This window comes from Mobula hypostoma, chromosome 14 (assembly GCF_963921235.1).
Source record: "Mobula hypostoma chromosome 14, sMobHyp1.1, whole genome shotgun sequence".
Classification (NCBI taxonomy): domain Eukaryota; kingdom Metazoa; phylum Chordata; class Chondrichthyes; order Myliobatiformes; family Myliobatidae; genus Mobula; species Mobula hypostoma.
In genome coordinates this window covers 44338168-44482346 of record NC_086110.1, presented here as the reverse complement: position 1 = coordinate 44482346, position 144179 = coordinate 44338168, and the positions used below count along the sequence as shown (strand labels likewise).

The window sequence follows — 144179 nt, the reverse complement described above, 5'->3', positions numbered from 1 at the left end:
TAATTTACAATCCTATCACTATTTATTAACAGCAGGATGAAAAAGCATCATTATACAAAACAATTTCTAGGTTTTTAATTGAGGTCAAACAGTTTTTTTAAAATCATAGTTAATTTTATCAAGTGCTCTGAATCTTATGAATTGGACATCATCAGTTTCACCTATGATTAAAAAAGGTACTGGAAATCTGACATTAAATAAAAATGTAGATATAGTTTTGCATAATTATGATATACATCCTGTTGTTACTACCACCTTCAAAAATCCCTTGCATATACTTCTCGGCTTTTAAATACTATTTTTCTAGCTTCCAATTACAAATATTATGCCTGACTGCTCTGAACTTTGTTTTTGATTATATATTTGTTAAAATATATGTTATCACTTCTGTGTCTTGCATATTTGATTCAATGTTCTCAATCACTGAAATAAAGAATCAGCTTAAATTGGTTCTTCATATGAAACATGGATTTCATGCAATAAGCGAACATTTCATCTCAGAATTCATTAACAACTAAAAGAATACTTCTCCCAAGTCACTTAGCTCAGTCCAGAGTTTTCATTGTCTGAAGCTTACCCAGCGTTTTAGATCAATCTATAATGTGAAAATGACCTTTGTAGTGTTAGTAAAAATTGAACAAATTTAATATTGGGTATATTAAATACTATTGCATATATAATATTTAATATATGCAATAGTTGAAGTGAAAGCAGATATATATGAAGAATGCAAAGGCTATCTCCTTTAAATCAAGTGACTTTGTATTGCTTTTAAACTGTTAACCTTGTGGGTCCTGATGAAGTGTCCCGGCCCAGAATGCCGACTGTTCATTCATTTCCATAGGTGGTGCCTGACCTGCTGAGTCTCTCCAACACTTTGTGTGTGTTGCTCTGGATTCCCAGCATCTGCAGAATCTCTGTGTATTTGTATTGAAAACGAACCCAGACCATTCAGATGGCTGAATCTGCATGCTGGGTTCTCGTCAAAAAATTGTGCCCTTTGCTCTGTAGTGCTAAACATTGAAATTTAGTTAATGAAACATTATTTCTGAACACTTTCTATTTCCCTTGTTTTTTTTCTCAAAAAACACTATTTAAAAAAAAACAAGGATCGTAATAGGCTGTTCAATATGACTCTGAGCCAATTAATGAGAGGGTGAAACTGAAAGGGGAGAAGAACATTTCAGGGAAATGGTTGGGGTAGGAGGTATAGGATTTCCTATGGTCTACAATGGGACATTAAATTAGACCATAACACCATAAGATCATAAGTCATAGGAGCAGAATTAGGTAATTTGGCCCATTGAGTCTGCTCTGCTGTTCAATCATGGCTGATCCTTTTTTCCCCTCCTCAACCCCATTCCCTGGCCTTCTCCCCGTAACCTTTGATGCTGTGTCCAATCAAGAACCTATCAATTTCTGTCTTAAATATACCCAACGACCTGGCCTCCAAAGCTGCCTATGGTAACAACTTTACAGATTCATCACCCTTTGGCTAAATAAATTTCTCCTCATCTTTTTTAAATGGATGCCCCTCTATCCTGAGGCTGCGTCCTCTTGTCCTAGACTCCCCTACCAAGGGAAACATCTTTTCCACATCTACTCTGTCTAGGCCTTTCAACATTCAAAAGGTTTAAATGAGAACCCCTGTTATTCTTCTAAATTCCAGCGAGTACAAAGCCAGAGCTGTCAATGTTCCTCGTATGATAACTCTTTCATTCCTGGAATCATCCTAGTAAACCACCACTGGTCACCAATGTCGGTGCATCTTTGCTTAGATGAGGGGTCCAAAACTGTTCATGATATTCAAGGTGCAGTCTCACCAGAGCCTTATAAAGCCTCAGCTTCCCATCCCTGCTTTTGTATTCTAGACCTCTTGAAAAGAATGCTAATATTGCATTTGCCTTCTTCACTATTGACTCAACCTGCAAGTTAACCTTTAGGTTTTACTACACAAGGACTCCCAAGCCCCTTTGCATCTCAGATTTTTGGATTTTTTTTCTCTGTTTAGAAAATAGTCTGCACATTTATTTCTACTACCAAAATGCAAGACCATGCATTTTCCAACATTGTATTTTATTTGCCACTTTCTTGCCCATTCTCTTAATCTGCTTAAATTCTTCTGCAGCTTACTGATTTTCTCAACACTACCTCCACCAATTTTTGTATCATCCGCAAACTTGGCAACAAAGCCATCTATTTCATCATGTAAGTCATTGATATACAGTATAAAAAGAAGCGATACTAACACTGACTCTGGCAGAAAACCACTAGTCACTGGCAGCCAACCAGAAAAGGATCCTTTTATTCCCACTCGCTGCCTCCTACCAATCAGTCAATGCTCTAACCATGTTAGTAACTTTCCTACGAACCCAGGGGCTCTTAACTTGGTAAGCAGCCTCATGTATGGTACCTTGCCAAAGGCCTTCTGAAAGTCCAAATATACAACATGCACTGCATTCCCTTTATCTATCCTACTTGTAATCTCCTCAAAGGATTCCAACAGATTTGTCAAGCAAATTTTTTCCTTAAGGAAACCATATTGACTTTGTCCTACCTTGTCCTGTGTTACCAAGTGCTCAATAACCTCATCCTTAACAATTGACTCCAACATCTTCCCAACCACTGAGCTCAGGCTAACTGGTCTATAATTTCCTTTCTGCTGGCTTCCTCCTTTCTTAAAGAGTGGAGTGACATTTGCAATTTTCCAGTCCTCTGGCACCATGCCAGAGTCCAATGATTTTTGAAAGATCATTTTTAATGCCTCCACAATCTCTATCACTACCTCTTTCAGAACCCTAGGGTGCAGTTCATCTGGTCCAGGTGAGTTATGTACTCTTAGGTTTTCAGCTTTTTGAGCATCTTCTCCCTTTAGTAACTACACTCACTTCTCTTCCTTCACACACTACAGCATTTGGCACACTGCTAGTGTCGTCCACAGTGAAGAATGATGCAAAATACTCACTTAGTTCATCTGCCATCTCCTTGGCCCCTTTATTTCTCCAGTCTCATTTTCTAGTGGTCCTATATCCACTCTCATCACATTTACTTTTTACATACTTGAAAGCGCTTTTACTATCCACTTTGATATTGCTTACTAGCTAGCTTCCATATTTCATCTTTTCCTTTCTAATGATTCTTTTAGTTACTCTCTGTAGGTTTTTTTAAGCTTCACAAGCCTCTATCTTCCCACTAATTTTTGATTTGTTGTATACCCTCTCTTTTGTTTTTAGATTAGATTAGATTAGATTCAACTTTATTGTCATTGTGCTGAGTACAGATACATAGTCATAGTCATAGTCATACTTTATTGATCCCGAGGGAAATTGATTTTCGTTACAGTTGCCCCAACCAAGAGTAGAGTATAAATATAGCAATAGAAAACCATAAATAGTTAAATAGTAATATGTAAATTATGCTGGGAAATAAGTCCAGGACCAGCCTATTGGCTCAGGGTGTCTGACCCTCCAAGGGAGGAGTTGTAAAGTTTGATGGCCACAGGCAGGAATGACTTCCTATGACGCTCAGTGCTGCATCTCGGTGGAATGAGTCTCTGGCTGAATGTACTCCTGTGCCCAACCAGTACATTATGTAGTGGATGGGAGACATTGTCCAAGATGGCATGCAACTTGGACAGCATCCTCTTTTCAGACACCACCGTCAGAGAGTCCAGTTCCATCCCCACAACATCACTGGCCTTACGAATGAGTTTGTTGATTCTGTAGGTATCTGCTACCCTCAGCCTGCTGCCCCAGCACACAACAGCAAACATGATAGCACTGGCCACCACAGACTCATAGAACATCCTCAGCATCGTCCGGCAAATGTTAAGGGACCTCAGTCTCCTCAGGAAATAGAGACGGCTCTGACCCTTCTTGTAGACAGCCTCAGTGTTCTTTGACCAGTCCAGTTTATTGTCAATTCGTATCCCCAGGTATTTGTAATCCTCCACCATGTCCACACTGACCCCCTGGATGGAAACAGGGGTCACTGGTGCCTTAGCCCTCCTCAAGTCCACCACCAGCTCCTTAGTCTTTTCACATTAAGCTACAGATAATTCTGCTCACACCATGTGACAAAGTTTCCTACCGTTGCCCTGTACTCAATGTACAAAGCCAATGAAATGCAGTTAGCATCTAACCAGAAATGAAAAGAATAGTGTTAGTTACAAAATAACTGCGAATAAAAAGCAAGTGCTACAGCACACAAATATAAAAGTACTGAGACAGTACAATATGGATGCAATACTGCTTAGCGCTGTGATGAGAGGTTCAGTAGGGTCACAGCCTCAGGGAAGAAGCTCTTCCTGTGCCTGCTGGTGTGGGAGCAGAGGCTCCTGTAGCGCCTACTGGATGGGAGGAGAGTAAAAAGTCCATGGTTAGGGTGAGATGCATCCTTGATAATGCTTTTCGCCCTGCCCAGGTAGCGTTTATGGTAGATGTTCTCAATGGTGGGGAATTGGGTGCCGATAATCCGCTAGGCAGTTTTCTCCACCCGCTGGAGTGCTTTGCGGTCCGAATCGGGACAATTGCCATACCACACTGCGATACAGTTGGTGAGTATGCTCTCAATGGTACAGCGGTAAATGTCCGTCAGTATCCTGGGACAGAGGTGAGCTTTCTTGATGCTCCGCAGGAAATAAAGGCGCTGTTGTGCCTTTTTGATCAGGATGGAGTAGTTCAGGAACCAGGTAAGATCCTCGGAAATGTGGACACCAAGGAATTTGAAGCTTGATACACGCTCCACTACGGCTCCGTTGATGTAGATGGGGACGTGCGTGTGGCTCCCAGCATGCCTGAAGTCCACAATGATCTCCTTGGTCTTCTGGGTGTAAAGGGCCAGGTTGTTGTCGGCACACCATGTGGCCGGGAGCTGGACCTCATCCCTGTAGGCTGTCTCGTCATCCCCTCTGATCAGACCAACCACCGTGGTGTCATCTGGGAATTTGATTATGGAGTTAGAACCATGTACAGGAACGCAGTCATAGGTGAAAAGGGAGTACAGAAGAGGGCTCAGCACACAGCCTTGAGGCACGCCAGGGTGAGAGTGGAGGAGGAGAGGTTGTCTAACTTAACTTGGGGTCTGTTAGTCAGAAAGTCCAAGGTCCAATTGCAGAGGGATGAGCCGATACCAAGCTGGCGAAGTTTGGTGATCAGCTTGGAAGGGATCATAGTATTGAATGCCGAACTAAAGTCAATGAACAGCATTCTGACATAAGAGTTGGGGCTGTCCAGGTGGGTCGGGGCAGAGTGAAGTGCTGTGGAGATGGCGTCCTCTGTTGACCTGTTGGTGCGATAGGGCTCCAGGGTAGTAGGCAGACAGGATTTAAGATGTGATAGAACCAGTCTCTCAAAGCACTTTGCAATGATGGGGGTGAGTACAACTGGACGGAAGTCATTCAGGCCCATGGCAGTGGAATGCTTCGGCACTGGCACAATGGTGGCGATCTTGAAGCTTATGGGGACAACTGCTTGGGCCAGGGACAGATTAAAAATGTCCGTGAAGACCCCAGACAACTGCCCTGCACAGACTCTGAGCACACGGCCAGGTATTCCATCCGGACCAGCTGCCTTCCGTACATTCACCCTGCTCAGGGTGGCATAAACATCGGAGGTGGAAAGTGAGAGAGGCAGTTCACCAGGTGGGAGATCCGCTTTGAGGGTGACCTCCTTATTCTCTCAGTCAAAGCGAGCATAGAAGTAATTGAGCTCATCAGGGAGGGAAGCAGAGCTGGAAAGGGGCGCAGTAGTAGGTGGTTTGAAGTCTGTAATGACCTGTATGCCATGCCACATGCACTGGGGGTCCGAGGAGTTGAAATGCTCCTCGATTCTCTGTTTGTACATGTGTTTAGCCTGAGAGATGCCCCTCCTCAGGTTGGCCTTGGCTGAGCTGTAAGCCTCCCGGTCTCCAGACCTGAAGGCTGAATCTCTGGCTTTGAGCAGGAGGCGAACCTCTCTGTTCATCCATGATTTCTGATTGGGAAAACTTTTATTTGTTTTTGTGATGTCACTCTATCTACACACTTGTTGATGTGCTCAAGGAGAGAGTTGGTATATAAATCAATGTTAATCTGAGAGTCTTTGGTGGCATGGGCAGCAAACGCGCTCCAGTCTGTGTGCTGGAATTGGTGCTGAAGAGCAGAGTCAGCCCCCTCCAGCCAGATCTGAATAGACTTCATTGTGAGTTTCACACGTTTAATGACTGGGCTATACTTGGGAAGCAAAAACAATGAAAGATGGTTGGACTGTCCAGGTGGGGGAGGGTTGTGGCTTTGTAAGCGTCAGCCACATTTGTGTAGACATGATCTAAGGTTGTATTTCCCCTTGTGGTGCATGATACATTTTGGTAAAATCTTGGAAGCACATAGGTTACAATGATTAAAGTCCCCAGCGACAATAAAGGCTCCATCTGGATGCAATGTCTGCAGCTTGCTAATAGCGACACTGAGGTCTTTCATGGTTACTTTAGCATTAGCATCTGGTGGTACATAAACTGTGACAGCAATGATGCATGTAAACTCTCATGGTTGATAAAAAGGTCTGCACTTAATAATCAGGTAATCCAGATCAGCAGAGCAATAAGTGTCAGCAATGGTAGAGTTAGTACACCATGATCGATTCATGTAGATGCATAAACCACTTCCTCTACTTTTACCTGTCGCTGTTGCAGCTCTGTCAGCCCTGAAGACCGTGCGCCCTTCCAGTTCCACCACATTGTTTGGGACATCACTGTTTAGCCTCGTCTCCATAAAAAACATGACGTTGCAATCCATAAACCTTCTTTGTGTGAGGGTCCAAGTCCTTAGTTCATCCAGCTTGTTCATCAGAGACCGAGCATTGGCGAGGAAGCTGCTAGGTAGCGCTGGCCAGTGTGGATTTAGCCTTAGCCTAGCACGCAGACCTCCATGCTTCCCCCGTCTTTGTTTAGCCATAGTCATAGTCATACTTTATTCATCCCGGGAGAAATTGGTTTTCATTACAGTTGCACCATAAGTAATTAAATAGTAATAAAACCATAAATAATTAAATAGTAATATGTAAATTATGTCAGGAAATAAGTCCAGGACCAGTTTATTGGCTCAGGGTATCTGACCCTCCAAGGGAGGAGTTGTAAAGTTTGATGGCCACAGGCAGGAATGACTTCCTATGACGCTCTGTGTTGCATCTCGGTGGAATGAGTCTCTGGCTGAAAGTACACCTGTACCCAACTAGTACATTATGTAGTGGATGGGAGACATTGTCCAAGATGGCATGCAACTTGGACAGCATCCTCTTTTCAGACACCACCGTCAGAGAGTCCAGTTCCATCCCCACAACATCACTGGCCTTACGAATGAGTTTGTTGATTCTGTTGGTGTCTGCTACCCTCAGCCTGCTGCCCCAGCACACAACAGCAAACATGATCGCACTGGCCGCCACAGACTCGTAGAACATCCTCAGCATCGTCCGGCAGATGTTAAAGGACCTCAGTCTCCTCAGGAAATAGAGACGGCTCTGACCCTTCTTGTAGACAGCCTCAGTGTTCTTTGACCAGTCCAGTTTATTGTCAGTTCGTATCCCCAGGTACTTGTAATCCTCCACCATGTCCACACTGACCCCCTGGATGGAAACAGGGGTCACCGGTACCTTAGCTCTCCTCAGGTTTACCACCAGCTCCTTGGTTTTTTTCACATTAAGCTGCAGATAATTCTGCTCACACCATGTGACAAAGTTTCCTACCGTGGCCCTGTACTCAGCCTCATCTCCCTTGCTGATGCATCCAACTATGGCAGAGTCATCCGAAACCTTCTGAAGATGACAAGACTCTGTGCAGTAGTTGAAGTCCGAGGTAAATGGTGAAGAGAAAGCGAGACAAGACAGTCCCCTGTGGAGCCCCAGTGCTGCTGATCACTCTGTCGGACACACAGTGTTGCAAGCACACGTAATGTGGTCTGCCAGTCAGGTAATCAAGAATCCATGACACCAGGAAAGCATCCACCTGCATCGCAGTCAGCTTCTCCCCCAGCAGAGCAGGGCGGATGGTGTTGAACGCACTGGAGAAGTCAAAAAACATGACCCTCACAGTGCTCACTGGCTTGTCCAGGTGGGCATAGACACGGTTCAGCAGGTAGACGATGGCATCCTCAACTCCTAGTCGGGGCTGGTAGGTGAACTGGAGGGGATCTAAGTGTGGCCTGACCATAGGCCGAAGCAGCCCCAGAACAAGTCTCTCCAGGGTCTTCATGATGTGGGAGGTCAATGCCACCGGTCTGTAGTCATTGAGGCCGCTGGGGCACGGCGTCTTCGGCACAGGGACGAGGCAGGGTGTTTTCCACAGTACAGGGACCCTCCGGAGCCTCAGGCTCAGGTTGAAGATATGGCGAAGTACTCCATGTTTACAGTCTCAGCGCCAGCGCCAGGCCCTTCTGGTCGGAGCGAGTTGAATTGAGTTGGTCCATGGTGTCCTTACTAACTCCAGAGGTAGTTGGTCGAAGTTGAATGGATTGCCCAAAACTGTGTTGGTGCATCGATAGTTAATGTCCAAAAGTGACTGTTACATTAGCTTTCACTTCTCTTGTCAGTCACGGTTGTACTATTTTCCCATTTGAGTATTTCTTCATTTTTGGAATACATCTATCATGCACCTCCCTCATTTTCCCCCAGAAAATCACGCCATTGCTGCTCTGCTGTCCTCCCTGCCAGCAGCTACTTTGGCCAACTCCTCTCTCATACCACTGTAATTTCCTTTACTCCACTGAAATACCGCTGCATCAGACTTTACTTTCTCCCTATCAAGTTTCAAGTTGAACTCAATCATCTTGTGATCACTGCCCTCTCAGGGTTCCTTTACCTTAACCTCCCCAATCACCTCCAGTTCATTACATAACACCCAATCCAATATAGCTGAACCCCTAGTAGGCTCAATGACAAACTGTTCTAAAAAGCCACCTTGTAGGCATTCAACAAACTCACTCTCGTGATCCATTACCAACCAAATTTTTCCAATTGACCTGCAAGTTAAAATGTCCCATCACTATGATAATATTGCCTTTTGACACTTTTCTATTTTGTGTTGTAATCTGTGGTTCACATCCCAGCTACTGTTGGGAGGCCTGTATATAACTGCCATCAGGGTCCTTCTACCCTTGTAATTTCTTAACTTAACCCACAAGGATTCAACATCTTCTGATCCTCTGTCACATCCTTCTACTGATTTGATGCCATTCTTTACCAGCACAGCCATGCCACCTCCTCTGCCAACTTCCTATTCCTCCAAAACAACCTGGACATTCAGCTTCCAACTACAACCATCCTTCAGCCATGATTCAGTGATGGCCACAACATCATATCTGACAATCTATAATAGTGCAACAAGATCATAGAAACCATAGAAACTACAGCACAGAAACAGGCCTTTTGGCCCTTCTTGGCTGTGCCGAACCATTTTCTGCCTAGTCCCACTGACTGCACACGGACCATATCCCTCCACCTCCCATCCATGTATCTGTCCAATTTATTCTTAAATGTTAAAAAAGAACCCGCATTTACCACCTCATCTGGCAGCTCATTCCATACTCCCACCACTCTCTGTGTGAAGAAGCCCCCCCTAATGTTCCCTTTAAACTTTTCCCCCCTCACCCTTAATCCATGTCCTCTGGTTTTTTTCTCCCCTTGCCTCAGTGGAAAAAGCCTGCTTGCATTCACTCTGTCTATACCCATCATAATTTTATATACCTCTATCAAATCTCCCCTCATTCTTCTACGCTCCAGGGAATAAAGTCCTAACCTATTCAACCTTTCTCTGTAACTGAGTTTCTCAAGTCCCGGCAACATCCTTGTAAACCTTCTCTGCACTCTTTCAACCTTATTTATATCCTTCCTGTAATTTGGTGACCAAAACTGAACACAATACTCCAGATTCGGCCTCACCAATGCCTTATACAACCTCATCAGAACATTCCAGCTTTTATACTCAATACTTTGATTAATAAAGGCCAATGTACCAAAAGCTCTCTTTACGACCCTATCTACTTGTGACGCCACTTTTAGGGAATTTTGTATCTGTATTCCCAGATCCCTCTGTTCTACTGCACTCCTCAGTGCCTTACCATTATCCCTGTATGTTCTACCTTGGTTTGACCTTCTAACGTGCAATACCTCACACTTGTCTGTATTAAACTCCATCTGCCATTTTTCAGCCCATTTTTCCAGCTGGTCCAAGTCCCTCTGCAGGCTCTGAAAACCTTTCTCACTGTCTACTACACCTCCAATCTTTGTATCATCAGCAAACTTGCTGATCCAATTTACCACATTATCATCCAGATCATTGATATAGATGACAAATAACAATGGACCCAGCACTGATCCCTGTGGCACACTACTAGTCACAGGCCTCCACTCGGAGAAGCAATTCTCTACCAACACTCTTTGGCTTCTTCCATTGAGCCAATGTCTAATCCAATTTACCACCTCTCCATGTATACCTAGCGACTGAATTTTCCTAACTAACCCCCCATGCGGGACCTTGTCAAAGGCCTTACTGAAATCCATGTAGACAATATCCACTGCCTTCCCTTCATCCACTTTCCTGGTTAGCTCCTCGAAAAACTCCAATAGATTGGTCAAACATGACCTACCATGCACAAAGCCATGTTGACTCTCCCTAATAAGTCCCTGTCTATCCAAATGCTTGTAGATTCTGTCTCTTAGTACTCCCTCCAATAACTTACCTACTACCGACGTTAAACTCACCGGCCTGTAATTTCCCGGATTACTTTTCGATCCTTTTTTAAACAACGGAACAACATGAGCCACTCTCCAATCCTCCGGCACTTCACCCGTAGACAGCGACATTTTAAATATTTCTGCCAGGGCCCCCGCAATTTCAACACTAGTCTCCTTCAAGGTCCGAGGGAATACCCTGTCAGGTCCCGGGGATTTATCCACTTTAATTTTCCTCAAGACAGCAAGGACCTCCTCCTTTTCAATCTGTACAGTTTCCATGATCTCACTACTTGATTCCCTCAATTCCATAGACTTCATGCCAATTTCCTTAGTAAATACAGACGCAAAAAACCTATTTAAGATCATCCACCTTATTTCTTATACTTTGTGCATGGAGATATAATACTTTGAGTGCTGTGTTTGCTCAGCTGTAAGTTGAGTGGGTATTCTGGCATAATAATTTATAATGGAAAATATTATCAAGAATGTTTGACCAAAACATTAAAACCTGTCTTAGTTTGTAATCAGAAGCTGGAAGGTCTTTAAAAATACGTGGATGTTGGCACAATACACCACATTATTCTATGTTTGGTTATATTTGGTCTCATCATAAGTTTGAATGCATGGGTTTAGTATTAGCCATTTGATTTAATGATACAATATTAATAATTCATCTTGTCAACAGATTAATCATCTCCATACATTATTGCCTAACTTTTCACCTTAAACATCTTGGCTAGTTCTCCGCCGCACTACTGAGGAATCGCTACAATTTTGAAAGATGAGACTAAGCTGAAGATCCATCTTCCAAGGCTGAGGTGAACTTAAGAGGTTGATTTCAAAGAAGAGTAAAGAAGTTAGCCCCATTATTCAACCCAATATTTATCAACTACTCAATGACAACCGAACAGATTATAGTTACATTATTTATGAGGCTTGCTGTGGTAAATTTAGCTGCATTGCGTTTAGCTTTACAATACTGACAACACTTGTACCTCATTTGAAATAAAGCATTTTAAGACAACCTCAAAAAATGCAAACACTTTTCCCCCTAGGTAAATGCAGAAAATTTTAGCAATGCAAATTGTGAAAGTAATCTTTTTCAAAATCACTATCTTGACATTTTTAACATCAGTTTTAAAATGGTCTTTAAAAAAATTTGTTCCCAAAATCAATCAGTAATTGTAATTAACATTGATGCATTTCCCAGGTGCTGCATTGTAATTGATTATAATCATTGCCTTAGGTTTAGCATTGTGTTATGATTATATAGTAGCATCACTAGTCAGCAGTACAGAGTAATTTCACAGTCAATAATCACTGGATTTTTATTTCCGTAGAATAAACCATAGAAACTTCTTCTAGACTGCATTCAAGCAGTAATTGAGATTCAGAAAATGCACTGACACCGACAAGATGCGAGAAGAAAAGGCACAGAGACAAAAAATAACAAAACAAAAGATTTAGAATATTTCCATCTTTTATCCTCTAGTGTATTCACTTGTTTTTCCACTCCAAATTCCTGGCAAACAAAAGTTTTTAAATCTTTAAATAAAAGCAATCACTATTAATCTTTCTTCAATGTGACAGATTACTGTGAAGTTTCAAAATGGGTCTTTGAGAAAAGAATGTAAAGATCGTTGATGTTTGATTTTCTTGACTATGAAAGTAGAATGGAAATTTATATTTGCATCTGAAGCAGATTTACTGTTGTTCTGTTATTAGAAATATAAAAAGGAATGGTGAAAATGTTAATCTGTATTTCGACACATTTAAACTATGCCCACAGAATCACCATGAGGAGAACTATGTTTTGCTGAAAGAACATATTTTACTTACATTTTAGACCAGAATGCATTTAGTTTTGCTACCTTATTTTATTTTTATATTTGTAAGACAACTTTAATTTATTTCAAATATGATCTATGAATGACACATGTACCAAATGAGGTGAGGGATGGGCTGCTTCAGCTTGATGCTCCTTGAGATTTTACTCTGTGCTAAACTGAGGCTGTGTCCTGCAACTAACTGGCCCCTGAGTCGGCTGCTATGATGCTTGGCTTCGTGTCTCACTTTCGTGAACTACAGTTCAGAATGCTATTTGCTTACTTCTATCGTTTGCACAGTTGTTTTTTTCTCTCTCCACACATTCAGTATTTTTTTTAAATTGGGTTTCTTTCTTTTGTGGCTGTCTGTGAGAAGGCAAATCTCAGGCTGCATAAAGTACTTTGATAATACTGTACGTTACTTTGAGACGATTCATGCTAGAGCCATTCAATGTGTCAGGGTCTAGAAAGTTCACCAGCCCTCCATTTGTAGCTTTAATATTCTACCTTTAAAATGCTCATTTTTTTTTGCTGCTCTCCAAAAGGATGGCTCAGTCACTTACTTCATCATGTGTTCATTGTTCAGATGCGAAATGTGGCCAGAGACGGTAAGGATATGCACATGCTTGTTCTGTGTGGGAAGTGTGCAGTCCATATAGTTGAAATGGACTCCTCTGAATGTCGCACACACAAAATGCTGTAAGAACTCAGCAGGCCAGGCAGCATCGATGGAAAAAAGTACAGTCAACATTTCAGTCCAAAACTCTTCCCCTGAGTGTGTTGTTCACGCAAAGGAAGAGTAGGAAAGCTTCTCAATAGAATATTGTGAAACTGGTCTACCTTGAGAGAGATAGCAATGGGGTAGGGCTAGGGGCATCATCAATGGAATACGCCCAGGAGTTGTGTGAGGGCAAGAAATGGGAGAAAACCAAGAACGGATTTTGGGGAGACAACTGAGAATGACGCAGTATTAGAGATCTTTATCAGTCATTTTCTGGCTAGTGTTGGGCAGAGAATGGAATGAATGACAACACTAAGAGAGCAGGTGAGAATTGCATCAGAGGATGCAGGTGGATTGAGGGAAGATGAATAATGGTTCACTTTTCTTGGAGTGAATTTGTTTTGTGTTACGAGGCGCTCCCAACCACGCCAGCTCCTGGGATTTAGACGCTCTAACTCCTCGCAGTACAGATAGCCAGCGCGGTCCAGGACAATCCCACTAATTGATAATTTTGTTTTGGGCACCAGGAATCGAGTATTTAGGGAACACCTGAACCGCGGCTCGGTGCTCACTCATAAGCCTACTAGTGATCTTGTCCAGCGTTTGTTTTGTGCTGCGATCCAATTGGATACCGTGCCTCGAACCAGCAGCTGGGTCCAAACCATCCTCATCAAGGACTCCCATCACAGTATGATTGAGCCAACATGGAACCAGCTGGGTTCGGAGTTGCCAGCCACTGCAAGAAATTCCAGGTCAACTTGGAGATACCCGACCTCCTGATCATTGTGTGCCAATCATTGCAGGAGGGAAGCCAAAGTCGCTCGGGTGAGGCTGTCCGTCGCTCTGCAGAGCCAGTCCATCCTCCAACACCGCAGGGCCCTCACTTCTGTTTCCCTCTCCCCCACTCAGCTTTCCCCTGCCCTCCCCTTTCTCCCTCTTCCTGAGCCTTCCCACTGCTCACCCGTTTCTCCTCTCCACACTGTCTCCCCCCACCTCATCCCCCATAGGTCACAGTTTAAGGTTGAAAGGTGAATTATTTTAGAGGGAACAAATTCTCTCAGGTTGGTGAGAATGTGGAACGAGCAGCCATTGCAAGCGGAGGATGTGGGTTCTATCTCGACACTTAACAGAAATTTGGATAAGAACAGAATGGGAAAAGAACAAAAGCTGTAGAGCTGGCAGATGGGACTAGGCAGAAAATCAGTTTGGCATGGACTAGATGGGCCAAAGGGCCTGTTTCCATGCTTTTGAGCTCCATGCCTCTAAGATTCAACGGTGACCCGGGTTCCTTCCTCATCCAGTGCTCATTGGTATTCGAATTCCAACCATCTTGATCCCAGAGCGTGGAAAGGTACCGTATCCATCCCTCCTTGGCCTCGCTGCAACTTAATATTTTCTATTCTATTCCTGACAAAGGGTTTTCAAGCTGAAATATTAACTTTGTTTTACTTCTTCAATGCTGCCTGATTAGTTTAATGTTTCCAGCATTTTGGTCCTCACCTGGGATGCTTCAGCATGTCTAACCTGCAGCATGTCTAACACTGCAGTATCGGGGGTAGAGGCCGGGAAGAGCAACTGCAGCTGGGAATAGAAGCGAAAGGGAGCCACTGTGCAGGAAACCGTTCTGAACGAAAGATTTGCATTTCAATAAAACAAACTATCGCACTCCTCAGCTGGCTAAATGAAAGAACAGTTGTCATTCAGCCATCAGTGCTGGTTTTGTGAAATGATGCTGAAAGAACGTGGAATATTTACGATTTATTTGCCATCAATACCAGAGATTACGTATCACAAATGGAACAAAAAGTCTTCTGGGAAGCTAAGCACTGAGTGCCAGAGCAACACACACAAAATGCTGGTGGAACTCAGCAGCCCAGGCAGCGTCTATGGCAGGGATCCCCGACCGTTTTTGCACTGCGGACCGGTTTATTATTGGCAATATTCTTGCGGACTGACTGACCTGGGGGGGGGGGGGGTACGGTTGCCAACGGACAAGAGTAGCAATCAAATACGTTGTGCTTACCCCGAGAAAGACTACAATGACCATGAAGCCTTGCGCGGGCACCAGTGCGCATGCGTGACTTGCCCATGTGTTTACATGCCAATTTTTTTCTACAAATCATTTTTGGCAATTCTGTTCGGCGGGGGGGGGGCGGGGTGGTGTTAATCACGACCGGAATATAGGTGAGAAGTGGCTAATACACTCAATTTTATTTCTAAAAGGGTTCATCTAACGAATTTAATATTAAACACACAGCGCATATTTTCCTCGCGTGAATATAGTGATAAGTCAATTATCAGGGGAGGACAGGGGAGCTTGAAGTAAGTGTTGAACGAACTTCCAGTAGAAGTGGTAGAGGCAGCTTCGATATTATCACTTAAAGAAAAATTGGATAGGTATATGGACAGGAAAGGAATGGAAGGTTATGGGCTGAGTGCAGGTCGGTGGGACTAGGTGAGAGTAGCGTTTGGCACGGACTAGAAGGGCAGAGATGGTCTGTTTCCGTGCTGTAATTGTTATATGGTTATATAAGTCATTTATAAGTCAATAGCATCATAACATTTTAAGTAACGTTTGGATATTAAACACACGGCACATATTTTCCCCGTATGAACGCATAAAATCATTGGAACACACCAATATCACTGAATCAGTGGGAGCCCTGGGCTTGTTTCCCTGCAACAATGCAGTGTCATCGAAGGGTGATTGGAGACAGCGATACTCGAAGGGGGTTCCTTATGTGCAGTCTATTCCGCAATTTGGTTTTCGTTGCATTCATTGCAGAGATATGTTGGAAATGGAAGCAACATTTTCAGTGCTTTCGTGGCTACCTCAGGATATTTAGCCTCGACTTTGATCCAGCATGTCGGCAGAGATGTTATGTCAAACATACTTTTCAGCCCACTGTCATTTGCAAGCTCGAGGAGTTGATCTTCTTCCCGCGCTGACATGGATGATGCGTGGGTAATGACCTCGCGTGTGTTCAAGCTCAACAGTGGGCGTGACAGGGAATGAGGGAAGGTGCAGCTGACTCATATCGCCAAATCATATCGTTTCCTCGTGGCCCGGTAGCGCATGCATTGCGGCCCGGTGGTTGGGGACCACTGATCTATGGAAAAGAGTACAGTCGATATTTCCGGCCGAAACTGTTCGGCAGGAGTGGAGAAAAAAGCTGAGTAGATTTGAAAGGAGGGGGAGGGAGAAACACAAGGTGATAGGTGAAAACAAGGGGGAGGGATGAAGTAAAGAGCTTGGAAGTTGATTGGTGAAAGAGACAAAAGGCCATGGAAGAAAGAAAGGGGGAGAGGAGGAGCAGCAGGGGGAGGAGGTGTGTAGGCAAGGAGATGAGGTGAGAGGGAAAAGGGGATAGGGAATTATGAAGGCTGAGGGGGCATTACCAGAAGTTCGTGAAATCGACGTTCTTGTCATCAGGTTGGAGGCTACCCAAACGGAATAAAAGGTGTTGTTCTTCGTGGCCTCCTCACCACAGTGAAAGAGGCCATGGATGGACATACTGGAATGGGAAGTGGAATTAAAATGGGTGGTCACTGGGAGATACCGCTTTCTCAGGCGGATGGAGTGTAGGTGCTTGGTGAAGCCGTCTCCCAATCTGCGTTTGGCCTCACCGATATACAGGAGGCTGCAGCAGGAGCACCGAACACGGTATATGACCCCAACAGACTCACAGGTGAGGTGTCGTCTCACCCGGAAGCACTGGTTAGGGCCCTGAATGGTAGCGAAGGAGCAGGTGAAGCACTTGTTCCGCTTGCAAGGGTAAGCGCCAGGAGGGAGATCAATGGGGAGGAACGAATGGACAGGGGAATCATGTCGGGAGCAATCCCTGTGGAAAGCAGAAAGTGGGGTGCGGGGGGGGGAGAGATGCGTTTGGTGGTGGGATCCAGTTGGAGGAGACGGAAGCTTCGGAGAATTATGTGCTGTATGCGGAAGCTGGTGGGGTGGTAGGTGAGGACAAGATGAACCCTATCCCTGGTAGGGTGGCGGGAGGATGGGGTGAGAGCAGATGTGCGTGAAATGGAGGAGATGCAGTTGAGGGCAGCGTTGATGGTGGAGGAAGGGAAGCCTCCTTCTTCAAAAAAGGCGAACATCTCCTTTGTTCTCGGATAAAAAGCCTCATCCTTAGAGCAGATGCGGTGGAGACGGAGGAATTGAGGGAAGGGGATAGCATTTTTACAAGTAGCAGGGTGGAACGAGGTATAGTTCTGGTAGCTGTGAGAGTCCGTGGGTCAGTGGACATCGGTAGATAGGCTGTCTGCAGAGATGGAGACAGTGATATTGAGGAAGGGGACGGAGGTGTCAGAAATAGACCAGGTAAATTTGACGGCAGGGTGGAAGTTGGAGTCAAAGTGGATGAAGTCGACGTGTTCAGCATGGGTGCAGGAAGCAGGAAGTAGCGTAGGAAAAGTGCGTGACGATCACCAGTGTAGGCTGACGTGGGATCTCCCTGTGGCCATCCATTTAAATTCCTCTTCCCATTCCAATATGTCCCTTTATAGCCCCCTCCACTGTCGTGACGAAGCCACACTTGGGTTGGAGGAACAACACCTTGTATTCCGTTTGGGTAGCCGCCAGCCTGATGGCATTTTTCAAACTTCCAGTAATGCCCCATCCCCTTCATCATTTCCCATCCCCTTTTCCCCTCTCACCTTGTCCCCTTGCTCACACATCACCTCCCTCTGGTGTCCCTCCACCCTTCTTTTTCTTCCATTGCTTCTGTCTCTTTCACCAATCAACTTCCCAGCTCTTTACTTCATTTTGCCCTCCAGGTTTCACCTCTCACCTTGTGTTTCTCTCCCTTCACCTACCTTTTAAATCTACTCCTCAGCCTTTTTTCTTCAGTCCTGCCGAAGGGATTCGGTCTGAAAATTTGACTGTCCTCATCTCCGAGATGCTGCCTCGCCAACTGAGTTCCTCCAGCATTTTGTGTGTGTCGCTGGGATTTCCAGCATCTGCAGATTTTCTCTTGTTTGACACTTGAGTACCAGATTAATTTGTAGGCTAACTCCCAGATTTCATACAGGTGTAGTAGCATAGTGCGCTAACACATGATTACCTGCCTGACTTTATCACTCACTTGCTGCTGCACCATTTGTGGGTTCAAATCTGCTATTGGGCAATCAGAAATTGCTATTTCATATGTGTGAATAAATGCCTAATTGTGATTTATTGTGAAAGCTTTAACACTTCGACTAAAAGTTCAGATCTTTAACACTTTGACTAAAAGATCAGATAAAGGGATGTCTTAGATATATATTCTTCTTTGGCAGTTTGTTCACATTTGGGGATCTTGAGCTTCCAGTCCAGTTGTGTGTGTTAATGAGGTCAGTGTGGGGCCCACAGATTCAGGTGGGTTGGGTCAGGAGCAGGTAGAGGAGAGGTGCTGTACTCCTTTCACCATTGTCATTGGACTTCTGCATACTCAAGCGTGCCGTACCTCTCTAGAAGCGCCGTACCTCTCTAGAAGTGCCGTACCTCTCTGGAAGCGCCGTACCTCTCTGGAAGCACCGTACCTCTCTGGAAGCGCCGTACCTCTCTAGAAGTGCCGTACCTCTCTGGAAGCGCCGTACCTCTCTAGAAGCGCCGTACCTCTCTAGAAGCGCCGTACCTCTCTGGAAGCGCCGTACCTCTCTAGAAGTGCCGTACCTCTCTGGAAGCGCCGTACCTCTCTAGAAGTGCCGTACCTCTCTAGAAGTGCCGTACCTCTCTGGAAGCGCCGTACCTCTCTAGAAGTGCCGTACCTCTCTGGAAGCGCCGTACCTCTCTAGAAGCGCCGTACCTCTCTGGAAGCGCCGTACCTCTCTAGAAGCGCCGTACCTCTCTGGAAGCACCGTACCTCTCTAGAAGCGCCGTACCTCTCTAGAAGCGCCGTACCTCTCTGGAAGCGCCGTACCTCTCTAGAAGCGCCGTATCTCTCTAGAAGCGCCGTACCTCTCTAGAAGCGCCGTACCTCTCCACAGTTGCTCTCAGGGAAACGTACGGAAGAAATGTGGCAGTATGGGTGAGTCAGTATGGGTGGAAGTCAGGAACAGGAAGGGAGCAGTTACTCTTTTAGGGGTATTCTATAGGCCCCCTGGTAGCAGCAGAGATACAGAGGAGCAGATTGGAAGGCAGATTTTGGAAAGGTGCAAAAATAACAGGGTTGTTATCATGGGTGACTTTAACTTCCCTAATATTGATTGGCACCTGATTAGTTCCAAGGGTTTAGATGGGGCAGAGTTTGTTAAGTGTGTCCAGGACGGATTCCTGTCACAATATGTGGACAGGTCAAGTAGGGGGAATGCCATAGTAGATCTAGTACTAGGTAATGAACCGGGTCAGGTCACAGATCTCTCAGTGGGTGAGCATCTGGGGGACAGTGACCACTGCTCCCTGGCCTTTAGCATTATCATGGAAAAGGATAGAATCAGAGAGGACAGGAAAATTTTGACTTGGGGAAGGGCAAATTATGAGGCTGTAAGGCTAGAACTTGCGGGTGTGAACTGGGATGATGTTTTTGCAGGGAAATGTACTATGGACATGCGGTCAATGTTTAGAGATCTCTTGCAGGATGTTAGGGATAAATTTGTCCCGGTGAGGAAGATAAAGAATGCTAGGGTGAAGTAACCATGGGTGACAAGTGAGGTGGAAAATCTAGTCAGGTGGAAGAAGGCAGCATACATGAGGTTTAGGAAGCAAGGATCAGATGGGTCTATTGAGGAATATAGGGAAGCAAGAAAGGAGCTTAAGAAGGGGCTGAGAAGAGCAAGAAGGGGGCATGAGAAGGCCTTGGCAAGTAGGGTAAAGGAAAACCCCAAGGCATTTTCAATTATGTGAAGAACAAAAGGATGACAGGAGTGAAGGTAGGACCGATTAGAGATAAAGGTGGGAAGATGTGCCTGGAGGCTGTGGAAGTGAGCGAGGTCCTCAATGAATACTTCTCTTCGGTATTCACCAATGAGAGGGAACTTGATGATGGTGTGGACAATATGAGTAAGGTTGATGTTCTGGAGCATGTTGATATTAAGGGAGAGGAGGTGTTGGAGTTGTTAAAATACATTAGGACGGATAAGTCCCCAGGGCCTGATGGAATATTCCCCAGACTGCTCCATGAGGCGAGGGAAGAGATTGCTGAGCCTCTGGCTAGGATCTTTATGTCCTCGTTGTCCATGGGAATGGTACTGGAGGATTGTAGGGAGGCGAATGTTGTCCCCTTGTTCAAAAAAAGGTAGTAGGGATAGTTTGGGTAATTATAGACCAGTGAGCCTTACGTCTGTGGTGGGAAAGCTGTTGGAAAAGATTCTTAGAGGTAGGATCTATAGGCATTTAGAGAATCATGGTCTGATCAGGGACAGTCAGCATGGCTTTGTGAAGGGCAGATCGTGTCTAACAAGCCTTATAGAGTTCTTTGAGAGGGTGACCAGGCATATAGATGAGGGTAGTGCAGTGGATGTGATCTATATGGATTTTAGTAAGGCATTTAACAAGGTTTCACACGGTAGGCTTATTCAGAAAGTCAGAAGGCATGGGATCCAGGGAAGTTTGGCCAGCTGGATTCAGGATTGGCTTGCCTGCAGAAGGCAGAAGGTCATGGTGGAGGGAGTACATTCAGATTGGAGGATTGTGACTAGTGGTGTCTCACAAGGATCTGTTCTGGGACCTCTACTTTTCGTGATTTTTATTAACGACCTGGATGTGGGGGTAGAGGGGTGGGTTGGCAAGTTTGCAGACAACACAAAGGTGGGTGGTATTGTAGATAGTGTAGAGGATTGTTGAAGATTGCAGAGAGACATTGATAGGATGCAGAAGTGGCAGATGGAGTTCAACCCGGAGAAGTGTGAGGTGGTACACTTTGGAAGGACAAACTCCAAGGCAGAGTACAAAGTAAATGGCAGGATACTTGGTAGTGTGGAGGAGCTGGGGTATCTGGGGGTACATGTCCACAGATCCCTGAAAGTTGCCTCACAGGTAGATAGGGTAGTTAAGAAAACTTAGGGGTGTTAGCTTTCATAGGTCGAGGGACAGAGTTTAAGAGTCGTGATGTAATGATGCAGCTCTATAAAACTCTGGTTAGGCCACACTTGGAGTACTGTATCCAGTTCTGGTCGCCTCACTATAAGAAGGATGTAGAAGCATTGGAAAGGGTACAGAGGAGATTTACCAGGATGCTGGCTGTTTTAGAGAGTATGCATTATGATCAGAGATTAAGGGAGCTAGGGCTTTACTCTTTGGAGAGAAGGAGGATGAGAGGAGACATGAAAGAGGTGTACAAGATAATAAGAGGAATAGATAGAGTGGATAGCCAGCTCCCCTTCCCCAGGGCACCACTGCTCAATACAAGAGGACATGGCTTTAAGGTAAGGGGTGGGAAGTTCAAGGGCGATATTAGAGGAAGGTTTTTTACTCAGAGTGTGGTTGGTGCGTAGAATGCACTGCCTGAGTCAGTGGTGGAGGTAGATACACTCGTGAAATTTAAGAGACTACTAGACAGGTATATGGAGGAATTTAAGGTGGGGGGTTATATGGGAGGCAGGGTTTGAGGGTCGGCACAACAATGTGGGCCGAAGGGCCTGTAATGTGCTGTGCTATTCTATTTTCTATGTTCTAAATTCTCAGAGGATATTTGCGTGGGGTTCTGAGTAGGTACGTTCCAATGAGACATGGAAAGGATGGTAGGGTACAAGATCCATGGTGCACAAAGGCTGTTGTAAATCTAGTCAAGAAGAAAAGAAGAACTTACGAAAGGTTCAAAAAACTACATAATGATATGAATCTAGAAGATTATAAGGCTTGCAGGAAGGAGCTTAAGAATAAAATTAGGAGAGCCAGAAGGGGCCATGAGAAGGCCTTGGTGGACAAGATTAAGAAAACCTCAAGGCATTCTACAAGTATGTGAAGAACAAGAGGTTAAGACGTGAGAGAATAGGACCAATCAAGTGTGACAATGGAAAAGCGTGTATTAAACCGGAAGAAATAGCGGAGGTACTTAATGAATACTTTGTTTCAATATTCACTACTGAAAGGATCTTGGCGATTGTAGGAATGACTTGCAGTGGATTGAAAAGCTTGAGAATGTAGATATTAAGGAAGAGAATGTGCTGGAGCTTTTGGAAAGCATCAAGTTGGATAAGTCACCGGGACCAGATGGGATGTACCCAAAGCTACTGTGGGAAGCGAGGGAGGAGATTGCTGAGCCGCTGGCAATGATCTTTGCATTATCAATGAGGACAGGAGAGATTCCGGAGGATTGGATGATTGCAGATGTTGTTCCCTTATTCAAGAAAGGGAGAAGGGCTAGCCCAGGAAATTATAGGCCAGTGAGTCTTACTTCAGTGGTTGGTAAGTTGATGGAGAAGATCCTGAGAGGCAGGATTTATGAACGTTTGGAGAGGCATAATATGATCAGGAATAGCCAGCATGGCTTTGTCAAAGGCAGGTCATGCCTTACGAGCATGATTGAATTTTTTGAGGATGTGACTGGACACATTGATGAAGGTAGAGCCGTAACATAGTGTAAATAGATTTTAGCAAGGGATTTGATTTGTACCCCATGCAAGATTTATTGAGAAAGTGAGGAGGCATGGGATCCAAGGGGACATTGCTTTGTGGATCTAGAATTGGATTGCCCACAGAAGGCAAAGAGTGGTTGTAGACAGGTCATATTCTGCATGGAGGCCAGTGACCAGTGGTATGCCTCAGGGATCTGTTCTGGGACCCCTACTCTTTGTGATTTTTATAAATGACCTGGATGAGGAAATGGAGGGATGGGTTAGTAAATTTGCTGATGACACAAAGGTTGGGGGTGTTGTGGATAGTGTGGAGGGCTGCCAGAGGTTATAATGGGACATTGACAGGATGCAAAACTGGGCTGAGAAGTGGCAGATGGAGTTCAACCCAGATAAGTGTGATGTAGTTCATTTCGGTAGGTCAAATATGATGGCAGAATATAGTATTAATGGTAAGACTCTTGGCAGTGTGGAGGTTCAGAGGGATCTTATGGTCTGAGTCCATAGGATGCTCAAAGCTGCTCTGCAGGTTGACTCTGTGGTTAAGAAGGCATATGGTGCATTGGCCTTCATCAATTGTGGGATTGAGTTTAAGAGCCGAGAGGTAATGTTGCAGCTCTGTAGGACCCTGGTCAGACCCACTTGGAGTACTGTGCTCAATTCTGGTTGCCTCACTATAGGAAGGATGTGGAAACCATAGAAAGGGTGCAGAGGAGATTTACAAGGATGTTGCCTGGATTGGGGAGCATGCCTTATGAGAATAGTTTGAGTGAACTCGGCCTTTTCTCCTTGGAGCGACGGAGGATGAGAGGTGAATTGATAGAGGTGTACAAGATAATGAGAGGCATTGATCATGTGGATAGTCAGAGGCTTTTACCCAGGGTTGAATTGGCTAGCACAAGAGGGCATAGTTTTAAGTTTTAAGGTGCTTGGAAGTATCAATTCCAAAGAAGAAGCATACAAATTAGCCAGAGAAAGTGGCTCACCTGAGGACTGGGAGAAATTCAGAGTTCAGCAGTGGAGGACAAAGGGCTTAATTAGGAAGGGGAAAAAAGATTATGAGAGAAAACTGGCAGGGAACATAAAAACTGACTGTAAAAGCTTTTATAGGTATGTAAAAAGGAAAAGACTGGTAAAGACAAATGTAGGTCCCCTACAGACAGAAACAGGTGAATTGATTATGGGGAGCAAGGACATGGCAGACCAATTGAATAATTACTTTGGTTCTGTCTTCTCTAAGGAGGACATAAATAATCTTCCAGAAATAGTAAGGGACAGAGGGTCCAGTGAGATGGAGGAACTGAGCGAAATACTTGTTAGTAGGGAAGTGGTGTTAGGTAAATTGAAAGGATTGAAGGCAGATAAATCCCCAGGGCCAGATGGTCTGCATCCTAGAGTGCTTAAGGAAGTAGCCCAAGAAATAGTGGATGCATTAGTGATAATTTTTCAAAACTCTTTAGATTCTGGACTAGTTCCTGAGGATTGGAGGGTGGCTAATGTAACCCCACTTTTTAAAAAAGGAGGGTGAGGGAAACCGGGGAATTATAGACCGGTTAGCCTAACGTCGGTGGTGGGGAAACTGCTGGAGTCAGTTATCAAAGATGTGATAACAGCACATTTGGAAAGCGGTGAAATCATCGGACAAAGTCAGCATGGATTTGTGAAAGGAAAATCATGTCTGACGAATCTCATAGAATTTTTTGAGGATGTAACTAGTAGAGTGGATAGGGGAGAACCTGTGGATGTGGTATATTTGGATTTTCAAAAGGCTTTTGACAAGGTCCCACACAGGAGATTAGTGTGCAAACTTAAAGCACACGGGATTGGGGGTAAGGTATTGATGTGGATGGAGAATTGGTTAGCAGACAGGAAGCAAAGAGTGGGAATAAACGGGACCTTTTCAGAATGGCAGGCGGTGACTAGTGGGGTACCGCAAGGCTCAGTGCTGGGACCCCAGTTGTTTACAATATATATTAATGACTTGGATGAGGGAATTAAATGCAGCATCTTCAAGTTTGCGGATGACACGAAGCTGGGTGGCAGTGTTAGCTGTGAGGAGGATGCTAGGAGGATGCTAAGATGATGCAGAGTGACTTGGATAGGTTGGGTGAGTGGGCAAATTCATGGCAGATGCAATTTAATGTGGATAAATGTGAAGTTATCCACTTTGGTGGCAAAAATAGGAAAACAGATTATTATCTGAATGGTGGCCGATTAGGAAAAGGGGAGGTGCAACGAGACCTGGGTGTCATTATACACCAGTCATTGAAAGTGGGCATGCAGGTACAGCAGGCGGTGAAAAAGGCGAATGGTATGCTGGCATTTATAGCGAGAGGATTCGAGTACAGGAGCAGGGAGGTACTACTGCAGTTGTACAAGGCCTTGGTGAGACCACACCTGGAGTATTGTGTGCAGTTTTGGTCCCCTAATCTGAGGAAAGACATCCTTGCCATAGAGGGAGTACAAAGAAGGTTCACCAGATTGATTCCTGGGATGGCAGGACTTTCATATGAAGAAAGACTGGATGAACTGGGCTTGCACTCGTTGGAATTTAGAAGATTGAGGGGGGGATCTGATTGAAACGTATAAAATCCTAAAGGGATTGGACAGGCTAGATGCAGAAAGATTGTTCCCGATGTTGGGGAAGTCCAGAACAAGGGGTCACAGTTTGAGGATAAAGGGGAAGCCTTTTAGGACCGAGATTAGGAAAAACTTCTTCACACAGAGAGTGGTGAATCTGTGGAATTCTCTGCCACAGGAAGCAGTTGAGGCCAGTACATTGGCTATATTTAAGAGGGAGTTAGATATGGCCCTTGTGGCTACGGGGATCAGGGGGTATGGAGGGAAGGCTGGGGCGGGGTTCTGAGTTGGATGATCAGCCATGATCATAATAAATGGCGGTGCAGGCTCGAAGGACCGAATGGCCTACTCCTGCACCTATTTTCTATGTTTCTATGAAGTAGGGACAGAGGAGATGTCAGAGGTAAGTTTTTTACGCAGAGAGTGATAAATGTTTGGAATAGGCTGCCGGCGGTGGTGGTGGAGGTGGAAACAATAGGGTTTTTTAAGAAATTCCCGGATGGCTACATGGAGCTTAGAAAAATAGAGGGCTATGGGTAAAGCCTAGGTAGTTCTAAGGTAGGGACATGTTTGGCACAGCTTTGTGGGCCGAAGGGTCTGCATTGTGCTGTATGTTTTTCTGTGTTTCTCTCTATGTTTCCACCGTGTCGTACCTCTGTCTCTATACCTCTCTATTCTGAAGTCTGCTCCATTACTAGCTCCATACTGTTTACTCATGCTAGATTCTTATTTCTAGCAGCACACTCAAATCTCCCAAGTACCGAACATTGTAGTGCAAGGGTCTCAATTGTAAACAGTCTCTTTCCCCCACCTCGTACTCTGTCATGCACCAAACTGCGATGTGCAGTTAATTCCCTTGATGGTAAAAGCCTTCAGAATTCTTCAACTGAGCCTTCTACTGTGGCTCACTGTCCTAAACCATGTTAATCCTCCTTGTAATGTATAAAATCCTGATGAGGTTGAAGAGTCTGGGTGCAGAGGCTATAATGCTACTGGCTTGAGAACCTAGAAATCAGAGCCACATGTGAAGGATTCAGAGTAAGCCATTTATGATTGAAGACAAACCTATTCTGAGGGTGCTAAACCTGAGAAATTCTCCAACATTGTAGGTGGTGGAGACCAAGTTGATTAATATACTAGAGAAGATGAATTTCTAGACAAAAGGCATCAAGGTATATGGGGAAAATGGTGGAAATGTGACATTGACAAAGAATTGTATTGATTAAAAGACTTGAAGACATCGTCCTGCTCTTATTTTCCCTCATCCTCTATCCAGTCAAAGGCTGGAATAAGCAGACTTCTGGGGATTGCTGTTTGAGGTTTCAAATCTGCTTACTGGTTATATAGTGTCACTATACTCACTGTGGCCAACTACAACCCTGGGAACAGAACAGATATTCTCCCAGTAATGACAATTTCCTTATCATAGATCCTATAATTTTCAACTCATCTTTCATTTACTTTGCTAACTTGGAAAGACAAAGCCCATGTGCTACAATTCTCTGCCACAGCTCTGACTATAGCTATGGCAAAATGCAATCTACATTGTCCATAGTCAATCTCGACTTGCTGACTAAGTTCAGAACTGAATCACTAGAACTACCTGTGATCAATGAGGATGTCACTGCATGGTTTTTCAATTGTACACTTGCTGACTGAATGAAGAAGAGACCAAGGCTAAAACATCACTCAGTGATGACTAATTCTTCTGACAGTGGTAGGCAGTTAAAAGGCTTCATTGCCCCCATATTATTGAAATCTGAACTTTTTCCTCTTATTCTTTTCAAGCTTTAAATATGATACAAAATACATCCACTTCCTTCTTGAACCTGTTATCTGTTCTCTCTCAGATTCTCAAAGCTGCAGAAAATGTTATTGGAGTGTATCATCATTCACAAACTGTAGACAAGAAATATGTTCTTACCTCGAACAGGTTTTATCCCCCCTTGTTCAATCCCTTCCTACCTATGTTCATGACACATCTCACGCTCTTAAACTTTTCGATGATTTTAAGTTCCCTGGCCCCCACCGCTTTATTTTCACCATGGATGTCCAGTCCCTATATATTTCCACCCCACATTGGGAAGGTCTCAAAGCCCTACGCTTCTTTTTGGACTCCAGACCTAATCAGTTCCCCTCTACCACCACTCTGCTCCGTCTAGCGGAATTAGTGCTTACTCTTAATAATTTCTCCTTTGGCTCCTCCCACTTCCTCCAAACTAAAGGTGTAGCTATGGGCACCCGTATGGGTCCTAGCTATGCCTGCCTTTTTGTTGGCTTTGTGGAACAATCTATGTTCCGTGCCTATTCTGGTATCTGTCCCCCACTTTTCCTTCGCTAGACCGACGACTGCATTGGCACTGCTTCCTGCACGCATGCAGAGCTCGTTGACTGTATTAACTTTGCCTCCAACTTTCACCCTGCCCTCAAGTTTACCTGGTCCATTTCCGACACCTCCCTCCCCTTTCTAGATCTTTCTGTCTCTGTCTCTGGAGACAGCTTATCCACTGACGTTTACTATAAGCCTACTGACTCTCACAGCTATCTGGACTATTCCTCTTCTTACCCTGTCTATTGCAAAAACGCCATCCCCTTCTCACAATTCCTCCGTCTCCGCCGCATCTGCTCTCAGGATGAGGCTTTTCATTCTAGGACGAGGGAGATGTCTTCCTTTTTTAAAGAAAGGGGCTTCCCTTCCTCCACTATCAACTCTGCTCTTAAATGCATCTCCCCCATTTCACGTACATCTGCTCTCACTCCATCCTCCCGCCACCCCACTAGGAATAGGGTTCCCCTGTCCTCACCTACCACCCCACCAGCCTCCGGGTCCAACATATTATTCTCTGTAACTTCCGCCACCTCCAACGGGATCCCACCACTAAGCACATCTTTCCCTCCCCCTCTCTCTCTGCATTCCACAGGGATCGCTCCCTACGTGACTCCCTTGTCCATTCGTCCCCCCCATCCCTCCCCACTGATCTCCCTCCTGGCACTTATCCGTGTAAGCGGAACAAGTGCTGCACATGCCCTTACACTTCCTCCCTTACCACCATTCAGGGCCCCAATCAGTCCTTCCACGTGAGGCAACACTTCACCTGTGAGTCGGCTGGGGTGATATACTGCGTCCGGTGCTCCCGATGTGGCCTTTTATATATTGGTGAGACCCGACGCAGACTGGGAGACCGCTTTGCTGAATATCTACGCTCTGTCCGCCAGAGAAAGCAGGATCTCCCAGTGGCCACACATTTTAATTCCACATCCCATTCCCATTCTGACATGTCCATCCACGGCCTCCTCTACTGTAAAGATGAAGCCACACTCAGGTTGGAGGAACAACACCTTATATTCCGTCTGGGTAGCCTCCAACCTGATGGCATGAACATCGACTTCTCTAACTTCCGCTAATGCCCCACCTCCCCCTCGTACCCCATCTGTTACTTATTTTTATACACACATTCTTTCTCTCACACTCCTTTTTCTCCCTCTGTCCCTCTGAATATACCCCTTGCCCATCCTCTGGGTCCCCCCCCGCCCTCCTTTTCTTTCTTTCTGGACCTCCTGTCCCATGATCCTCTCGTATCCCTTTTGCCTATCACCTGTCCAGCTCTTGGCTCCATCTCTCCCCCTCCTGTCTTCTCCTATCATTTTGGATCTCCCCCTCCCCCTCCAACTTTCAAATCCCTTACTCGCTCTTCCTTCAGTTAGTCCTGACGAAGGGTCTCGGCCTGAAACGTCGACTGCACCTCTTCCTAGAGATGCTGCCTGGCCTGCTGCGTTCACCAGCAACTTTTATGTGTGTTGCTTGAATTTCCAGCATCTGCAGAATTCCTGTTGTATATGTTCTTATTTTCAAGTTTTATCTGTACAGAAGCTCCAAATGCAACTAGTTCTCGGTTATAGAAATCAAAACTTTGGTCCTAATACAAACTTCCTATTATAATCACCAGGGTCTTAAAGCTGGAGCTTGACATCAGCCAGTTACAGCTTGTCTTTTTTTTTAATTTTTCATTCTTCATAATGGTGCCTGAAATTAAAGTTGGCCTTTGCACTTAATGTCTCATCTAATAAAAATTAGTACCTTCAGGAGGGAAAAAAGGGTAAATTAATAAATAAATCTTAATCCGCTTCTAATGGAGACTATCAAGATTGCTGCAGAGAATTTGCGCATGCAAGCTTCAGAGAGACAGGGGAAAATAAGTTGTGCATCTGAGTTGCTCACCTTCCAAAATTAGTTCAACGTATACGTTAAGTTATAAGTTGAGAAGAAATATTCATTTCAAAGTATTATTTCCTTAAAATGGAACTACTCTGGGATTTCTCAAAGTAATTTGAAAATGTTTGCAGGTTATGCAAACTGATGAATACTTTTGGAACCACTCTATTATTCCTCCTCCTCCCCTCCTCCCTCCCTAATTCCTCAAGATTAAAGGTGACTCACGTCCACTCCTGTTTTGCAGGTTCTGAGGTGGCTGATGAGACCAACCTGGAAACGATAGTCTTTTCAATAGATGGAGCAGAAGGTGTGTAACAGGCTGGATGGTGGTTAGTTTGTGGGATTGTTCACTCCTTCCACCTCTTAGGCAGGTTTTCTACGTCTATCTGGAGCATGGACTCAATATTCTCATTCTCATTCCAAATGCTCCTTCACTTTGGTCAGCCAAAGGGACACAGATTCCCAAGACTCCAGAGGAATACCGGATTACTGCAAGAAGAAGCCTCTATCCCTCAACCATTAGGCTCTCGAACAAAAAGGGATAGCTACACACACATAAGGCTTCTTTTATCTTGTTATCTCATGCTCATTATTTATTGCTATTTATTTATTAAATGCTTTTGCAGAGTTTGTTTACTGTTTACAGATCCTCTTTAGTTACTGGTCTATAGATTTGCTAAACATGCCTGCTTTAAAAGAATCTCAGGGTTGTATGGGGTGACATGTATGTACTGATAATAAATTTTACTTCGAACTTGGAGACCTTGAACACATCCTTGAATCAATTCTTCCCGTTACAGAACTTGGAATAGGCTGTTTGATTTGGAGTCTAAGCACTTGGACGAAATGCATCACTCAGCAGAACCAAGGGTCAAAATGCTGCCTGGGAATGTTGGCCTGGGAGGGGACATTGACATTGGTTCATTTATACTTCCTATGAATTTAGAGGATTTTGGGTAAAGGACATCAGTGGTGTCTCTCCAGTGCTTTGAGGACCCTGCTGTAACTAATCCACGTTCCAGAAAGCATATTTGACATCAGGGATCATGGTTGCTCTGATGACTATGTGCCAGGCATGAGGTCTTGATCCTCACACTCCACTTTCTTCAGTCGATCAAAGGCTGTGATGGCAAATTGAAGACGATGATGAATTTCATCACTGATGGATGCTTTTGCCAAGAGGTGGGACCTAAGCTATGGGTAGTTGTCCAGGTCTACAACCAAGCCAATTTCAGTATAGGTCAGTGTCAAACAAATTTGTTGTTATCCTGACACAAACAAGAGAAAATCTGTAGATGCTGGAAATCCAAACAAACACAAAATGCTGGAAGAACTCAGCAGGCCAGGCAGAATCGATGGAAATGACTAAACAGTCGATGTTTTGGCCCGAGACCCTTTGGCAGAATGTGTGTGTTATTATCCTGATGCTTGTCTTAATCTTTTTTACCACTAGGTTGCACCTTCAACCTAGTGGAGCTGATTTTCAGAACTTGGAGGAAAATTACAACCTATGGCAACTACACTCCAGAATCAAGATCACTCTAACCTCAGGGGTGACCTTCCAAGCATAAATAATTTCTTGACAAGACAATAGGACTCAGAGTTAACATCTTCACAATGAAGGTCTTCTGCTGTGCCACAACTGTCCTCAAACCAGTGTATATATAGTACAGTCATGTACATAAACCACGCTCCCCTTTGCTTCACTACCTTCTGCTCGATAGCTGTTGCCACCCTCTCTTCACTTTCCGGTTACTACTAAAATCTTGTGCAGCCGCTGAACGGCATTTTCTGTTTTCCATTGCAGATTCAAAAGTTGAAATGCTATAGATGCTTTTTTAAAAAAAATAACTGTTGGATTAACAACATGAAAGGTCAATTCTCTCCACCCCTCCCCCACCCACAGTACTGCCTAGTCACTTGAGTATTTTCAGTTTCTGTTTTATTTCATAAAACACATTTTTATGTGCAAGAAGAATACTTTCTGCTCAGTGTTACTGTCTAAATGCCAGAATAATTTTATGGAATAAAATTTAAAAACTCAAATGTAAGTTGAAAAATATAACCAGTCACCACATCATAAATTAAACCTATATTTTCTTTTTATATTTTAAATGACTTTCCCCATTAATTTACTTAAATGCCTTAATGAAGGGAGTTGCAATTATATTATGCTTAAATGATGCAGTCAGGGAGAGGGAGAAAAATATTTTTTAGGGTGGAAAAACATTGACACAGGAGCCACCTGACCATTGTGATTGCACCCAATGGGATGGCAAACTGGCTTCCAATGAAACAGCTTGCTGACTGAAAGCTGCTGGATTACGGCAAAGTCATTCCTAGTCCAGACAACATTACAACATCTTCCTCACATACACCTGGGATTTGGTGTCATAATTCAGCAAGCTGTCCCACAACAGCCTAACAGTATTACAGTCACACCAATCATGTATTGGACTCTACCATTATGCTCCCTTCTCAAGCGAGAGGTGGCAACATGGTAAGTTACTGAAGGGTGGTCGACAATTAAACAGATAACAGGAGGGGAAGGCTCCCACGATGTCCTCATCCTTGTAGGTGGCATAGACAAGCTACAGCAAAGTTCAAAGCATTCGCAACTATGTTCAGCAAATCAGTGATTAAAAGGGCTTCCTCCCGAGATTGCCACCATTACCAAAGTCATTCCTCAGCTCATTCCACTGACTCCACACAATATCACGGAATAGCTGAGAAAACTAGGTGCAGCAAAGGTCCGGGACCAGACAATATCTCAATCGTGGTACCGAAAACCTGCAATTCAGTATGATCCATGTTTATAACCAAGCTATCCCAGTGTGTTTACAACACTGGAATCTACCCGACCGTATGGAAAATTACCCAGTTCCATTCTGTTCACATAAAGCAAGACAAATAAAATCAAAGTTCAAAGTAGAATTACTATAAAAGTACATTTATGTTACCGTATGTTACTTTGAGATTCATTTTTTGCAGGCATTTACAGGAAAAAAGAAATACAATATTTATGAAAAACTATACATAAACAAACACTGGTATACAACCAATGCCTACAACAGTGCAAATAAAAAAAATATACTGAGAACATGAGTTGTAAAGAATCCTTGGAAGTTATCCAGGCTGGTTCAGGCTGGTTTGTGGGGTAATACTGTAACTGTTCCTGAACCTAGTAGTGGTGGTGTCAGAGCTGTCTAATTGCTGTCCTGTCTACCTACTCTACCTACTGATGCAAGATGCCATTGACACAGCAACACATACTCATGAATAATCTACTCCCAAAGTCCAGTTTGGGTTTCGATAGGACAACTTGACCCCATACCTCCTCACAGCTTCATCCGAACAAGGACTGACAAAACAATAGGGGTGAGGTCAAACTTACTGCCCTTGATATCAGGGCTGCACTTGGTAAAACTGAAGTCAAGGGTGTCAAAGGAATTACACTCCAGTGGCTGGAGTACTAGCTCAAACAAAGGAAACAAGTAAAACACAGAAGTCTGGCAGAAATAGCAAAGGGGACAATGGAACTATCTTTTTCATTAAGGAAAGCAGACAATCTGTTATATGCCTTGGTAGGGAATAGGAACAGAGCTGTAAAGAGGGAAAACATGTGAAGCAGTGTCTCACCTCTGCAGTTCTTCTGTGATTTTGTTTTGTGTTTTTTTTTATGTTACATTGACACCAAGTCCAGAGAAATTGCCTGCATTTACTAACTCTGTTACCTCCTCTGGGTCTGGTGACTAATTTATTTGGACACCTACTGGAAAGGAAAAAGATCTTTCTGCTGTTGATCAGGTCATTGAATTTCCTCACACAACACAGTACTTGTGAACAGTAACTGAAGTTACACAAAGGACTGCAGAGGTAAGACACTACTTCATATGTTTTCTCTCTTTGCATCTCTGCAGAACTCCCTTCCTATTCCCCACTAAGGCCCAGGACAGATTGGAATATACTTATTATCGCACAGGTAGCGGCCACTTGGCCATTCAGTTCATCCATAAACTCAAACCCTCAAATCATCCCCTCAGACCCTCAATACTCAATAGTCTTATACATCCTAAATGTTCTTTAAAAGAATTCATACAAAAACACTTCTATTCTTTAAGTTATCGGCTAGACTAGATTTAAATCCTCAGGTATTTTAAAATAGAGGTGATCTTCCGGATACACACCACCTTCTTAAGGACCTGGCAGGGTAAATGGTTGGTGTATAGTTCCCCCACAGGAAGAGCTGGAAACAAGGAATTTCAGACTCAGGTTTAGGCAGATGAAGAGAAATTTCTTAACACAATGCTTTTCAAAACTTGGGAATTTCCATCGCAGACAGCTGAGGATGCTCAGTCATAGAGTGCATTCAATATAGAGAGTGATAGGTTTCTGAACCTCAAGAAAATGAGGGGCTGGGGGAAAATGTGAGGTAAGGTGGAGGGTGACAGTTCGGCCGTGGATTTACCAAGTCACTGAGCAGGCTCAGAGGAGATGAATGGTGTGTCAAATCCTTTTCTTGTGTTGTGGAGGGAGGCAAATATCATTCTTACTCTTTCCACTTAATGTTCCCTAATACTCTGCTAAATATTGTTAAATTGCTACACATCTGCTCTGTTTACTCCTGCCATGGTGAAGCAAATCTATATCCCTGCAAAAAGTAAAAGAGAAAGGTAATCAGATGACTTAAAAATTGGAACACACTTGATTTTTTCTGTGTAAGACTGGCAGTGAAATTGAGCACTTCAAGACCATAAGACAAAGGAGCGGGAGTCGGCCATTCGGCCCATCGAGTCTGCTCTGCCATTTTATCATGAGCTGATCAAAGAGTAATTTCTTGGATACCAAGGACTTGTGTGCTTGTGGGAATTGGCTGAGTTGTATATCAGAAATCTTTCCATTGTTATACTGGCAATCTATTGGTGTGATTTTTATTAAACTTTAGTGAAAGTGGGATGATAAATAAAATGGACTGTCAACAATGTAATTCTCATATTTCACTTGGCAATACAATTATTATTAACTTTGGTTGCATTGCAGTTAGTTTATCTACTGAAAAACAGCAGAATATTTCCAAACTATGTCAGTTAAGTGGTCTGTAAAACATTTGTTCACAGAGGATAAGTTCTTTAATATATTCAATGTTCATCATTGATATTAATATTTTTAATTATATACATTAAATGTCAGGAAACATTTTACCTTCAAACAAATCTGCGGCAACTATCTGATCATTATTATGTTGGTTGTTTGTAGGAGGCTGCCATGCAGAGATTAACTGTCCTGTGTTAGCACTGTTATTACATTGCAAAAGTACTTGATTAGCTGCGAGGTGCCCTGAAATGTCCTGAGGTCACGAAAGATGCTGCATTACTAACTAAGCAACTATTTAAAAAGAAAATTGAATTCCTTAGCCAAGGGTGAGGTGCCAGAGGATTGGAGGATAGCTGGTGTTGTTCCGTTGTTTAAGAAAATCTCTAAGGATAAGCCTGGAAATTACAGGCCACTGACCCTGAAGGAAATAGTGGGCAAGTTATTGGAAGGTATTCGAAGGGACTAGATACAGTATATCAGTATTTGAATATACGAGTATTTGGATATTTGGATGTAGGTATTTTGACTAGGGATAGGTGTTATGTATTTAATACTTGAGTAATATTTGAGTTGCCGGCCATGGTATAGCGGCATCCACACTGGACTTTGGGGTAAGTAGACCTGGCTTGGATTTCCAGCATCTGCAAATTTTCCTCATTTGTTTCCGGGTTCAAATCTGTCTCTGCTCCTCGTACACCTTCCATCCGTGCTGGGCTGAGTGTCGAGCTAGCAACTCGGCCTCATAAAAAAACCAGACAAAGTTTGCCGCCCAATGTGCCAAACAAGGTGCGGGGAGGAACTTAATAGTTGAGTAATCTTGTATATAATCAATAATCTTATATATATGGTTGATCAATCATTCTTGTTTGTTTAAAAATTAATTATGGGTTATGTGTAAAATACGTTAATTGCATACGCCAGCATGATACCAGGTGATATATGTGTGCCTCACTTAAAGCAAAACATGAAGTTTTAGGATACCTGTGTCTTCCTTTGAATTAGTTTAATGTTTTGAATTTACAAAACATAACAATAGGCTTTGTGCATAGTAGGTCATATGTAAGAGTTTGTCAAAACAATTACTTGGAAAGTTGATGAAGGAAAGGGAGTGGATGTTGTTTACACGGACTTTAGCAAGGTCCTGCATAGAAGTTTAGTCGAGAAGGTCAAGTTGTTCAGCATTCAGGAAGAGGTAGTAAATTGGATTAGACATTGGTTTTGTGGGAGAAGCCAGAGAGTGGAAGTAGATGGTTGCCTGTAACTAGTGATATGCTGCAGGGATCCGTGCAGGGTCAGTTGTTGCTCATTGTTGTTAGTCACCTACATCAACAATCTGGATGATAATGTGATAAGCAGGATCCGCAAATTTACAGATGGCATCAAGATTGGGAGCACAGTGGACACTGCAGAAGGTTACCAAAGCTTGCAGGAGGACCTGGACCAGATGAAAAAATGGGCTGCAAAATGGCAGATGGAATTTAATGCAGTCAAGTGCGAGGTGTTGCTCCTTGGGGATAACAAAGCATGGTAGGACTTGCTCGTGAGTGGTAGGGGACTGAGAAATATGGTAAAACAGAGAGATCTGGAAATATAGATCCATAATTCCTTGAAACTGGAGTTGCAGGTAGATAGGGTCATTGTAATGTTCATTATTGAGGGATGGTACAGAGCACACCGGGACGCCAGCATGCAAGATACTTAACTGAACTTTATTGACAATCCTGCTTGTACAGTTTGTGGGAGCAGCTAACTGAGGGGTATAGGAATAATCTATTAACTACTACGACATCTCCCCTTCTTGAAAAAAGGTATAACTAGGTATGCATTTCTTGTCTATAGAACTGCATTGAAATTATAGTTACTGAAATTGAGTAAATCAGTTCAATTTACCTATTGCACATAACTTATGTTTCTTACATAAACATTAAAAGGAATTGTCAACATAATAACTGTCTTTCCCTTTAATTGTCTCTCTCTTTGTTTTCCTCCTTTTTTCACCAATTCCTTTTTTTAAAAAAAAGAGCAGTCTCATCTTGTGAAATGTTTTCAACATTAGAGCTCTTTATAAAACATTAAAACAAACGGGGACAGGGTAGACTGCCTGAACACTCTGGCAAAGGGAGAGGATTACTTGCCCTTAGCTATGAGGCTGTGGAGTGATGGGACAGATAAACGATACCAATTTGGTATAGGTTCCCGGAAGTGTTGGAGTGGATGGGGATTCTTGAACGGGGCATCCACCACAGGTAACTGGTTCTCATCATAGGAATCAGGCCATTCTATTTTTTTCCCTGCCTTTCATAGACTTTGAAAGCACTGTTCCGTCTCATTTCACCTTGTGATGTTCTGATCACAAACTATCATGGTGCATGCTGCGTGTTCCTGCGGTGAATTTGTCTGAAACCCAGACAGCTTCACAACTCCTGAGCGGCAACAAAGATTTAGGCCTAAGTCTGAAATCATGCTTGCTCTTTGTTTTCTCACGCTGTGTTGTCTCAAAATTTCTCACTTCGTCTAAGTCCGGTAGGAGAGGTTGGAGAAGGGAAGGAAGAGTGGGCAGGCTTGTTCTCAGTCTCCGGCCCATTGACAGCTCTGATGGACTGTTGCCATTCACATGAGGTGTGGAGTGAAAAGCTAGCAGTGCTTTGTATGGGTCTTTTGACTTCAGTAGGAGACTCTTAATAGTTTGCACTGCTTGTTCTGCTTCTCCATTTGACTATGGAGGTCTCCTTGTCTGGTGTTTAAACTCATCGTCCATGAGGGCTTTGAATTATGAGCAGCTGAATTGTGGACCATCAGACCATTGCCCAATGTGGACCATTGCCTGACACAACTGTCTCTGGTATTCCATAGCAAGTGAATACAGCTTTCAGGTGCTGTGTGAACACCTCAGCATTCCATGAGTAGTAATTCACAGTGAGAAGGTATTTGTCTCTTTTCAGCTTGAAAATGTCTGTGCCTGCAATTTGCCATGGATGGTCCAAGTATTCTGTGGGACAGAGAGGTTCAGCATGATTTTTGTGCAGTTTTCTGCATGCTTTACATAACCTCAGGGCTGTGTGCTCCGACTATGCCACCACACAATTGTTTTGCTCCTGGGTGACATTTTTCAATGCCTTGATGTCCTTGGTGGACTTGACTAATGATTTAGCATACACAGAACAGGAACGACGAGTCTGTAGCCCTTTAGCAGTAAACCATCAAGAATGGTGAGCGCGTCTCTTTCAAGCCAGTGTGGTCTGAGTTTGTGAGGTCCTTTTGGAGCAGTTGGGAATCCATGTTTGCAGTATTGCATGATCTTGCTGCAGATCTGGTCCTTTTTCAACTCGGCATGAATTTCATTTGCTTTACTCTGTGATACAGGAAATCTTTCACATACGTGAGCTAAGTAGATGTTGGTACCTTCCACGAGGGCAGAGTCAGCTTCCACCCACTCACTTTTTCATGGCATCCTTGACAGAGTGTCTGGTGTTGTGAAAGATTTGCCAGGGACATGATCAATGTCATAACACTATTGCTTAAGCCTCATTCTGAGTTTTTGCAGACGTGGAGGTAAGTTATCCAAGTGTTTTGAGCTGAAGAGGCTGACAAGTTGCTTGCAGTTTGTTTCAAGTAGGAACATAATGCCTATCAAGTAGCAGATGAAGCATTCACAAGTCCACATGAGCATCAATGTCTCCTTTTCCATTTGGGTGCAATGCTGTTCAGCAGGAGTCAGAGCTCTTGATGCATATGCCACTAGTTTCCATATATCACTGCTGTTCTGAATGAGCATTCTCCCTAGGCTGAAGGAAGAGATGTCTGCTGAGAGCGTGGCTGCTTTGTTTGGATCAAAGAATGCCAAAGTTGGTGGAGATATAAGCTCTGTTTTAAATGATGAGAGTGACTTCTCCTGTGGTGTGTCTCAGGGCCAAATGTTTCTCTGAGGGAGGAGGTCATGTAATGACTTTGTTTTCTCTGCCATATCTGGAATGAACTTTCCCAGCTGGTTTACCATGCCAAGGAAACTGCAGATCTCTGATATATTCGTAGGTTGTTCCATGTTCCAAAACCCTGCCAGTTTATCTGAATCTGGTTGCACTCCCTCTGAGGACAGATGACGGTACAAGAACCTCACCTCCAACTTTGCAAATTTGCATTTCTTTTTGTTCAGAGTGATTCTAGCCTGTTGCAGTTTCTCCAGGGCATCTTCCATTCTTTTGTCATGTTTCTCACTTGAGCTTCTGAAGATGAGTGCATCTCCCATGTGGCAGACTGCTCCTTCCAATCCCTCCAAAATTTGATTCATCCTTATCTGAAAGAGTTCAAGGACTGATGAGATGCCAAAAAGGAGTCTCTTGGAGACATAGTCTATATGGTGTGATAAAGTGTGAGCTTCTGTGACTCAGGAGCTAAATGGATTTGCCAGAACTCTGACTTTGCATTTAGTTTGGTGAAAAACTTTTCTCCATCCAGCAAACCCAATGTGTCCTCAATAAGAGGGCAGAATAAACTTCTCCCACTTCATTGCATTATTCAGTTATGTTAGAAAAATACAGAGCCTCACTGTGCCATCTGGCTTGAAAACAGGAACAATGCCTGCACTCCAGTCAGTAGGTCTATTCACTCTAGTTATGATGTCAGGCACCTCCAGTCCCTCAAGTTCAGCTTTAACTTCATTTATCAATTGGACCGGAATATGCCACACTGTGGTCAGACAGTAAGGTGTCACTCCTGGCCTCAGTCGAATAAGGTACTCTTCTTTCAGTACCCCCAGGCCTGTAGACATTGTGCTAAAGGCCTCGGGTATTGTTTCTCTGTCACTAAATATTGTTTAGTGAATCCAACCTTACAATGAGGTTCAGCTTCTTGATGGTATGCTGTCCCAGTAGAGGCGAGAAATGATTCTGAACCACACAGACATCCTCTTTTAACTGTTTCTCATTTTATGGATGGAAGTAATGAACATTCCTTTCACACTGAGCTTATATTTCCCTGGCCCCATGATCACATTCTTTGTTGGGTTCAGAGTAATACTTGTTTTCTTTGTCACTTTTGTGAACAGACATTCAGGGATGGCTGTGACATCTGCCCCAGTGTCCATTTTGAAAATCACTGCCTCATTTTGCAACTGAACTATAGTACACCAGCCTTGTCTGTTTGAATCGAGAGCCCTTTGTCTGAATCATGGTCTTCTTTGTCCTCCTGAAGAACTGCTTTTCAGTGACAGTGGCTTTTATAATGGGCAAGTCTATTGTACTGGTGGCATTTCACTTCTTTTGCTGGACAGAACTCTTTGACGAATGGATACTTGCCACATCTCCTGTAGTTGGCCATTTTACCTGCTCTTTGTTTCACTAGTCTGTTTTGTTTGAGCTGAACTCTACTGTCATGTCTTTCTGTAGTCTTTCAGACTGCATCTTTTTTGTACCCTTCTTTTTGTACAGTTTCTAGCTTTACCTCAGCGTCTTTTTCATGCCTAAGTTCTGCCTGTTGCTGCTGAACATTCTCACTCTGCCTGGCCATAGTAATAGCTTTCTCTAATGTGAGTTTTAGAAGTCTCTCTGACAATTTGGTGTCCAGTGTCCTGATAACAATCCTGTCTCTAATGAGCTCATCTCTCAAATTTCCATGTGCACAGTTGTCTGACAGGGCATAAAATATTGTGATGAAGTCATTTACACTTTCATCTGGCCCCTGTTTTCTGGAGTTGAACTTTGCCCTCTCATATATCACATTTCACTTTCCTGTGAAATATTTTTGAATTTTCCCTGCACTGTTTTGTACTCTGTTTTTTTTCTGAGCATATGTTAGTCCTAATCCAACCCATAATGTCATCTGATTTGTCACCCATGCAGTACATCAGTGTGCTTACTCGATGCTCTTCTGAAGCCTGAGTGACATTGCTTGCAACCCTAAATCTCTCTAAGGGTCTGAGCCATCTCTCAAAGTCCCCTGGTTTTGAAAAATCAAATGTCTCAGGGGGCTTTATTAGCTAAGTACAGTAGATGTAGGTACTGCAGGTATTTGCTTCATTTTACTGTTTGTTTATTTATTATTTTACGTATTTGGACTACAAAAGTCTTCTTTTATCTCCCTGAGAGTTTGACTGACTTATCTGCTGTGTCTGTATCTCAGTGCACTTCCCCAGGCTAGCAGCCCACAGATCATTACTTTGTATCCACTTCTGGGTGTAGCTTGAAGGTGTTGCCTAGCAACCCTGGCCCTTTCTCAGCTCATCCTCATGGTGCATACAGTTAGCAATCTAGCATAGGCAGCTTAAATTGAGAAGTCTCTGGATATTTTTCATTGATACAAAGGTTGGGGGTGTTGTGGATAGTGTGGAGGGCTGTCAGAGGTTACAGTGGGACATTGATAGGATGCAAAACTGGGCTGAGAAGTGGCAGATGGAGTTCAACCTAGATAAGTGTGAAGTGGTTCATTTTGGTAGGTTAAATATGATGGCAGAATATAGTATTAATGGTACGACTCTTGGCAGTTTGGAGGGTCAGAGGGATCTTGGGGTCCGAGTCTATAGGACGCTCAAAGCAGCTGCGCAGGTTGACTCTGTGGTTAAGAAGGTGTACGGTGTACTGGCCTTCATCAATTGTGGAATTGAATTTAGGAGCCGAGAGGTAATGTTGTAGCTATAAAGGACCCTGGTCAGACTCCACTTGGAGTACTGTGCTCAGTTCTGGCCGCCTCACTACAGGAAGGATGTGGAAGCCATAGAAAGGGTGCAGAGGAGATTTACAAAGATGTTGCCTGGATTGGGGAGCATGCCTTATGAGAATATGGTTGAGTGAACTCGGCCTTTCCTCCTTGGAGCGACGGAGGATGAGAGGTGACCTGATAGAGGTGTATAAGATGATGAGAGGCATTGATCGTGTGGATAGTCAGAGGCATTTTCCCAGGGCTGAAATGGCTGCCACAAGAGGACACAGGTTTAAGGTGCTGGGGAGTAGGTACAGAGGAGATGTCAGAGGTAAGTTTTTTCACTCAGAGAGTGGTGAGTGTGTGGAATGGGCTGCCGGCGACGGTGGTGGAGGCAGATACGATAGGGTCTTTTAAGGGACTTTTGGATAGGTATATGGAGCTCAAAAAAATAAAGGGCTATGGGTAACCCTAGGTAATTTCTAAGGTAAGTACATGTTTGGCACAAATTTGTGGGCGGAAGGGCCTGTATTGTGCTGTAGGTTTTCTATGTTTCCATGTTTCTAGATGCGAACAATAGTCTTATTGTAAATTCTGTAAATACATTTGTGTGCAGTTCTAATCACTTACCTACAGGAAAGTTATCAATAAGATTGAAAGAGTGCAGAGAAAATTTACAGGGATTTTGCTGGGACTTGAGCTATAGGGACAGATTGAATAAGTTTGGACTTCATTCCCTGGAGCATAGGAGAATGAGGGGAGGTTGATAGATTTGAGATATTATGAGGGGTATAGATATGGTAAATGCAAGCAGGCCTTCTCCACTCAGGTTAGGTGAGACTAGAACTAGGGGTCATGGGTTAAGAGTGAAGGGCAAAGCGTTTAAGGGGAATGCTGGCAGGAAATTCTTCACTCAGAGGGTGATAAGTATAGAACGTGCTACCAGCGGAAGTGGCGTATGCGGGTTCAATTTTAACATTTAAGTGAAATTTGGAGAGGTACTTGGATGGAAGGTCTCTGGCCCTGGTGCAGGTCAATGGGACTAGACAGCATAATACTTTGGCACAGACTAGATGGGCCAAAGGGCCTGTTCTGCGCTGTAGTGCTCTATGACTCTGTGACTAGGATAAACACTGGAGTTGGCTGAAAGAATTATGGTGAGACATACTACTGCTCTCCACTCTGGTGGAGAGCACAGGGTTGCATATTCCTCACTGTGACTGCTCGGCATGTCAGTCTGCAGAAGACACGCTGTCATGGATGATATGTCTGGATGTCAAGATTACCCCAGGAGGATCAGCCCTCACCAGTGCCGCAGCTGAGGACTGACGAGGTTAATCGCGAATGAAGCAACTGGCTTTCAATGTTCCTTAGCAACAAGACAGCCAAGATCTGAGCAATGCAGTGTGAACTGAGTGTGTTATTGCAGGCTTATGCTTCTCTCCAGACACCTTTCACAAATAAATAATTTAGAATCTATCATACTTATTGATAGATTTAAAACATATTGATGAAAAGTATTGACCTCCAGATGACTCAAATTGCTAATATGTGGTACAGATATTCGTAACAGATCATTAATAGTTTAAATTAGGATAATGTGAATAGGAGTTGATTAGACAATTTTTAAGCACTGCATCCTCTTATTGGGGTGATCACAGTGTGGACATTGGCAAGTGGAGGGATGATTCTATTTTAAAAATGTATTTGTTTAATTTGTTATAGCTAAATCCTCTTAACCTTCCACAAGGAAATCTGCAGATGCTGGAATTTCAAGCAACACACATAAAAGTTGCTGGTGAACGCAGCAGGCCAGGCAGCATCTCTAGGAAGAGGTACAGTTGACGTTTCGGGCCAAGACCCTTTGTCAGGACTAACTGAAAGAACAGCTAGTAAGAGAACCTTAACCTTGTTATTTTAAATTGCAGTGATGTAGTGTAGCCTTTAGTCACCAGCTAGAACTGGTTAATTTTAGTCAGTTGACTCAAGTAAGGTTTCAGTAAAATATAAATGAATGTCTCAGATAAAAGCACTGCCCACTTTTAAACTCTTAGAACATGGACTGCAAGCTTTGATAACTCAGGTACTTCTGTGACGTTAGAATGACAATGAAAGACTTAAATCAATGGATTAAATTTAAAAGATTGTAAGGCAGCCATGATCAGACAGGTGATTTGTTGTTGCAGCTGTGGTATATGGGAGTTAATGGAACCTATTACAATCCCTATTTGCCCACCTACTTACCATCATAGACCTTTTATAACTTTTTATTTCCATTCACACAAGTTACATTAGGACACTAGTAGGAGGAAGGATCCCTTTAGGCCTGCATAATTGACTGATCCCATGCCACAAGTCCATTTTTCTGCTCTATCACCAAATGCCACAATTTTCCTCGTGTCCAAAGTCTAACAGCCTCGAGACAGAGTATAACTGACCTAACGTAGAAAATCTTTTCACGTCCTCTGAGGAAAGATACTTGTCAGCCTTTAGTGGCCTCCCGAATGACTTGCAAAATCAGCATAGCACCAAACAATATTGTGATCTAAAAGCCTACGGTACACCCAATCTAGTGGAGGAGCAGGGTGCCCTTGGTGCAGTACCTTGCTGCCCACTACACAGGATCATTAGGTACTTTACCTGCACCCAAAAAAAAAGTGCAATTGGTCACTCTACATCTGGACACAATGTTAAGTCAAAAGATGCTAAAATGGTCTTTCAGTCTTGAGGTAAATTATGTGAAAAAAATTCATAAGCAAATTTGGTGGCCCACATTCTTCCCTCTTTCTTGCATTGTCTAACAGGTAAGACTTGAATAAAAATATAGAACTAGCCTAGAATCTTGAAATTCTCCAGGCTCTTTAGATAGTACAGGTAAAAAATAAAATGGTGGTAAAATGGGAAAATGTCCTTCAAGTAATAATCTAACTTTTAAATAACACATTTTGCTGGATTTTCCTTATAACTGCTGCCATTTTCACGTGTCAGCAAGCTTGGGAGGTTCCACGATTGAATATTTGAAGTCGGAAGTACTGAACTTTCTGAGAAGTTTGAAGGACCTCTTCTGCATGGTAGAGTCATCAGCAAAACTTTCATCTGCTTGAAAGGTTCAACATGGTCAATTGTTAAAGATTTATTTTTCTGTATTGGTCAACTTGTTTGCATGATGCTACCGACAGTATATCTATAAGGGCACATGTTACATAGGCCTCACCAAATATGTTGGAGCCAGTTGGAGCCAACTAGCTTACTTGAATGCTTTCTCAGTGTAAGAATGGACTTAGCAGATAGCTGAGCAGAAAGTCTGCAAAACTTGCTGCTACCAGTGAATTCCAGAGTAATAACATAGTTGGAAATTTGATACAGAGAACTAAGCCAGTTAAGGACAATGAAGAGTTAACAATTGTACATTGTTGTAGCATGTGAACTCCAAGAATATTGGGATTTAAACTGACACCCAGCTGCTGAAGCACAGAGATTAGAAAGCCAGGACTAAGAAACAGAAAATTCAATAAAGTAGGATATTATAGAGACAATCAAGAAATACGCAGTTCACAGGGAATATGGAAAATTGTATGTGAGGAAACAGTGATGCCAATGTTCATCTTTTCTAGATAACTGAGAAATTCTCTGAGGACTGTTGAAATTGCTCAAAACAGAGCAGTGGGTAATGTCCATTGGTCTTAATTGGCTTTCGCATCCCTGGTTTTAATTAGGCACTAAATAGAAGTAAACAGCCACTGTGCTGAAAAGCATAGGGTACAATTTTAAAAGAAGCTTTTGCTTTTAATCCATTGAAATGATTATTTGCATTTCATTAATGAAAAGAGGTGAAAAGCTAATATTGTGAGCTTGCATTCAATCAAAGTTTCCCTCTGTATGTTTCTGTGACTTTAATAGAAAGTAATAGCCATCAAGCAATTATCTTCTCTTTACGTGGGAGTATGTATTCTAAAATACAGCTGTGGTTAGGAGCAATCTTTGTCCCTTTTCACCAACTGTCTTTTAACAGGAATATCTTTTCATTTTTAAATTTATGTAATATCTAACCTCCAATTGCTTGGCCTAGATTGTAGCTTGGAGCAATACGCAATATAACAAAACATCTCAATATTCCTATTTCTCCCTCCCCATTTCCCCGTAGTTCTGTGATATCTTCTCTCACAGGCCTATTAACTCCTCTTTAGTTCATTTACAGTTGAAGTCTGAAGTTTACATACACCTTAGCCAAATACATTTAAACTCAGTTTTTCACAATTCCTGACATTTAATCCAAGAAAACATTCCCTGTCTTAGGTCGGTTAGGATCACTACTTTATTTTAAGAATGTGAAATGTCAGAATAATAGTAGAGAGAATGATTTATTTCAGCTTTTATTTCTTTCATCACTTTCCCAGTGGATCAGAAGTTTGCATACACTTTGTTAGTATTTGGTAGCATTGCCTTTAAATTGTTTAACTTGGGTCAAACATTTTGGATAACCTTCCACAAGTTTCTCACAGTAAGTTGCTGGAATTTTGTTCTATTCCTCCAGACAGAACTGGTGTAACTGAGTCAGGTTTGTAGGCCTCCTTGCTTGCACATGCTTTTTCAGTTCTGCCCACAAATTTTCTATTGGATTGAGGTCAGGGCTTTGTGATGGCCGCTCCAATACCTTGACTTTGTTGTCCTTAAGCAATTTTGCCACAACTTTGGAGGTATGCTTGGGGTCATTGTCCTTTTGGAAGACCCATTTGTGACAAAGCTTTAACTTCCTGGCTGATGTCTTGAGATGTTGCTTCAATATATCCAGAGAATTTTCCTTCCTCATGATGCCATCTATTTTGTGAAGTGCACCAGTCCCTCCTGCAGCAAAGCACCCCCACAACATGATGCTGTCACCCCCATGCTTCACGGTTGGGATGGTGTTCTTCAGCTTGCAAGCCTAACCCTTTTTCCTCCAAACATAACGATGGTCATTATGGGCATTATGGGCAAACAGTTCAATTTTTGTTTCATCAGACCAGAGGACATTTCTCCAAAAAGTAAGATCTTTGTCCCCATGTGCACTTGCAAACTGTAGTCTGGCTTTTTTATGGCTGTTTTGGAGCAGTGGCTTCTTCCTTACTGAGCAGCCTTTCAGGTTATGTCGATATAGGACTCGTTTTACTGTGGATATAGATACTTGTCTACCTGTTTCCTCCAGCATCTTCACAAGGTCCTTTGCTGTGTTCTGGGATTGATTAGCATTTTTCGCGCCAAAGTACGTTCATCTCTAGGAGACAGAATGTGTCTCCTTCCTGAGCGATATGACGGCTGCGTGGTCCCATGGCGTTTATAATTGCATACTATTTGTCTGCGTGTGGCGCGTGGTTAAGGCATCGGTCTAGTGATCTGAATGTCGCTAGTTCGAACCTCAGTTGAGGCAGCATGTTGTGTCCTTGAGCAAGGCACTTACCACACATTGCTCTGCGACGACACCGGTGCCAAGCTGTATGGGTCCTAGTGCCCTTCCTTTGGACAACAATGGTGGTGTGGAGAGGGGAGACTTGCAGCATGGGCAACTGCCGGTCTTCCATACAACCTTGCCCAGGCCTCAGTCAACATCAAAAATCAATGGGCAGCCAAAGAAGAAGAGGACTATTGTTTGTACAGATGAACAAGGCATTTGGAAATTGCTCTCAAGGATGAACCAGACTTGACATCATTTTCTGACCTCAATCCGATAGAAAATTTGTGAGCAGAACTGAAAAAATGTGTGCGAGCAAGGAGACCTACAAACCTGACTCAGTTACACCAGTTCTGTCTGGAGGAATAGAACAAAATTCCAGCAACTTACTGCGAGAAGCTTGTGGAAGGCTACCCAAAATGCTTGACCCAAGGTAAATAATTTGAAGGCAATGCTACCAAATACTAACGAAGTGTATGTAAACTTCTGACCCACTGGGAAAGTGATGAAGGAAATAAAAGCTGAAATAGATCATTCTCTCTAATATTATTCTGACATTTCACATTTTAAAATAAAGTAGTGATCCTAACTGACCTAAGATAGGGAATGTTTTCTTGGATTAAATGTCAGGAATTGTGAAAAACTGAGTTTAAATGTATTTGGCTAAGGTGTATGTAAACTTCTGACTTCAACTGTATATTTATTGACACTAAGTAATATACAGTACCCAATTAACCTACTCTATACTAAATACATACTCAATATTCAAGATTGGAAAACCTGGAAGAAGTTGCTTCAGAACTGAACTGTAAACTCCTTGAGTGGGGATACTCCCCCAGCACCAATTTACAGGCAACTGAGGCTGGAGTTCAAACTCTGATGAAGAGACTCAGACCCTAAGTGTTATTTCTCTCTCAATAGAAGCTGCCTGACCTGCTGAGTGTTTCCAATATTTTCTACTTTTATTTATGACTGGTCGAATCTGCTTTATGAAGTCATAATCTGAGATTAACAGCAAATCCTAAAAGGATATCCTGAGTCTGGAGGGATTCTAGATGCAGGGGCTGGATTTTGATAAGAGAGAGGGACTCTGATAGTTGTGTGTTTCTGATGGGAATCCAGTAGTAGTCATGGGAGAGGTGGGAGAGGATGTTGAGTTCATTGACAGGTGGGTGAATGTGGAGTTTCTTGGTTTGAGTCCAGAGGGAAACCTTCCTGGATCAAATGTGATGCTGTGAGGACCCTTACTTCACAACTTCTGTCTTTTCTGTTTGTCTTCAGCTGTTGAGTTTTCCTAACACCAGATGAACTTCATTATATTGATAATAGAAGGGGGAGGGGTCAGTTTAGTTTTTAAATAACTAACCTGCCCCTGGGAGAAAGCCAGCTGCCTTCATCTCATCCAGTTGCTGTGAAAGTTGTATGTGGGACGAGCCTGTGGTTGGTTTACCTCTTGTTCAGGTTGTCTTGCGTTTCAACCTCTGGCGTGACCCCACGAGAACTATTTTTGGCAAATTAGGATCCAGCCTATTGCACTATTGAAAAGACCCACAAATGAATCATCTGTCAAACCTCTGAAGCAGTAACATGGAAAACGATCGTATCATCCCTGATGTCACACTGCACTGAGAGTTGATTAAATAGTGCAGACCAATCAACATTAACTCTTCTATTGGGTCTATGTTGTGACTTCTATGAAGTACCAAAGTTAAGAGCTTTCTTAGCCCCTCTTTTGATCATGTGATACCAAAGTCTAACATACTGACATCCACAACTTTATGCATTCAGTGACTATTTTTAGCCTTTAAAAAGTATCTCTAAGATAGTTAAACATCTTCAGGCATCTGACAGGAACATTAGTGACACCAGAGCAGAGAAAAAAGAGACAGTTTTAATGAACATTTTCATGGAAGCAGGAAAGCTAGGAGCATGTATTCCATTTGCCTCTGGTGACTTCAGTTGATTATTCAGCACTGAATCCACTGCAGACTTTTATTCCACATCATGCTCACCATTTTTAACTTGCACTCTTGCCCCTTTAGTCACTAATTTCTCTGCTGTCTTTCACCCTGTCACAAACGTTCCCTTTTGATCTCTCTTCTCCCGCCTTTCCCTGCAATTGAAATCTTGCCCATCTCTAATTAGTCCCAGTTCTGATGAAAAGTTATTGACCTGAAACATTAACAGTTTTTCTCTCTGCAGATGTAACCTGACCTCTGGACTATTTCTGATGTTTTTGCTGCCTCTGCCCTACCTCTTTCTGCTCGATTCAGCCTGCCGCTTCTTAATAGTTCCCAGGATATGATATTTCTGTCCTTCTACCATCTGACATACAAACAAAATCTGTATTAGAACAAATCCAGTTTAATCATCACATTGTCAGCTTTAGCTGGACAATATTAAGCATTATTCAGCCCTGCTCATTAAAACAGAGCAGCATTCAAAAATTACCCAATAATGCAAATTTAGTCATAATTTCTCTGGATCATTAATAGTTTCAAAGGTTGAACTAAGAACAGTGAACACTCTCAGAAAATTTGGTTCTGACCTTAATCTTAAGATATTGAATGAATATAATGGAGTTTCAATGGCTTCTTGCTGACAACCTTCATGCTGTCAATGCAATAGTGTATAATCTTTTTGGTACCTCTGTTAATTGTTGAGTTGTATGACAGGATGACTCTATCCATTGCTATTTCCCAAGGAGGCAGTTTTAAACTGCTGCGGCCTCTAAGCAGAAGATATAGTGCTATTTGAGAACTCGTTGACTTTATTAACTTTGCCTCCAACTTTCACCCTGCCCTCAAGTTTACCTGGTCCATTTCCGACACCTCCCTCCCCTTTCTAGATCTTTCTGTCTCTGTCTCTGGAGACAGCTTATCCACTGATGTCTACTATAAGCCTACTGACTCTCACAGCTATCTGGACTATTCCTCTTCTCACCCTGTCTCTTGCAAAAACGCCATCCCCTTCTCGCAATTCCTCCGTCTCCGCCGCATCTGCTCTCAGGATGAGGCTTTTCATTCTAGGACGAGGGAGATGTCTTCCTTTTTTAAAGAAAGGGGCTTCCCTTCCTCCACTATCAACTCTGCTCTTAAACGCATCTCCCCCATTTCACGTACATCTGCTCTCACTCCATCCTCCCGCCACCCCACCAGGAATAGGGTTTCCCTGGTCCTCACCTACCACCCCACCAGCCTCCGGGTCCAACATATTATTCTCCGTAACTTCTGCCACCTCCAATGGGATCCCACCACTAAGCACATCTTTCCCTCCCCCCCCCCGCATTCCGCAGGGATCGCTCCCTACGCAACTCCCTTGTCCATTCATCCCTCCCCACTGATCTCCCTCCTGGCACTTACCCGTGTAAGCGGAACAAGTGCTACACATGCCCTTACACTTCCTCCCTTACCACCATTCAGGACCCCAAACAGTCCTTCCAGGTGAGGCAACACTTCACCTGTGAGTCGACTGGGGTGATATATTGCGTCCGGTGCTCCCGATGTGGCCTTTTATATATTGGCAAGACCCGACGCAGACTGGGAGACCGCTTTGCTGAACATCTACGCTCTGTCTGCCAGAGAAAGCAGGATCTCCCAGTGGCCACACATTTTAATTCCACATCCCATTCCCATTCTGACATGTCTATCCACGGCCTCCTCTACTGTAAAGATGAAGCCACACTCAGGTTGGAAGAACAACACCTTATATTCCGTCTGGGTAGCCTCCAACCTGATGGCATGAACATCGACTTCTCTAACTTCCGCTAAGGCCCCACCTCCCCCTCGTACCCCATCTGTTACTTATTTTTATGCACACATTCTTTCTCTCACTCTCCTTTTTCTCCCTCTGTCCCTCTGAATATACCCCTTGCCCATCCTCTGGGTCCCCCCCCCTTGTCTTTCTTCCCGGACCTCCTGTCCCATGATCCTCTCGTATCCCCTTTTGCCTATCACCTGTCCAGCTCTTGGGTCTATCCCTCCCCCTCCTGTCTTCTCCTTTCATTTTGGATCTCCCCCTCCCCCTCCAACTTTCAAATCCCTTACTCACTCTTCCTTCAGTTAGTCCTGATGAAGGGTCTCGGCCTGAAACGTCGACTGCACCTCTTCCTAGAGATGCTGCCTGGCCTGCTGCGTTCACCAGCAACTTTGATGTGTGTTGCTTGAATTTCCAGCATCTGCAGAATTCCTGTTGTTTGTTGTTGTGTGCTATTTGAGAGCTAGTTTGCTCCAGTGTCTTGGCCTAACTGTAATGAAGGGATGATAGTCGAAGGCTTTCCCAAGAACATTGCATTCTTGTCCTAAACAGTGAAGATTGTAGTACTGGGACTGGCTGCCATTGAAACCTTGGTGGGTCCCAAAGTAGATAGAAGGCACAGCAGACCTGGTACATTGCTGGTGGAAGGTTTGGAACTCCACATTAATGGACAGCATGAAACTTAAGTGAGTTGCTTTGTCCCAGCCGGTGATGATCTGAAGAACTATTGTTATGATTGTGCTCATCCAGGTAGATGCAGAATATTCCCCCCAACCCTTGATTTGTGATCAAAGATGCAAGGAGAATTTTAGTCACTGAAAGTGAAGACCCTGACTGACCTACTCTGGTAGCAACAGTATTTGAATATTTGACAGGCTTACTCAAGATGTCTCAAGCAAGAAACAAACTGTAAGAGGGGCTCGGTGTCAGGCAGCAACTGTGGAGTTAGAAGGGTATCAGAAGTTTTGAGAGGAGGGGATTTCAATCAGGTCCATTCCCTGAGTACAAAAGGCAGCAGTGGGTCACTACACGAGAAAGACCTTCGACCAGTGACCAATCAGCTCATGGTTGAGCCCACTAGGGGATCAGCTATTCTGGATTGGGTGTTGTACAATGAAAGGAAATTGATTACAGAGCTTAAGGTAAAAGAATCTTTAGGGGAAAGTGATCATAATATGATCAAATTCACCCTGAAATTTGAGAAGGAAAAGCCAAAGTCAGATGTACCAGTATTACAGTGGAGTAAAGGGAATTACAGAGGCATGAGAGTGGAGTTGGCCAGTATTGATTGGGAAAGAACACTGGCAGGGATGACGGAAGAGCAGCAATGGCTGGCATTTCTGGAAGCAATCTGGAAGGCACAGTATATATATATATATATATATATATCTCCCAAAGAGGAAGTAGTATTCTATAGGCATGACACAACCGTGGCTAACAAGAGAAGTCAGAGCTAACATAAAAGAGGGCATATAATAGAACAAAAATTAGTGGGAAGTTAGAGGATTGGGAAGCTTTTAAAAACCAACAGAAGGCAACTAAAAAAGTCATTAAGGTAAAGATGGAATATGAAATTAAGCTAGCCAATAATATTAAAAAGGATACGAAAAGTTTCCTCAGGTACATAAAGTGTAAAAGAGAGGCAAGCGTGTATATTGGGCCCCTGGAAAATTATGCTGGAGAGGTAGTAATGGGAGACAACAAAATGGTGGACAAACTAAATAAGTATTTTGCATCAGTCTTCACTGTGAAAGATACTAGCAGTATGGTGGAAGTTCCAGGTGTCAGTGGGCATGAAGTGTGAGAAATTTCCATAACTACAGAGAAGGCACTTGGGAAACTGAAAGGTCTGAAGGTAGGTAAGTCACTTAGACCAGATGGTGTACACCCCAGGATCTCTGAAAGAGGTGGCTGAAGAGATTTTTCAAGAATTACTAGATTCTAGAATGGTTCCAGAAGACTGGAAAATTAAAAATGTCATCCCACTCTTCAAGAAGGGAGAGAGGCAGAAGAAAGGAAACCATAAGCCAGTTAGTCTGACTTCAGTGGTTTGGAAGATGTTGGAGTAGATTATTAAGGATGAGGTCTCCGGGTACTTGGAGGCACATGATAGAGTAGGCCATAGTCAGCATGGTTTCCTCAAGGGAAAATCTGTTGGAATTCTTTGAAGAAATAACAAGCAGGATAGACAAAGGAGAATTGGTTGATGTTGTGCACTTGGATTTTCAGAAGGCCTTTGACAAGGTGCCACATATGAGGCTGCTTATCAAGCTATGAGCCCATTACAGGATTGATTTTAGCATGGATAAAGCAGAGGCTGATTAGCAGGAGGCAAAGAGTGGGAATTAAGGGAGCCTTTTCTGGTTGGCTACTGGTGACAAGTAGTGTTCCACAGGGGTCTGTGTTATGACCAATTCTTTTTACTTTATATGTCAATGCTTTGGATGATGGAATTGATGGCTTCAATGTAAAGTTTGTAGACAATATGAAGATAGGTGGAGGGGCAGGTAGTTTTGAAGAAGCAGAGATGCTGAAGGACAGACAGATTTTAAAAATGAGCAAAGAAATGGCAGATGGAATACAGTGTCGGGAAGAGTCTGGTCATTACCCCTTGGTAGAAGAAATGAAAGGGTTGATTATTTTCTGAATGGAGAGAAAATATAAAAACTGAGTTGCAAAGGAACTTGGGGGTCCTTGTGCAGGATTCCCTGAAGGTTAATTTTCAGGTTGAGTCTGCAGTGAAGAATGCAAATGCAATATCAGTATTCATTTCAAGAGAACCAGAGTATAAAAGCAAGGATGTAATGTTGAGACTTTATAAAGCACTGGTGAGGCCTCACTCGGAGTATTGTGAGGTGCTTTGAGCCCCTTATCTTAGAAAGGATGTGCTGAAACTGGAGAGGGTTCAAAGGACATTAATGTAAATGTTTGCAGGATTGAATGGCTTGTCATATGAAGAGCATTTTTATGGCTCTGGGCCTGTATTCACTGGAATTCAGAAGAATAAGGGGTGACTTCATTGAAACCTATCAAATGGTGAAAGGCCTTGATAGTGTGGATGTGGAGAGGATGTTCCCTATGGTGGGAGAGTCTAAGACTAGAGGACACAACCTCAGAATAGAGAGACGTCCTTTTAGAACAGAGATGAGCAGGAATTGCTTTAGCCAGAGAGTGGTGAATCTGTGGAATTCTTTGCCACAGGCAGCTGTGGAGGCCAAGTCTTTATGTATTTTTAAGGCAGAGGTTGATAGATTGTTGATTGGTCAGGGCATGATGGGATATGAGGAGAAGGCGGGAGACTGGGGCTGAGAGGAAAATTGGTTCAGCCATAATGAAATGGTGGAGCAGACTCGATGAGCCAAATGGCCTATTTCTGCTCCTATATGTTATGGTCTTATGGTCTTTGTTGATTTCTGTTGAGACCTTGCATCATAAGAGACCCTCTCCTATTTTCTCTATATACCAATGACTCTGCCTCTAGTGATCATCAGTTATAGAAAGAGTTTGTCGGCGGCACCACTGTCAGAGGACTAATCACCAGAGGCGACTAGTCCAAGTACCACCAGGAAGTAAACAAGCTAGCATGTTTCCCTTAAAACCATGAAGATGCATGTCATCTTCAGGAGAAATAGGTCTCCTCTCCACCCACTCATCATCAGTAACGGTCAGCACATGTGGGAGAACCATATCCCCACATTAACAAAAATGGCTTGTCAGAGGATGTACAGTACGTGGTAAAATTTCATCTTTCCCAGAACATACAGGTGCAATTATATACTGCCATCATACAGAGCATCCTCACATCAGCCATTACTGTCTAGTTCCGTGAAACATCCTGCCACAATGTATGAAAACTACAGCAGACTATCAAGACTGCAGAAAAGGTCATTAGCTGCAATCTATCATCACTGCAGGACCTGTACATGTCCAGGACATGGAAACAGGCATGAAAATATCACTGTGGGCATTACCCATCCAGCAAAATGCCCTTTCCAAAAGTTCCCTTTTGGAAAGCACAAGAGGGCTGTTAAAACAAACACTTCAATAGTCAATGAGAATTGGAAGAGCAAATCTGCAGGGAAATAGCAAGTAACTGCAGGAAACATAAAGTTGTGGTGGTAGGGGATTTTAATTTTCCATATATTGATTGGGACTCCCATACTGTTAGGGGTCTAGATGGTTTAGAGTTTGTAAAATGTGTTCAGGAAAGTTTTCTAAATCAATATATAGAGGGACCAACTAGAGGGGATGCAATATTGGATCTCCTGTTAGGAAACGAGTTAGGACAAGTGACGGAAGTCTGTGTAGGGGAGCACTTTGGTTCCAGTGATCATAACACCATTAGTTTTAACTTGATCATGGACAAGGATAGATCTGGTCCTAGGGTTGAGGTTCTTAACTGGAAGAAGGCTAAATTTGAAGAAATGAGAAAGGATCTAAATAGCGTGGATTGGGACAGGTTGTTCTCTGGCAAGGATGTGATCGGTAGGTGGGAAGCCTTCAAAGGAGAAATTTTGAGAGTGCAGAATTTTTATGTTCCTGTCAGGATTAAAGGCAAAGTGAATAGGAATAAGGAACCTTGGTTCTCAAAGGATATTGCAACTCTGATAAAGAAGAAGAGGGAGTTGTATGACATGTATAGGAAGCAGGGAGTAAATAAGGTGCTTGAGGAGTATAAGAAGTGCAAGAAAATACTTAAGAAAGAAATCAGGAGTGCTAAAAGAAGACATGAGGTTGCATTGGCAGTCAAAGTGAAGGATAATCCAAAGAGCTTTTACAGGTATATTAAGAGCAAAAGGATTGTAAGGGATAAAATTGGTCCTCCTGAAGATCAGAGTGGTCGCCTATGTGCGGAACCAAAGGAAATGGGGGAGATCTTAAATAGGTTTTTTGCGTCTGTATTTACTAAGGAAACTGGCATGAAGTCTATGGAATTAGGGGAAACAAGTAGTGAGATCATGGAAACTGTACAGATCGAAAAGGAGGAGGTCCTTGCTGTCTTGAGGAAAATTAAAGTGGATAAATCCCCGGGACCTGACAGGGTGTTCCCTAGGACCTTGAAGGTGACTGGTGTTGAAATTGCAGGGGCCGTGGCAGAACTATTTAAAATGTCGCTGTCTACAGGTGAGGTGCTGGAGGATTGGAGAGTGGCTCATGTTGTTCTGTTGTTTAAAAAAGGATCGAAAAGTAATCCGGGAAAATATAGGCCAGTAAGTTTAACGTCGGTAGTAGGTAAGTTATTGGAGGGAGTACTAAGAGACGGAATCTACAAGCATTTGGATAGACTGGGACTTATTAGGGAGAGTCAACATGGCTTTGTGCGTGGCAGGTCATGTTTGACCAATCTATTGGAGATTTTCGAGGAGGTTACCAGGAAAGTGGATGAAGGGAAGGCAGTGGATATTGTCTACATGGACTTCAGTAAGGCCTTTGACAAGGTCCCACATGGGAGGTTAGTTAGGAAAATTCAGTCGCTAGGTATACATGGAGAGGTGGTAAATTGGATCAGACATTGGCTCAATGGAAGAAGCCAAAGAGTGTTGGTAGACAATTGCTTCTCCGAGTGGAGGCCTGTGACTAGTGGTGTGCCACAGGGATCAGTGCTGGGTCCATTGTTATTTGTCATCTATATCAATGATCTGGATGAAAATGTGATAAATTGGATCAGCAAATTTGCTGATGATACAAAGATTGGAGGTGTAGTAGACAGCGAGGAAGGTTTTCAGAGCCTGCAGAGGGACTTAGACCAGCTGGAAAAATGGGCTGAAAAATGGCAGATGGAGTTTAATGCAGACAAGTGTGAGGTATTGCACGTTGGAAGGACAAACCAAGGTAGAACATACAGGGTTCATGGTAGGGCACTGAGGAACAGAGGGATCTGGGAATACAGATACAAAATTCCCTAAAAGTGGCGTCACAGGTAGATAGGGTCGTAAAGAGAGGTTTTGGTACATTGGCCTTTATTAATCGAAGTATTGAGTATAAGGGCTGGAATGTCATGATGAGGTTGTATAAGGCATCGGTGAGGCCGAATCTGGAGTATTGTGTTCAGTTTTGGTCACCAAATTACAGGCAGGATATTAATAAGGTTGAAAGAGTGCAGAGAAGGTTTACAAGGATGTTGCCAGGACTTGAGAAACTCAGTTACAGAGAAAGGATGAATAGGTTAGAACTTTATTCCCTGGAGCGTAGAAGAATGAGGGGAGATTTGATAGAGGTATATAAAATTATGATGGGTATAGATACAGTGAATGCAAGCAGGCTTTTTCCACTGAGGCAAGGGGAGAAAAAAACCAGAGGACATGGGTTAAGGGTGAGGGGGGAAAAGTTTAAAGGGAACATTAGGTGGGGCTTCTTCACACAGAGAGTGGTGGGAGTATGGAATGAGCTGCCAGACAAGGTGGTAAATGCGGGTTCTTTTTTAACATTTAAGAATAAATTGGACAGATACATGGATGGGAGGTGTATGGAGGGATATGGTCCGTGTGCAGGTCAGTGGGACTAGGCAGAAAATGGTTCGGCACAGCCAAGAAGGGCCAAAAGGCCTGTTTCTGTGCTGTAGTTTCTATGGTTCTATGGTTCACGCCATCTTAAATGTTTCTTCCCACAGGCAGTTAATCTGATCAACCATTCTACTTAGCCTCACCCCCTTCTATCTATAATCTCAGTCACTGCACTTCACTGCAAACACTTTAAACCACTTCTTAGAATGCCGTTTACATTGTAAGTACATGATGATATTTATGTATTTATGCATTTTTATTTTGTATCTGTACTTCTAACTTTAATTTTTATTTAATTCTTTGTTCTGTATAATTGTTGGATGGTGTCTTTTTTTGTTGCAGGTAGCAGCAACACACCACAGCAATTCCCTAATACAGTACATGTAAATATATATGGTGAATAAAGCTTATTCTCAACCCAATCCAAAGGTTGGCCCGCCTTTCTGCCTCCATTGATGCTACCTGACCTGCTGATTTCCTTTGGGAGTTTGCAGATGCTGCAAGCTGGAGCAACACACAATTCTGCATCTCAGGATGGCTCAGAATATTTTACTATAATGAAGGTAGTCACCGTTATGCTGTAAGAAAAAATAGTCACAAATTTTGCATGGCAACTACCACAACCAGCAATGTGAGAATGAGCAGATTCAGATAGAGTGACTAGATTGGTAACCAGAGCTAGTCCTTTGGGCTAAATCATTTATATCTGTCCTGAAGAGTTTCATCTGAAGGGATAAAGCCGACAGCACAACACTCACTCAGTCATGCATGAGATGGCCAACCTAGAATCTCCACTCAAATCTCTGACTGAAAAGCAAAAGTGTTACCCAACTGAGCTAGAATTAGGGACATTGCACCCTAACAAGCCTACCTATTCCCAAGGTAGTTAATCATTACTATTTTTCTCACAGACACCCTCGCCCTTTTTCATTCAAGGCTCACGGGTCTTTGTCTCAATTCACTGCAATGATAAATACCAAAATCAAAGCCAGCACAGGAAACACCACAGGCAATAGCACAACAATTCATCGCAACATTAAATGCTTTAGATACATGATATCTGAAATAAAAACAGAATGCTTGAAATATATAGAGAGTCAGAAAACATTTCGAAAGAAAATAAAAATTATAACTTCCCTCAGCACTCTCATTTAACAGAAATAATTAAGACAATCACTTACTCTAGTGGGTATTTTAGTGGGTTATTTATTTTAATAATTTTATTTCGGTGCTCTTTTGATTTGCAATCAAATGTTCATTCTCTCCCTCATCACTTGCACACAGGTGTCTGCCCCAAAATAAACATAAAATGGGAAAGCATAGGAACAGCCCCAACAGACCACTGTGTCTGTGCCAAACATGATGCCAAATTAAACTCCACATGATCCATATCCCTCCACTCCTTGTGTTCATGTGCTCCTCTGGATGCTCCCACCATCACCACCCCTAATAGTGAGTTCTAGGCATTTGCCACATTCTGGTTTAAAATAAACTTCCCCTGCCTATTTTCTTTAAAGTTTTGCCCTTTCACCTTAAGTGCATGTCCTCTAGTACCTGAAAATTTCCACCCTGGGAAAAAGACTTGGGCTATTTACTCCATCTATGACTCTCATGATTTTATATAGGTCTATCAGGTCTCTCATAGCCTCTGTCACCCCAACAACAACAATCCAAGTTTCCCCAACCTTTTCTTACTCTTTAATCCAGACAGTACCTTGGTGAACCTCTCCTGCACTCTGTCCAAAACCTTCACACCCTTCATATTAACGGAGCAACCAAAACTGCACATAATTCTTCAAATGTGGCCTTACCAAAATTGCAACACGACTTCCTGACTCTTACACTCAATGCCCCGACCAGTGAGAGCAAGCATACTGTTCAGCACTATCTGCTTGCATTGCTACTTTCAGTGAGATATGCACTTGGGCCTCAGGAACCCTCAATGGGGATTACCATGGAACTACCCAGGAAAACCCAGCTCCTTTTTGTATTCCAGACATAGAGGACTCAAAAGATGCCCAAACATAATTTACTTCTTTATTTTCTATTCAATTGTTCTTGAAGAAACTTATTGCAAAAACAGTGCACTTCACTTAAAGTCCCGTCATAAAGAAGGATTTATGCAGCTTTTAATTGAAAAGGGAGAAGAAGATAAAAGCATTTAGCAGCTGGAATTTTACTGTGGCTTTGTCAGGGTTTCGAATCTGCTCATGGATCTAAGTTCTTCAGGCGAAAGAAAGTGATTACTAGTACTGTGACTTATTCCAGTGTGGTACATAAAACACATCGGATAGCTTTTTTTCTGAAAAATCCAGAAGTTTTACTTTTCCTTCGCTTTGTTGCATCTCACTCTGAAGATTTCACATGCTGAGCTCAAAAATATTTTATTCTGTTTTCTTCCTTTTTTCAATTTCCTGCAATGAAGCATCTGCCAACTCTCCCATTTGAAGGCAGTTTTAAAAAATGACAATTATATGTGAATAAACATACACCTGTCTATTTCTCCCTTCTTCCAAAGCACAATCACTCTGAATGATTTCCATATGTGCTATTTCACATAAGTGTCCTGACATTGCCTTCAGCCTATGCCAATAACATACAACTGATTCAGTTCATGTTTTTTTTGGCAATGTCAGTACATAGGATGCTGGTGAGGCAGCAGTGCATACTGTGGAGTTCAAGACTGTTTTAAATAGGCTTACACATTTTCACAGCTGATGCCAATTTCTATCTTTCAGTCAGATATCAATACTCCTTTCCTGAAAACCATACCAATGTTTTCATTTTGCATTCCAGAGATAGCAGTAGGTAGACAAAGGAACAATCAAATCAGGTTTGGAGCAAATGGATATGAATGAAATCTGACTGTGTGGAATGCATTTGTTACATTGCAACACTTTTGAATTCATCCCAACTATTGCAGCTGCTAACATTTCAGATCATAAGAACATAAGATATAGGAACAGATTTAGGGACTCCAGTCAATTCTGTCTGCTCCGCCATTTCATCATGACTAATCCCGGATCCCATTCAACCCCACCTGTCCTCTCACCATATCCCTTGATGCCCCGACTAATCAGGAATCTATCAACTTCTGCTTTAAATATACCCACGGACTTGGCCTCCACTGCAGTCTGTGGTCTCAGTACTGACCCCTGAGGAACATCACTGGTCACTGGCAGGCAACCAGAAAAAGCCAGCTCTATTCTCACTTGCTGTCTTCTGCCTGTCAGCCATTCCACTAGTCATGCCAGTATATCTCCCGTAACACCAAAGGATTTTATCTTGTTAAGCAGCCTCAAATGAGGCACCTTATCAAATGCCTTCTGAAAAATAGATGTAAATGGCATCCACTGCCTTGCTTTTGTCCAGCCTGCTTGTTATTTCCTCAAAGAATTCTAACAAGCAAGATTTCCCTTGACAGAAACCATGCTGACTTTGAATTATTTTATCATTGGTCTCCAGGTACCCTGAAATTTCATCCTTAATAATGGACTCCAACACTTTCCCAACCACTGAGGTAGAGTAATTGGCCTATGATTACCTCTCATTTGTCTCCCACCATTCTTAAAGAGTGAGTGGACATTTGCAATTTTCCAGTTCTATGGGACCATGCCAGAATCAAGAGATTCTTGAAAGATCATGATCAATGCATCTGTTATCTCTTCAGCAATGTCTCTCAGGATGTAGTCCATCTGGTCAGCGTAACTTATCCACCTTTAGACTTTTCAGTTTGCCTAGCACATTTTCCTTTGTAATAGCAATGGCCCTCATTCCTGCTCCCTGACACTAACAAATCTCAAGCACACTGCTAGTGTCTTTTACAGTGAAGATAGATGCAATGTATCCATTAAGTTCATCTACCATTTCTTTGTCCCCTATTACTATCTCACCTGCATCATTTTCTAGTGGTCCAATATCAACTCTCACCTCACTTTTATTCTTCATATGACTGAAAAACTTTTAGTATTCTGTTTTATATTATTGGCTAGTTTTCCCTCATATCTCATCTTTTCCATTCTTACAGCTTTTTTGGTTGCCTTTTGTTGGATTTTAAAAGCTTCCCAATCATCCAACTTCTCACTCACTATTGTTACGTTATATGTCCTTTCCTTGGCTTTTATGCAGTCCTTAACTTCCTTTGTCAGCCATGATTGCCTAGCCCTGCTATTTGAGAACTACTTCTTCTGTGGGACATATCTATACTGCGCTTTGTGAACTATTCCCAGAAACTTCAGCCATCTCTGCTCTGCCATCATCCATGCTAGTATCTACCTCTAATCCACTCAGGCAAGCTCCTTTCTCATGCCTTTGTAATTCCCTTTATTCCATTGCGATTTTGATACATATGACTTATACATCTCCGTCTCAAATTGCAGTATGAATTCAATCATATTATGATCACTGTCTTCTAAGAGTTCCTTTTTGTTAAGCTAACTATAACCCCAATAAGATCTGGGTTATTGCACAACACCCATCTAAGATGGCCTTTCCCCAAGTAGGCTCGAGCACAAACTGCTCTAAAAAGCCATCTCGTAGGTATTCAACAAATTCCCTCTCTTGCGATCCGACACCGACCTGATTTTCCCAATCCCTTGCATATCGAAGTCCCCCGTTACAATCGTGTCGTTACCCTTATTACATGCCTTTTTTAGTCCCCTTTGCAATCTCAACCCCACATCTTGGCTACATTTTGGAGGCCTATGTATGATTCCCATAATGGTTTTTTTTTACCCTTGCAGTTTCTTAACTCCATCCACAAAGATTCGAAATTCTCTGACCCTATGTGACCGCTTTCTAAAGATGTAATTCCATCTCTTACCAATCGAGCCACCCCACCACCTATACCTTCCTGCCTGTCCTTTCAATACAAAGTACATCCTTTGATATTAAGCTCCCAACTCTGACCTCCTTTCAGCCTCAACTCAGTGATGCCCACAACATCATACCAACAAATCTCTAATTGTGCCACAAGTTCACCCACCTTATTCCGAATGCTACGTGCATTTAGATGCAGCACATTCAGTCCTGCATTCTTCGCCCTTTTGAATTTTGCCTCTGTGATACAACTTAACTCTTTGCTCTGTCTGCAGTTATACACAATCATTGACTTGTCCTTCCTTACATTCATATTACATCATCTATTTCTAAACTTGTTGGTTCATCCTCAGCTTCATTATACTGGTTCCCATCCGCCTGCCATATTAGTTTAAACCACTCCCAACAGTTCTAACAAACCTGCCTGCAAGGATGTTGCTCCCTCTTGGATCAAGGTGCAACCTGTCCATTTTGTACAAGTCCCACCAGCCCCAGAAGAGATCCCAATGACCCAGAAATCTGAATCCCGCCCCCGCTCCAATTCTTCAGCCACACATTTATCTGCCACCTCATTCTATTCAAATCTTCACTGGCGTGTGGCACAGGAGCAATTCTGGGATTACTACCCTTGAGGTCTTGCTTCTCAGCTTCCTTCCTAACTCTCTGCATTCTGTTTTCAAGGTCTTCTTCTACCTATGTCATTGGTACCAATATGTACCATGACTTCTGGCTGCTCACCCTCCCTTTTCAGGATATTGTGGACGTGTTCAGAAACATTGTGAAGCCTGGCACCTGGGAGGCAAAGTACCATCCATGTTTCCTTTTCGCATCCACAGAATTGCCCATCTGTCCCCCTGCCTATAGAGTCTCTATCACTGCCGCCATCCTCCTCAGTTCCCTTCCCTTCTGAGCCACAGGGTCAGACTCAGTGCCAGAGGCACTGTTGTTTCCCCCAGGTAGGTCTCCGCTCCCCTAACAGTACTCAAAATAAAGGACTTATTGTTGAGAAGGATGGCCATAGGGGTGCTCTCCGCTATCTGACGTCCTCCCTTCCCTCTCCTGACAGTCACCCATTTATCAGTCTCCCGTAGGCTTGGGGTGGCCTCCCTGTAGCTCCTGTCTATCACTGCTTCACTTTCCCTAACAAGCCAAAGGTCATCAAGCTGCAGCTCCAGTTCCCTAACACGTTCTCTCTAAGGAACTGCATCTCGATGCACCTGGTGCAGATGTGGCCATCAGGGAAGCTGTTAGTCTCCTGGGAATCTCACAACTGACACCCAGAACAGAACACTGGCTCTGTAGACATACTCCCTATTCTCTCTAGAGTTAAATAAAAAAAGAAAAGAAATAAAAAATGAGAAATAACTTACCTACTTACCCTGCCTCTGCCCGTTCTTGCTGAAGTCTTGTTGAGCCAAAGCCTCACTACTCTGACTCAGACTACTCCAATGAGGACTGCGCCGCTAGGCGGTACCTCTCTTTTATAGAGTTAGCGTTTTTAAAGCTCTTCACCGGACCCGCAAGGGAACGCTTCTGTTGTGTCTGTGCAGTACTCCAATTTTCTTACTATTTTCTGTATTTGTTTATTAGTTCATTGTGCTGATATCTTGAATGTGCCCAGTATGTCATATTTATTGTTGAACCCAATCCATGAGTGGGTGTTGTGCAACAGACAAGCTATCACAAAATAAACACAAGTATGTTACTTTTTTCAACCACTTGCATCTGTGCACCCACAGAGTTGAGCATGTCAGATGTTACCAACCATAACTTCTACTCGGCAGTTCAATGTGAGCCAATTAGTATAACCACCACATGATGAAACTTCCTAAATTGCATAGCCCATTGACACCATGACTCATTCGTATTTTAAAACTTATAATTTTTCAAATCTAGATCATCATATTTTGATCAGTTTCCTGAAGGTACAAAGCTAATAGTAGAGAATACAGGACTAATGATCAAATGACACAGGTTCAATTCCTACCAGATAAGCTGGGAAATTTAAATTCAATCAATTAAATATATCTCACATTAGTTACTGTGACAGTGAGGCAATGAGTACGTCTGTGACATGAGGAAGGAAATCAGAGTACATGGCGAAAACTTGTGCGGTCACAGAGAGAATGTGCAAACTCCTCCAAAGCAACAACCAAGGCCAGGATCAAACCTAGGGCTTAAGCTGTGAGGCAGCAGCACCAAATGCAATTCCACTGTGTTGCTCCAAGGTGTCTTTCCCATTGATGAGTTTCTAGGTTGTATGTTGCCTGAAAGTTTTGGATAGTTAGCAAGGATTATTATTTTAATTTTTAATAATTTTTGATTTATGAATATTAAGACATTGACAAACATACAAGGTGATTGATAGCTAGTTTCAGATTGGGGACACAGATCGTTTACGTTCTTCTATGAGGTTTACAATAAGAAGGCCTTGCACTATGCATGACTCCACTGATCAAGTCAGTGATTGTATCCTTTGGGATGTAAGCTGGGGGCCCGAAGTGAGATGAAAGCAGGTTTAGTTGATAGGCTGGCACATGCAATGAGCATCGGATTAATAAAATTTGAAATTTAAAAGTAGATTACTCTAATTTGATTATCTATGTGCAAACTGCTAGACACTTTGATTCAAGGCTGTCCTCACACTTCTAAATATTCAATCTGTTGACTCTATTTTTTATTAGAAATCTCAAGTAATCAACAGTCCAATGGTTAGTACATAGGAATGTGGAAGAAATAGTTGGATGAGTTCTCCTGATCACTTAAAGGGACAAATCTTTTGGTAGTTGGGTGTCTGGCAAGAACAGTTGGATCCTGATGTCTTTCTCAGTGATAGTCCAATAAAATTCTAGTTGATTTTCTCTTAATTTGTGATGCAGATGATGCCTTCAAAGCCAAAATTTAATATCCACCTGAAATGGCCATGGGACATGGGTTGTGAACTGCCAATTTGAACCTGCTGCAGACTTCTTGGTGAGGGCATGCGCATAGCGCTGATGAGTAGAAAGATATTCCACGGTTTGGGCTCCATAATGATAGAGGAACGGCAAGGTGTTTCAAAGTCATAATGTGGTATAACCTGGAAGGGAGCCTGCAGGTTGTGGTAGTCCATGTGCCTGTTGCCCCTCATCTGATAAATAAAGATTGCAGATTTGCCATCAAGGAAGTCTCAAGAGTTGCTGCAGCACATTTTGTAGAGTAGAAGTTTATTTTTATGGGCATACATACCCAGGGAATAATCGATATGAAAATTAGCTTTGTTTTCCCATGGCGAGTGGAATGTAAATACAGGGCAATGCATGGGGTGCCAACTGAACAGATTGCTTTTTCCTGGATGGTGTCCATCTTCTTGAGGGTTCATGGATCTGTACTTACAGACAAACAGAGAATATTGCGTTACAAAATGCACAGCTTGAAATAGCTGGCAAGGCACTAGGCACTCTGGAGGTGAGTCACTAGCTACAGAATGCCCATTTCTGGAAGCGAATCACTTATGTAGTATGTCCGGCCTCTGACGTGCTGTTGCAGAGATAATATTTATGTGAATAATCCAGTTTAGCTCTGGACAGCGGGAATCACATCTCCCCAACCTGCTGGATGCCATCAGTCGGGAAAATTACCAATGGTCCTGCTGTTGTAATCTAGAGGGACGTCAGTTTCTTTCCTGATAGAGATGGCCATTGTGTGCTCTAATTGAGGCTTGTTATTTTTCACCTGAACACTGGCACAGTTTGCTTCATTGTCTGAAGGGTTGTGAATGGATCTGAACTTTCTGCATTTATCATTGGGATTGACATTAAAGTGGAAAGCTGAAAGATTCAAAGGTGGTCCATGTCAGGACCTAACCAATTCCTGCAAGAATGTGTTTGATTGTGATCCTCATCAGTCAATTTCTCAATATAATGTAGACAGTAACTAAATGGGCAGTAATGGCAATTTAAATTGAAATGGCTCTGAGTGATAGCACCCTAACTATTTATTACTGAAGAATTCACCATCCCCTAATGTACAAACTTCAACTGGATGTACAAGTTGCAAAATCACCTAGGGTTCTTGATTTTGATATAAAGCAAAGTAAGGCTGCAAAATATTATTCTTGTAATATTGATATTATGGGATTTACAGAAGGGATGAGAAGATGCTGTTGGATCTCAATTATTTTCAATCCCTAGGTTCTTTCAGAGTTCAAGACTGAACGAGGAACTTTGATTTTCATTGATTCTTCACGATCATTCATCTTAAAGTTTAATCAAAGATACATACAATGTAACAAGGCAGACGAGATACAGACAATGTAACAAGGCAGACGAGAGAAATTAAGGTGATTCAATATAAAAAGATGGTGCCTTTGAAAAATCTAAATTCGAGATAACAAAAATTCTTCGATAGAGATAAACCGGTTAATAGGCTACGCAATTAAAACAATTATAACACGCGTATACTGTACTATTACTTAGTCAATTAAAATATGAAAAGTACAAGGGGTGATTGATAAGTTCATGGCCTAAGGTAGAAAGAGTCAATTTTAGAAAACCTAGCACATTTATTTTTCAACATAGCCCCTCCTACATTTACACACTTAGTCCAGTGGTCTACAAGCATACAGATCCTTTCTTTGTAGAAGTCGGTGTCTTGGACCTCCAGAAAATGGTCCACAGCAAGGATGATTGATAAGTTCATGGTCTAAGGTAGAAGGAGATGAGTTATTAACTTCAAACCCACAAGAGCTGTATAACATCTCCTTCTACCTTAGGCCACAAACTTATCAATCACCCCTGCTGTGGACCACTTTCTGGAGGTCAAGACGCCGACTTCTACAAAGAAAGGATCCATATGTTCCACGACCGCTGGACTAAGTGTGTAAATGTAGGAGGGGACTATGTTGAAAAATAAATGTGCTAGGTTTTCTAAAATTGACTCCTTCTACCTTAGGCCACAAACTTATCAATCACCCCTTGTCTCTGTAACTGCTTTACCACCTTCTCCAGTAAGTGGGGATGAACCACGACATACTGTGAAAAATATAGGGTTGTTAAAGATACAAATTGTTAAAAATACAAGTTAAGTCAGAAAGAAAAAAACTATGCTTAATACTACATTTTAAGTCTTGCAGTAATTCAGCTACTATCTCATAAACATTGTATAAAAAAACAGCCAATTCAAACAATGCCAATACAATATCAGCATTCCTCTGCACATATTCTTCAGTACTCTACAAACCATACACATTGCCCACTACAACCTATTCCAGACAAACCTAAAGAAATCCATATCTACTTCCACACAAATCTATGCATAGAAATACGTCCCAGCTCTATCTGGTGAGTAGCCAACAGCATGGTATGTTTTTCAAAACAACAAGTAAACTCTACCATAGTAGTGAAAATGAGCTCTCACAAATCATTCTATATCAACTAATCTGCAATCCACAGACACAAAGTTCTATTTATGTTGTTTTTCACCATGACATAGGATTATACAGGATTTATATCACAGATTCATTCTAGCAATTATGCTCCACTCAAGCTGCCTCCTTTCTTTCCTCCTCTTAAACCCAAACCTTTTTTCTGATGGAGTTTTGAATAGAAATTGCTTTAACTAACATTTAAGCAAGGCCTTTGTGATGTTGTGTCACAGTAAATTAGATAACAAATGGATATCTATCATTAGGAAGTACTTAAGATACTTTAATATGGCACTATCTAAAATTCCTTGATGATTTGAATATCCTGGTTTCTTCAATCTTGGTAAATGAGCCCATCGAACAGTAGCGGGATTAGATAAATGCCCCATTGACCCACGGCCATGAGCTTCAATAAAATGGTTCAATTCTACACCAGAGTGATGCCATCAAATTTACGTCACTGTGCCTGGTTCTGATGTTTGGCTGCATGAGATTAGCAGAAGACAAGTCTGAATACACATTGCTATTGAGTGTTACTGACCAGGTCAGTTTACAATGCTTATTTTCAAGTGCCCTTGAGAACATGGTGGTGAACCACCTTTGCTAATGACTGCATTTCTTGTGGTGAATATATTTTCTACGCAGTCACACAGGAAGTTCCAGGATTTGGATTCAGAAATGGCAATTCAGTATGGTGTGTATTCTTGTACGGTATTTTGCAGGTAACAATGTTCCCATGCCATGCATCCTGCAAGGTGCAAGTACAGTCTTAAAAGATGCTTTTGTTGGATCCTCAAAAATTCTTCCAATGCAACAGAAGGCTCGAAAGACGATGTTTTTATTTGTTAACAAGGAGCACTGCAATTGATTAATAACAGAACAAACTCTTGGAATCTCAGTTGAATATTCTATAACCTTATCTAACAACTTTGGGTAATTTACAATTGACATCAAATAATTAATTGCTTGAATTTCTGTGAGAACTATATAATTCCAATTGCTAATCTTATTGAACTCCCTTTCATAATCAGACATTTTGATTAATAGGTGTTTCTAGTTCTATGTGGACTAAATGCAGATAAATATGCAATTTTATTTTAAATCCATTCATGATGATATTACATAATTTCTGGATAAATCATTACCAGGACTGCATAATGAAAAAAATGGGTAAATTATAGATAAAATGACATGCAGGAAGTATTTTTTTCTCTGGGAAACTGTACAGCTTATTTTTTTTAAATAGTAGAAGGTAAGAATATGGCTTTTTCTGGTGTTGACTCTTTTGTAAATAAATCCTTTAAAAGGAGTCTTAGAATTAAAAGCCGGTAAAGTTGGTCAATGTGTAATATTTATCCCGCTGACTCCGTGATTTTTGTTCATCGAGGTCATCCTGCTAGACCTTTGCAGTGTACAATTGAATGCATTTCATTTGCTTGGTATAACAGGACAGGTTCTGGCAGTTGTACTGAAGATCTAAATTCCATAAACTTCTACTGAGTCCAGCTTTTCAATATTGTTACACCAACAATTACCTGAAAAATTGCCCAAAATTTACAAAAAGGAGGACAAATCCACTCTGGTCTAACAAGTCTAGGCAGAATTACCAGAAAGGATTTGGAAGGCTTAGCAGACAGGGCCATCAACTGGCGTCTACTCAGCAGAATGACCAGTTTGGATTTCTCCAAGATCATTTGGCTCAACCCATCAACAAGGCCTTGGTCTACCTATGGACCAAAGGGGGTGAATCCTAAAATTGTGATGAATATGCCTGCTCTTGACATGGAGGCAATGTCTGATTAAGTGTAGCATCGGGAACTCCAATGAAATGAAAGTCAGTAGACATAAAGGGGAGACGTGATCAGTGGTTGGTCTCATAACTTGCGTATAAGATGGCTGACAATTGGCCAGCAGACCTCTATTTCCCAAAAATTTCTGATTAGGTAGCACAAAAATGATGGAACTCCATATGAGATATTGCTGATATTACAGCGTCTAAAAGTCTTGAGAAATGCGGTGTGAATTTATAGAAAGAATTGTGAAGAACTCTGTGTGGGGGATCTGCTTTAAACAACACCTTTGTTCAAAGAATACAAACTAATTTAGACCTCAGGGTGCTCTTGAACACTTGACACTCAAGCACCATCTTTCTGACTCAATATCCATTGTGGAAAGCAAGCTCCTGCAATAGAAAGGCTGATAATGAGACGATAACTAGAGTAATATAACCAGAAGAAATGCATCTTCTTCTGTTAAAGCCATATTAAAAGATTTAGATATTGAAAATAGCGATCTATAGGAACTTACTCAGCCCGACTAAAATAAAGGTTTAAAAATTGTCCTTTCTCATCTTCACTGCGAGGCAGGACATATATTGCTCTGTAAATAGTTAAGTAAGAATAGCAGTTAGGAGTTCATCATGATACCACGGGTCTGGGCCAGGTAAAATTGAAAGCTTTCTTTCCAGAGATGGGTTTTTCAGAAATCCACTGTTGATGGGGATGTGAGAGACAAAAGTGGAATTGATATAAGTAGGTAGTTTAGAGCCAGCATGAATGCAGCAGGCCAAAGAATCTGCCTTGAGTCATACAGTATGTAGACAAGCAATTGCTCCATCTGTAACACTATTACTGCACCAGTGACCTGGGTTCAATTCTGCTGCTGTTTGTATGGAGTTTGCCCATCCTTCCCGTGACCAAGTGGTGCTCCGGTTTCCTCCACATTCCAGAGACGGGTTAGTAGGTGAGTGGGTCACAAGGGTGTAACTGGACAGCACGGGTTCAGTGCTGCATCTCTAAATACGTAAGTGCTGATGTTGACTCTCAAACACTTATGTGCAATGATCCAATTTTTCTTATCACATTCTCATCAACTCCTCCCACTAATAGTTTCCCTACAACTCACCCACACTAGAGATAACTTATGATAGCCAATTAACCCACCATCCAGCAGGTGTTGTGGCATATGTGAAGAAAGATTACGAGGACAGTGTGCGACTTCCACACACACAGCATCCAAGATCAGGAGCACACCAGAGTCTCTGGAGCTGTGAAATATCAGTGCCAACTGCTGTGCCTGAGTGCCAACCTCCCAAAAACTGGGATCACCGAGTTCAGTATGTTCAAGAAGGCAGCATCCATCATTAAGGATTCTCACCATCCGGAACATGTCCTCTTTTCATCAATACCATTAGGGAAGAGGTACAGGAGCCTGAAGACACACACTCAATACTTTTGGGACAGCTTCTACCTCTCCATCATCAGATTTCTGAACAGGCCATGAACCCACTAACACTACCTCACTGTTTTGCTCTCTTCTTGCACTAATTATTTATTTTTTATATATTTCTTATTGTAACTCATAGCAATTTTATGCATTGCAATTCTGCCACAAAGACAACAAATTTCACAACATATGTCAGCGATAATAAACTTGATTCTGACCATTCTGTGACCCCCACCAACTTTCAGCCATAATTACTTCCCTGCCAGGAGTTCTATGACATCTACAGGAGATTTATAAAGGAAGCCCAACGCAGCATCCGAAGCCCGTTGCAGATATCAGCCTATATGTCTGAAACAATAGTTAAGAAAGGATTTTCAAGATTTTGCCTGGAAAGATCTTGACGATCTTTCACAAACTTTTTTTTCTTCTGGTAAGGTGGCAGTGCACTCAGATGCAGCGACTTCTACAGGGTCAACCAGAGGTATAATTATCTTTTTTTTAAACTTTTTTATGATGGTCAGACTCTGCTGGACATTAAAAACTTAAAAGTACTGCAGGTCTACCCCATCGGTGAGTTGCTCGCTGGCAGAGAAACAGAAGGAGCTGGACTTGGTGCAAACTGTTTCTGCCTGCGACAGAGGGGCGTCGGTGTGCAGTCTAACAGTGATGGGTTGTCTCAGTTACTTCTCTTGTGATTGCAAGACCCTGTTGGACATCGTTGATGTGGAATGATATGTCCAATTGGCTAGTTAATTGGCGAGTGGCAAAGGCGGGTGGTGGGGGAGCAGCGTGGTCTCAGTCGTAGCGTGGACTAGGCCTCAAGCTGGGGTGTCGCCTGTTTGCAGCCACCCAGGAGGAGGCGTCAGAGTCAAGTGCTCCAACAGATTGCCAGAGGCAGTGTGGCGCAGCATCCACGCTGGAGTTGGTGCTGCCCAAGAGTCCAGTCAGCAGAAGACAAGCTATATTGTGTTTGACTACAGACTGATGCAACATTCATGGACTCAAGGACTTGTACTATATATATTTTGGTATGACTGTATTTTAGAGGAAACACTGTTTCTTTTGGCTGTATTCATAGGTATACATGCATGGTTGAATGACAATTAAACTTGAACTTGAACTCACTTCTTGACTAAACTCTTCCAACACCTTTCAACACTGGAAACCAGAACACGCAGCCTAGTGTCCATCAATGGGAAAAAAAGTTAATTTACTGTTTGTTTGGGTGACTGATTTTACACTGCCAGACCTGTTATCTTAAAAGAAACAAGTGGAGTAAGCAGGGAGGCAGGAGCATGTGGAATAAATCTTTTACCCCAGTGGTGGCAGCAGATCATCAGGATAAGCAGCTGCTCTAGTATTACTTGCTTTCGAATGAGTGAGTAGCAGTTTCTGAACAGTCATTGCATGGTGCTGTACTGCCACCAACAGTCCAAGGCTCTACCAACTTATTTTACCAAGTAAATCTCAAATCCACTTAATTGAGTACACTGCCTTTTGCAAAATCCAAAAACAACACTTGATGTTAATCCCCATATTTCTCCTGATACAGTATTAGAGTGCAGCGTGTTATAAAGTGGTGAGTTAACTGGAGCGATGGGCTAGGGGATTTACCACCAGAAAGTTCAATGGAGAGGTTAGCAACGGTCACTTGGGATTGCAGAAATACGAGGGGTGATTGATAAGTTCGTGGCCTAAGGTAGAAAGAGTCAATTTTAGAAAACCTAGCACATTTATTTTCCCTACATTTACACATTTAGTCCAGTGGTCTTGGAGCATACGGATCCCTTCTTTGTAGAAGTCGGCGTCTTGGACCTCCAGAAAGCGGTCCACAGCAGGGGTGAATGATAAGTTCGTGGCCTAAGGTAAAAGGTGAGTTATTAACTTCAAACTTTCTGCATTTTCACTCAAAGAGTTGAACTGCACGTGCATGTAACGAGAGCTGTATGACTCATCTCCTTCTACCCTAGGCCATGAATTAATCAATCACCCCTGCTGTGGACCACCTGGAGGTCCAAGATGCTCTCGTTACATGCACATGCAGTTCAACTCCGAGTGATAATGCAGAAAGTTTGAAGTTAATAACTCATCTCCTTCTACCTTAGGCCACAAACTTATCAATCCCCCCTGCTGTGGACCACTTCTACAAAGAAAGGATCCGTATGCTTCACAACCGCTGGACTAAGTGTGTACATGTGGGAGGGGACTATGTTGAAAAATAAATGTGCTAGGTTTTCTAAAATTGACTCCTTCTACCTTAGGTCATGAACTTATCAATCACCCCTTGTATGCTACGAAAATTGAAAAAGATAATAAGCTTATGAAAAAGGAACTAAAAACTTGAGATAATGGTTAGAAAATGTTCAATTGGAAGAGTGGTGATGGGTCAGGGAAAGATGGGAAGAGAATTACTCCATAAGTTTGAAAGAAAGGGCAGTGAGAGAGGTGATGGAAAATGGAAGGAAGCAAGCAAGTAGAAAAGGCTAAGTGGAGAAAGTAATAAATTCAGACTATAGGTATCAACAAAATTCACGTGCAAATGTTCAAAAGGAATTAGAATTTTATTGACATGGGAAAAATTAAAAGAACTATCATGACTATAACAACACACAATGGAGATCGTTTGAGTCCAAGCAAAAGTGCAAATCCTTGTGATGGTTGAAAGCAATTTGCAGTTACTGTGCAAATTAAACATCTTCTCGACTTGGATAAAAATCAAATACCTTCACAGTTGCTGAAATAATATTTACAGATTTCCCACATGACATTAAGAGTACCAAACTTGAAGCTACTCAAAGAAGATGCTTGCTCACTAGCAGAACTATTGTGTACAACCAGGATGGATCTCTGATTCAGGACGGGTCGGCACAGATTAAGTACAGACAGCAACAAAATTATTTATTTCAGTTCAAAGTACAAAGTACATTTATTATCAAAGAATGTGCAATATTATGCAAAAGTCTTAGGCACATTTATATACTGAGAGTGCCTAAAACTGTTCCATAGTACTGTCATAATTTTATGTATTGCTCTGTACTGCTGCCACACAAAAAGAAAACAAATTTCATGACATGTGAGTGAGATAAACCTGATTCTGATACGGGTCTCTACTGTAGACTGAGAGTGGGAAGGGGGCAGGGAGAAAGGAATCATGGTTGGGAAAAGGAGAGGGGAGAAGTGGGGGGAGACACTCTGAAACAATCAATAAATCAATTGTTTGGAATCAAGTTACCTTGCCAATTGTATATGTCTGCAAACACAGTCCAGAGATCAAGTGAAAAAAAGTCTTCCAAACAACGAAGCAGTGCACAAATTCCCAAAAGTGCTACAACCTGTTAGTCTGGAGGAAAGTGTCTGTTACACACTCGAAGTGTAGACGTGTACCTATGCAGTTCCTCAGAATAACTTCCCAGTGCTGTATAATGATTTCAGCAAAGTAATCATTTTTGAGAATGGTGGCCCAAACTGCCATTTTCACATTGACAGCATCACAATTCTTTAAGAGCTAAACAGAATAGATTCAGAAGGAATCTATCAGCCAGGTAAGATGCATTTATGATGTGCCGTGGGTTTTCATCTGCCACGGAATTCAGTTTATCATACTAGTAACCAGGAATAACCATTACTATCAAGTCATAGAGATATCCCAAAACAGGCCATTTGGCTTAACTCATCCATGCCAACTAAGATATGTATCTGAGCTGGTCCCATTTGCCTTTGTTTGGCCTATATCCTTCCAGGTCTTTCTATTCACAAACCTGTCCAAATGACTTGTAAACATTGTAATTCCACCCTCCTCTGTAGCTTCCTCTGTTCAGCTCAACCCGTTACCCACCACCTTCTGTACGGAAAAAGTTTGCCCCGCTGGTCCTTGTTAATTTTTCCCCTCTCGCCATAAATCTATGCTGCGCACCTCCACCCCAAAACCTTGGGAAAAGATAATCCACCATATCTACCGCTCTCATAATTTTATAAATCTCTATAAGGTCACTCCTTAATTCCTGAATTCCCATCCGGGTGTTCTGATCATTAAGTCTGATTCGTCATTGTCACGCTGGAACCAGAGACAAGATGAAATGTCACATCTCTGCTTTTCATTATCACGGCAACAATCAACGACTCTATTTGTGAGTCAGCCCATTTTTTCTTTAAATACGGTAATATCAAGTAAATGTTTGTACTTTCAGGCACTTCTCCCACATGGTGAGAAACTTCAAAAATCAAGCTTTTTCCACTAGGTTTTCACTTTCATTTTTGTTGTTCCATTTTATACCTATTCCTGCAAGCTTTAGTGATGTACCCTTAGAAGCCACAAGTGTGGTTATTTTCTTGTGCGAACCAAAGTTTCCCATTAAACTACATGTGAGATTCCATCTCTGTTTATCCTCATCAATTACACTATCTGCAAAGAAATAATGACTGTATCTCAAAATATTTCCTCCCATATCTAGGTGTGATAGTCAAATGTGGCAAAGCAGCTTATTTGTGCGTCCATTTTCTTTTACTTATTGTTTTTAAACTTCCCTTCTATTCTCCTCTTTATCTTATGATGAAGAGTTTCTCTGCAATCCTTTTGAATTTGGGAAAAGACTGTCTTTATCACTAATAGACACTTAAGCAAAGGTGGACTGCTAGATTCCTTTCAGAAGTTATTTGTTTTTTTTTCAGCATTTTGAGGGCACATCTGGAAACATGGCCCTTAGAGAAATCAACCAAACTGGTATCCGCCAAAAAATATAAAGCATTGACCAAAGAGAAGTCAATGGTACCATTATCCAAATTCAGTAACACCCCAAAAGCACCAAGACCCTTGCTGATTTGGAGGAGGACAATAATCAAGTATACACTCAACTATATATTATTACTAAATAAATGTTATATTACTAAATGGTAGGATACATAAGCCCCTTGATTTAAAATTTAGATTATGAGGACACTCAGTCCTTGTTTATTGTCATTTAGAAATGCATGCATTAAAAAATGATACAACGTTCCTCCAGAGTGATATCACAAGAAAGCACAGGACAAACCAAGACTAAAACTGACAAAACCACATAATTATAACATGTAGTTACAACAGTGTAAAGCAATACCATAATTTGATAAAGAGCAGACCATGGGCACAGTAAATAAAGTCTCAAAGTCCCCGATAGACTCATCATCCCACGCAGGCGGCAGAAGGGGGGAACTCTCCCCGTTATGAACTTCCAAGCACCTCCAACTCACCGACGCAGCACCATTGGAAGCATCCGACCGTAGCGGACTCTGAATCCGCCCTAAAACTTCGAGCCTCCGACCAGCCCCTCCGACACAGCCTCTCCGAGCACCATCCTCTGCCGAGCACTTCGATCCCGCACCGGCCGCCGAGCAACAAGCAAAGCCGAGGACTCGGGGCCTTCCTCCTCCGGAGATTCTGGACCACACAGCAGCGGCAGTGAAGCAGGCAGTTCAGAAGTTGCACCAGATATTCCTCCATGCTCTCACGGCCGTCTCCATCAAATCAGGATTGTGCATGGCACCCTACTTGACAAATAACAGACATCACCACCGGAGTGGCCACTGTGAGCTGCATCGCGCCGCCATCTTCCCACCATTTCAATGGCACAAAGAAACTTTATAAGTAATGAAAGTTTTTTTTTATGACAAGGGGAGAGTGCAGCCACAAGGCAGCACTAAGTTACATTGCAACCAAACTCATCGTTCCCTTTCCCATAGAACATAGAAAACCTACAGCACAATACCGGACCTTCGGCCCTCAATGCTGTACCAAACATATAGTTACTTCAGAAATTACCTAGGATTACCAATAGCCCTCTATGTTTCTAAGCTCCATGTGCCTATCCAAGAGTCTCTTAAAAGACCCTATCGTATCCGCCTCCACCACCGTCACTGGCAGCCCATTCCACGCACTCATCACTCTCTGCATAAAAAACTTACTCCGACATCTCCTCTGTACCTACTCCCATGCACCTTAAAACTGTGCCCTCTCATGTTAGCCATTTCAACCCTGGGAAAAGGCCTCTGACTATGCACATGATCAATGCCTCTCATCATCTTCTACACCTCTATCAGGTCACCCCTCATCCTCTTTTGCTCCAAGGAGAAAAGGCCAAGTTCACTCAACCACACTGCTTGCTTCTACTTCCTACCCAAGATCCACAAACGAGACTGTCTGGCAGGCCTTTTGTCTCTGCCTGCTCCTGCCCCACTGAAGTTGTGTTCTCACACCAGGATTCCATTCTATCCCCCTTGGTTCAGTCCCTTGCCACCTACATCTGCGACATTTCCTTTGCCCTCAATCTCCTTATTAACTTTCCATACCCTGGCCCTAACTGTTTCATTTTCACCATGGATATTCAGTCCCTATACTGTTCTATCCCTCATCAAGAATGCCTGAAAGCTTCCCACTTCTTCCTTGACAAAGAAAAAACATCAAAAAAACCCCTCCACCACCACCCTTTTCCATCTGGCAGAACTGGTCCTCTCCTTGAGGACCAAGCATTTTTTCATTTGGCTCTTCCCACTTTCTCTAAATTTGTGGGGTAGCCATGGGCACTCAAATGAGCCCCAGCTACTCCTGCCTTTTTGTTGGTTAAGTAGAACAGTTGATGTCAGGAGCCTTCTCTGGTTATACTCCCCAACTCTTTCTGTGTTATGTTGACAACTGCATTGGCATTACTTCCTGCAGCCATCTAACTTCATGCAGATTTCCCTCTAACTTCCATGCTGTCCTTGAATTTACTTGGCCCATCTCTGACACCTCCCTCTCCTTTCTCCACCTCTCTGTCATCTGTCATCTTTTACAAACCTACTGATTCCCACCGTTATCTTGACTAAACCTCTTCCCACCCTATATCCTGCAAAAATGCTACCCTCTTTTCTTAGTTTCTTCCCCTCTGCTGCATCTATTCCCAGGATGCAGCTTTCCATTCCAGGACATCAGAGATGTCCTCCTTCTTTGAAGAATGGGATTTTCCTCCCTCCACTATTGATGCTGCCTTCATCCACATCTCCTCCATTTCCCATACATCCACACTCACCCCATCTTCCTGCCATCTTAGTAGTGATAGAGTTCCTCTTATCATTACCTACCCATCCCATGAGCCTCCACATCCAACACATCATTCTCCTCAACTTCCGCCATCTCCAAAGAGATCCTACCACTAACAGATCTTTACCTACCCCCCCCCCACCCGCCCCACCAAAATCTCCCTCCTGGCACTTATCCCAACAAGCGGCCTAAGTGCTACACCTGCCCATACAACTCGTCCCTCACCTCCATTCAGGACCCCAAGCACTCCTTCCAGGTTAGGCAATCAATCACCTGTAAATATATGGGTCACCTGTTGTGTCCTGGGCTCACGATGTGGCCTCTTCTATGAGACTCATCATAGATTGGGGGAATGCTTTGTCAGGCACCTCCACATCATCTGCCACAAGCACAACTTTCCGGTGGTCCAACATTTTAATTCCCATTCCCATTCTGACGTGTTGTGCCAAGATGAGGCCACCCTCAGGGTGGAGGAGCAACACCCTATATTCTATCTGGTAGCTTCCAACCTGATGGCATGAATATTGATTTCTCCATCCAGTGAACAAATTCAACCCCCTTCCTCTATTCCCCACTCTGACTTTTACCTCTTCTGACCTGCCTGTTACTTCCCCCTAGGATCCCTCCTCCATCGGTCCACTCTCATCTCCTACTAGATCCCTTCTTCTCCAGACCTTGATCTTTCCCACCCACCTGGTTTCACGTATCACCTTCCAGATAGCTTCCTTTTGCTTCCCCCACACCACCTTTCTGTTCTGGATCTTCCCCCTTCCTTCTCAGTCCTGAAGAAGGGTCTCAGCCCAAAACATCAACTGTTTGTCCATTTCCATGGATGCTGCCTAATCTGCTGAGTTCCTCCAGCATTTTTTGTGTGTCACTAAGTTATAGTTGTTTTGCTGTTAAAGTTTCTCTTGTTTTCTGGGATCAGATTGTAGGCATCCATTGGTCTCATGAGACCATGGATTTGCGCCTTGGAAGGTTTCCAGGGCACAGGCCTGGGCAAGGTTGTATGGAAGACCGGCAGTTGCCCATGCTGCAAGTCTCCCCTCTCCACGCCACTGATGTTGTCCAGGGGAAGGGCACTAGGACCCATACAGCTTGGCACTGGTGTCGTCGCAGAGCAATGTGTGGTTAAGTGCCTTGCTCGAGGACACACACGCTATCTCAGCCAAGGCTCGAACTAGCGACCTTCAGATCGCTAGAATAACGCCTTAACCACTTGACCATGTGCCAACACACTGGGATCAGTTTATTGGAATAAAACTAGGCAAGCAAGCTCCCAAGCAGCAAATCAACTAAGAGCTAATAGAGACCACTGGAGGCAGGATTTAAAAATGCCGTTAAAAAGTTCAAGGCATTCTTCACCAATGGAATTGCATTCTGAGTTTGAGAAAGCGACAAGTTAATTTTTTGTTGTTATGAATAGCTGCAAATTGAAGACGAACACTCAGATTACAGAAAGCAGACAGATTAGGTAAATAACTCATGCAGAGTGGTCAGAGATACAGTCACCCCTTCTACAACACTATTCAAAGTACATTTATTATCCAGACATCCCACCCTGCAAAAACTCATTTCAGGGAAGTAGCGCCACCCCGGTCGACCTCCAATGGTGTAATACTTTGTTTAGTGATTTTGTCTAATCTGTAAACCAAGTTGGGTATATACAGAAAATGTGACATCAAAATATGTACTTATATTATCATGGAGTCATTTCTTTTTATTCTATTACAACTTTAAGCAAGTCTACAGAGAGTTTGGCTTCATCACGTAGGACATCAATAGAGTAGCTCCTTAGCAGCTAGCCAGCTAGTTTAAATAACATTAGCTATGCTAATGAATGAATGACATCTGTTAAACGCACCTCAACATGTCTTTTACCTTTTAACCCACCATGGGCACTGTTGCAAACAGTGCAGCGAGCAACACTGTCATTATTTTTGAGGACGACTGTAAAGCCTGCCCACAGAGAAAACTGATAGGTCTACTTAGCACAAAGAGAGACCAATCAGGATGCTCGCTCTCGCTCTCCCTCTCACTCTCAAAAAAATCAATTTCCGGGATATTGTATATAACTTCCGGGCGTCAGGGAGTCACTATCAATATGCGGGAGACTCCCGGAACTTCCAGGAGAGGTGGGATGTCTGATTATCAAAGAATGTATAAATTATACAACCTTGAGATTTGTTTGCTTCCCTACAGTGTTTACAGCAGATTAAAACCCTGATCAGATTAAGCGATGCAAGAGGTACCAGCAGCCTAACAGAATGCATAGAACTGAAATCGTCAGGTATTTATGTACAAAAACTTTCACCTTACTGTGTTGACAGACCCAGCAGGCCCGCAGGGTAGCACAGCAGGAGGAGCTGCGGCCTCACATCTCCAACACTCCAGATTCAATCCTGGCCTCCAGTGCTAGCCAGATGGAGTCTGCACATTCTTCCTCTGCTCCAGTTTCCACTCACATTCCAAAATCATGCTGGCTGCAGGTTAACCAGTTACTATAAATTATCATTGGTGTAGGCGAGTGGTAGGAGAATTAGAGTGGAGGTAATGGGCATGCAAGACAATCTGTTGCATGGAAATAAGTGGAGGAATGGGTTGAGGAGTCAAATGACAACCTTCTGTGTACTAAGGGATTAGGAGGACTACCAGCAGCTCCCAGTGATGTTTTGATTCAAGATGGCGCATAAAAAAATGACTTTTTACCCTGTATTTTGTTAGTTATATTAAAATACTTTGTCCTTATTGAAGTCCACTTAAGAAATCATCTCTTGAAGAAAATCCTCTGGGGCTACTTCAAACCAGAACAGGATACCCTTCTGGGGTGTTCTATTTAGGAAATACCAGATGCCCCCGTTGAGATTTGAAGATTCTGTTCTGCCTGTGGACCAACAAGGATATCATCTCTCAGTCGTCCACTTAAATATACTGTAGGCCCATTTCCAAAAAACAAGGATGCTTGGCGGGAGAACTTTGAAAGGACTTGAAGTAAAGCTATTTCAAGGAAGCTAAGTGCGCTGTTTTGTTTTGAATTTGCAGGCATCCAGCGCAGGCCTACTCATTGCTGAGCCTGTGAGGAACTGAACGAGATCGAGCCACCGCTATCAGCACTTACCGTCAGAAATTTTCAAGGGGGAAAAGGCGGGAAAACCGTTAATAGCCGGCACCTACAGGGGAAAGTGAGAAAATCGGCAAACCAAGCTAAATCCCGCCTTAAGTGTTTGTAAGAGCCCACAAATATCGCGGTAAAACGAAACATAAGCACGTGCTTTTATTGGTTTAATACCTTCCCTATTTATGAATTTCTCACATTCACCTATGACTTTATCATGAGGACAAAATGAGGGGGATGAGGATGTGAGGTGAAAGTCGGACATCAGTGAGCCCGGACAAAATCCCGCCTGGAGTTTTCGCTGAGAGAAAATTTTCCTTGCAGGATGCCACTTGAAGCAGGAACATCTCACCATTATCCCCCGACACTTCCCAATTTAAATTCATACACACACAGCCGTCTCGCTTTAATTACATTTAATAACGTCGAACGCATTTTAACGAGGATTTGTCTGATTAGCATATGAACAGATGGTAACTGCTATTTAATTATTGCGCTGCAGCTCGTTGGTTTTTCTGTTATTATTACACCATACCTCTGCGGAAAGATAGGGCAATGGAAGTTGTTTCGAAGAGTTTTACTTCATTAAATCCTTGAAATGAATGTTTAGTAAAAGTAACAAACTAGTAGTTTCCACTGCTTGGCCGAGCTTAGAGACGAGAGTAAACATGGTTGAAGACAACGTGACCGGAGTTCAGCTAACTGAGTCCTTGGCGGAGACAGAGGCCGCCTTGAAATTGTGCATCATTGCCGTTATGTGTGTGTTGATCATCCTGGGGAACACGGCTGTGATTTTGGTCATCTCCTCCTCGGTCTCGGGGTGGTCGAGAAACAGCCGTCTCGTCCTGATTTCACTAACTGGGGCGGACGCTGCCCTGGCGCTAATAATCATCCCCCTGAATTTGTATGTGCACAGTGTGCGGCAGCTCCGTAACCAAACTGACTCTCCCTTCTGTCACACCGTGGTATTTCTTGATGCCAGCATCCTTACCTCTTCCATCTACTCCCTGGCCACCATCAGCATCGAGCGCTACATCGCCGTATTCTTCCCGCTCCGATACGGCAGGTTGATGACCCAGTGCAGAATTAAAGCCCTCATTGCTCTCGTCTGGCTCTTGCCTCCGATCCTCCTGTTTCCCGTGTCCATCCCACGTGGAATTGTCAAAGTATATTTCTCAAGAGCCTCCCTGATCTGCAACCTGGATTTTTCCAGCAACGCGACATACACCCTGCTGCTGACGGCGTTCATCTTCTTTCCCTGTTCACTCATCATAACCTTCGCTAATTGCCGTCTCTGGTTTGCAGCCAGGAGTCAGAGAAATCGGTTTAAGCCGTCGAAGGTGAATAGGCGGCGCGATGCTGCGTCCAGAGTTCTGCTGCCCGTGGTTGTCGTCTATTACATCTGTTGGAGTCCCTGCGTCTGCACCATGATCTACCAGGGTGAGCAAAAGAGGCAAATCTTCTACTGACAGCTAACTTTTGTGAGTTGGTAAACTTTTCCCTTTCCCCTTCGATCCCTACTCCCCACTCCTCTCATTTAAAGTGAATGGTGTTTTCTATACTGTATTTGAAGGCCTTGCAAAACTTGGCTGTGCAGAAGTGAGTTTCTACACGCTCAAACACATTTAACAAAAAAAACAAAACACTCCTGTCTTTCCTCCCCTTCCTGACACGCCCATTCTATGAGGTGGATGAAGAAGAATTATCCCTGAGTTTGTTCTTTGCAATCCCAATTTTGAAGCAGGTTGGGGAGTTGATGGCACATCAACCTTTTTTCCCTAACAAAATGCACTAATGTACATTTTTATCAGTGGCTACCTGTATGTGGTACAAATAGTACCCTGGATTACTACTAAATATCTTACTCTGACCTCAAGTGGCCTTTTTTTTTAGAACTGAAGTGTTAAACTGTTTTGCTATTATTTTTTGGGTAAGGAAATAATTTGTGCTACTCCAGCTATACAAGAAGGAAGTAACTAGCTGCAGAAAACGTAAATCCCTTGGAGATGAGGCTGGGAAAAAGTCGTAGATTATGGAAACAGGCGCTTCGGCCCAACTTTTCCATGCTGACTGTGCTGCCCAATATTCTCATTTGCCTGTATTGGCCCATAGCCCTCTAAATCTCTCTCATCTAAGTTCTCACTTAGCAGACTTTTAATTGTTGCCAATGTGCCTACTTCAACCACGGTTTCTGGTAGCTTATTCCAAACATACACCACCCTTTACATGAAAAACCAGTCCCAATATCTCTTTTAAATCTCTTTAAACCCATGTTGTCTTTTTTTTAAGCACCTCATCCTTGGAAAAAGATTGTGCTCTCATCCTGTCTATTCTTAGTGTGATCTTACACACCTCTATCAGGTCACCCTGAGTCTCCCACGCTTCTAAAGTCCTAACCTGTGTCACCTCTCTTTGGAACTTGGGGCCCCCAACTCCAGGCAACATACTGCTATATCTTTTCTGCACCCTTTCTGGTTTATGGACATAACGGGGTGACCAAAACTGGACACAATACTCCCAAGTATGGCCTCACCAATGTCTTGTGTAACTGCAACATAAGATCCCAGCTTCTGTGCTCACTGCACTGACTAATGAAGGTCAGTGTGCCAAGTAGGTCCCCTTCATCACCTAATCTGCTTGTGGTGTGTCTTTCAGCAGACTATGCACTTACACTCCTAAGTCCCTCTTTTCCAAAACCCTACTATTCACTGCACATAACCAACAGGAATTCTGCAGATGCTGGAAATTCAAGCAACACACATCAAAGTTGCTGGTGAACGCAGCAGGCCAGGCAGCATCTCTAGGAAGAGGTACAGTCTGCTGTACTCTTCCTTCAGTTAGTCTTGAAGAAGGGTCTCGGCCTGAAACATCGACTGTACCTCTTCCTAGAGATGCTGCCTGGCCTGCTGCGTTCATCAGCAACTTTGATGTGTGTTGCTATTCACTGCACATGCCTACTTGGGTTTGATCTCTCAAAATGCCATACCTCATGAATCTGGATTGAAAGCCATTTACCAATCCACAGCCAACAAACCTAGCTTACAAAGGTCCCCATGTAAATTTTCATAACCTTCTATGCTATCTAAATCACCACTTTTTCAAAACTCTACCATTCACTGCATAACTCTGCTTGGCTTGATCTCTCTAAATGCCATTCCTCATTTATCTGGATTGAAGGCTATTTACCAGTCCACAGCCGACAAACCTAGCTTATGAAGATCCTCGTTAATTTTCATAACCTCCTACACTATCTACAACACCACCTATTTTGGTATCATGTATAAACTAACTTGCCATGTCTTGTCCATTCACATCCAAATTGGTTATATAAATAAAAAGCAAGAAAGGTCCTAGCATTGATCCCTGTGGCACACCACTAGTCAGGCCTCTATTTTCAGCCCTTTATCATCGTACTGTTTCCAACCACTGAGGGAATCCACTATTCCTTTCACTGTGGCAATCCAATCCATTATTCGCATGGATCTAGAATAGTATGCCTTAAGGGACTTTGTCAAAGGCCTTGCTAAAGTCCATAGAGACAACATCCATTGCCCTATTCTCATCTACCCTCTGGGTCACTTCCTTGACGAACTCCAATAAACTTGTCCAACACAACTTCATATGTATAAAGCTCAGCTGACCGCCCTGATTGGACCCTGTCTCTCTATTTCCATTAAAAACTGGAAATGGCGAAGATCCCAAAGTGTTTTGAATGGGTCATCGTGGTAGAAGTCATCAGAAAAAGCCCTTTGCTTATCCATTTTTATTGGGGTGGTAGGAAGAAATTGAAGATAATCTCGACAAGAGGAAAAAGTACAAGACAAACTAATAGGCTCAGTGGCTGATTAAGTCCCGAAGCCTATTTGCCTGTATCTAAAGTTCTTAAAGGAGGTGACTGGGGAGATGGTGGATATATTGGTGGTAATCTATGAAATTTCTCTGAATACAGGGGAAATCCTAGCGAATTGAATAACCACAAATATAACATTCTATTTAAGAAATGACAGATGCAGCAAAAAAAAACCTAAGCCAAGCATCTATTGTTGGAGAAAAGTTGAAATCTATTGAGGAAATCTTGAGACAAGCAGAGTCATGTGGTTTATGAAAAAGAAATCATGTTATGAAAAATGCTGGAGGTCATTGAGGATGAAACTGACAAAATGAATAAAGTGAACTAGCGAGCATGGTGTATTCAGTTCCTCTAGTTCGATGAAATACCTCAAACAATTGCACAAGATAGTGCACATGGATAATATATTTGTATGATAGAGGACTGGATAGCTGACAGAAAGCACAGAAACAAACTTGACTCCTCCTCCCCTCCCTTTACCATACTGTATTACAGCACAGTTCTTCAATGAACTATAAATGTTTCTAGCTGTAAATTTTTCTTTTTGTTTCCTTGAGTCAGGATAAAAGGATTATTTTCAGAGTGGTAGTCTGTACAGTGGCAGAATATAGATACAAGTCATTAGGAAAGCTAGTGGAATGCTGGCATTAATTGAGAAAGTTTAAAATGGAAGCATTTTGGTATAACTTTACATGCTCTGCTGAGACTGTCCTGTAGAGGGTGCTGCATACAATTTTCGTCTTCATATGTGAGGATGGTTATACAGTACTTGTATTGGAAGCAGCTCAGAGAAAGATGATGAAAGAGCTGACATAGGAAGAATGGATGAGCAGGCTAGGTTGGTATTTACAGGTGTTTAGAAGAAAGGGCAGTGCTCTTATTGCAATTTGTAAAACTCTTAAAGGGACTGATGGATGGTAAGAGAATATTTCTCTGGTTTGGTAAGGGAAGTTATCAAAAACAAGGACAAATTGTTTAGTTTCAGAAAATGGTTCACCTATTTAAGACAGATGAGGATGAATTTCTTTGAGGCTTAAGTATCTGATATTATCGCAGAGTGCTGTGTAGGTGAGTCGGTGAGTATTTTCAAGGCAGCAAATGACAGACATCGGAAATATAAGGCAGTCAAAGATGTATAGTGGAGCAGGCACTTGGGTGTGAATGACCTTTGTCAGTGTCTCAGATAAGGCTCTTTGGGTGTAACTTGATACAAATGCTTGATATAGTCTCCAATATTTGACTGGATTCTTAGAGCAGATATCATATCCACCCCAGGGTCTTTTTCTGCTCTTTCATCTGTACAACAGCATGTTTTTGGTGCAGCCCCAGTACTTGTTAGGATATAGAATATAAGAGCAAATAAGTTATGGTATGGTTTTATAATCAATATTGAGGCTACATCGGGAATATTGTGTGCAGTTTTGGTTGCTGCATTATAGAAAGGACATGATTATTCTGGAGAGGGTGCAGAGACATTCACCAGGCTGTTACCTGGGATGGATTGAGGCTGGAGTGAGAGTGTGCAACATTTGAGGGGTATAGATGAGGTGAACAGTAGTAATTTTTTTTAATATACCAAAAACAGGCATCCTTAACTTGAGGACATGTGTTTAAGGGAAGGAGTAAAATACTTCTGGGGGGTACGCAAAGGATTTTTACCACCAGAAGGGTGGTTGGAGGTTGAAATGCACTACCTGAGAGTGTGATGGAACAGACTCCCTTTACTCTGACTATCATGAATCTATATTCTGTCATCCATGTACCTACCCAAACTTAAGCTTAAACATTGAAATTGAGCTTGCATGCACCGCTTGCACTGGTAGCTCGTTCCACATTCTCACGACCCTTTGATTGAAGAAGTTTCCCCTCGTGTTCCTCTTAAACTTTTCACCTTTCACCAATAACCCATGACCTCTGGTTATAGTCCCACCCAACCTTACTGGGGGGAAAAAAGCCTACTTGCATTTACCCTATCTATACCCCTCCTAGTTCTGTATATCTCCATCAAATCTCCTCTCAATCTTCTATGTTCTAATGAGTACAGTCCTAACCTATTCAATTTTTCCTGATGACTCAGGTCTTCCAGACCTGGTAACATCCTTGTAAATTTTCTCTGCACTCCTTCAACCTTACTTGCATCTTTTCTGTAGATATTTGACTAAAATGGCATACAATACTCCAAATTGGGCCTCACCAACGACTTGTACAACTTCAAGATGACGTCCTGTACTCAATATTTTGATTTACGAAGGCCAATGTACCAATAGCTTTCTTTACGACCCAATCTACCTGTGATGCCACTTTCAATGAATTCTGGACCTGTAATCCCAGATCCCTTTGTTCTACCACACTCCTCAGTGCTCTACCATTCACTGTGTAAGAACTACAGTACCCTCCTTGGTCATACTGAAGTGCAACACCTCACACTTATCTGCATTAAATTCCATCTGCCATTTTTCAGCCCATTTTTCCAGCTGATCCAGATCCCTCTGCACATCATAATACTCTTGTTTGCTGTCCACTGCACCCCCAGTCTTGGTGTGATTCATAAATTTGCTGATCCAGTTAACCAAGTTATCATCCAGATCATTGAGAGAGATGACAAGCAACAATGGACCCAGCACCAATCCCTGCAGCAATCCCTAATCACAGGTCTCCAGTCAGAGGCAACCATCTACTAGCACACTCTGGCTTCTGCTGCAAAGCCAATGTCACATCTAATTTACTACCTCATTCTTGACCAACCTCCCATGCAGGACCTTATCAAATGCTTTGCTAAAGTCCATGTAGACAACATCCACCGCCTTGCCTTCATCGACTTTCCTGGTAACGTCTTTGAAAAATAAAAAGGTTGGTTAGACATTGACCAACCAAGCATGAAGGTGTGCTCACTATCCTTAATAAGCCTGTTTATCCAAATACTTGTATCCAATTCCTTAGAATAACGTCCAATAACTTTCCCACAACATATGTCAGACTCACTGGCCTATAATTTCCTGGTTTATGTTTAGAGCCTTTCTTAAACAGTGGAACAACATTGGCTATCCTGCAATCCTCTGGTACCTCTCCTGTTGGTAAGAATGATTCAAGTATCTCTGCTAGGGCCCCAGTAATTTCTGCACTTGCCTCCTGTAGGGTCCAAGGAACCACTTTGTCAGGCCCTGGGGATTTATCCACTCTTATTTTGCCCCAGGAGAACAAACACCACCACCTTTGTAATCTATATAGGATCCATGAAGTTTAGCAATTCAGGAACAGCTCCTTCCCCTTCGTCATCTGATTTCTAAATGTGGCTATTGAACCTGTGAACACTACCTCATTACTTTTTTATTTCTGCTTTTTTGCACTGCTTGCTGCTTTAATTTAACTATTTAATATATATATTAAATAGTTAAATTATTAATAGTTAATTACACACACTTACTGTAATTCAGTTTTTTTCTTATTTATCATGTATTTCATTGCATTGCTGCTGTAGAGTTAATAAATTTCGCAAAATATGCCAATGATATTAGGCCTGATTCTGAAGCTGATGCTGCTTTGCCTCAATTCTTTCAAATCTGTGTCTGTCTCTGTCTCCTACAGATGCAAAAAATGTATTTAAGACCTCCCCCACAAAATGCTGGAGGAATTCAACAGACCGGGCAGCATCTATGGAAAAGAGTACAGTCGACATTTCGAGCTGAGACCCTGAGGAAGGTGGATCCTCCAGCATTTTGTGTGTGTTGCTTGGATTTCCAGCATCTGCAGATTTTGTCTTGTTTGTGATTACGATCTCTCCCCCGCCCCCCCCCAATCTCTTTTGGCTCCACGCATGGATTACCATTCTATTCTTCCAGAGGACAATTCTGTCCCTTGCAGTCCTTTTGCTATTAACATATCTGTAGAACTCCTTGGGATTCTCCTTCACCTTGTCTGCTAGGGGAACTACATGCCACCTTTCAGCCCTCCTGATTTCTTTGGCGTTCCCTAGCATTTCTATAGTCTATAAACCTCATTTGTTTCTACCTGCTATACACCTTTTTTTCTTAACCAGGTTCTCAATATTTCTTGGAACCAAAGTTCCTGCTATATTTGCCTTTTATTCTGACAGACACATGCAAGTTTTGTACACTCAAAATTTCACTTTTGAAAGCCTCCCATTTACCAATTACATCTTCACCAGAAAACAGCCTGTCCCAATCCACGCTTGCCAGATCATTTCTGATGCCATCAAAATTGGCCCTTCTCCAGTTTAAAATCTCAACCTGTGGACCAATCCTTTTTCTTTGCACATTTACTTTGAAACTAATGGCATTGTGATCACTAGATGCAAAGTGTTCCCCTGCACAAACATCTAACACCTGCCCTGTCTCATTCCCTTATAGCAGATCCAGTATCGCGCACACTCTTGTTGGGACTTCTATGTAATGATTAAGGAAACTTTCCTGAACACATTTGACTATCTGTCCCATCTAGTAGTCCTTTTACAATATGGAATTCCCAAACAATATGTGGAAAGTTAAAATCACCTATCACAACAACATTGTGTTTCTTGCAACAGTCTGTGATCTCTCTACAAATTTGTTCCTCTAAATCCTTGGGACTGTTGGGTGATCTGTAATATTAACATGGTCATACATTTCTTATCCCTCAGTTTGACCCAAAAAGCTTCACTAGACAAGTTCTCCAATCTGCCCTGACCGAGCACTGCCATGACATTTTCCCTGACTAGTAACACCTACACCTCCTCCATTATTCCCTCCTGCTCTGTTGCATCTAAAACAATGGAACCGTAGAATATTGATCTGCCAGTCCTACTCCTCCTGCAACCAACTCTCACTAATGGCTGAATATAGAAGATTGTGATAATTTGTGGCACACAGTGCATATTGGATACGTGACTATCACTTGGTATGATCCATACTCAGATTTCTGGAGTATTCTGTGGCAACCACTTTTTGTTAATCCATGCATGGATTCAGATGTGTTACCTGACGACCACTTGTGTTAAGGAATATTCCGTGACTGTCACCTTGTGATATCCCTACGTGGATTTTTGGAACTTGGGCATCACTTTGTTATCCCTACATGGACTCTAGTATTTAAGTGACAACCACTAAAATTCTGGAATCTTCTGTGTCTGTCACCTCATTATCCTTGCGTGGATCCAGTGTGTTAGGTGACAGTCACTTGTCCTCTGGAATTTTCCGTGATCGTCACCTTGTGTCATCTTAATGTGGATTTATGAACCCTTCCTCACAGACACCTGTACCTGTTCTCATGGATTCCGGAACCTTCTGGATTGCCATCCTAGGACTCTGTTTGAGTAAGACTTGGGAGGAACTGTTTCCAGACCTCCATAGTTTGTGAGCTAAGATGGATTGCATTGTTTATTTTTGGTTAGGCAAGCAATTGTTTTAATTGTCTATATTTTGGGTAGGTGTTGAAAATATATTCGTTTAACATTAAAATCTGGTCTGTGGTCTATGGCTGCTAGCACGTAACACATGCAATGGGGATCGGTCTTTTTTTGTATCTATCCTATCAGCTCTCCCTTGAAAATGCGACTCACTAAATTTTGGGGAATACAAATGTAACTTGTATATTATTGCCACTATAGTTACCTTCTGGAATCTGGGAAACATTCTGCAGTATTTCTTTCATGGACAGTACATGTATCTTTCCTAACTTGCGCCAGACTGGCTTTTGCTATGTATGTTCTAAAATTAGGAAGGTTAGTGCAATCACTTTATAGCATCAGTTGGTTTTGATTCCTACTGCTGTTTGTAGGGAGTTTGTATATTCTCCCCGTGCCCATGTGTTTTTCTCTGAGTGCGCTAGTTTCATCCCATGTTCCAAAGACATACAGTATGGTTCGGGTTAGTCAGTTGTGGGTATGTTATGTCTGTGAAAGACGAGTGGTGACACTTGTGGACTGCCCCCCCAACACAATGCTCACTGATTTGATTGGACACAAACAATGCATGTATTAAGTAGAAACATAGAAAACCTACAGCACAATAAAGGCCCTTCGGCCCACAATGCTGTGCCCCAACATCTACTTACTTTAGAAATTACCTAAGGTTACGCAGAACCGTCTATTTTTCTAAGCTCCATGTGCCTACCCAAAAGTCTCTTAAAAGACCCTATCGTATCCCTCTCCACCACCGTCGCTGGCAGCCCATTCCACGTGCTCACCACTCTCTGCGTACAACAAAAACTTAACCCCAACATCTCCTCTATACCTACTTCCAAGCACCTTAAAACTGTACCCTCTCGTGATAGCCATTTCAGCCCTGGGAAAAAGCCTCTGACTATCCACACGATCAATGCCTGTCGTCATCTTGTATACCTCTATCAGGTCACCTCTCATCCTCTGTCACTCCAAGGAGAAAAGGCCGAATTCACTCAACCTATTGTCATAAGGCCCGCTCCCCAATCCAGGCAACATCCTTGTAAATCTCCCCTACACCCTTTCTACAGTTTCCACATCCTTCCTGTAGTGAGGTGACCAGAACTGAGCACAGTACTCCAAGTAGGGTCTGACCAGGGTCCTTTATAGTTGTAATATCACCTCGCTGCTCTTAAACTCAATCCCATGGTTGATGAAGGCTAATGCACCATATGCCTTCTTAACTGCACCATCAACTTGCACAGCAGCTTTGAGTGTCCTATGGACTTGGACCCCAAGATCCCTCTGATCCTCCACACTTCCAAGAGTCTTACCATTAATACTATATTCTGTGATCTTATTTGACCTACCAAAATGAACCACGTCACACTTATCTGGGTTGAACTCCATCTGCCACTTCTCAGCCCAGTTTTGCATCCTATCGATGCCCCACTGTAACCTCTGACAACCCTCCACACTATCCACAACACCCCCAACCTTTGTGTCATCAGCAAATTTACTAACCCATCCCTCCACTTCCTCATCCAGGTCCCTTATAAAAATCACGAAAAGAAGGGGTCCTAGAACAGATCCCTGAGGCACACCACTGGTCACCGACCTCCATGCAGAATATGACCCATCTACAACCACACTTTGCCTTCTGTGGGCAAGCCAATTCTGGATCCACAAAGCAAGGTCACCTTGGATCCCATGCCTCCTTACTTTCTCAATAAGCCTTGCATGGGTTACCTTATCAAATGCCTTGCTGAAATCTATATACACTGCTCTACCTTCATCAACGTGTTTAGTCACATCCCCCAAAAAATTCAGTCAGGCTCGTAAGGTATGACCTGACTTTCACAAAGCCATGCTGACTATTCCTAATCATATTACACCTCACCAAATGTTCATAAATCCTGCTTCTCGGGATATTTTCTATCAACTCACCAACCATTGAAGTAAGACTCACTGGTTCTATAATTTCCTGGGCCATCTCTACTCACTTTCTTGAATAAGGGAACAACATCTGCAACCCTCCAATCCTTTGGAACCTCCCCCATCCCCATTGAAGATGCAAAGATCATTACCAGAGGCTCAGCAATCTCCTCCCTCGCCTCCCACAGTAGCTTGGGGTACATCTCGTCTGGTCCTGGTGACTTATCCAACTTGATGCTTTCCAAAAGCTTCAGCACATCCTCTTTCTTAATATCTACATGCTCAAGCTTTTCAATCCACTCTAAGTCATCCCTACAATCGCCAAGATCCTTTTCAGTAGTAAATACTGAAGCAAAGTATTCATTAAGTACCTCAGCTATCTCCTCTAGTTGCATACACACTTTTCCACTGTCACACCTGATTGGTCCTATTCTTTCATGTTTTATCCTCTTGCTCTTCACATACTTGTAGAATGCCTTGGGGTTTTCCTTAATCCTGCTCACCAAGGCCTTCTCATGGCCCCTTCTGGCTTTCCTAATTTCATTCTTAAGCTCCTTCCTGCTATCCTTATAATCTTATACATCTCTATCACTACCTAGTTTTTTTAACCTTTCGTAAGCTTTTCTTTCCTTGACTAGATTTACAACAGCCTTTGTACTCCATAATTCCTGTACTCTACTATCCTTTCCCTGTCTCAGTGGAATGTACCTATGCAGAATGCCATGCAAATACCCCCTGAACATTTGCCATATTTCTGCTGTACATTTCCCTGAGAACATCTGTTCCCAATTTATACTTCCAAGTTCCCGACTGATAGCTTCATATTTCCGCTTATTCCAATTAAATGCTTTCCTAACTTGTCTGTTCCTATCTCTCTTCAATGCTATGGTAAAGGAGATAGAATTGTGATCACTGTCTCCAAAATGTTTTCCAACTGAGAGACCTAACACCTGACCAGGTTAATTTCCCAATACCAGATCAAGAATAGCCTCTCCTTTTGTAGGCTTATCTACATATCTACAAACCTCCCTGGTCACACCTAACAAACCCCGCCCCATCTAAACCCCTTGCTCTGGGGAAATGCTAATCAATATTTGAGAAATTAAAATCTCCCACCACGACAACCCTGTTATTATTACACCCTTCCAGAATCTGTCTCCCTATCTGCTCCTTGATGTCCCTGTTACTATTGGGTGGTCTATATATATATATATATATATATATATATATAAACACCCAGTAGAGTTATTAACCTCTTCCTGTTTCTAACTTCCACCCACGGAGAGTCACTAGAGAATCCCTCCATGACTTCCTCCTTTTCTGCAGCCATGACACTATCTCTGATCAGCAGTGCCACGCCCCCACCTTTTTTGCCTCCCTTTCTGTCCTTTCTGAAACATCTAAAGCCTGACACTCTAAGTAAACATTCCTGCCCCTGAGCCATCCAAGTCTCTAATGGCCATAACATCATAGCTCCGTACTGATCCATGTTCTAAGCTCATCTGCTTTTTTTCATTAAAATAGACACATCTCAAACCATTGGTCTGAGTGTATCCCTTCTCTATCACCTGCTTAACCTTCCTCTTGCACTGTCTCCAAGCTTTCTCTATATGTGAGCCAACCGCCTTTTCCTCCTTCTCTTCAGTTTGGTTCCCACCCCCCAGCAATTCTAGTTTAAACTCTTCCCCGATAGCCTTAGCAAACCTCCCTTCCAATATATTGGTCCCCCTCGGATTCAAGTGCAACCTGCCCTTTTTGCACAGGTCACGCCTGCCCCAAAAGAGGTCCCAATGATCCAGAAATCTGAGCCCCTGCCCCCTGCTCCAATCTCTCAGCCACATATTTATCCTCCACCTCACTCTGTTCCTATACTCACTGTTGCGTGGCACAGGCAGTAATCCCAAGCTTACTACCTTTGAGGTCCTGCTTCTCAACTTCCTTCCTAACTCCCTGTAGTCGGCTTTCAGGACCTCCTCCCTTTTCCTACCTATGTCATTGGTACCAATATGTACCACAACCTCTGGCTGTTCTCCTTCCAACTTCAGGATAACGTGGATGCTATCAGAAACATCCCGGACCCTGGCACCTGGGAGGCAAACTACCATCCACATTTCTTTCCTGCGTCCACAGAATCACCTGTCTGACCCCCTAACTATAGGGTCCCCTATTACTGCTGCCTTCTTCCTTTCCCTACCCTTCTGAGGCACAGGGCCAGACTCTGTGCCAGAGGTGTGACCACTGTTGCTTCTCCCAGGTAGGCTGTCTCTCCGCCCCCCCTCCCCCCCCCCAATGGTACTCAACTAGTATCTGATTCCTGCCCTTTCCACTCCTGACTGTTACCCACTTACCAGTCTCCCGGGGCCCCGGTGTGACTACTTGCCTGTAGCTTCTCTCTATCACCTCCTCACTTTCCCTGACCAGCTGACCAGATGAAGTTCATTGAGCTGCAGCTGCAATTCCTTAACCCGGTCTCTGAGGAGCTGCAGCTTGATGCACTTGGTGCAGATAGACAATAGGTGCAGGAGTAGGCCATTCGGCCCTTCGAGCCAGCACCGCCATTCACTGTGATCATGGCTGATCATCCACTATCAGTATCCAGTTCCTGCCTTATCCCCATAACCTTTGATTCCACTATCTTTAAGAGCTCTATCCATCTCTTTTTTGAAAGCATCCAGAGACTGGGCCTCCACAGTCTTCTGGGGCAGAGCATTCCATATATCCACCACTCTCTGGGTGGAAAAAGTTTTTCCTCAACTCCGTTCTATATGGTCTACCCCTAATTCTTAAACTGTGGCCTCTGGTTCTGGACTCATCCATCAGTGGGAACATGCAGCGTATCCAATCCCTTAATAATCTTATATGTTTCAATAAGATCCCCTCTCAGCCTTCTAAATTCCAGAGTATACAAGCCCAGTTGCTCCAATCTTTCGACATATGACAGTCCCGCCATCCCGGGAATTAACCTTGTGAACCTACGCTGCACTCCCTCAATAGTAAGAATGTCCTTTCTCAAATTTGGAGACCACAACTGCGCACAGTACTCCAAGTGTGGTCTCACTAGGGCTCTGTACAGCTGCAGAAGGACCTTTTTGCTCCTATACTCAATTCCCCTTGTTATGAAGGTCAGCATGCCATTAGCTTTCTTCACTGCCTGCTGTACTTGCATGCTTGCTTTCAGTGACTGATGTACAAGCACACCTAGATCTCGTTGTGCTTCCCCTTTTCCTAACTTGACTCCATTTAGATAATAATCTGCCTTCCTGTTCTTACCACCAAAGTGGATAACCTCACATTTATCCACATTAAACTGCATCTGCCATGCATCTGCCCACTCACCCAGCCTATCCAAGTCACCATGCATTCTCATAACATCCTCTTCACATTTCACACTGCCACCCAGCTTTGTGCCATCGGCAAATTTGCTAATGTTACTTTTAATTCCCTCATCTAAATCATTAATATATATTGTAAACAGCTGTGGTCCCAGCACTGAACCCTGCGGTACCCCACTGGTCACCGCCTGCCATTCCAAAAGGGACTCGTTAATTGCTACTCTTTGTTTTCTGTCAGCCAGCCAATTTTCAATCCATGTCAGTACCCTACCCCCAATACCATGTGCCCCATTTTGCCCACTAATCTCCTATGTGGGACTTTATCAAAGACTTTCTGAAAGTCCAGGTACACTACATCCACTGGCTGTCCCTTGTCCATTTTCATAGTTACATCCTCAAAAAATTCCAGAAGATTAGTCAAGCATGATTTCCCCTTCGTAAATCCATGCTGACTTGGACCAATCCTGTTACTACTATCCAGATGTGTCGTAATTTCATCTTTTATAATTGACTCCGGCATCTTTCCCACCACCGACGTCAGGCTAACCGCTCTAGAATTCCCTGTTTTCTCTCTTCCTCCCTTCTTGAAGAGAGGGACAACATTAGCCACCCTCCAATCCACAGGAACTGATCCTGAATCTATAGAACATTGGAAAATGATTACCAATGTGTCCACGATTTCTAAAGCCACCTCCTTAAGTATCCTGGGATGCAGACCATCAGGTCCCGGGGACTTATCAGCCTTCAGACCCAACAGCCTCTCCAACACTATTTCCTGCCTAATATAAATTTCCTTCAATTCATCCATTACCCTAGGTCCTTTGGCCACTATTAGATCTGGGAGATTGTTTGTGTCTTCCCTAGTGAAGACAGATCCAAAGTACCTGTTCAACTTGTCTGCCATTTCCTTGTTCCCCATAATAAATTCACCCGCTTCTGTCTTCAAAGGCCCAATTTTGGTCTTAAATTTTTTTCCTTTTCACATACCTAAAGAAGCTTTTACTATCTTCCTTTATATTCTTGGCTAGTTTACCTTCATACCTCATTTTTTTTCCACGTATTGCCTTTTTAGTTACCTTCTGTTGCTCTTTAAAAGTTTCCCAATCCTCCGGCTTTCCACTCGTCTTTGCTATGTTATACTTCTCTTTTATTTTTATACTGTCCATTACTTTCCTTGTCAGCCACGGCCTCCCCTTACTCCCCTTAGGATCTTGCTTCCTCTTTGGAATGAACTGATCCTGCACCTTCCGCATTATTCCCAGAAAAACACTTGCCATTGCTGTTCCACTGTCATCCCTGCTAGGGTATTGTTCCACTGAACTTTGGCCAGCTCCTCCCTCATAGCACCATAGTTCCCTTTGTTCAACTGTGATACTGACACTTCCCAGTTTCCCTTCTCCCTCTCAAATTGTAGATTAAAACTTATCATATTATGGTCACTACCTCCTAATGGCACCTTTACCTCGAGGTCCCTGATCAAATCCGGTTCATTGCACAACACTAAATCTAGGATTGCATTCTCTCTGGTAGGCTCCAGTACAAGCTGTTCTAAGAATCCATCTCGGAGGGACTCCACAAACTCCCTTTCCTGGGGTCCAGTACCAACCTGATTCCTCCAGTCTACCTGCATATTGAAATCCCCCATAAAAACTGTAGCATTACCTTTGTGACATGCCAATTTTAACTCTTGAATCAACTTACACCCTACATCCAGACTACTGTTTGGGGGCCTGTAGATAACTCCCATTAGGGTCTTTCTACCCTTACAATTTCTCAGTTCTATCCATACTGACTCTACGTCTCCTGATTCTATGCCCCCCTCGCAAGGGACTGAATATCATTCCTCACCAACGGAGCCACCCCACCCCCTCTGCCCATCAGTCTGTCCTTTCGATAGGACGTATATCCTTGAATATTCATTTCCCAGCCCCTGTCCACTTGAAGCCATGTCTCTGTCATTCCCACAACATCATACTTACCAATTTCCAACTGTGCCTCAAGCTCATCTACTTTATTTCTTATACTCCGTGCATTCATATACAATACTTTTAATTCATTACTCCCCTCACCTCCCATATCAATTCCTATTTCACTTGGCCATACTGTACGATCCCTTCTTGAGCTTTCAGCTCTGTTGATTCTGCTGTCTTTCTTAACTTTTCTTATTCTCACTTTCCCTTTATCTCCATCCTTATGTTTCCAGTTCGTCCCCTCTCTCTCTCTCCCCCCCCCCGCCCATTACTTAGTTTAAACACACCCGAGTTGCAGAGGCAAACCTGCCTGCCAGAATGCTGGTGCCCCACTTATTAAGGTGCAACCCGTCTCTTTTGTACAATTCATCCTTACCCTGAAACATACCCCAGTGGTCCAAGAATGTAAATCCTTGATTCCTGCACCAGTTCCTCAGCCACACGTTCAGATCCATTATCTCCCTGTTCTTGACGACTCCAGCACGGGGAACTGGAAGCAAACCGGAGATAACCACCCTGGAAGACCTGTTCTTCAGCCTTCTTCCGAGTTCTCTGAAGTTGCGCTGTAGAATGTCTTTCCTCTTCTTCCCCACATCATTTGTGCCGACATGCACCACCACTTCCGGATGTTCACCTTCACGCTTGAGGATTCCCTGCAATCGGTCCGTGACATCCTGGATCCCGGCACCAGGGAGGCAACACACCATCCTTAAATCTCGCCTGTTGCCACAGAAACCCCTTTCTGTACCTCTTACTATGGAGTCCCCTACTACCACAGCTCTACCTGACGTCTGTCACCTCGGCTTTGCCTCAGCGCCAATTGTTGACTCGCAGACCCGTCTCCCAGACTTCCCACATCTGACACCCAGTACAAAACACCGGCCTCACAGACATACTTCCTGTTTCTATTCCTCGCAGGTAACTTACCTCGCCTCGACCTCATCACCGAAGCCCGAATGAGCTAAATCCCAACCACTTTGCCCCAGATCACTCCATCGATGCCCGCTCCACTCGGCAGTGCCTCCTTTTTATGCCTGAACCTTCCCTGCTATCTAACTCACAACTGATGCTCCGTTTGTAGCCACTGACAGGCAAGTACAATGGACTAACGCTCTCGAAGCTCCCTTAAATAAATAAATAAAGCTAATCTTTTTAAAAGTAGCCTTCTTAAAGCAATAGCACACCTTCTGTTCTATTGTATTCTCACTTTAAGTATAAACCTTAGCATGTCCTTAATCTTTAATCATTTTCTCTGCAGGGAGACTGACATTTTAATGATTGGCCTACTCTGATCTCTAACCCACTTTGGACATCCACTATTTTGAGTTTGCAATGTAGAAGTTATGTTGAACTAGCCTTTTCCCATCCTTATTTGCATATATTAATATTCATTTACTGCTGTCATTAATTTGCTCTATTAATCTGTTCACATTTCCCACCTACACTGCTTACACAACTGTTGGTCTTTATGACGCTGACAACCTTATGTAGCTTTATATTTCATTGTCTAAGGTATCAATGCATACAATAAACAGCTGCAATCCAGCACTTTACCTCATTGCTCATAGCCTAGCATGACATTATGGAAACCTACCTCTTGTCTCTAAAATTCAGCCGATTTCCTAGCCAGTTCAATAATCTATCTTCGATCTCACCATTGATCTGGATCATAATTGTCCTACACTTTGTGTGGTGATATTCCTTGCACTGTCTAATCACTGGTGTTCTCCAGCACCACTGACAGCAATGTTAGGTTTATCAAATGACTGGAAGATGCCTGTCAATAAAACGGAAAATTCTGGAAGCAGTTCTGATGAAGCATTAACTCATTTTCTCTTTCTACATCTGCTACCAATTCTGCCTGACCTGATGGGTATTACTAGGGTTTTCTGATTTTATTTCAGATTTTCAATATCTATTAGTTTTTATAGTATATTGCCAACATTTATGGCAATTTTCACCAGTGAATCCAGCAGTAGGTTCTGCATGAAGTTCAATGTGCAAGAACATACACCTTATAATGAAGAAGCTTTTTGAACAATCTCTAATAGGTTAAACCCAACACAGGGTCAACTTCTCTGTTGGTTTTGATGATGGAAGATTGTGAGAGGGACTAAATATTAGTTTTTTTTTAGGGAATAACAGGTTGCTAGTGTTTATGATAGTCAGAAAACTGTAAGTGATTTCGATAGCTGGTCAAACCACACAAATACTGTAAATTAGAGTTATCCTCTGAGGCAGACAGAAACCAAATGAGAAACTATAAAGCAGAAAGCATATATTATTTAAATATTGTACAGAAATACAGATAATGGAGTTAAGGGAGGGAGAGGGGAAATGCCCCCAAAATGTTATATACTTGTTAAATGTATTTTAAACTCACAATTTTTAATTCATCGTTGTGTTTTTAAAAGAAATTGCATGTTTAAAATGTACTTATTGATATATTTTTTGTAAGGCAGAGAGTGTTCACCTATAATTCATCATCTTCATGTGCTGTGCCCAGTTTGAGCTTTGACTGCCATGGCCCACACACTCCTGTTTCGGGTCAAGTGGATCAATTCATTGGTATTCATTTCCAGTTCTCTGGCTGCTGTCTCCATCTTCATTTGTCTTTGTCTTCCTCTTTCTTCCCTTCAATCTTTCTCCTAATTACCATGCACCTATAATTAGGCTGTTAGAATGCCAGTTTTTTTTTTCAAACTTTTCCTGTGAGGAAAATATAAAGCAAGTTATATAAAGCATGTAAAGCATATCACTGCAACCATTTCTTTAGTCTGGACTACAATGTTGCAGGAGGAAATGTCTCAAAGCATGTTAAAGATTTCTTCTCCAGATTGCACATCCTTACTCTAGACAGAAGTTGCTATTAAGTTTCCTCTTACTGGCTGTTCTCTTGCCATTTTGACCTTTCTAATTGTGGGTGATTGCTACAAGAAACTGCACTGATCATTTCCTCATTGCTAAGAGCTGATCTGTTGTAATTTACACGAAAACTAAACTCTATTGATACAAGCAACATACATCAAAGTTGCTGGTGAACGCAGCAGGCCAAGCAGCATCTATAGGAAGAGGCGCAGTCGACGTTTCAGGCCGAGACCCTTCGTCAGGACTAACTATTGATACAAGTTCTTCCATAGAACCATAGAAACTACAGCACAGAAACAGGCCTTTTGGCCCTTCTTGGCTGTGCCGAACCATTTTCTGCCTAGTCCCACTGACCTGCACACGGACCATATCCCTCCATACACCTCCCATCCATGTATCTGTCCAATTTATTCTTAAATGTTAAAAAAGAACCCGCATTTACCACCTCGTCTGGCAGCTCATTCCATACTCCCACCACACTCTGTGTGAAGAAGCCCCCCCTAATGTTCCCTTTAAACTTTTCCCCCCTCACCCTTAACCCATGTCCTCTGGTTTTTTTTTTCCCCTTGCCTCAGTGGAAAAAGTCTGCTTGCATTCACTCTATCTATACCCATCCTAATTTTATACCTCTATCAAATCTCCCCTCATTCTTCTACGCTCCAGGGAATAAAGTCTCAAACTATTCAACCTTTCTCTGTACCTGAGTTTCTCAAGTCCCGGCAACATCCTTGTAAACCTTCTCTGCACTCTTTCAACCTTATTTATATCCTTCCTGTAATTTGGTGACCAAAACTGAACACAATACTCCAGATTCGGCCTCACCAATGCCTTATACAACCTCATCATAACATTCCAGCTTTTATACTCAATACTTTGATTAATAAGGGCCAATGTACCAAAAGCTCTCTTTATGACCCTATCTACCTGTGATGCCACTTTTAGGGAATTTTGTATCTGTATTCCCAGATCCCTCTGTTCCACTGCACTCCTCAGTGCCTTACCATTTACCCTGTACGTTCTACGTTGGTTTGTCCTTCCAACGTGCAATACCTCACACTTGTCTGTATTAAACTCCATCTGCCATTTTTCAGCCCACTTTTCCAGCTGGTCCAAGTCCCTCTGCAGGCTCTGAAAACCTTCCTCACTTTCTACTACACCTCTAATCTTTGTATCATCAGCAAACTTGCTGATCCAATTTACCACATTATCATCCAGATCATTGATATAGATGACAAATAACAATGGACCCAGCACTGATCCCTGTGGCACACCACTAGTCACAGGCCTCCACTCAGAGAAGCAATTCTCTACCACCACTCTCTGGCTTCTTCCATCGAGCCAATGTCTAATCCAATTTACCACCTCTCCATGTATACCTAGCGACTGAATTTTCTTAACTAACCTCCCATGCGGGACCTTGTCAAAGGCCTTACTGAAGTCCATGTAGACAATATCCACTGCCTTCCCTTCATCCACTTTCCTGGTAACCTCCTCGAAAAACTGCAATAGATTGGTCAAACATGACCTACCACGCACAAAGCCATGTTGACTCTCCCTAATAAGTCCCAGTCTATCCAAATGCTTGTAGATTCTGTCTCTTAGTACTCCCTCCAATAACTTACCTACTACCGACGTTAAACTTACTGGACTATAATTTCCCGGATTACTTTTCGATCCTTTTTTAAACAACGGAACAACATGAGCCACTCTCCAATCCTCCGGCACCTCACCTGTATACAGCGACATTTTAAATATTTCAGCCAGGGCCCCTGCAATTTCAACGCTAGTCTCCTTCAAGGTCCGAGGGAACATCCTGTCAGGTCCCGGGGATTTATCCACTTTAATTTTCCTCAAGACAGCAAGGACCTCCTGCTTTTCGATCTGTACAGTTTCCATGATCTCACTACTTGATTCCCTCAATTCCATAGATTTCATGCCAGTTTCCTTAGTAAACACAGACGCAAAAAACCTATTTAAGATCACCCCCATTTCCTTTGGTTCCGCACATAGCCGACCACTCTGATCTTCAAGAGGACCAATTTTATCCCTTACAATCCTTTTGCTTTTAATATACCTGTAAAAACTCTTTGGATTATCCTTCACTTTGACTGCCAAGGCAACCTCATGTCTTCTTCTAGCCCTCCTAATTTCTTTCTTAAGTATTTTCTTGCACTTCTTATACTCCTCAAGCACCTTATTTACTCCCTGCTTCCTATACACGTCATACAACTCCCTCTTTTTCTTTATCAGAGTTGCAATATCCCTTGAGAAACAAGGTTCCTTATTCCTATTCACCTTGCCTTTAATCCTGACAGGAATATACAAATTCTGCACTCTCAAAATTTCTGCTTTGAAGGCTTTATTAATCAGTACTCTCATTTCCCTCCTGTTTACCAAACCAACTATTCCATTGTCACATTTTAATATTGGGCCACACCTTTGACGGAGACAGATGTATATAGAGTTGTACAATAGGGAAATGGGTCCTTTAGCCCAAATTGTTCATGCTGACCAATGTGCCAACTGAACTGGTTCCATCTGCTGACATTTGGCCCTTAATCCCCCTCAAACTTTCTTCTGAGGGCTACAGATGGCATGGATCCATGCAGGCTTCCTCACTTGAAGCTGAGTGAGATTAGAACTAGAGACCATAGGTTTAGGGTAGAAGGAACCTGAGGGGAAACTTCACTCGGAGGGTTGTGCAAATGTGGAATGAGCTGCCATTGAAAGTGGTAGACACGAGTTCACTTGTAAAATTTGAGAAGTTTGGATAGGTGCACAGATGAGAGAGGTATGAAGGGCTACGGTACAAATAGATGAGACTTGGCAGAAGACAAGGCAAGAATGGACTAGATGGCTAAAGAACACTACAGCACAGTATGACTCTGTGTTATTGCTGTTCGCTTGCCCAAATTCTATAGTTTCCATGTGCTTCTCCATGGTAAATATAGACAAGTAGTATTTATTTAAGACCTTTGTTGTTACCCTTGGCTCCACACATAGATGACCACACAGATTCTTAAAGGGACCTGTTCATTGCCCAGTTACACTCTTGGTCTTGTATACTTTAAAAATTTCTTTGGGTTCTGCTTTGTTACTGCCAAGGATATGTCGTTGTCTCCTTTTAGCTGTCCTGAATTTTTTTTTCTTGGGTAAACTGTTACATCCCTTGTATTCAAGGGGTTTGCTTGAACCCAGCTGCCTAGACCTGACATAAGCTGCCTTTTTCCCGACCAGAACCTTGATGTCCCTTGTCAGACAGGGTTACCTAATTAAGCCAGCCTTGTCTTTCATTCTAGTAGGAACACATTTGCCCTGATTTCCTATTCTCAGTTTTTTAAGATTTGCTAAGTGCCTCTTTACCTGCTATAAAGAAGCACCTAGCAAATCTTAAAAAAACTGAGAATGGGAAATATCTCATATATATGAGAATGCTAATATCCTGTCCAATCAATTTTTACAAGTTCCTGTCTAATGCCATCAATATTAGGTTTTCCCTCATGTAGAACTTGTAGAACATCCCATGTCCTTGATTTTAAAACTTAACAAAATTATGGTAGGTATTCCCAAAATGCTTCCCCCACAGACGGTATTGATAAGGATACTTGCCCTAGCCTCCCTTCCCAAGAGAAGAGTGTGTTGCACCTCTTTGGTAGGATTATTGAGAAAACCAACCTGGCCACATTGAATGAATTCTGGCTTATTTAATCCCTTAGCATTGAAGCAGTCTTAGTCAATAATAAGCAAGTTAAAACTGCCTACACTTTCATCCCTGTTAGACCTGCAGCTATCTGCAGACCTCTTACATATTTGCTCCTCTAATTTCTGCTGTTAGGGGGCCTATAGTACAATCCTATCAATGTGATCCTAACCCTTTCATTCTTAAGTTCTACTTGTTCAGCCTCACTGGTTGTTCTCTAGAAATACTCTCTCCAAGTACTGCTGTGATGATCTCTCTAATCAAAAACCAGAACTCACCTCTCCTCTTTTACTTCTACTTCTCCTGAACACTGAGCTGCCTGTGCTGCTCAATCTCAATCCTGTTTCTGTAAAAGCAATAATATCACAATCCCATGAGTTGATCCACGCCTTGTATTCATCTGCCTTGCCTATCAGAGTTCTTGCATTAAAATAAATCTACTGGACCTCCCTTGCACACTGTCCTGCCTATTAGACTTGGCTAAAAATTGGTAATGGTCTAGGGGGACATGCCAAATTTCATTAGTCTGCCTAGTAGTGGAGGTGCTGATGTGCTTTCTTGGTTGTGGCTCCTACGTGGACAAGCTGTTAGTGATGCTCATTTCCAGGAATGTGAAGCTGTCAACCCTCTTGGCCTCAGCACTGATGTTTTAAAAAAAGAGAGTTGAGCACTGCCTCCCCCTTTGCTGTAGTAAATGACCAGTTCCTTCGTTTTGCTGATGTTGACATTGTTGTCATGACACTATGTCACTAGGCTCTCTCCGTCCTGTACTCTGATGTATTGTTATTTAAGATTCAGCCCTCTATGGTGGTCTCATCTGTAAACTTATAGATGGAGTTAGCAGAATCTGGCCACACACTTGTGAGTGCATAGAGAGTAGAGCAAGAGGCTGATATAGGATATTGGTTTTCCTCCAGTCTGGGTGCAACTTGTCCCTTTATTAACTTAAGATGTGGGAGCAGAATTAGGCCATTTGACCCATCGAACCGGTTCCACCATTTCATCATGGCTGATCTATTTTTCCTCTTGGCCCCAATCTCCTGATTTCTCCCCATATCCCTTCATGCCCTGACCAATCAAGAATCTATCAGCCTCTACCTTAAATATACATAAAGACTTGGCCTCCATGGCTGCCTGTGGCAACATATTCCACAGATTCACCACTCTCTGGCTAAGGAAATTCCTCCTCACCTCCGTTCTTTAAGGATGCCCCTCTATATAGGTTACAGGGCCACCTCTGCTCAAAAGAGCTTTCAATAGTTCAAGAACCTGAATTCTCAACTACACACTTATCTGTGCTGTCTTTCTATTCCAAATGCGGCCAGCGTATAGGAACTGGAGTAATTCCAAAATGAGAACCAATGAGGTCCTGTTTTCTTTTTCTTTTGAGGCTTGATGCAGGGTTTCAACCCAAAATTTTGTCATTTCCTTTCCAATGTCAGATGCTGCTGGACCTTCAAAGTTCCTCCAGTATATTGTTGCTCTTTTTTTTTGTAACCTTCTGCCTAACTCCCTGTATTCACGCTGCAGAATCTTATCCATGTTTCTGCCCGTGTTGTTAATATCAATGTGTACAATGACCTCTGGCTGTTCACCCTCCCCATTCAAATTTGCAGAATTTTCCTTTGTGGTCATAGAATCTGCTGTCTATTCCCTCACTCCCCTAACTATTAAGTCTTCTATCACCACGATATGTTCAAGACCTTCTCCAGAATGCTGAATAGGATGTCAAAAATCTCTTTTTCCCATGCTATCAAGCATTTCTCCCATTAGTTCCCTCAGGTGGAAAAAAGGATCTTGGGCTACTTTAAGGGAGAACGGGCGACCTGGCCAATGCTTATGGCCCAAACAACGTCAATAAAATTCATTATTGGCCCATAACTATGTGTAAATTGGCATCTCATTTTCCAAGGCATTGACTCGTGTGCAGAATTAAAGACTCTGAAACATGAAATACTCATAAACAGAATATTGTGTTCAGTTCTGGTTGCCACAATATCGGAAGGATGTGGAGGTTTTTGGGTAGGTGCAGGAGAGGCCCGCCAGAATGTTTCCTGGACTGGAGAGTATTTACTGTAAGGAGAATTTGGACACACTTGGATTGTTTTCTCTAGAGCGTCGGAAACTGAGGGGCGACTCTTTAGAAATAGATAAGAATTGAGAGGCATACACAGACTAGATGTCTTTTACCCAGAAAGAAAATCTCAAATACTAGAGGATGTGGAGGGGTAAAATTCTAAGGAGAGTTGCAAGGTTAGTTTTTTGTAACAGAGAATTGTAGGTGTTTGGAATGTGCTGCCAGGGAGGTGGCAGATGTAGATGCAACAGTGATGATTTAAGAGCATTTCGAATGACACATGAACAGGAATAGTGGGATAGGGACGTTGTGCAGGCATTTGGGTTTGATTTATTCTGGTATCATGGGCTGACAGTTTTGTTCCTGTGCTACACCGATGTATGTTGTAAGTATTTTTAAACTTCCTCATAACCTTAAGATTTCTTAATAAGCACCACATCCTTTTATCTTTGCGTCCCTATCCCCTACAATTATTTTCCTCCACAGACCATCTGAGATCTTCCAGCAGATTCAAGCAACTACAGTGCCTTGTATCTTTAATAACTTCTTCCTCAGATCACAACAGTACCATGCCTCTCATTTCGTCACTTCACCCAATCAGTCCTCTGGCATGGGCTCGCTATCTGGCAACTAACTTGCTAATTTAAATAGTGATTTAAATATTGTTTCAGGAATTATTAAGGGAGCTTAATTCACTTAGTTCTGATGTATTGAGAGGAGAACAATGCCGGTTAATAATCTTTAAAGAAACTCCCATTTAGTGGGAATAGATTTGTATAACACGAGATCCTGCAGATGCTAAAAATCTTGAGGAACACACAAAGTGCTGGAAAAACTCAGCAGATCAGGCAGCATCACTTGAGAACAATAAACAATTGATGTTTTGGGCTGCGACTTTCACCTAACTTAGACCAATGATATAGCAATTTAGTTTCTCGCCAAACATGCACAGACAGCCCCCAAGTTATGGCCTTTTGAGTAATCTAAATTCACCCTTAAAAGATTAACAAGTCACTGCCCAAAAATTTGAGATACAAAATAAAATTAATTCTTGTGGAAGTTATGGGTGAAATAAGTAAATTATACTTTTTTCTCAATTTGTGATTTTTGTTGCATGCGCAGATTGCTCATCTTCATACTGCAGAAAGTCATGATTCCATCTGCTCTCTAAAAAAGCAACCCTCCCTCCCGTAATACAGGGTTACCTGTAATGAGTTTCTTTCTTTATCAAATAGTAAATACTCTATTCTTGTTGCTTTAATTTATTGCTAATTTATTGTATTTACAATTTAGCACTAACACATCAGAGTGTGCCGGACTGGATGGAGTTTGTTGCCCTTTGGTTGCCGTGTGGAAATGGTTTCTTCAACTGTATTGTATACTTTTGGTTGAACAAGAGTTTCAGAAAAAAGTTCCAGGAAATGGGACAAAAACTCTGTTGCTCCAAATATTTTGTGGTCCAAAATACTCATATTTCACAAGTTCCGCAAAGAAAAATTGTCAGAAAAATTTGGAAGTACCATAGAGAAAACACAGCTAGAGTTTGCAGCATCTCATCTACTTCTGATTTGGTGTTTTCCAGCAATCAAGTAAATGCGTAAACTGGAGGAGTAAAAATATGGAATTAAAATGTTTAAAAAATCAATTTCTATCAAACTATGAATAACAGTATATATTATGCTAATTTTTTTAGCAAGAAACTTTATAAGCAAAGAACTGGAGTGAGAAGTTTTATATTTGAGCTGTACATAGGTAACTATTACCATTTCATTGAAACTGAAATTAAAGAATGTCTAGTTTGGCTGGTGGAAATATATTTTGGCTTGATCTTTTATTTTGATATAACTTGTGCAGGAACTAATATAAAAATTAATATGGTAGATCTATTTATTAAGTAACTTTGATTTATTTTTCAATATTTTGATCTTCAACATTGCCAAATTAATAATTTTGTGTCTTATAGTTTCCTAATATGCAAATAGTGACTATTTCCATTGTTAGCAAAAAAAAATTGTTGTCAAGTTTAGTGGGGGGAAGGTTATTCCTAGATTATTAAGGTTTCATGCTAGGATAATCTAATGAAGAGAAACTGATTTGCCTTACTTTTAGATGAAATTAGTTCCTGATGCTCACTTACATTGGACTTCAGAACAATAATCATAATTAATTAGCAAGTGATTTGGGACTCTCTATGTCCAAAGGGAAAATTGGAGAGGGCAAGAGTCTTTAGAGGGGATTATTCTGCAATATGTAATTAAGTTTCTTGCTGAGATATAAAATTAATTATACCAAAGTGGCTGCTAATATTTATCATAGCAATGCCATTGTTTTATAAGTATCAATAACTTGTGTTTTCATTAGCTAAGCTAATGGCTCTTATTTCAACCTATTTCTTTTGCTTTCTATACTGATTTGTGCTGATGGAGAACCTGGATATCTCTGTTGTTATTCTAACTATGCATTAAAAGGTTACTGCAGGAACAGAAGGCTGTTATGGTTTAGGATGCCTGGTTAGAACTGTCCCATGGGTGGTTTTGTTGAGTTAAGATCAAAGATGGTAAACCTTAAGCATTCTATGCTTTTGATTTTGCAACATAGAAATCTTGCAGTTTGCTTTTTGGTTGATAAAGTTTCACCAGTATTAAAATGGTATAATTTTACTCCTTGCCAGCTTCAATCATGCAGATTGGATAAATGGAAATTTTTGATCTCGAAACCAAACTTTTGCTATCATCATGGGTTAAAACCCTTTTAACATCAGAACATCCTGTCTGCCAAGGCAAATATAAAATTAAGGCTAGTTTGTTTCTGGTGTAAGTTGATAATTGAAGCAGGAGTCCTGATAAATGATACTCTTCAGATGAGATTGAATGAACAAATACCATAAAGAATTTTAGTAGAAAGTTTGCATTTTTTATAAATATTTTAGTATGTAGTAGTTTTGGAAATTGGTATGTATGCTTGTTAAATCAGTTTTATTTTTAAAAAAACTGGTGACATTTGTAAAAATTAAGATTAATTTCTTTCTCAATATCTTTGTAGAAAAATTTTTCAGCTCTTGGGATTTCAGTGCTTTGCTCTGTTTGTAAAAGTGCTGAAAGTTAAGTTTACATCAGTCGATTAAGGGATGATTGGCTGCTGGAACACATGCTGCAGCTTCCTGACGAGGGACAGGCTTGCGTCGTGTTTAAGATCATATTTAATGATGAAATCTTGGCAGGAGCATGTAAACTATGCAAGCAAAAGGAAGCTGCGGTCAGTACACAATTAGCTAATTTATCAGTGGACGATTGTGGAATAAAGTATTTCAATATTCTTGCTTTTGTGGAATAAAATATTTCAATATTCTTGCTTTTGTGGGGCACTAGCTAGTTGGTTAGAACTTGGGTACAGTATTATATGATGCTGCTATTTGTGTTTTGTGTAGTATATTGTGTCGGTGTGTAGCTTCCTTAGGTTTTGTATGTAAGTATCAGTAACCTAATGTTAAACAATGTTGACCCGGATACTGTCATGTTTGTGGTGAAATCTAAATTAATATATTTCAAAATAAAGCTATGATGCCTTAAAGTGTGCTCATCATTTCTTAAACCTTTTCTCTACTAATTGCTTATTGACAGATTTGATGGCTTTGTGGCCAGGTTTGCAGATGATACAAAGATGGGCAAAGGTTCAGGTAGTGCTGTGGAAGCTGGAAGTCTGCAGGAAGACTTAGACATTGAGAGAATGGGCAAAGAAGTGGCAGATGGAATATAGTGTCGGGAAGTATGATCATGTACTTTGGTAGAAGGGATAATGGTATAGACTATTTTCTAAATGGGGAAAAATACAAAAATCAGATGTGCAAAGGGACTTGAGAGTTCTTGTGCAGGATTCCCTAAAGATTCAGTTGCAGGATGAGTTGGTGGTAAGGAAGGCAAATGCAATGTTAGTGTTCATTTCAAGAAGACTACTATATAAGAGCAAAGATGTGATGTTGAAGCCTCATAAGGAATTGGTCAGACCGCACAGATGATTGTCAGGAGTTTTAAGCCCTTTATCTAAGAAAAAATGTGCTGGCATTGGCGAGGGACCAGAGGAGGATCATAAAAATAATTCTGGGCATGAAAGGGTTCGAAGGTTCAAAGTTTCATTTATTGTCAAAGTATATATACAATATACAACACTGAGATTAGTCTTCACCAGAAGGCCATGAAACAAAGAAAAACCACGGAAATCATTCAAGGAGAAACATCAACACCAGCGCCCCCCCCCACACACACACAAAAACGAATGGCAACACAATTATTAAACCACCCCACCCCATCCCACAAAAACTAACAAAACGCAACAATACATCAATCTCTGAACCCCCTCCCACACACAAAAAAAAAAGAGAAAGAATGGGTAAAAACATAATATAAAAACCATGAGAAAATCTACAGTCCATAAACACAATAGTCCAATTCATTAACACAGAGCCTCTATAACATCCTCCGACATCATCGAAAGGGAGATACACCACTTGAATGCAGAGGCCTACCCTGCTCTCTCCCCCCACCACCGTCCACAACGAGCTGCCACATAGACTCCTTGGGAAGCAGAGGGATACCATCAACGATCAAAAGGTAGGTAGGTGGTACTGAACCCTTGCTCACCTTCCACATTCGGCTAGATGTCTCGATCTTTCTGAAGCACCTTCAAAAGACTGAGGTTTGGTAAAATACTGAAAGGCTTTTATTTGCTGTACAATACGACCTCCACAGTGAGTGTCTGCCCCCGGACTGAGGGGGAGGGGCAAGGCGAACACCTTTATACAGGACTCTGTGGGAGGAGCCACAGGGGCAGTCAGCAGAGGGGTGTGTCCAGACAGGTAACCAAGTTACAACATATATACATAGTTTACCACACTTTCTCAATGCTTTAATTGGTGATTAATAAAGTCAAACATTAGCTTGTACTACGTTAATGTATGAGGAGTGTTTGATGGCTTCGGGCATTTATTTGCTAGAGTTTAAAAGAATGAGGGGTGATCTCATTGAAACCTATCGAATATCAAAAAGCCTAGGCAGTGTGAGTGTGGAGAGGATGTTTTCTATAGTGGGTGAGTCTAGGGCACAGCCTCAGAATAGAGGCACATCCAACTAGAACAGAGATAAGAAGGTATTTCTTCAGCCAGAGGGTGGTGAATCTTTGGAATTCTTTGCCATGAATGGCTGTGGAGGCCAAGTCATTGAGTATATTTGAAGCAGAGGTTGATTTGGTCTTAAATTAGTCAAGGCATCAAAGGTTATGGGGCGAAAGAATGGGGTTGTGTGGGATAATAAATCAGTCATAATGGAATTGCAGAGCAGACTCGATAGGCTGAGAGGCCTAATTCTACTCCCATGTCTTTCCCCACATTCCCATAAGCTCCACTGATTCCATCACCCACTGATATATTAATGGATGTTTACAGTGGCCAGTTAATCTACCACCACTCCTTCCGGGATTTGAGAGGAAACTGAAGCACCTGGAAAAAAAAACCCATGGTCGTAGGAAGAGCGTGTAAACTCATAGCATCCAACCTTGGGATCGAACCCAGATTTTGGCACTGGGTGGATCAGCCATGTTGTATTGAATAGTGGTGTATGCATAAGAGACGAGCTGGCCCACTCCTGGACGTGGTGTCTTGGTTTTCAGAGGCAAGTGCTATAAAGGATAGTTGAGCGTAATGTTGGAATTGCTCATTTCATTCTGAAATATTTTCTCAAAAGCTTGTTTCTGTTCATGTGTGAAATGCTCCTTCCAGTCTCCAACTACCCCTAAACGAAACAAAAGAGAAAATCTATCATTATGAGAACAAAAGGATTGAGAGTTTTCTGGATTCTGGGTTCTGGTAATTTCACCAACCTTTCCTCATGAATTTTCCTCTTTCGTGGTTTATTATTTCTTTGGGAATAAGTGTGTAGTTGATCATCTTGTTTTCTTTCATGTTTTCGAAAGTGCAGTGCCGTACAATTGCATCTACTGCATTGGGTAAGAGAGGATGCTCCAAAAAGTTACACAATTTTGTGACAGATTTTCTCAGGTCCTGTGAGAAGTAACAGATGAAAGATAAACTCCAATGTTTTGTAACAGTTTTTAAAAGAAAAATAATTTCCCTTTTTTTTGCACTGCTCTAAACCTTAAGCAACTTTGCTCAAATTTTTGGGTTATGTTCCAGAGATGTATAATGTAACATTTCAAGATTATTTTGTTTCAGACTGTAATCTGTATAAATTCTTTTGCTTAACTTTTTCCTTGGTCAAACACAATTAAAAAGGGCTACCTTTTTCTGGAATTAAACATAATAATGTTTATTTCTTGGTAATTGCTTGTCATTTTGGAATTACGTCTGAGCACAAACTTTCCAGTTTGTGTCAGGGACCCTTAGTGTGATGTTATTCATGTCCAAGCCTCTCCTGTGCTTTTGGGTGGGAATGAGAGGGCTTATTGGGAGCCTGAAATATATTGTCACAGGAATACAGTCGACCTTCACTAATCCAACTGCCTGTAATCCGGTTCCTTCGATAATCCGGCACTGATTTCAAATTTTCAGCGCAACCGTAATTTCAAATTTCCCGGGCCACCGTACCAATCTGCTGCACATTGTTTTGGTTGCACTAGATCTGTTCACGTGTTGGCACACTTTTGTAAGCACGAATAGGCAATTCCTGCTTGTTTTCCTGCATTTATTAATATCATTGGCTCTTTCTTAGCCCCAACTATGGCCCCAGTGAGTAGAGGAAATGCACCTCGGGCTGTGAAGTGAAAAGACTGCACGTTATCTATTAAAGATAAGGTTGAACTCTTGAAAAAACTGGACAGCGGTGTATCGGTGAAAAGCTTGTGCAAGTGTTACAACATTGGCTCTTCCACAGTGTATGATATAAAGAAACAAAGAAAAACTGTGACATTTTTTGCTGATAGTGGCTCAAAGAAACAGACGTGCGTAAAAAAAAAGAAAGACGGAAGTTCGAAACTAGATAAAGTGCTGCTAATGTGGTTTGATCTTCGTGTAAGTGAAGGTGTTGAACTATCTGGAGATATGGCGAAGGAACAAGCAAAAGTGTTTCATAAAGAACTAGGATTAGATTATGAGTCTGACTGTAGTGAAGGCTGGCTTCATCGGTTCAAGCAGCGTCAGGGCTTACAGTTTCGTGTGGTGCGTGGTGAAAAACGTTCAGCAGACAAGGAAGCAGCAGCAGAGTTTATTGACGAGTTCACCAAGTTAGTCTCTGATGAAAAATTAAGCCCCGGGCAGGTGTACAATGTTGATGAGACTGCTTTGTATTGGAGATGTGCACCAAGAAGAACGCTAACAACAGCAGATGCAGAATCACCAACAGGGTGTAAGGCATCGAGAGATCGTGTGACTTTGCTCCTTTTTCAAGATGGAGATGTTGATGATCCTGACAACCCCACACTTGCAGACATGTAACTTTGCCTGAAGGTATATTAAGCGTCTCACTTTAAAAGCGGAAGTGCTCAACTTTTCTGTATGTTAATTCCTGTACATTTACCTGTACCCTTTATTTTATCTGTGCCTGTACAGTATATTACCTTATTAAAATTTCACTTGCTACTCATTTGATATTTCTGTTTCATTATTATCTAACTTGTACTGATTTACATGATATTTTAAAGGTACGATGAGGCGGTTAGCTATTGCTTAATGTGATCCTTCTGTAATTCGGTATTTTCACTAATCCTGCACTCCTCAGGTCTCAGTGGTGCTGGATTAGTGAAGGTAGACCTGTACTTCTCATAAGACACTGCACATGGCCCCAAATTAAGAAACTGCCAACTAAATAAGTTACTGGCTCCTACCTCTAACCCCACACTGCAACTGTGCTACCATCCTCCAATCTCTTGGCTGTTGAGTCCCAGGACCCAGCCCGACAATGTTGTTTGTGTGTTGATTTTGGTAATTTCAAAAGCAATTGTTAGAGCAATGCAGAACTATATTCATTTCAGTAACTGCATTACTACTGCAGATGAGGAGTTTGCGAGTTTGTTACACTTCCCTACACAAATGACTACAGTGAAACTTCCACGGCAAAGAGAACAACATTATGGGAAAATGGGAAATAACTGTCAGACAATTGAGAACAATTTGGTAAAAAAAGTTAACATACGAGTTTCAATGCTCAAGTTAAGTACTTCAATTTCAGAGGTCGGAAACCATTTATTCAAAAGCTGCACATCTTCAAATTGATCACATTTTTCACATTTTAAAATAAAAGCCAAATGTAATGGATAACCATTACCTTTTTGAGCTCCTCATAGGTGATAAATAAGAAGTTGAGTTCATCCCTGTGACTCTGCCATTCTTTGATATGTTCAAACCACGATCCAAAGTTCACTGAAATAGTGGATCAACAGATTTTTAAAACATCTTGAACCTCCTTGAAGCTTTAAAAGCAAAACCTTATTCTTGTTATTTTGATTAATTAACAGCCAAAGTACCATTGAAATCTGCTTTAAATTCCCACCATAGTATTGTTCCCAAAGTACTTATTTTATTACCAAAATATTAAGCATTCATGTCTAAAAACATTTATTTTTTTTAAAAAATAGATGGACCCATATTATAGCAAATTGTGCTTTTATGTTTCCTTTGGTTTTATACTCATTTTGCAAAGTATAGGTAAACTCTGACTGGAGCTGGAAAATTAGTTAGAAAATGAAATACAATAAAACTGTTTTGAAGTTAGAGTGTTTGCTTCTGCAAAAACTTTACCAACCAATATTAAGTGATTCTTTTTTTTTTAAATGCTAAAGAATATTGAAACTCATATCCTAATTTTGTGGCAATACATGTCTCATTCCATAATTTAATAAATATACAATATCCTGCGGTGTCCTAAAAGAAATTGAAAAGTAACTTGCATATATTTTTAACATCAGAAACTCCTAAATTTCTGAAACCAACAATTCTTAGGTAACTTCTTTAAATAATTAATGTTGCGGCCTATTTTGCAAATTAATATCCCCCAAACAAGTCTGATTTTTTTTAAGTTGAAGGGAAACAGATGACTAAAGTATTAGATGAACACTTAATCAGAAATGTCCTCTTTTATGTCCTCTTCTCTCAAAGAGTGGAGATTTCCTACTTCCAAGATTGATGTTACTGCCTCCTGCATCTCCTCCATTTCCCAGGCATCCATCGCCTTACTACCTTGTCAGGGATTGAGTTCCTCTTGCCTCACCTATCTCCCCATGAACCTCCATATTCAACACACCATTCTCTGCAGCTTTTGCCATCTTCAACAGGACCCTACCACCAAACACAGCTTTATCTTCTCCCACTCTCCACTTTCCACAGGGTTTGCTCCCTCTTTGATTACCTTGTTCATTCATCCCTCACCACTATTCTCCTTCTTGCACATATCCCTGCTAGTGGCAGAAGTGCTACACCTGTCCATTCTCCTGGTCCTTCGCCTCCTTTCAAGGCCCCCAACATCCCTTCCAGGTGAGACAATGCTTCACCTGCAAAGCTGTTGGTGTCATCTACTGTGGCCCCCTCTACACTGGTACACCTGATGTATACCTGACGTAGATTGAGAATCTGCTTTGTCAAGGATCTCATCCCCATCCGCAAAAATGCAGGGTTGCCCAGTGGCCAACCATTTTAATTCCAATCCTCACTGCCATTCCAGCATGTTGGTCCGTGGCATCCTCTTCTGCCACAATGAGGTCATTCTCAGGGTGGAGGAACAACACTTCATATTCCATCTAGGTAGCCTCCAACCTGATGGCATGAATATCCATTTCCCTTTATAAACGGCACTTCTAATACAGTATTGTAGTTCTGCATAGTGATAGTTCTGCTCTGTACTAAACTTGAATGTTTTCGTACAAGTGACCTTACAACATTCAGTACCTCCCAACTTGAAGGAGGTATGTTGCTATGGCAAACTTGCTTTAAAGAAAATCAAATAGTAATCTAATGGACAAGAACATTTTAATAAATTTTCTTCTACTCTTTCCCCAAATTGGTTATAATGTTTTGGAGTACTTGGAATTCAGCTGTTTATGTATGTGTGTGTGTGTATATATATATATATATATATATAATATATATATAATAGTAGTAAAAGGAGTACTCAGAACAGTTCTCATCATTTAGATGGCTGTGTACTTCTGTTGCTGTCTTTATTACCATGATTGGAATTAAATTGCAGAGGTTATCTTTTCTCTGCAATGTAATACATCAAACGCTAATATAAATCCACAACTTTATTAGACTTTATACACAAAAAATCTAATCCAAATGCTTTTTGCTTATTCAAATTTGAAACGCTGCAAATTTATTAAAGTGAAATACCATTTCCACAGACGCCAGGAAAATGTGCAAATCATCATTATTGGGTAAGACTTGATGTGTACTGTGGTTGGGATTGTTTTCTTAAAATCACAATTCTCATTAAAAGGTTGAAATCCCCGAATATTTCTGATGGTTTGCAAACAAATAGGATCAAAATGCATACCTTCTCCGATTAAAAATTTGTCCAGAAATTCCCCAAAAGTCCCAGGCTCGGGTAGAAAGTTTGCAATTTTGTGGAAATGATAAAAAGAAACAACTATGTCCTTTGGATTTCTTGCAACATAAATCACCTGCAGAAATGGGGAAAAGTGTTGAGCAAGCAAGAATGTATTTTGACATTTCAGACAAAAATGTTGACAAAGGACAGTTATGGTAAATGACCGCTACTACTTTATACATACTGTAGAAGAGAATTGAAAAATATCTATAAGGACCGATCTCTTACTAGCCCCATCAAATACAACCTAACAACCTTTGTTTATTTATTAGTTTCTACTTTGTCCACAGTGGCAAATAGTTCACAAATAAACTTGTATTAAGTTACTTTGGAGGTAGTTGTAAACATTAGGAGAAATACAAATGGTCTAGGCAGAATCGTACTTGTGATGTTGGAAAAATAAAGATGTGTTATGTTATATATACCTGGGTGTGGGTGATACTGAAGCTGAGTATCAAAACTGAAGAAATACTAACATTTCTATCCTGTATTATGATTATAGTAGCATAAAAATTTGTGGTACAGGAAACACCATTCAGTCCAATGGGTCCTTATCAGCTAAAACAAATTTCTAATAATGTTTCCATGTTTTTGGACTGAGTTCTGTAGGTTAAACACCCAATGCTAATCCAATATTCAAATGTTGTCTATAAAATCAGATTTTGCTTATCTTATTTAATTCTTGGCTGAAAGATACCAGAAGTTGAAGTTTACTGTTGGAATGCATAGTCCACATTGTAGCCACAAGAATAACTCTGTTAAATAGAGTTAAATAGAGACTAGGAGAGAGGAGGTTAGTTCACAAATAGAGGAAGCTAATAGACAGTGTGTGAGGGAGGATAGGCAGGGGACAGAGATCAGGAGCACTCAGACCAAAGATGTAGGGGAGAAGGAAGAAAAAAATAACAAAGTTGTTTGCTCCATTAAGGATAAACAGAGAGTAGGAGGTGGAGAGTTTCTTAAATGCTTCTATTTTAATGCTAGGAGCATTGTAAGAAAGGTGGATGAGCTTAGAGCATCAGTATTGATACCTGAAATATGATGCTGTAGCTATTAGGGAAATGTGGTTGCAGGAGGGGTGTGATTGGCAACTAAATATTCCAGGATTTCGTTGCTTCAGGTGTGATAGAATAGGAGGGGCAAGAGGGGGAGGTGTTGCATTGCTTGTCAGAGGAAATATAACAGCGGTACTCTGGTGGGATAGATTAGTGGACTCGTCTAGGGAGGCTATTTGGGTGGAACTGAGGAATAGGAAAGGTGTTATGACGCTTATAGGGGTGTATTATTGACCACCTAATGGGGACCGAAAACTGGAGGAGCAAATTTGTAAGGAGATAGCAGGTATTTGTAGTAAGCACAAGGTTGTGATTGTGGGAGATTTTAATTTTCCACACACAGACTGGGAAGCCCATACTGTAAAAGGGCTGGATGGTTTGGAGTTTGTAAAATGTGTGCAGGATAGTTTTTTGCAGCAATACATAGAGGTACCAACCAGAGAAGGGGTAGTGTTGGATCTCCTGTTACGGAATGAGATAGGGCAGGTGACGGAGGTATGTGTTGGGGAGCACTTCGGGTCCAGTGGTCACAATGCCATTAATTTCAATATAAGGATAGGACTGGACCCAGGGTTGAGATTTTTGATTGGAGAAAGGCTAACTTTGAGGAGATGTGAAAGGATTTAGAAGGAGTGGATTGGGACAATTTGTTTTATGGGAAGGATGTAATAGAGAAATGGAGGTCATTTAAAGTTGAAATTTTGAGGATACAGGATCTTTATGTTTCTGTTAGGCTGAAAGGAAAGGTTAAAAGTTTGAGAGAGCCATGGTTTTCAAGGGATATTGGAAACTTGGTTCGGAAAAAGAGAGGGATCTTCAATAAATATAGGCTGCTTGGAGTTAATGAGGTGCTCGAGGAATATAAACAATGTAAAAAGCATCTTAAGAAAGAAATTGGAAAAGCTAAAAGAAGATACGAGGCTGCTTTGGCAAGTAAGGTGAAAATAAATCCAAAGGGTTTCTACAGTTATGTTAATAGCAAAAGGATAGTGAGGGGTAAAATTGATCCCTTAGAGAATCAGAGTGGATGGCTATGTGCGGAGCCAAAAGAGATGGGGGAGATTTTGAACAATTTCTTTTCTTCGGTATTCACTAAGGAGAAGGATATTGAATTGTGTAAGGTAAAGGAAACAAGAAGGATAGTTATAGAAAGTGTGATGATTAAAGAAGAGGAAGTACTGGCGCTTTTAAGGAATATAAAAGTCTCCGGGTCCTGACAAGATATTCTCCAGGACCTTGAGGGGAGTTGGTGTGGAAATAGCAGGGGCTCTGACAGAAATATTTCAAATGTCATTAGAAACGGGGATGGTGCCGGAGGATTGGCGTATTGCTCATGTGGTTCCATTGTTTAAAAAGGGTTCTAAGAGTAAACCTAGCAATTATTGGCCTGTGAGTTTGACGTTAGTGGTGGGTATATTGATGGAAAGTATTCTTAGAGATGGTATATATAATTATCTGGATAGACAGGGTCTGATTAGGAACAGTCAACATGGATTTGTGCATGGAAGGTCATGTTTGACAAATCTTATTGAATTTTTTGATGAGGTTACTAAGAAAGTTGACAAGGGTAAAGCAGTGGATGTTGTCTATATGGACTTCAGTAAGGCCTTTGACAAGGTTCCACATGGAAGGTTAGTTAGGAAGGTTCAATTGTTAGACATTACTATTGAAGTAGTAAAATGGATTTAGCAGTGGCTAGATGGAAGATGCCAGAGAGTAGTGGTGGATAACTGTGTGTCAGATTGGAGGACGGTGTGTAGCGGTGTGCCTCAGGGATCTGTACGGGGTCTAATGTTGTTTGTCATATATATTAATGATTTGGATGATGGGGTGGCAAATTGGATTAGTAAGTATGCAGATGATACTAGGATAGGTGGCGTCTTGGATAATGAAGTAGGTTTTCAAAGCTTGCAGAGAGATTTAGGCTAGTTAGAAGAGTGGGCTGAAAGATGGCAGATGGTTTAATGCTGAAAAATGTGAGGTGCTACATTTTGGTAGGACTAATCAAAATAGGACATACATGGTAAATGGTAGGGCATTGAAGAATGCAGTAGAACAGAGGGATCTAGGAATAATGGTGCATAGTTCCCTGAAGGTGGAATCTCATGTGGACAGGGTGGTGAAGAAAGCTTTTGGTATGCTGGCCTTTATTAATCAGAGCATTGAGTATAGGAGTTGGGATGTAATGTTGAAATTGTATAAGGCATTGGTAAAGCCAAATTTGGAGTATTGTGTACAGTTCTGGTCACCGAATTATAGGAAAGGTGTCAATAAAATTGAGAGAGTACAGAGGAGGTTTACAAAAATGTTGCCTGGGTTTCATCTCCTAAGTTACAGAGGAAGGTTGAACAAGTTATGTCTTTATTCTTTGGAGCGTAGAAGGTTGATGGGGGACTTGATAGAGGTGTTTAAAATTATGAGGGGGATTGATAGAGTTGACATGGATAGGCTTTTTCCATTGAGAATGGGGGAGATTCAAACAAGAGGACATGAGTTGAGAGTTACGGGGCAAAAGTTTAGGGCTAACATGAGGGGGATCTTCTTTACTCAGAGAGTGGTAGCTGTGTGGAACGAGCTTCCAGCAGAAGTGGTTGAGGCAGGTTCGATGTTGTCATTTAAAGTTAAATTGGACAGCTATATGGACAGGAAAGGAATGGAGAGTTATGGGCTAAGTGCAGGTCGGTGGGACTAGGTGAGAGTAAGAGTTTGGCACGGACTAGAAGGGCCAAGATGGCCTGTTTCCGTGCTGTAATTGTTATATGGTTAAATAAAACTTAACTGGAAGTTTGACAGCTCTGTAAATCAGGTGATGTTTAACGCCTGGTCTTGCCCCTTATTGAGCCAAGTCAGGTACTCCAGGAAACATTTTCTATTAAGACCAATGCTTGTTTAGAACTGGAAAGGGAGGGGGTAGATGCCAGAATATACAGGAAGGGGGAGGGGATGGAAGTTCAGCTAGAAGGTGATAGGCGAAGCCACAGGGGTGGGGTGGAAAGAATTTGATAGGAGAGGAGAGTGGACCATGGGAGGAAAGGGAAGAAAGAGGGTGAGGGTAGAATCAATGGCGGAGGAAAGGAAACCCTATTCTTTGTCCTGGAAAGGAAAGCCTCATCCTGAGAACAGATGTCACGGAGATGAAGGAACTGAGAAGAATGAATGCCATTTTTATAGGAGGCAGGTTGGGAAGAGATGAGGTCGAGATAGCTGTGGGAATCAGTAGGTTTCTAAAAGATGTTGGTAGACAGTTTGTCTCCAGAGATCAAGAAAGGGGAAAGAGGTGTCAGAAATGGACCAAGTGAATATAAGATCAGGGCGGAAGTTAGAAGCTCAGCATGGGTGCATGAAGCAGCACCAGTGCAGTCATCAGTTCAGCACAGGAAGAGTTGGGGAGCATTACTGGGAAAGACTTGGAACATGCACTGTTCTACGTACCTAATGAACTTGCAGGCATTGCTGGGGCCCTTGGCTACCCCTTAAGTTTGGAGAAAGTGCTACCTGCACCATTTCTGCATTAAATCTATTGAAATCATGATGAGGCAAGATGATGTGCCTTGGAAAAATGAATTCTCAAATCTAGTCACCAGTTTACTTGCAAAACAGCATTTTTCAGCAAAATTAGTTCAACTGAATGCAGCCTCATAACAACGTCCTTCATTTCGCAACAAGGGCTTTGTAAGGCAGAGAGATGGTGGGCAGGATGTGATGTGGTGTTTACTGATTTTACCTGTTTATTTCCTCTGCTGGTTCCTGCTGCCCCTCCCTCATTCTTTTGTCTGGTTCCACTTATTGCTCGTCTTACTTAGCAGATTCCAGACCCTTGCTTTTGTATGAACTTGCAGCCTTATATGTTCCCCACCTACCCCACCTCCACCGCACTGGCTCTGTTTGCAGATCAGCCCATCCCTTACCTACCACCCACCCCACCACCTCTTCATACCGGCCATCTCCCATTCTTAGTCCTATTGCAGGGCCTTAACCCAAAATGTGGACTCTCCCTTTACGTCCATGGATGTTGCTTAAACCGCCAACTCCCTCCAGCAGTATGCTTTTGGCTCCAGAGGTCATCATCTGCTGTATCTTGTGCCTACATTATCATGCTTGAAACCGCGAGCTTGCTTACCTTTGCATTGGACTGTTTGAGAGGCTTGGCGAGGAAGTGATAGGGAAGGTGACTGGTGAGAATTCGATGGTCCGATTTGTTCACTAGAACACTCTCAGAATAGTAATGTTCAATCCATGGAGCACGAAGCCAGTTTGGGATAGTTTTCGCAGGCAGTGTGTCCCCATCACTGTAAATAAGTGTGAGGATCTCCTGCATCCACGTGGTACCTTCAGAAAGATAATTTGGCTGAGTTAGTGTGGTATTTCAATGGTGGCGGCGATTGTCCCATCTGAAGTGTATGGCTGCAACACACAAGTCCATTGTCAAAGTTCCATGAAGAGTTACCATTGGAAAAGGTGATAATTCCGGCTTAATTTCCATCTGCAGTCAAACTTAACATTCCAGTTGTAACGACCATTGCTGTTATTTAGCAGTTTGAAATCTCAGAGAACAAAGAAAGAAAAGTGCAATGTTTGCATTTGATATATTCAGTCATATAAGGGCCAGCAACATCTTCCCCTCCTCATCCCGAAGGAAGCATTCTCTCATTCCACTCCAGTTCATTTATTTGTCAAACTCTCCTTTTCCCATAAATACCTTTCCAGACAGAGGCAGGCAATGCACTACTAGTCCTCTTTAACTGCTCCCTGTCCTCTGCCTGGGGCGTCAAAAGCTCCTTCCAGCAGAAACATGATTTACTTACAGATATTTCAATTCAATATACTGCATTCATTGCCTATGTTGCTTTTCTCTTTGCAATTGGACAGGTAGTCTCTAAACTGGGAAGTCTCTGCAGATACTTCTATTTCTGCTTGCCTGTTACCTTAATTTTTGTAATGTACACTCCTGCTCCCACAAAAAGCTAACTTTCATAGCATTTATATCCTGTTTATATATGCCTATGACAATAAACTTGAAATTTCCTATCTTGCAAAATGCAACCCCTGCATTTTGTTGTTCTAATAAAGCAGAGCATAAGTTTCAGAAATGTCATCACGTCTATCAATTAGGTATTTTATAGCTCATTGGACTCTATTTATACCTCTTTCTAATGAGAACTACTCCCTCATTGTTTCAGGTAGTGGCTGTGGTAAACAATGACCTAGAAATTATTCCATGACTCTTCCGCCAGATTAAATTGCAATGTATCTGGGCCAATACGTAATCTGTTCTACTCTGCTCAGATAAAAAAAATGCATCCAAAAGCACTTCTCATTGGCTCCATCAGGTTACAATCAGCTAGTGTGCCATGAACAGAGTTATGCTTCGGTATGAGTGGTGACAGGACTGAAATTCATGGGAGGGTTAGGAGTGGCATGTGGAATGAGAGCCAAACACAGACGCAAGCACATATCCATGTATCCACACACAAGAGTCGCGATGTAATGATGCAGCTCTATAAAACTCTGGTTAGGCCACACTTGGCGTACTGTGTCCAGTTCTGGTCACCTCACTGTAGGAAGGATGTGGAAGCATTGGAAAGGGTACAGAGGAGATTTACCAGGATGCTGCCTGGTTTAGAAAGTATGCATTAAGATCAAAGATTAAGGGAGCTAGGGCTTTACTCTTTGGAGAGAAGGAGGATGAGAGGAGACATGATAGAGGTGTACAAGATAATAAGAGGAATAGATAGAGTGGATAGCCAGTGCCTCTTCCCCAGGGCACCACTGCTCAATACAAGAGGACATGGCTTTAATGTAAGGGGTGGGAAGTTCAAGGGGGATATTAGAGGAAGGTTTTTTACTCAGAGAGTGGTTGGTGCGTGGAATGCACTGCCTGAGTCAGTGGTGGAGGCAGATACACTAGTGAAGTTTAAGAGACTACTAGACAGGTATATGGAGGAATTTAAGGTTGGGGGCTTATATGGGAGGCAGGGTTTGAGGGTCGGCACAACATTGTGGGCCGAAGGGCCTGTACTGTGCTGTACTATTCTATGTCTATGTCTATGACTAGTACGTGTACACATACTCGACTAGTACTTTAACACACACTCGACTGGTACGTGTATATACACACACACACACACACACACACACACACACACACACACACACACACACACACACACACACACACCCCCCCCCCCCATTCCAATCTGGAAATGGAAGTACAAAAATGTTCTGGTGAAACACTGACCTAAATAACATACCTGACAATATCTAAGATCATTTTAGTCTCATAAACACATCACATATTTTACTCATACACTATTAATAATTGCCAGAGATGTAAGTACTTCAACATGAATAATAAACAACAATTATAAGAGGTGCCTGATATACTGGTGCTCCTACCTGATTTGGGATACGTAATGATCACCGTATCAGTGTCCTGAAACTGGAACTCCTGAGCGTATTGTAAAGACTGCAGTGTGTGTAGGTGCCCTGGAAAGTCGATGCCTGAGCTCCGAACTGTCACGTTGAGGTTAGCCATGGCTGGTGGTACCTGCATTGAGCCAACTGCTGCTGAGAGTTCAATGCTGGGGTTTTAATCTGTTTGCAGCAGGAAATCATTATGCTCTTACAAACTCCACCTCCAGGAAGAGTGTGGTTTCCTTGCTCCTATCTTCCTCGTACTCCATAGCAACTATGACTTGCTCTATAGTAAAACCTGCCGAGTCTCCGTTATTTCAGTTTCTTCCCTCTGTAATTATGATGTTGTATGATTTCAGTGGGGAGACCAACATCTGCCAAGTACAATCTTATATTCAAATGTTACTTATGCAATCCTAGAAAACTATTTAGAATATATTTATAATTAAATTATAACTGTTCATAAATGTATTTTCATTTATAGTTGTTGGCTGTGGTTACTATAACTTGTAGAAAATATGAGCCATTGTCATCCATATGTACTCAGTGATATTGCTTTGAGAGACTATACCACAGTCCCCACAGCATGACAATAATACTAAATCATTCTCGATTCAGAACTGAATATTCATCGGCATACGCTGGGTATCCATCTAACACGGGATAACAGCAGCAGAAATGAACTCCAATGCAATTTGTAATCTCATGATCCAGACTAATTTTAGCAGTAGCACTAATCCTGGGGGCCGTTTCCAGTTCAATGTGGTGAACAAGGGATCAGCAACAAAGTTATCTAAAATAGAACTGACGTCACGAGGGGAACAGCAACTCAGAGCTACATGTGTGCTCAAGAGCAAAAGCATGCACCAATAGAAAGAGAGAGAGCAAAGCTAACTCAAAACAACTAGATAATGTTCTGCAGATTTTTCTATCTATGAAGGAATGGTGGTGGACAATTGAATCATTAACAAGAGGACCTGGGTCAAAGAGATCGTCATCTTCATTGAGAGCAGGCGCCAACCTGTGAGTGCGTTCACAGCCGTTGTCATTTGAGAGAGCCCTTCATTGATGGTGCTATCAAATGACACTTGCTTGCCAATAACCTACTCACCAATGCCCATTTTGGGTTTAGCCAAAACCTGGGCAAAAGGTGCCGAGTTCCAGAGGTGAGGTTAATGTGGAACTGAGGAGCAAGATAAAACTGAAATCAAAGGGAATCAAGAGCTGAACACTCCAGTGGCTGAAGTTATACCACACACAAGAGAAGATAGTTGAGACTATCTGTTTTTGATCATCTCAGACTCAGGCTATCACTGTAGGAATTCATCAAGGCCACATCCAAGTGCTACCTCTCAGCAGCTGCTTCATCATTGGCCTGTCCTTCATCAAATGGCCAGAATCAAAATGGTAAACAACAGGAATTCTGCAGATGCTGGAAATTCAAGCAACACACATCAAAGTTGCTGGTGAACGCAGCAGGCCAGGCAGCATCTCTAGGAAGAGGTACAGTCGACGTTTCGGGCCGAGACCCTTCGTCAGGACTAACTGAAGGAAGAGTTAGTAAGAGATTTGAAAGTGGGAGGGGGAGGGGGAGATCCAAAATGATAGGAGAAGACAGGAGGGGGAGGGATGGAGCCAAGAGCTGGACAGGTGATTGGCAAAGGGGATACGAAAGGATCATGGGACAGGAGGTCCGGGAAGAAAGACAAGGGGGGGGGACCCAGAGGATGGGCAAGGGGTATAGTCAAAGGGACAGAGGGAGAAAAAAGAGAGTGAGAGAAAGAATGTGTGTATAAAAATAAATAACGGATGGGGTACGAGGGGGAGGAGGGGCATTAACAGAAGTTAGAGAAGTCAATGTTCATGCCATCAGGTTGGAGGCTACCCAGACGGAATATAAGGTGTTGTTCCTCCAACCTGAGTGTGGCTTCATCTTTACAGTAGAGGAGGCCGTGGATAGACATGTCAGAATGGGAATGGGATGTGGAATTAAAATGTGTGGCACTGGGAGATCCTGCTTTCTCTGGCGGACAGAGCGTAGGAGAACCAAAATGGTACCTTTTTCCGGGTTTGAGCGGTTTTAGCTAAAATATTTTAATAATAATAAGATCCAAAGCTCAGTGAGTAAACACAGATACTTGTTCAACTGCGGTAGGGAAATTGTAAGCAGTTTCTACAGTTGGTTACATGGTTGGCACAACATTGTGGGCCGAAGGGCCTGTAATGTGCTGTAGATTTCTATGTTCTATGTAAGTGGAAGTGTTTGTTGTTGATTCACAATGTTCAACTCCATTTGCAAATTCTTTAGCAAAAGTAGCAGCTCAATCTTACGTGCACCAAGACATGAACAGTATTCAGACATGGGCGGATATGTGGCAAGTAATATTTGCTTTTCAAACGTGCTGGGGAATGAACAAATCTCAGTTGATCCAGCCACGTAAATCATGTTGTAAAAGCAGTTCAGAGGCTGGGTATCCTGCAAGAAGAGACGTGTCTTCTGGCATGCCAAAGCCTTTCCACCATATCTTAACTCAGAATGAAATACTCTGTGGTTCTTTGGATGAGTTCGGCTTCAAGGTAGACAAAGCAGCAGACACTGCTCAAGATAATATAGTCTCAATTACTTAGTTATTGTCCATTTTGCTGCTGGCGTTGAGGGCAGCAATGCAGTCCTCCATCTCTGGCGGTGTTCAGGGCTGCCTTCATCGTGCTAGGAGTTTTCTCTTGGGTTTCACCGTCAGCCATGCAAGGCCCGGGTGGAGACTTCGGAATGCTGCTGTGCTTCGATGTAGAAGGATTCTTTATTGCTGTTTCCGTAACAGTTTTTAAAAAAAAAAAATCAGTCAGAGACGTTAATCCTGAGCTAAACTCCCGAACCTAGAGGATTGGTGCGATCTTGTCTGGCCTCTACCCTTTGACCTGTTTGGCAAGGGTGACACTACTAAGAGCCAAAGCATAAAGACCTGACTCCGGCCAGCATAGCACTCCCCAGGTCATTGAGGCACCCAAGCCTCCAAACCATGACAAGGTTGTGATCCCCGTGGATGATAATGCAGTCTGCTTAATCATTATCCCATCCATGAACGAAAGCTTGTATTTGCTCCACAACACTGGCTATGTTGTACATTATCTACAAAAAGCATTGTAGTTACTCGCCTGCACTAATCCAACTGCACCTCTGAAATGAGCAACCTTTCGCATTACGAAGTGCACCACCACCTATATGGTACCTTCCAAGTCACATACCTGACCTGCCAATTTCAATTATTCAATAGTTCCATTTAATATCAGAGACTGTTTACAATATACAACCTGAAATTCTTACTCTTCACTGACATCCTCAAAACAGAAGAAAAAATCCCCAAGAATGAATAACAGAAAAATAAAACGCAAGAACTCCAAAGCTCCCTACCCCCTCCCATGCACAAGCAGCATCAACCCTCCCCCTCCCCCCACTTATTCTAGCATAGAGCACCACCCATTATGAAAACAACAGCAAAGTGCCCAAAGAGAGACCTTGGTCTACAGTACGTCAAAAACTAGCTGTTCTTCCAATATTCTGAAATCCCTCGGGTTCTCTCTCTCACTAACAAAGGAGAGGCAGATATGGCTCCATCCACAACAAGAGGGAAGACAAACAGTCACTATTTTGATGTTATTTATGGCTGTTACTTTATCATCAATAGTCCTAATATCAGGAATCTTCAACTCCAGTCTGAGTGAGAGCATTTTCACCCAAAAGATTGCGGCAGTTCAAGAATGTGGCTCACTGTCACCTTTCACAGTGGAACTAGTGATGAGCAATAAATGGAGCTCCTTCGAACATCACCCCAAGTAACAGTCAGTGAACAATTGTGTTTGCAAACAGTTGTTGACAGAAAGCATCCTTGGTCACAGGATGACTCAAAATTTATAGTGAAAGTTTGTTTCCTGTAACGAAATGACCAAAATATAATCTTTTAATCAACAAAACACATCATTCCAATCTTAAAAAACCTCTAAAGTGTTGCCACATTTCTCTATTTATCTTCTAATGCATTAAAGCCAACATACAGATATTGTATTATGTACCCAATTTTAACATTTACAGTGAGGTTTCAAATTCACCCAACTTTCTCCCACCATACATCTTCTAGTTCACAATGTATATAATGTTAAAGAAGCACATTAGCTTCCATGTGGTTTATGAAACATTTTAAATGCTCATTCAATTCAATAAAGCCTATTTTTGCACAGATGTATTCTTGTGGTTTCCTAGTGGGAGTTCAGGTACAATGGAAAGTTTGGAATTCCCCACACAAGTTGCACATGCAATTTCCTCATTGAACTGCCCGTGATATTGACTCATACTCCGCTGCACCTACACTGGACAACCGGCCCTCAGACCCTGCACCAGGTTAGACCCGATGAGGAGCGCAAGGCTCCTTCACAGCAAAGTTTCAAAGTATATTTTATTATCAAAGTATATGTGAATTATAAAACCTTGAGATTCTGCTGTTTAACAGGCAGCCACAGAACAAGAAACCTGAAAGAACCCAATCAAAAAAAAACAACGCCATTGCGCAGAGGGAAATAAAAACGAATCAAATCAAATGGTGCAAGCAATAAAGCAAGCATTAGCATTCAGAACAAAATTGAGTCCATAAACCTGGGGCCGGGAGCAGCCAAAGAGAGCTCACTGTCCCAGTCTCAGTCCATCACAGGGAGGCAATTCACTGCAAAGCTCCCAGTCTCAGTCCATCACAGGGAGGCAATTCACTGCAAAGCTCCCAGTCTCAGTCCATCACAGGGAGGCAATTCACTGTAACGCTCCCAATCTCAGTCCATCACAGGGAGGCAATTCACTGTAACGCTCCCAGTCTCAGTCCATCACAGGGAGGCAATTCACTGCAAAGCTCCCAGTCTCAGTCCATCACAGGGAGGCAATTCACTGTAACGCTCCCAGTCTCAGTCCATCACAGGGAGGCAATTCACTGTAATGCTCCCAGTCTCAGTCCATCACAGGAAGGCAATTCACTGTAACGCTCCCAGTCTCAGTCCATCACAGGGAGGCAATTCACTGTAACGCTCCCAGTCTCAGTCCATCACAGGGAGGCAATTCACTGCAGAGCTCCCAGTCTCAGTCCATCACAGGGAGGCAATTCACTGTAATGCTCCCAGTCTCAGTCCATCACAGGGAGGCAATTCACTGCAGAGCTCGCAGCAGCCGGGGACACAACTCAGCCTCAGCCTCAAGGAGAGTGGAGTGAAATATCACAGAGTAGAACCTGCTCGAACCTCGCCTCCGGTCTCGACACCATGCCTTTTCAGTCCATCTGGCCCAGTGTTTATATCGTCCAATCTCCCGAGCCACAGCCCCAATGCATTGATACGCTCTGGACCGCTTCTGGACCATGCTCGACCTTTCCGAATTGGCACCGCAGCTAGGTGAATCAAACCCCACTCCCATTTTAAGTGGACGGGCCTCCGGAACGCCTCTGCTTCAGCGTTTTCTCCACTCCACTCGCTCCAACTACAACTCTGATTCTGACTCCCCCTTCTCCTGGAACATGCCTCAACCTCGCTCTGGCCTGCTCTCCCACTGGCACGCCTCGACCCCCAGAGCAGCCTCCCCTTCGCTCGCCTCTTCATTGTTTGCGGTGACGGCTTACCAAAATTTTCCATGTAGGTAGTGTTATTAATAACTTAGTTGAATTTCTGGCTTTGTGATCCACAGGTAAGCTGTTCAAAGTTCAAAGTAAAATTTAATATCAGAGTACGTACATGTCGCCATATATAACCCCGAGATTATTCTTCTCTGGGCATACTTAGCCAAACTATAGAACAGTAACTGTAAACATCAGGAACTGTTAACTTTAAACAAACTGTGAAAATGCAGATATAAGTAACTAATGAACATGAAATAACAATATAACAGACTCCTTAAATGAGTGTAGTTATCCCCTTTTGTTCAAGAGCCTGATGGTTGAGGAGTAGTAACTGTTCTTGAACCTGGTGGTGCGAGTCCTGAGGCATTTATACCTTCTTCCTGATGGCAACAGAGAGAAAAGAGCATGGCCTGGGGGGTGTGGATCTTTGATGATGGATGCTGCTTTTCTGCGGCAGCTTTTTATGTAGATGTGCTCAATGGCTGGGAGGGTCTTACCCGAGATGTACTGGGCTGAATCCACTACCCATTGTAGGATTTTCTGCCCAAAGTCATTGCTCTTCCCATACCAGGCTGTAACGCAGCCAGTCGACACTTTCCACCGCACGTCGATAGAAATATGCTAAAGTTTTCGATGACGTGCCGAACCTCCACAGACTCCCAAGGAAGTAAAGGCACTGTGTGCTTTCTCCGCAACAATATCACCCACATTCAGTAGCGTCATCTTAAACTGGACCCTTTGCAATGCTTTGGCAGGGCTTTGGGAAAGAAAGAGAAGCAATTTTTAAAATGTAGCGCGGCTTTTTATGTTATTAATTGTTTTCAATATATTAAATGCTCTAATTTAAATTAAATATTTTGAATTTTTGTTCCTTTCATTTTCAAACTTTTATGTTCCACAGTCAATCGTAGGATGGCGGAGCGTGGTCTGGCTACGTCACTGATAATGTCATTTGAGTCCAGCAGTAGCATGGGGCCCCATCTGTGGGACTGGTGACGTCTGAGAAGCAGGTAACTTCATGGAAGTAGAGAACGTGATCTCCAGATGTGGGCAGTGAGCACCACTCAGTAAGTGCTAGGTCAGTGACTGTAAGTGTTAATTTCAATCCCATTGCATTGAGTAGCTTGGACAGTAAGTTTCTGGAATTTTTATCAGGTTCCGTTTGGTGTGAATTATTTTAAGATATGGCTGGGATCCAGAAGTACTAATCTGGTGCAGTAGCATCCCGTTTTACTGATCACGGGCTGAATGACGTGCTTATAATAGTACATCTCTTCTGTTTTTATCAATAAAAGAAGTTAAGTAACAAGGTAAGGCAGAGAATTCAGTTATGCAAGATTGTTTTCTTAATTTTTTCAAAGTTCAGTCAGATAGGAAACTGGTAGTTTCCTGCACGGCTGTGAGTGAGAGCATTTTCTCTGCATTCATTGTTTTAAAGACCATATATTGCCAATGCTCTGCTTTCTATGTGGTTACTACGTGGGAACTTCCTAAAGCAGTTGCTTTCAGCAGGAACAGACACCATTAACTTTGAGCGTCTTCAGCTTTGAGTGCTGGGTGGGAGATGGGATGAGGCATCTCCCAGCTCTGTGTGTCATTCTCTTCCATGCAGTGACAGATTTGTCTAATTAATACAAAGGATTTGACTGGTGTTCCTCACAGTGACGCATGTAATGGTGGGGCAGTTAACACTCGGATAGGTCTGCTTCCTGTTGTCAAGGCTTGCAGTACAACGCAGTAACGAGCTCTTCTATTCCAATGAGACAGCACCGTTCAGTTCCACCCATGTGATCTACTAACCTACTAACCCATACTTCTCTGGAATATGGAAGGAAACCAGGAGGCAACGTAGAAGCTCCTCACAGGAGTGGTGGAATTGAACCCTGTTCACGAGACCTGTAATAACATTATGTTAGCTACTTCGCTGCCGTGTTGCAGCAAACATGGGCTGCAAACTCAAAAACATCTCCACTCTGTGCTCAGCAGCCTACGTTCCTAAATATGCCACTTGGTGCAAAGGACAACTTCTCACGGATACCCCACGCGTCCTATTCCCGTCCCAGATCCATCTGGCCATCTCTTTATTTGTCTGTTTTCACCCATCAACTGCTAGCATTTGCTTCAAATCTGCCCCTTCTTCCTTTACTTCCCCAACCTGCACTTATCTGCCCATCATTTCTCACCTCTTCCAGTTTAATCCATTACCTACCAGATCCCTCTCATCTACAAATACTGAGTTTTTTTTAATTTTAGCAACCATCTCACCTCAAACTGACTTCCTGAAACTGGATCTGCCTACAGTACAGACTACAATTTGCATATTGGACTTTTGCAAATGGTAGGTGCTTTTTTTGCACTGTAATTCAAGGTAATGCTCAACATGTTCAAAATCTGTCACTCCTGAGAAGGTGACTTTGTCTGAATCAATCAAAGCACCAATAGCCAAGTGTACTAAATTCATGTCTCAAATCAATTCATCCCCAATTTTCCAATTAATTTTAATTCCTTCCTTAGGTTTCTCTCCCCACCCAAAAAAATTTTCCCACATCTTCTACTAATGTTGGCATTACAGAAACAATTTTCTATAAGAAGCTGCAGAGTGCAGCTGGACGTGAATTTAGTACATTTTAGTTTGAAAAGCAATAAAATTATTGGTGCTTTGATTGATTCAAAGTCACCATCTGAGGAGTGAAAGATTTTAACAGCTGTAAAGCTCCACAACATTTTCAGCATTATCTTGAATTACAGTATAAAAGAAATTTGCAGAAGTCTTAATATATAAATTTTAGTTCTATTAAGTACAGATATCCTGCCCCACACAGTTGTGTTTTACCTATTATCAATTGACATTTCAGGTTGCAAAATCAGTTGAAGCCCCTTCAATCTTATTTACATTTTGTTGTGATAGCAACCTTTTAAGCATTGTGGAGATGTGGAGTTTCATCAAAATTTCCATTAATAATGTTGTCAATAAAGTTGATAATTTTTGGTATTCGGTACAATTTCCGTCAGGTGGAAATTCAGATCAAAGAAATAACAAAGGAAATAATTTCTCTTAGTCACAGTGAAGAACTTGAGCTACGTATTGTTTCCCATAGCATTGAAAACCATTATTTTTTTTTAACATAGATGCAGACGTCAATTCCTGTAAGTTCCCTACAATAAAGTGAACATACTTCTGCAGAACTTTTACAGATGCATATGTCTTTTGGAAACATTTAATATTTTTAGTCTTTTTTGGCACACTAGTGTTGCTACTATTGCCCAGAAAATTTCAACGTCATTACTCTTGTAAGAGTTTAGTATGAACTTCGCTCTTTCTATAGTACAGTTTTGCTGTAGGTGGGGAGAGCAATGGAAGCTTCAAGTGTGACAGATAAGGAGGGACAGACCAAGACAGGAGAGCTGGAGAAGATAATGCAGAGCGTCTGCTATCCAATTACATTCATTGATTTAGATTCCACCATCATACTTTAAAAATAGTAATAATACCTAGGATAGAAAGCTGAGTTGAATTTTGGATCTGAAAGTTATACTATTATAATAGTTAATTATTGTATTATAGCTCTCATCATGCTAAGTGCTTACTGCATGTGGAATTTAGTGTTCAGGAGTATCTGGAGGTACATCTGGATTTATGCCAAAAGCTTACAAAACTTTAGTTAAACTGGTTAAGAAGAATGTGAATTTTTTAACCATCTGTATGCTTTGTACCCTGCAGGAGCCTTGTATCCTCTATTTGCTTTGTATTCTGTATTGTGCATTTATTATGATAACTGTGGGGGTGTGATAAAAGCACAGGGAATAAGCTATGCATTAGAACCATAGAACACTATAGCACAGGAAACAGGCCATTCAGCCCTTCCAGTCTGTGCCAAAACTTCATTCTGCTAGTCCCATTGACCTGCTCCCAGTCCATAACCCTCCAGACCCCTCCCATCCATGTATCCATCTAATTTATTCTTAAAACTTAAGAGTGAGCCTGCATTTACCACGTCAGATGGCAGCTCGTTCCACACTCCCACCACTCTCTGAGTGAAGAAGTTCCCCCTAATGTTCCCCCTAAACCTTTCCCTTTTCACCCTAAAGCCATGCCCTCTCATATTTATCTCTCCTAATCTAAGTGGAAAGAGCCTATTCACATTTACTCTGTCTATACCCCTCATAATTTTGTAAACCTCTATCAAATCTCCCCTCATTCTTCTACGCTCCACAGAATAAAGTCCTAACCTGTTCAATCTTTCCCTGTAACTCAACTCCTGAAGACCTGGCAACATCCTAGTAAATCTTACTTATTCTTGCTTATTTCATGGCAGGTTGTGGCTTGAGACCGGTGAAGGTCAAATCTTTGCTGACCACTTATTATGCTTCAAGATTGTACATTTGCTAATTACTAATAATGGGCCGAAGTAAAGGATTCAGCTCTTTGGAACAATCACTTCATTGGAGCTGAGGGTGTGTCGTGAAAGAATACCAACCCTGTGGTGGTTGCAGACTAGCAGCAGTTGTTTTCATTTTGGATTAGTTTTGCCGCAATATTTTGTCAGCAAGGACTTTAACAGTTATACTAAACGAACACCAGCTCAGATGTGTCTAAGAAACTGGAAGCACCAACCTGGGGTAGTTTGTGGAAAGTAATGGCCTTTTGTTAATTCTTGCTATGTGTTTTGGATCTGATACACAGTTTTGAGTAGTCAATCGTGTCCAAATGGGTGGGACTGGAAAGTTGTTCACTGGTGTTTGCCTGAAGTGTTTGATCCTTGGTTCTGTTGAAAGGACTGAAGAATTGAAATATTACTCTCATTGTTAAAAAACTGAATTGAAATTGTTGCAGTTTTCTCTTGTTTGTGCACTTGAAAGACAAAATGAGTTCAGCTGGGAGGTGGGACCTTGAAGCCAAGACTAAGAGAGAAATTAAACAATCACTCCTCTGGGGGGATTTGAAAATATTTATGAGGACAAAGAACAACCTGTGTCTACGTATAAAGTTGACGACCGTGCCTAACACATGTGAAGCACGTTCTGCAGCCACTAGTAAAGCATCCCATACTACATCCATACACATTAGAATGGAGGCTGATTTAACTGAGTTAGACACAAGGCAACAAATACTGAGGGATAAACATGCCTCGGAGGAAAAGGCAGAACAGCTTTGAGGAGAGGAGGGACAACATCCGTGCTTCATCTGGAAGTGCATCGACAGTGTTGTCCCCCAGAAGTTGGTCAGGGTCTTCCCGAACCAGAAACCCTCGATCAATAGTTCCGTGCGAGCAGCACTTACCACGCGACATCGAGCTTACATCACCGGCAATCAGTAGGAGCTCAAGAAAAGCAGCTACGATCTGTGCAAAGCTATCAAGGCTGCAAAACAACAATACAGGGACAAGATTGAGTCAAGATTTACAACAAATAGCACACGTGACTTGTGGCGAGGGCTGCATGCCATTGCAGACTTCAAAGCCAAACGCAGTGGTTCCGCTAACATCACGGCCTCTCTCCCAGATGAGCTCAATCGCTTTTATGCTCGGTTCGATGTCGCTAACTCTGAGCCTCTGAGGAAAGTCACCGCTACAACCTGCAACCTGGTCATCTCTGAGGCTGAGGTACGCAGATGTTTCCAACGAGTGGACAGTCGCAAGGCTGTGGGACTGGACAGCATCCCAGGGCGAGTACTGGCAGGTGTGTTTACAGACATTTTTAATCTCTCCCTCTCCCAGTGTAGAGTGCCCTCCTGCTTTAAGTTATCCACCATTGGTCCCTGTACCAAAAGACCAAGGTAACATTCCTGAATGACTGGCGTCCTGTCACACACACCTCAAAAATAAGCAAATGCTTTGAGAGGCTGGTCAAAGTCTACATTTGCAGCTTGCTACCACCCAGACTGGATCCCCTACAATTTGCCTACTGACACAACTGATTAACAGACAACACAATAGCCACTGCTCTACAACCGCCCTTACACATCTGGAGAAGAAGGATGCTTATGTGAGGAGGCTGTTCTTGGACTACAGTTCAGTATTCAACACCATAGTTCCAACCAGGCTTGAGAGGAAGCTTAGAGACCTCAGGCCTTGACCCTACCTTGTGCAGCTGGATCCTGGGCTTCCTGTCAGATCGCTGGCAGGTGATAAGAGTGGGCTCCCTCACCTCCACCCCTCTAACTCTCAACACAGGAGCCCCTCAGCACTGTGTACTGTCCCCTTCTTTGCTCCCTGGATACTCATGACTGTGTCGCCACCCACAGCCCTAATCTGCTGATTAAATTTGCCAACAACACTACATTGATTGGCCTAATCTCAAACAATAACAAGATGGCCACCAGGGAAGAAGTCATCTTTCGAACACAGTGGTGTCAAGTAAACAACCTCTCCCTCAATGTCGCAAAAAGAAAGGAGCTGGTTGTGGATTACAGGAGGAATGGAGACAGGCTAACCCCTATTGACATCAATGGATCTGGGATTGAGAGTGTAATCAGATTTAAATTCCTCGGCATCCACATCACCGAGGACCTCACGGGGTCTGTACACACCAGCTGTGTGGTGAAAAAGGCACAACAGTGCCTCTTTCACCTCTGACAGTTGAGGAAGTTTGGTATGGGCCCCCAAATCCTAAGAACTTTCTACAGGGACACAATTGAGAGCATCCTGACTGGCTGCATCACTGCCTGGTATGGGAACTGTACCTCCCCTAATTTGCAGAAGGTGGTGCGGACAGCCCAGTGCATCTGTAGTTGTGAACTTCCTATGATTCAGGACATTTACAAAGACAGGTATGAGAAAAGGGCCCAAGGGATGATTGGGGACCCAAGTCACCCCAACCATAATCTATTCCAGCTGTTACCATCCAGGAAACGGTACCACAGCATAAAAACCAGGACCAACGGGCTCCGGGACAGCTTCTTCCACCAGGCCATCAGACTGATTAACCCGTGCTGATCTGAGAGTATTTCTATGTTACATTGACTGTTCAATTAATTATAAATTACTATGATTTCACGTTGCAGATTTAGACAGAGATGTGACGTAAAGATTTTTACTCCTCATGTACTTGAAGAATGTAAGAAATAAAGTCAATTCAATTAAATTCAATTCAACAGGCGTAACAGCCTCGAAGAAGCTAGGAACAACTTCGAAGAAAGATGGCGGAGCTTAAGTTGCAGGAAGAAACTGCAGCCAAGATGGCCAGAGTTAAAGTACAAAGGGCTTCAAGTGCCTTGGGTGCTAAACATGCTACAGCAGGGCAGTTTCTGGTGAGTATTCCTATGTTGACATGGAACGGAAAATACACCATATTCAATGTCAAGGTGGATATATTTGAGGACTAAGTGTCTATGAGCCATGAGTTTGAACCCCTCCCAAGGGGTAGTTCATTCTCAGCCTGCACCAAGGAGGTCTTCTGAACCTATGCCATATCCAATAGCACAAGGTGCTTCTGAGAACATAGATTTACGGTATGATGACACTCGTGTTTCAGACGATAAGGGTCTAAATGCCATGCTGAAGGCCATAAGGATGCGAAAGGAAATAATAAGCAGTGTGATACAACGTCAACACATTGCATCTCTGCTTAAAGAGAGATTCAAGTCTTCAATGGTGATTGATTGCAATATTATTCACTTATGAGGGCTTTCAAGAATAACATTGAAGGCAACACTGAAGATTATGGTGACTGTCTCTATTTTCTCAAACAGTAGACATGGAGGTTACTCTGGAGAGCTTGTCAGAATTTGCCAGTGGGAAGAATGTCTAAAGGCCCAAGCTTTACAGCAAGAACATTTTGGTGATGAGCACAATATTGCTGTGGCCTACATGGGAAGAGCACTTTCTTGGCCACATATCAATCAGAACTCATGAAAGCTGTTCAAGACTACAATCTTTTTCTTAGAGGTTGTTGTAATGCCGTGGAGGCTGTGGTGGCCATACATGAGTTGATCACGCCTGCCAATACGAAGATTGTCGTAAATGAATTTGGGAAAGGATGGAGATCGGTGGTGTATGAACAGCAAGAAGGGCACAACCATAAGGTTATTTTCTCAGATATTGTTGATTTTACTGCAAGGCAACTGGAGATCATAACACACCCAGTGTTTGGAAGGAAATACAATGCAACCTTGCCTGTAGTAAGTGAAGGTGTGAACACAACTGGATCACAAATTCGTTCTCAAGCACAATTAAGTAGCTTTGCCACTACTGAGGAAAGTGAAGCTGAAACTGAGCCCGGAGCTAATGAAGAAGGTGTGCAAACTCAAAGCAAACCATGACAGCAGCAAGTACCGCCCTGGTGTCTGAGAGTCTTGCGGGAGCTGGTGATCATGATTGTAAACTTCTTATAATTCAGTTCAGCTGAAATCTAAGAAGAGTAACAAGACAGACATTTTTTGTGCTTTCCTAGATCAAAGAAAAACTGCACAGTGAGACTCATACGCAAGCTCAACCTGACAGGAAAAGGAACAGGCATTCTCTTATGCATGATGGGTCAAAGAAGGTCATGTGCACTACGTTGTTTCAGGATTGGAGGTGGCTGGCTTAGACAGTGGAAACTATTGTGAACTGCCTAACATCCGTAGACAGGAATGAATACCTGTCTACAAAGGTAACTAACTCGTCAGAGAGATCTTCGAGAATGATCTCACCTGAAGTATGCTTATTTGCTGGAGATTGGTTCAGAAATTGAACAGTTGATCAGGGTGAATGAGCCTCTGGCATTAGAGCTGTTGCAAATGATTTGCAGAGTTATTGATGGACCCTATGCAACCAGAACGAAGTTGGATTTGACAGTTAATGGACCATTGAAAGGAGATCGTGATGGTGGAAGAGACTACACTCAGCCAGAGCTGACAGTCAACAGGATTTCAGTTTTGAATTTAAATGAGCTTTGGCAGCAGCCATTCGAGACAGATCTCCCCAAATGTAGTCAAGAGAGACAACCTGGTTTGGCAGGAGAAGAGCACAAGCCAGGATAGAATGCTTACCAAAGAGTACATTTGTGTAAACGTTGAGATTTCATGTCTCCTGTGTCTTGGTAGTATGTAGTTGTAATTATTATCATATAATAATTAGGGGGCTGGAATGTAGGAGCCATATACCTGTTCCCTATCTGCATTACATTCTGTGTTCAGTGTTTATTATGGTAACTAGTCTCGTTAGTGGGGCGTGGCAAAAGTGAAGGGAATAAGTTACATATTCTTGCTTACTTCATTGCAGTCTGTGTCTTGGGACCGGCGAAGGTCATATCATTGCTGACCACTTAGCCTTTTGCTTCAAGATTGTGCGTTTGCTAATTGGTAATAAAGGGTCAAAATAAAGATTCGACCCTTAGGAATAAATATTTCATTGGAGCTGAGGATATGCCATGCAAGGATAACAACCCCATGGCAGTCGCAGGCTAGCGGCAATTGTTTTGTTTTGATTTTGGGTTTGTTTTGCCACTACACACCCTTTGCACTTTGTAGTGAGCAGTTTTAATTGTTTCCTCTTCTCTTCAAAAAGTGTGTAATGAGTTTATTTATTTGAAGGAAAAAGACAAGCGACAACAGAAGGTCAATAAACACGCCTGCCAGCAACCCTGCCGAAGAATACACAGGTCAGGTATTGCTGACACTATAAGGGCACTATGAAGAGGCATACTTACATCAGAACATTAATGTGATCTTTTATATATTATTTTTGGGAAACTAGTAAAACATTCTTGAAGTAGTTTATTGTATGTAAGGTTTGAACCTATTTCTATCTTTAATATCTCTATTTTTCCCTTTCAGGATTCTTTTGAAGACCCTGACCTGGAGTTACACACTGACTTTAGTTCTTTGCGGGAATGGGACTCACAACTGGCTGCTATTCGATATGCAAGGACGCAACCTAGAAGACTAGCGCGCCTTCAGGTTTCCGGGATTTTGTGGCTCTGGAGGCGGGCGGACTAGAGGCCGGTGCTGCTGCAGGAAACTGGTGTGTCGTGGGAGTACACGGAAGATCGAAAGCAGCGAGCTGGCTGCTGGCTGTGTGCCCAGAGACCCGAGTTCTTTGGGCACAGAACTCGGAAAAAGTGATGCAACAGACTTTTAACATCGTAAATCAGCAAGTTGTTTGCTATCTCTCCCCTCTCGCTGTGAAACGGGGACACCTCTTTTTCCCTTATTAGGGAGAGAGAAAGCCTGTGGTATGTCAAATACCGGTTGAACAGTAGTATGCTTAATAGTTTTCAATAGTCTTTGGGGTACTGCAAGTCTGTGTCTTCATTGATGCTTTGCTGCACGCTTGAGTGCTCGGTGGGGTGGGGGGGGGTGCTGATGCTTTTTTTGCTGGTGGGGGAGGGGGTTTCATTGCTTTGCTGCTGCTTATGTGTGGTTTGGGGGAGCTGGGGGAGACTTTGGGGTTCTAACATTTAACTGTCATGGATGTTTGTGAAGAAAAAGGATTTCTGGATGTATATTGTATACACATTTCTCTAACATTAAATGTATCTTTGAAACCTTTGAACTATCTGTTCCTTGATGATATGCAGAGTCTGTGAAATCATGAGTTACACAAGCTATATCTGGAGATTTCATCAACAGAGAACCTTGTCACTAATAACATTTCCAAAACAATGTGAACCATTCAACGCCTATTTATTGAAGATGAGTCACTTCAAAGTCACACATCACAGCTTTTCACCCTGCTGACCAGTTTACATGTTACTCAATGCTCAGCTGTGCGGATGAAACTTAATGATGGCGTAATGTTAAAACAATAATCTAGGGTCATAGTATTTGTGGTGATAATATGTGACAATTTTCATGAATCTACTTTGACGTTCTGGATCTCACCAGATAATGAATAGTTCTGAATGAATGAACCTGCTTCTCCCACAGGTCCCCTCCTGTCTTTAAGTTTCTGACTTAGAGTCTGGGTTACTTTAGTCATTACAAGGTATGGTTTGATCACCTCAGAATTGGCAAGTAGACATGGGAGCAACACAAATATTCTATAAAACTGGACATTATTCTTTTTTCTTCGGCTGAATATGTCAGAGAAGTAAAATTAAATTTCCAGGTATAATGTGGTTGGCTGGACTTTTCTTTATTAAAGTGAGAGGGCAGGAAGGTTCTGTGGAGCATATAATGGGGTAATAATTCCAATTAGTAATGAAATGCACCAGTATTTTCAGGAACCCCTGAAACTTTAGAAACTCCCACCATCCTCAGCTGGGGGGAGGGCGCGATATCACCCACTGTGGGAATAACTGATCTAACCCTTCCCTCCTATGTAACTCCCCATTTTCCTATCATCCGTGTGCCTGTCTAGGACTTTCTTAAATACCCCTAATGTATCTGCCTCTACTGTCCCTGAAAGGATGCATAAATCGCCTACCACTCTCTCAGTAAAATGAACTCAAGATCACGATGCTTAGCTATACTAATTGAATTGGCCCACATGGGGCCGGCTTTACTCTACGCCTTTTTCCATCTAAGTACCTGCACAATTGTCTTTTAAACATTATAGCTATATCTGCCTCTACCACCTCCTCCGGCAGCTGATTCCAGATAACTACCAGCTCTGTCTGAAGAACCTAACTCTTAAATCTCTTTTAAATGTCCTCCCTTTCACCTTAAAGCTGTAGCCTCTAGTTCTAGACTTCTCTGCTCTGAGAAAAAGACCATCTTCCCTATCCATGCTGTACCCATATAAAATCACCTTTCACCCTTTTATGTTACAAAGTGACTAAATCTGCTTTATCTGATCTCCCCTGGCAATTACAGCCCTCATTTCCAAGCACCATCTTAGTGAATCCCTATCATGCACTATCTCCATTGTTATCACGTCATTCCTGTATTGTGTCAACCAATGCAATTCAGGATTGTTGATGAATTATTACAAAATATGCATCCGATGAATAAATGTAGTTTGCGTGTGATTGTCAGAGAGATTACGCTCATTTTGTTAGGGACTTCCTGTACCTAATTAAGTGGTCTTTGAGTGTCTGTTTGTGGTCTTCCGTTGCTGTCACCCATCCGCTTCAAGGTTCGATATGAGTGCTCAGAGATGCTCTTTTTCACTCCACTGTTGTAATGCATGGTTATTGGAGTTACTGTCACTGTTACGGTCTGCACCTGACTATGCCAGCCTCTAGGGCTTAGATGCTGCCATTCTCCGGACTGTGGCTAACTGGAGCGGCCCTCTTAAGGATTTGGGACAGCTCTGCTAATTGGTGGCAAAGTTTGGTGCCAATATGTGGATATTTAATGAGCACCTGATCTCAAGTCTGGTGCTCAATTGGCAGTTGAACTTTGGTTTAGTCTGCGATTGTGTTTGAAGATTTCTATCTTGTTTGGATTCTCATCTAGTCTTGTCAGGTTCTTGTCTAGCACCTAGTCACGAACCCTGTCCTCGTCTCAGTCTGGAAACTGGGTCTCAATTCTAGTTTCGAATACTCCAGCACTTAGGTCCTGACCATAGACGCCTAGGCCTCTCGTCACAGTATGATTGAGCTAGTGAGGTATTGGAGCCTCTCGTCAGCTGTGGCCAGCCACAGCGAGAAAATTTCAAGACAGAGCTTGGAAATACATGACCTCCAGGTCGCCATGCGCCAACTGTCGCAAGGAGGAAGCCAGAACCATTCGGGTAAGGCCGTCGATGGCACTGCAGTGTCAGCCAATCTTCTGACCTTGGAGTGGTTCAGCAGTGACCCGGGTTCTTGCCGTGGCCTCCTCACACAGTACTTGTTGGTTTTGCACTCCAGCTGTTCCAGTTTCCTATGGAGCACGGAAAGATGGCCTTCATCATCTCTCTCCTGACTGGGAGAGCTGTTGCTTCGGCCACCGTGCATTGGCAGCAGAGGTTAGAGGTTTGCTCTGATTCGGAAGAATTCATGAACACCGTGAAGAGGGAGTTCTGTCATCCTGCTGGAGCTAACAGATCCTCAGACAATCTGGTGAAGCTGTGCCGAGGTGGTCGGACAGCCACCGAATACGCAATTCAGTTTTGGACTTTGGTCGAGGAGTGTGGCTGGAACAGGAAGGCCTTGGTCACTTTTTACTGCCACGGACTCTGGGGAGAATTGAGAGATGCCCTTGCTTTGGCAGAGCTGATAGAGGAGTCAGAGGCTCTGAATGATCAGTCTGTCCACTTCAATAGTTGCCTGGTGGAGTGAAAGTGGGACAACCTCAAGAGGTTGAAGAAGGCTAGCCTCATCACATCATCGTTCCATTCCCCGACCTCGGCAATGACCAGCCCATCTCCTGCACAAGACCCTATTGAGCCATTGTAAATCAGCTGCACAATACGCTCCATTAATGAGAAGCCCTGCCATCGGAATTAAAGTTGCGCTGGATGGGTGTCCTCTTGGGTCCAGACAGATCTTGCAGCAGACATTGGTTTTGCAAATCAGCATAGGGAAACATGTGGAAGACATCTGTTTTCACATTATAGATTCTCATCACATATTCCTGATCCTCACATACCCTTGGCCGTCCAAGCATAACCCTTCTGTGAACTGGGAGAAGGCAGAATCATTGCATGGTCAAGTCCTTGCAGGAAGGAATGTTTTCATTTTGGTGTTCTGACCCCCAGACTCCCCCCAGACCAGCAGCCGACAAGGAGGCAGACTTTTGCTTGGGGTAACCTGAAGCCTTGGGAGACACAGTCTTGCCTCCAAGGACGGACAAGCTGGCTCCAGTCAACAGGACCATGTGAGTTCTGACCCTGTGTAGCCAGAGATGCGCAGACACTGGGGGGAAAGGGCCTCGAATTCAGGAACAAGCCAAGAAACTCGCCAAGGAGGTGCCCAAGAATTCTGGAGACCTATTAGCCAAGCCAATGGGAACCAGTTGCCAGGTCCCGTGTAAAGGGAAGTCTCCTAAACTTGGATCATCGGAACCTAATTCCAGGAGAACAAAGACTACTCATAGCGCCTCGCTGCTGTCACCTGAAGATACGGATGAAAATTTGGACTTGGTTTCGATAAAGGACTCAAATGAACCCATAGAGGAGACTCTGCTGAATTGCCCCATTCCTAAGGAACATGAAGAATCATCCTCAGAGTAGTTGCAACACCTGAGTGGGTTGAAATTCTCTCTGTCTACAAGGATTTGGAAGAGGTTTTCAGCAAGGGAAAGACCTTGACTCTTCTACCACACCATCCCTATAACTGTGCAATAGACCTTCTGCTTGGTACTTGTCCTCCACAGGGTCGGTTGTACGTGCTCTCAGGCTGGGAGAGATGTACTATAGAGGAGTACTTAGAGGAAGAACATGCTACGGGCTTCACTTGACACTCCACCTCATCAGCCAGCACAGGCTTCTTCTTCATACAGAGAAAAGGATGGGAGCCTGGAGCCGTGCATTGATTATAGAGGACCGAATTGTATAATGGCCAAGAATTGTTACCCCCTTCCCATCATGAATACTGCCTTTGAGTAAGGAGCAAGAGTATTCTGAAGCTAGACTGGCGGAGTGTGTACAATCACATAAAGGAGGGTAATGAGTGGAGGGCAGCACTCAACACACTGACAGGCCACGATGAGTACCCGGTCATGCCCTATGGCCTTGCTAATGTGCCAACAGCTTTCCAGGGCTTCATAAATGACGTGCTCCGGGATGCTCTTAATAAACATGCCTTTGACATCCTAATTTTCCCTAAAGGCCATGGAGAAGCACGTCACTCACATCAGAGACATCTTAAAGAGGCTTCTTGATCATGGACTTTATGTCAAGCTTGAAAGGTCCGAATTTCATGTGGCCAGTTTCATTTTTGGGTTTTATCATCTCTAATGGCAATCTCAAAATGGATCCTACTAAGACACGGACAGTAAGAGGCTGAACATAGCATCCAGTGTGAAGGATGTCCAACCATTTCTGGGAT

At 42.5% G+C, this 144179-nt stretch overlaps 2 protein-coding genes and 1 long non-coding RNA gene across 3 annotated transcripts; 2 read left to right on the top strand and 1 right to left on the bottom strand.

Moving 5' to 3' along the window:
* Window positions 1-81239: 81239 nt before the first annotated feature.
* zgc:162592 (uncharacterized protein LOC561993 homolog) lies at window positions 81240-107270 on the top strand. Its single transcript, XM_063067319.1, has 3 exons — window positions 81240-82011; window positions 106971-107114; window positions 107260-107270. The coding sequence occupies exons 1-3, from the start codon at window positions 81240-81242 to the stop codon at window positions 107268-107270; spliced, it is 927 nt and encodes a 308-aa protein (XP_062923389.1).
* Window positions 107271-109938: 2668 nt separating this feature from the next.
* sult5a1 (sulfotransferase family 5A, member 1) lies at window positions 109939-123910 on the bottom strand. Its single transcript, XM_063067475.1, has 6 exons — window positions 123676-123910; window positions 121400-121608; window positions 116171-116297; window positions 113948-114042; window positions 111549-111729; window positions 109939-111460 (listed from the first exon to the last, which is right to left on the bottom strand). Exons 1-6 carry the CDS (start codon window positions 123830-123832, stop codon window positions 111348-111350), a joined length of 882 nt encoding a protein of 293 aa, XP_062923545.1. The 5' UTR covers window positions 123833-123910; the 3' UTR covers window positions 109939-111347.
* A 732-nt stretch (window positions 123911-124642) lies between these two features.
* LOC134356509 (uncharacterized) lies at window positions 124643-139603 on the top strand. Its single transcript, XR_010020377.1, has 3 exons — window positions 124643-125196; window positions 130243-130351; window positions 139099-139603. It is a non-coding gene; the product is annotated as an uncharacterized LOC134356509 (long non-coding RNA).
* The last annotated feature ends 4576 nt before the right edge of the window (window positions 139604-144179 follow it).

Excerpts from the sequence above, each read along its gene's own strand:
- sult5a1 (XM_063067475.1), bottom strand. The coding sequence starts at position 123,832 with ATGCAGGTACCACCAGCCATGGCTAACCTCAACGTGACAGTTCGGAGC. Across the intron at positions 114,043-116,170 it reads CAAATTTTTAATCGGAGAAG|TGAACTTTGGATCGTGGTTT; the intron begins GTATGCATTTTG and ends CCACTATTTCAG. Across the intron at positions 111,730-113,947 it reads CCTATGAGGAGCTCAAAAAG|GACCTGAGAAAATCTGTCAC; the intron begins GTAATGGTTATC and ends TACTTCTCACAG.
- zgc:162592 (XM_063067319.1), top strand. The coding sequence starts at position 81,240 with ATGGTTGAAGACAACGTGACCGGAGTTCAGCTAACTGAGTCCTTGGCG. Across the intron at positions 82,012-106,970 it reads CTGCACCATGATCTACCAGG|CACTAACACATCAGAGTGTG; the intron begins GTGAGCAAAAGA and ends TTTACAATTTAG.